We start from the raw sequence: 125,035 nt of genomic DNA, 5'->3' as shown, positions 1-125,035 counted from the left end.
CTTATTGTGTACATGTACGTGTTATTACATTGTACTTATATTTAAAGAACCAATTCATTTCTGTAAACTTTCCCTTACACCTCAACCCACCCCTAAACCTATACCACCAAACCTGTCCCTAACCTTATTTGGTTACACTTTATTCAGTTACACTTTAGTTTAGGGTCCAATTCTCACTATTAACTAGTTGCTTATTAACATGATTATTACTAGGATATTAGCTGTTTATTAGAACTTATAAAGCACATATTAATGCCTTATTCTGCATGATCATATTCTACATCCCTTAATCCACTCGATACCTAAACTTAACAACTACCTTACTAACATTTAATAAGCAGTAGGAGTTTATTGAGGGAAACGTCATAATTAAAAGTAAATACGTGTTCCCCAAACTGTGACTCTTTATTTTAAGGTGCCATTGTTACAGTGTAATTATACAATTAAGTACTAAGTAATATCAACTAACTATACTGTAGGGTCAGGGTTAGTATTAGGGTTTGGTTTATGGTTAGTTTCTTGTAATTATGCATAATTTACTGTCATGTAACATGTAAAAAAAAAGTGTTACCCTAACCCGTATCCCACCTTAATAGCAGCAAAAGTGTTTTACACAGTGTTTATACACAACATGTACATAACAATTATGATTATTATTATTATTTATGTAAGGACATAGTAGTAAAGACCCCTTCTATATAAAGTGTGACCAATGGTTTTATTGAACAGGAAAGCAGATAGACAGGACTTTTTAGGAAGAGAGAGGAGGAGGAATCGGATCAGGATCTGGGCTCATTGCTGTCAATCTGATAGTGGAAATCTATCATTCAATACAATTCAGTTGAAATGACTTCAAACTCTGTTCTGTCACTGCGCAGTACAACAAAATTGTAAGTCTTGTGGTCCATGAGGACATTACATGAGATAAATGAGAAAAGCACAACATAGAAGGGGAAATATGAACAGAAATAAGGAAATATGATGGTTTAAACAATGGAAAATACTATGTTTAATGATAATAAATGTGTATGTCTAAAGACTGTATATTTCTTCAGAAATCACTCTAATATGATGATTTGATGCTCAAGATACATTTATTATTTTTATCAATGTTGAAAACAGCTATTTTTAATGCACTTAATGTTTTTTTTTTTGTTTGTTTTTTTCAGGGTTCTTTGATGAATAGAAAGTTTGAAATAAAATGTAAAAGTTTTTACAGTTTAAACGATTAGAAGCCTCCGTCTCAGTCTTTTGCTTTGAATGCGAGTTACTGTTCCGTCATTAAACTTTACTGACCACAGAACAGGAAGATGATGATTCACATGCGTGTGTTAGTTGATTTCATTTGATACAAATAAACATTTAATGAACATCTGCTTCGGTAGATCTCAAGTAGTTCATCCATTTCGGATCATGGGCCGTTAAATAAATGGGTTATGATGGTTATCCTGACATATCAACACCATAATCATATCAACTGCAAGATTTCAGACAGGGATAATAGATTTGATCTGGATGCGTGTAATAGCCTAATTACCTCAATAATCGCTGTGGCGGTTAGAAGTAAAATCCCACTTTTTAGGACACAAAGTATAACAATGCAGACCAAATACCCAGAAGGCTTTACAGACAGAGCATGGGGAGTGGTTGTAAGACGTGTTCATACCGTTAAACCTAGATGAATGTTTGATTAATAGAGATTTGCATTTTGATGATGGAAGGTTGGCTCAACGTTATGAGGATTCCAGAAGGAGGAGGGGAAAGCGAAGAGAGAGAGAGAGAGGAGGATATAAAAGGGTCAGATCAGACGACAGGTGTGTATTACAGGTGATGCACAACAGCTCCACCTTCACTTTCAAGCTCTTGTTCAGCAGTCACTTTCAGGACAGGCTTGTCACTTTCCTATTGCGACACATTAATAGTCGACTCAGCCACTGGAACTACATTGAGGTAACTGAATATTCACTTCTGTAGTTGTGTGAGAGTATTTATTTTACAGTTGTTGTTTTTTTGTTTGTTTCAGTTTCTGAAATATGTTTCAGAAAGTGATCAAACTGCATTCTAACAGCATTGTGTTCATTCTGTGCAGTGTCACTATAAGGGGTTTGTACTCATGTGCTGTTTGAGTTTTGTATACTTATCTGACTTTTTTTTTTTTTTTTTTTTTTTTTTTTCAGATGTTGGCCCTTGAAACCGTGAGTATTTATTTATTTTTATTTTTTTGGAGTGGGGGTGTATGATTTTCAAGCTCTGCATACCTGTATATAAATTAAAGGACATGCACTATGATATATTAAACACACAGGTGCGCATATATAAGCTCTATTGAATGGCACTTGAATGTCACTGTTGTATGAATGTTTATTGGTGCTGAAATGATTTGGAACAATTATTATTCCTGTGTAATATCATATCTGTTCTACACATATGAATGCAGAAAGTTTTGATGTACATTTAAAGTGTTGCATATGTTGTATGAAAATATGCTGCTGTAAAAATGAAAGTAAAATGACACTTAGTTTTATATTTTGTTGTTTAATGCAATGACATTCAGACATTTAAAGTGTGGCTTAAATGTCAAAATGCTGTAGGCAAAATATATACGCTTATTAAACAATATGCATAGTATTACCACTAAAATGTTTACACACTCACAATGCAAATTATTATCATTTTTACTGAGAAGAGGGAGATTCACTTTGTACTCATGCAAATTGTTGCAACTTCCTTCCAGTATTCCTGTTAAACAGTTGTAATTATGAATTCATATATTTGTGCTCAAAAGTTTACACACCCCTTGCAGAATTTGCATTTTCTTTTAAAATAATTTTAACAAAATTGCATGCTATTTTTTTATATTTAGTACCTGAATATGATATTTAACATAACAGATGTTTAAATAGAACATTTTCTTGTGGACTACAAGAAAAAAAAAAATATATATAGTTCAAAAATTGTACATGTACACTTGATTCTTAATACTGTATTTCATAACCTGGATGATCCACGGCTGTTTTTATGTTTTGTGATGGTTGTTCACGAGTCCCTTGTTTGTTCTGAGCTCTTTTCTTCAGGATAATACTCCAGGTCCTGTACTCTCTTTGCTTTTCCAGTATCTTTTGCATATTTAACCTTTTTCACACTGAGGACATTTGAGGGACTTTTTAAACTTTTTGATTTGGATGATTAGGGTGAACAATATATATTTTGTTTTTTGTCTGTCTTCTGGGAAGCATATTAGTATATTTTGTAGGGCAGTTCTAAACGAAAAATAACATGCAATTTTATGAACCCTCGATTTGTTCAAATTATTAAATTTTTTGCAGATTCTGCAAGGGATATGTAAACTATCCGTATATACTGTCATTTAATGTCATTTTTAAATGTGATGTTCTTTGAATCTTCGAGAAGGAAAGAAAATTGTCTCTCCTAAACACGAAAGCAACTCGAAAGAATGAAACTGAAATATTTAACTTTATTTTACCCATTATTCCACTGATGCTCATTGTGTAATGTCTGTACTGCATCTGATTTAATGCTTGCTTACATGCTACAGGTTCAATACTTCCAAGACCTGGGCCCTAGAGAGGCGTTGTCAGGGAACCTGGACCTCGACATGATTGAGGAATACCTGCAGGAGCACTCGGTGGAGGTGATGTCCGCGCCATGTGTCCAGAGGAGAAACCAAGAGGAGCACAGTATGGCAGGTGAGTGTTTTACAATCGAAACTAAAACACCATAGGAGACCACTGAGGGAAGGGCCACTTCTCCTTTTTGAATTGAATGGAAGTGCACTTTCAGTTTTGTAAGGTTAGTAATTTCCTCTTTGACAAAGCTTTGTTATTTGTCTCAAGACGTGGATTCCACACCTCAGATTATAACAGTTTAGTTTAGAGAGGAGAAACTGTAAAAACAGTGGGAATTTAGCAATAAAAAAGTACTTACTTCTGAATTGTGTGATCTTTTAGCCACAGAAAAACCTGTATAAACACAGTCACACAGTTTATAAACAGGTCTACCTTCTCCACGTCCCCCATTGGTCAGTCAGACAGCTAGCCCCGCCCCCAAACTCACACGATTGACCGAGCTGTTGCTGTGTCAGGCTGGTCAGATGCTCAAGTAAACAGCAATGTTTTGAAAGTGCTACAGATTAACAGTATTACACTTTTCATGGGAATCAGCCTACAAATGGTATTTGTTGCTGCCAAGTTGGATTGGATAAAGTGCTTTACCATCCAAAATAACCACAACTTCTTCCAGCTAGTATGTGTTGTTGATTGTAGCGAGCAGCATATGTGATAATAATGATTGATGTGTTTCCATAGAGAACAGCTGGTCTGGTCGTTATGCATATGAATGGCATTATAGTGCAGTACCAGGAACAGATGAGACTCATGAACAACAGCCTCAGCAGCAGCAGACGTGGCTCTCTCAGTCAAGTCACAACGACTGGGTAGGTCTCACCAGACATAAACACTAATAAGATTACAGTCATATGTAGTTTGACCTATGCGTGGATGTTAATAACAGTCTATGTTTTTAGGGACACTGCCAGTATGACAGAAACCAATGCAGTGATTCAGATTCGCTGTCCACCAGTTCTGGATGCCAAGAATTTCCCCCATCTCCGACCTCTGACAGGAAGGGACAGATTGTGTATGACTCTATGGCACTAGCGCCGCTCTCAGGTAAAACACAGCATTAGTAGGCCTTCATTTGTCCTATATTTTCATTTTGGTTTTGGGGCAGTCGATTCGTTTTAGTGAGTCAGTTTAAAATGGACTGGTAAAAAATTATTAAAAGGGAATGTTTCACCAATAAATGATCAATTCTAACTCATTTACTCAAGTTCTGTGGAACACAACAGACTGGGAAGTCAATGGGGTCCAAAAACAACTTCAATTAACATGGGCATAAAATCCCACTTACATTGAGGAGTCATATCTATAGAACTGAATATCATTGAGACAGACTTGGCTGGGCTCTTTTGACTTTATTTAGTGTCAAATGTTGTGTTTATGTTTCCAACATGTCGCCCACCTTGTGTTTTTTTCTTCCAAATCGAGTTACCCTTACAGTCAAGTGGTTTACACTGGCTTTGGTTCGATCGATTTGGACATCACCCTGACAGCAACATAGTGTTGGCCCAGATCCGGCCCACATCTGGTACACGTGGATTCCACACGAACCAGATGTGGGCCGGATCTGGGCCAACACTATGTTGCTATCTGGGCACTATATAGGATCATTTTTAATAATAATAATAGGCCTTGATAATAGACTGTGCATTGACCTTTCATTGCTTGAGTGATTACATAGACACACAAACAGATAGACAGACAGACAGATGCGTAAATGTTACATTCTGCTATTTAACAGTCACTAAACCATTGACATTTCTCAGGTAAAAGGAAAGAGCGCCTGTTCCAGTTCTTATATGAGATGCTACAGACACCAGACATGCGGAGCTGCATTTGGTGGGTTCAGTCTAACAGCGGAACGTTCCAGTTCTCCTCCCAGAACAAGGAAAAGCTGGCAGAGATGTGGGGCAGACGCAAGGGCAACCGGAAAACCATGACGTACCAGAAAATGGCCCGTGCCCTGCGAAACTATTCGCGAACAGGAGAGATCTGCAAAGTGAAGCGTAAACTTACCTATCAGTTCACTGAGAGAACACTGAGAGGCCTTCAGAACAACTCGTAGAGATTCACGGGTAGTTAATGTGCTCCATCCACCAAGACTTTCTCCTAGCTGGGAAAGAGTAAATAAATACTGAGTATTTTACAGAGGATGGGTTCGCCTTTTTAATGTTCATAATGTAATGTGGACTTAAAACACTGATTTTATAATAGTATTTGGCTTAATTGAGGCTCAATTGAATTTGGGATTTTTTATGTACATTGAATAACATGGAATTCTATGAAGTTGAAGGTGATCTTTGAAGTGTGTAAATCTGAGGATTGTTAACCATTACACTGCGTTATATGTAGTTGTGAATCCGTTTTTTATATATAAAATATTCGCAAATTTTTGTGCTAATTTCAATGAATTTTTAATGCCATTAAATGTTGACACCTGATGTGCCTGAATAAATTAATCTTTACATGCAAAGTTGTGAAAATGTTTTGTTCATGATCAGTTTTTTTCCCAAGTATTAATATGACTGAACCGACCTGACAACATACAGTGCTGGACAGAATTATTTGCCCCCTTGGTAAATATGATCAAAGATGGCTGTAAAAAATAAATCTGCATTGTATATCCTTTTGATATTTTATTTAAAAAAAATGCAAAAATCTAACCTTTCATTGAAGTGAAAGTGGGGGGAAAATCACATTATGAAATCAATGTTTTTCTCCAAAACACATTGGGAACAATTATTTGCCCCCTTTTATTAAATACTTTTTGCAACCTCCTTTTGCCAAGATAACAGCTCTGAGTCTTCTCCTATAATGCCTGATGAGTTTGGAGAACACCTGACAAGAGATCAGAGACCATTCCTCCATACAGAATCTCTCCAGATCCTTCTGATTCCCAGATCCATGTTTGCGCTGCTTCTCTTCAGTTCATCCCACTCATTTTCTATAGGGTTCAGGTCAGGGACTGGGATGGCTATTGCAGATGATTGGTTTTGTGCTCAGTGACCCATTTTTGTTGTTGGAAGATCCAACCACGGCCCATTATAAGATTTCTAGCAGAGGTTGACAGGTTTCGATTTTTTATCTGTTGGTATTTGATCGAATCCATGATGCAATGTATCTAACAAGATGTCCAGGACCTCTGGCAGAAAATTAGGCCCACAGCATTAAAGATACAGCAGAGTATTTCATTTTACACAAAGGGTACTTTTGTCCCTGTGTGCACCAAACCCACATGAAGTGTTTGCTGCCAAAAAAGCTACTTTTTTGGTTTCATCTGACCATAGAACCCGTCCCGTTTGAAGTTCCAGTAGTGTCAGTTACTTTTCAAACGTTCTATAGACAGATGAAACAAACAAAAAACAAAAAACTGGCCACACTGGAATTCTCACATAAGCCTCACCATGACAATATCTCTGACAAAGCCCTATGCTCCATCTGATGGCAGTTTACCACATGCCCACCGTATACATATTCACGCACATATGGCCACATATGCAAAGCATGTGTACTCTGGAAACCGCCACTACAACAGAACTGTTAATGATTGTCGAGTAGAGAAAGATGTTGTTTGTCTCATGCCAGTGGCTTTCTGTTAAAACCACACAAACTGTTACAATTATAGTCTAATTTATTAGACATTAAAATTTAAAACTATATATACAATTTTCTATGAAACTTAAATTACTGTTTACAGTACTGTTGTGTAAAATCAATGTTAGTTTTGCAATCATGTTGAAGTACTAATTATGACGTTCATTTAGGATCCAAAATGAACATTTTGAAATGAGACTGATGAAGCTGTTTTTTGTGTTTTTTTTTTTTTCATTCTTGCATATTCCTTGAATGTTAGTGACAAGCTGTGCAGGTCATAGTGTTACTTTATAGTTTAACTTCTTATATAAAGTTTTGATGAAAAAATATCCAGGTTAGAAGTTATAAAAATGTGTGTTCTGACAGACCTTTTTTGGTTTGTATTTGAAATGAGTTGCATAATAAAAAAAAAGTGTTTTGTTCATCATGGTGCTCTAACATGTAGAAACATCATACAGAGAAATGCTGTTTTAATTTCAATCTAGATTTTTTTTTTTTTTTTTTTTTTTTAATAGCACAGTTTCACATACAGTTTGGTTAAACATGCTTATACAATCTTCAAAAACCTCCTGAAATTTTATTAAATTTTAGTATTATACAGTATGACACGGTTTCAACATTTTCCAAAATATAGAGTTTTTTTTTTTTTTACTAAACTTGTATTCCTTTTCAGTCTAAAATTCATCATTATGAAACATTTAAACATTGACTGAATTAGATTTAAAATATTTAGATTTTAAAAATATATATATATTTTAGATTTATATCAAAGACACAATCTTTAACACACAAAAAAAAAAAAAAAATCTTTTTTTTTTTTTTTTGCCAGTTCTTTGAGGAGAACTGAATCTCATTTTGGCATTTCTTAATTGTTTTTTTCTCAAACTTGATCTTTAAGTATTTTCAGTTCTCCCAGTCATTCGTCTCCTTTTAACTGCTTCATTCACTGACCACAACTGTCTGTCCATCAGAGGCTTTGGCTGATGAAGACTCAAATGCAGCACTGCCCCCTGTTGTCCGTAGGAATACAAAACACTTCTTTTAAATAAACAAGATGCATTAATGAACACTGACCAGCAGATGGAGGGAGTGAAATGTCAGCAAGGTCCCAATAATAGAGAATAACAGAAGATTTGTGTAATCAGAACAACTACACTGACAAAAATGTCCTTTTGATGTCTAATCCCAAATTTCTTCTGACCCAGGAGGACCTTTCAGTGAGCTGAGAAATGTATCATCATAACAGTGATCACAACCAGAAACCAGTTGCATCAGCTGTGTGTGTGTGTGTGTGTAACACATTTTCTGATTGGCTAAAAATGGAACTCAAGTGATATATTTCCCTGTTCTTTTTTGTAGGATTTAGATTTCAACTTGGCCTTGTTTGGTCTTTAATGAGATCTCACCTCATGACAATACTGATTTGGAGTTCTTACGGGTCAAATACAAGTTTACTGTCATAGGAAAATGTCTGCACACCACTATAAACAAAAGCACCCTCAGTTGCCACACTGCATTTGACTTTAAACTTGTAGTAGGGGTGCAGTACAGTCTCATGCCTGGAGGAAAGAAACTTAAGCATAAGTTCCATAAACTTAAGTCGAGGGGCACTCGTTGATAGACATGATATGATCTGGTTCGTAGTCCCAGCACAGCACTTTGCTACCACACCACCTTACAGAAGACCTGACCTAAAAGTGATAAGAGAAAAGAAAAAAATGGACTGTGCTACAAAGCGGATGCTCACTGGAGAAGTATGTGGAGGAGTTCTTGGAGCTGTACCATGAGGCACGGTGGGACGATGAGGCACTCAAGTACCTCTGCTGGAGCAGGATGGACGGCATATTGGAGCAGGTACTGCTATTGAAGGAGGGCCATGTCCCTTAATCGACTTCTCCGATTACACCTTATGGGTGTGTGGATCCTCCTTCACCATGGGAGTTTTGGAGGTGGACAACATCAACTCCAACTCCCCCGATCCAGTACCACCTCCAGCCATCCTCCTGCCAGCTTCTCTCAGAGGCTGAACAACTCCCAGAGGCAGAAGAGGAGCTATGGCTCATTGATTTGTGGACCACGGAGCCAGTTCCTAACCACAGTCCCCAACCCCGATATCATTCCTTCTTAGCCTGTCCCATTTGGCTTCTTGCATGGACTGGTCCTTCCTCCTTCCTCCATCACTGGCCCCACCCTCTCCACTGGCTCCATCCACTCCCCTGGATCCGCCTTCCCTGCTGGTACTGCTCAACTCATCAGCTCAGCCCTATCCACTGGCTCCCTCCAGCTCTTTGGCTCCCCCTCGGACATCTCTAACACTATCTTGGCCTTGTGAGGCGGATTCCCCGGCTGCACCTTCTCTGGGCCCATGACTCCACCTCGGCCTGTTAGTCCCTCTGCTCCGCCTTGGCTTCACGCTCACTCTGGTTCACCGTGGTCTGTCATTACTTGGGCTCCCTCTATCCTCCTGCTCTGCCTTGGTCCATCGGTGTCCTGGTCCTGCCGTCGACTTCCCGGGCCTCTGGCTGCGCCTCAGCCCTCCATCCTTTTAGCTCCATTGGGCTCCTCCTTCCCTCCAGCTCATCCTGTGTCCTCGCTCCCTCCGATGTCCCACTGGTCTTCCGGGTGCTCTATCTACACCTTGGTCCCACAGGTGAGAGACATAGCCTTGGCCTCCCAAACCTTCAGTGTCACTCTAGATCATCTTCCTCTCAGCTCCACCTGGGTCTCCATCTCTGACGGCTCCGCATCCATCAGTCAGTCCTCTGGTGCTGCCTGGACCCATCGCCCATGCTCCACACTAGTTCATCCCTCTGTTGCCTCCTGCTTGGTGTCTCCCTCTACCGTCTCCTCCAGGTCCCCATCTGTACCAGCTGCTTGCCCACCTCCTAAACCACCTTCCCCTCTCCGCCGTTAGAGATTAAGACACTGTGAGGACACGCTTTCCGAGAGATATGTCATTTAGTAGTAATTTTGTACTTGTGCTTCATTTTCTTGTATTCCCTTCCAGTTTAGTCCCTGATTACTCCCTAGTTAGTTGCCTTAGTTACTTATTAGTTTAACCTTTGTCTCATCTAGTTTCCTTTGTCTGTGTATTTAAAGCCCTGTGTATCAGTTACTCCATGTTAGTTTTCATTTGTTCATGTTGGTATGTGATCTCCTAAGTTCCTGGTATTTAGTCTCCTTGCATCTACTGAATGTTTTGTTTATTAAAATAAATACTGTTTTTGTTTTTCTACCCCTAATCTTCTCCATGCGCTTCTGTTACCACACCACCTTACACTACTGGAAGTAATATCAACTATAACTTTTTTTGTTTTTTTGTTTTTGTGACTCATTATATTGTTTGACCACAAACAGTTCCTCAGAAATTGCATTAAAAACACATTATTTCCGAGGTGAAGACCCTATGAATTAAACTTGCATGTGATCTGGTCACGTGACAAATGTAGCATACTGCTGTATTAAATGTTTATTGCTGCACAAACAGTATCTCGCCAGTATTGTAGAGGCTAAAGATAACTTTGAAGCTGTGGTTGTTAGTGTGATAGAACTAAAATAAGCAGCACGTTTTCCAACATTTTGATTGTGACTCGGGATTTAACATCATTATTTTTGTCCGCCTTCTAATGGAATTAGTTGATGAAATACAGATGTGACAGTGAATAATATTGTCTATTCAGAAGACATATAAGTGGAAATGAGACCCTTAGAGATGCATACTGAAGATCAGGGGTGTGTGTGTGTGTGTGGAGGAGAGCAGACCAGATGGTCACAGGCTTCTTCAGAACCATCTTCAGATTTTTCCATCTCGACTGAGACTCTGTTCTGTTTGCTCGTTGTCCTTGTATTGGTTGCTCTCCTCATGGCCTGGTTGATCTACACCTCTCTGGAGCTCGCCATCGCTGTGGCTTGCTGCCTGGGGAACGTGCTGGTGGTTTGGGCCGTGTGTTTGACGCGGACTTTCCGTCAGCCTACCTTCTGTTTTGTGGTCTCTCTGGCCGTGGCAGATTTCCTGGTAGGGTCGGTGGCAGTGCCACTGGCTGTGCTGGTGGACGGGTGGGTGGAGATCCCATTCCAGGCCTGTCTGGCGGTCAGTTGTGTGGTGTTGGTGCTGACCCAAGCATCTGTGTTGTCTCTTTTGGCTATTGCTGTGGACCGATACCTGCGGGTATCAATACCTCTCAGGTAAGAACTTTTGGCAATCTTATGTTAACAGTCAGAACCAGCAAACACGTGATGCATTCACATCATGTCGAGATGACAACACATGATGTTCTATTCAAAGTTGTTCACGTCATCGGACTTCGAATTATGCGTTTCTATGGCAAAACTATCAACACCTCAATTAATCTGCAGTGGCCAGGTGGTACAAGTAGGAGCTCTCAGAAAATTCCCACCTTACAAACTGTAATTACCAGCTCTACGAGGACATGGACGCTTTTTACAAGTTGAAATATCGTAAATACGGGTAATTACAACATGGCGTGAATGCACCTACAGTTCCTAGTCAGTTTGAGAAGCACTGCATAGCACTGGTTTATTTTGAAAACAAATTATGAGGGCACAGAAATAAAAAAAAAGAAAAGAAAAGAAAAGAATGATGATAATTTATAATTTATAATTATAAGGATAATTTATAATAAATATCAATACCTACTCATAAAAAAAAAGAAAATCTATTTTGATTTCATGGGGACTTTCAGAACCGGCCATTCTACTAGCCAAACAAACGTATCAGAAATATGCCAGAAGAAGATTAACAAAATCACAACTAGCCTATTCAATTTTTACTCCCAAAATGTCCAACAATGATAATGAAAACTATGTTCCAAAATATCATCATGATGAAAAAGTTATACCACAGCAATATCATTTTATGATGATAAAATTGCCATGCCCTTCACGTCAATAAATTGACTGTAGATGTTTCTCATAAAGCACTGCATTATAGGCACTTTAGCAGTGTCGCAATATAGACGCTAGAGGGCGCAAAAGTGTTGGATGTGCGACATTTCTCCGAGTCCATTTATGGGACGGGGGTCGCCTATGAAATGAAACTCTGATGGAGATGGAAACTGACACAACATAATCAGAACCCGCCAAATTGGCTAGTGTGTTCATAACCGTCACGGTTGATTTTCATCCACATTTGGCGGGTTGGCTCGTGTTTATTTCAAACCCTAAACACGTGTCATGCAAAGTGTTACTCATATCTGTTTTGATTTGAAACCGCATTATATAATGCTAATAATGCAAAAGTAAAATAAATGTTCTTCTTTCACAGATATATACAATACAGTAATACAAACGAAAAGCAATCAACAAACTAACCTGCTAATGTTAGGCTATAGTGTCATATTGTAGCCTTCTGTTTTCTGAGGTTGTTGTTGTTGTTGTTGTTTTTTAATGTGGAAGGACAGTGGATTGAGAAATATTAAATTCACTGCAAAACATTGAATAATAAGTCAATATAACCTAGAATAGCCTATAACAAGTTATGATATAGCCTGTGGGGCTTCATTGCCTCATTTTCTTTTAATGGAAAATATCAACATCAACATATCAACATCAACATATGAGATAATGACATAAGGGTATAGCCTAAATAAAATAAGAAAATTTTCATTTTTGGGTCAATTTAATTAGCAAACGATACAATTGAAGTGGCACTTGTTACACTCACTAATAGAAAAACACTGTAAAAAAATACAAAGCTTTTAATTTCTCAGTTTTATATAACGTACAAAGGCCTTGCAGAGTTCATGTCCTGTGTCCAATAAACAGTGTTCTCACACTTATTATACTGCATTTATCTAAACAATATGGCACTTGTTGACTGTATGCCCAACTGACACATAACGTTCTTTTCCCACATCCAGAGCTCAATGAGAAACACATAATAATCAACCCAAACATAAAATCAGATATCAGGCCTGCATGGTGTTAACACAGTGACGAGTCAAATGTCATGATTAAAAATCAATATTGTTTATAGTTTAGTATTTTGGAGTACTAGAAGTACTAGATCAGAATGCTTACCCTTATGATGAATAAGAAGTGTGCTTTATTGTATTGAATGTGAATACTTAAAAATCATAAAAATGAGATTTTTTTATATATACTTGCATATAATTTAATATTAGTGAAATAAAACGCCTGTACACTTTAATGACCGTTTCTGAACACACTTAAGTACACTTTAAAAAAGAGCTTGTAATAATGTCAAATTAAAGTTTTACTTTAAAGTGCATTTTAAGTCATTATGTTATTATGTTAATAGACTATTGTCGTGCTTAAAGAAGTACACTTATTTTGATGAGCTGACTAACATACTAAAGCACATTTAAAGTATTGCTCATTAATTTTAACTCTAGTGTGTTATTCGATATTACATTTATAGTTAATATATTTTACATGTACTAAATTACAACTTCATCATTAAAAATGTGCAATAACAAATATATTTAAATATATTCTACATGAGATAAAAGTTTCAATAGAATTGACATAAATGCTTGTCAGTACATTCAGCAGTAACTTTAACCATATATCAAAAACAATAGAAGTGATTATGAAATGACATATAAAGATGTAATTAAGTCCTCACTGTAAAAAATGATCGTGATTTTAACAGTAAAAGACTGTAAAAATGCTACAGTGAAAAACTATAAAACAGTTTCCTTACTATATACGGTAAATAACTGTGATAGATCTAACGGTACATTTAATGTAATTTTATTGTATTGTATTTAATGTCATTGTATAATTTACAGTGGAAAAAACAGATACAGTATTAATACTTCAACAGAATGTTGAATTCACATGTTTAAAATGTTAAATTTACATGTTACTCTGTAAGTATGTTTACGGTTTGATGTGATTTTTACAGTATTGTTCTGTAAACCACAGCTTTCCGTAAAAACAACGGGATTTTTTTACAGTGCTGCTTAAGTGGGTCAAAAAAACTAATTGCATTTAATATAATTTTAAACTGTAATAGATTTTCATTTAATTGTAAATACCATGCATTTATGTGTCCAAAAACATTTCATGCAGTTCGCACATATATCAAAGTGAACTTCTTTTCCACAAGGGTGGTAGATTTAGGCAAAGACTAGAATTACACAAGACGCGTCACTCGTATTGTTTTGAATGGGGAAAAGTGCAACGCTCAATATGGCGGAATAAGTCCCGCCTTCTAAATAAGAGCCAATCGCGGATTGGTAAAGTCATTGCGTCACTGCAGCCATTAGAAGCTCCAGAGTCAGTCAGACTTGCACTTCCACTGCGCATGAGCTTGATCCAGCCTGAAAAAAAGTCGTTTTCTGTCATGATTCGAGCGTTTAGAAACAAAATTTATTACATAGTTGTTGTCAGATCTCATTGGTGATTTCAAATATGAAATTTAATTGTAAGCTTGGCGAACAGTTTTGGAGAATTCGATGTTTCCCCATTCAAAGAGATAAGAGCTGCACTTGCATGCCTGAGAGGCATTTGTATGACTTGACAATGACTTGAAGGAATTTTGATTTAGGTTAAGTGTGTGTCCCGCTAAGTATAGCGGCTGACATTTATGAACAAATGCTCTGTGATTGCAGGTACAAAGAGATCGCCACTGAGCAGCGTTCATGGGCTGCAGTAGTCCTGTGTTGGTTGATATCCTGTCTGCTGGGTTTCACCCCTCTCTTTGGTTGGCACAACGGCCATTCCCTGTCCTCCCCTCTCCTTAACTCTTCCCATATCAACTGCACCTTTTTAGCTGTCATCCCGCTTCCCTATATGGTCTACTTCAACTACCTGGGCTGCATCCTACTCCCCTTGGCAGTCATGACTCTTCTTTACTCTCTGGTCTTCTACAGTCTCCGTAAACGCCTCCGGAGGGAAGACGAGACTTCGGCGCCCGCTGAATCTAAACTAAGGGCTTTTCTAGTCAAGGAGAAGAGGCTGGCACGTTCTCTGGCTCTGGTTCTCCTGCTGTTTGCAGCATGTTGGATGCCTCTGCATCTCATGAATTGTGTACTGCTTTCAACGGGCCCACAAGGCGTCCCCCAGATCGCTTTCTACACGGGAATACTCCTCTCTCACGCCAACTCAGCGGTGAACCCTGTGGTTTACGCCTTTCGTATCATAAAGATCAGGGAGGCCTACCTGGAGATCTGGAGACGGTATGTTCTCTGCTGGAGAGGACAAAGAGATTTCTCAAGTCCCTCGTGGAGATCCCAGCCTGGAGAACAGAATGCTGGGCATCAAACCACATCGAAACCACTGGTTCATGAATCAGGCAGATAAACCAAATGTCACTGCGTAATACAGTTCTGAATGGATCTTTGAGAGACGGCAGGCCTCCAGACTAACTTTTCTTTCTAGGAGCACTGTACAGTAAAAATATTAAGAGCACAAGCAGAAATTTTAGGGGCACACCTTAAATCAGCCTGCATGCAATTATTCACATTTAGAGCTTTGAAGTGCTGGGAAAAAGTTGTGTGAAGCACTTGAAAGTCCTTGAAAAGTGCTTGATTTTCACTCTCAAAAGGTTGTGCGAACCCTGATATGAATAATGTAAAAACATTCGACCATTTCCGCCACAATACCATGGTTACAGTTAGCGTTACTACATTAAACCCATGGTGAATGTTGGTGATTTGTGGACTGAAAAGCCTTCTATAACTTATTCATTCATGGCATAAGTTTGTCTATTATTGGTCCGAGCTGATAAACATCCCGCGCTGCCCAGCTCAAACGAGCTCTTTTGTTTCGTTTGCCGTTTGATGTTTCTCAAATGCAACAGAAATGGCAGCTCTTATCAGTTGGGCAACGTGGTTGTGGCACCAGTGTGACCAATATAACAACATTTTGTCAAACCGGCAGGAAAAATAGTCGCAAAATGCAGTCTGAAGCCCTGGACGGTACAGTATATTGGAGACTATATTGATACTACAATATAATACGTCTTAGTCAGATGATATTTAAATGCGTAGCATATAATGCAATGCAATCCAATTATGATTGAGAGATGAACAAATATGTTCCTCAAAGCCTGAAAGATCATATTTGATACTCACATTTAAAAAAAAAATTGTATGGATAATCAAGTTAACCTAAGTTGCTTCAGTCCAGTAAGTGTTCGTCTTTGAAATATTAGTAAGAATATAACAATAAGTTATTCTTACGTTTACTTTATAAAAATCGGTAAAGATTTCACAGCAAAAAGACACGTGAACCACAACCTGAATACATATAAGTATAGGCTATAAATCAGATGATGTAGATTGTGAACTGTTTTTTCAGGCAAGTTTTGATCAGGTTGATAATTATAGAGGCCTTTGTGTATTAAATATGATACAGTAAGCTTTGTGATTAATTTAGCCTACCATGTGTGGTGAAATATTATATTAGATAACAATACAATATACATTTCTTCTCTTTTTTTGGCAGAATAGCGTAAAAATAAAAAAGCTAATTCAAGTAAAAAAAAAAATATTGTTCATAAAATAGTTCATTGTGTTTTGTAAGTAAAAACTCTCATCCGATAATTGATGTAAAACAGTAATAGTACATTCCCATACGTCACTGTGTGAAAATTTTTATTAGATTTTTTTTTAGTTTTTTTTTGTTTTAAAATTTTTACCATAAATTTAACAGGATAGACTCTCAGTTATTGGTGTGAAGGACAAAAAAGGGAGCTAATAAAACAATTACAATTGAGTTACCTCTCAAAGTGACTATTATAATGTTTTCACATATTTGACTACAAAAGTACAGTTTTGTTTCATTTTAACAAGTTTGTCTCTGAACTGTTTATAAATGTTTATGTTTCTACAGTATGTACTCGTATACTAATTGTGTGATTAGTGTCATTGAATGCCAATGTCATTTTGTTGATATGGTTCATGTGTTCGGTTAACAGCTGTAACATGCAGGGCCTTAGACCAAAGTTTACATGGTGATATTTGTGCACAGATACATTTGTTGCCAACCAACTTTGTGAGTAACTTGGTATGTTTATGAGGGTAGTCTATCAAGTGAAGTATATGACTAACCTTATGGGTTGAGGATGTTGACTTTTAGAGTTTTGCTTTAATTAGATTTACAGTACTGGTGTGCCGTTGTTGTATACAATTCATTATGTATATATGTGTTATAAGAAATATGTTATATATTTAGATATACTGTATTATATAGTTATATAATCAGTGGGATGTCACTAAGTTTGTTTCCAGACTAAACATCAATGTATCCTTTCAGAAGTTAAGGTATGTAACTAGGCTAACCTTTTTGATCAAAATGAACAAAATACATCAATCCTTCCTCCAAAACGTATTTTTGTCTTACCCAGATTCACTATTAAGTGTTTATCGTTTAGACCTAGGGATGGTTTTGCTGGGAAACATGCCTCACTCACCTGTGCGTGTCTCGTCGTGTCTCGAAAACTTGCTCCGGCTACTTTGATGTGGTTCTGGTGTGGGAGTGACAGAGTTTAGTTGTCACAGCGAGCGAGAAAGCTTGACATGAATCAGCTAAATCTCAATCCTCTGGGGAATCACCCGTTTTAAATAAACACCGAACAGAGGAGAGTCTGCTGGCAAAAAGAGGACGGCGACAGACCTCGCAATAAAACAAGAATCAACATTGCCGTGGCTTTTCAGAGATAGCGATACCTGAAGATTTGAATTGTAAAAGCGATACAGAGATGGTGTTTTTATTACTCAAAAGTTGAGCAAGGTATTTTATTGAACAGATACATTTCCATATGTAGCTCTCTAACAGAGTTCATTGTAAAGCATTATCTGTTGTGAAAGGCTCATTTCATTATGGTTGTTACTTTCAAGGAAGTTCCGTGTCTATTAATGGGTAAAACTACAGTAACATCTATAGTCAGCTTGAAATCCTTTCCATCTAAAGTGGTTTTATCTTTTAAGCCGAGTAGTGAATGTTTTATGAGCAGTAAGATAACCGTATTCATCCGCAGTCACGCAGAGCCGAAGCACAACCAAAACAATGTTCTTCCACAAAATACATGCAGTTTTGTTTTTTTAATCGCTAAAAAGGCCAAAAGTTACAGTGTACCTTTAAATATAATTTTCACCCATAAAGCCATATTTTTTAAATGGTTCAAGAATCATGTGCATTCACAGACTATGTGATTAGGAGGATTTCTAAAGCTCTGATCCTTTATGCCAACGAAGGCTCCTGAAACTACAGTACATGCCTACAAAATACTATATGGTTATACATTGTGTTTGTTTGATACCTTTTTATAAGGTTTGCACAACAAAGATACAGTATCTGTTAAGTTCTAACTTCTGCTAAACAAGACTGCCTTTAAACAAGATGACTGTATACTGCTCAACATTAACTTAAAATGAAAAGAAAGTCAAAAATGTGTTGAGAATAAAACGATTTTATTCATAGAACAAGAACATGTAATGCACATTGTGCATTTATATATCTTTCCATTCACAGAACAAGGCCATTTGTATTGTCTGATTGAAACTGGATTTCCTGTTATGATGTGTGAAAATCCTGTTTGATCACAAGCCAACAGAAAAGCTAAAATATTGATAAAGCCATAAACCTGAGCTCAGTAAATCTCATTTAATCTGTAATGCTAGATCAGCATGTTAAGCTTGCATCAGACACACAGATGTTGTTGAGGCTTGTTAGGTAAAATGTTAGGCCTGTTACACAATGCACACAAACATGCAGCTTTAAAGTCCCGTTCACACCAATAACGATAACCGTAACGATAACTATATTCTAACTATAAACTTCAGGGAGTTTCAGCTAGTGGGCAGATAGTTGGTACCACAAGGAAGGCAATAGACTGTATAGTTATCACCTGAGCAGGGTTTGATCCCTCCCACCAAACTATACAACCTACTACCTCACCCTGTCCGGACACCAAAGTGCAATCCTATGTTGTCAACATGAAACATCTATCACAACCCATTTTACTTCTGTAATATGTTGAAAATCCTCTCCGAATCATTGGACGACTGCAGACTGTAGGAAGTGCGTGAGGTGGTCGAACGGGTCCATGTTGTTTGTGGATGATTTGGCTGTCGCCTTAGGAAAGACAGTAGATTGTATAGTTATCTCAGTGAGAGAGCACCGTGCTCCACAACTATTCAATCTACTACCTCAGCCCCAAGGACAGCAGAACAGACGTCAACCCGTCAGACAGCAGACCGCTGGATTCATTCCTGCCGAGAGAGAGAGAGAGATGGTTAGCACAACTGTACAGTCAAACTTTGGTTGTAGCTGGACTCCACATAACAGTTTGAGCAAGTATATTTACCCTTGTAAAAAAAAAAAAATCGGTTTAATAGTGCTGAATACGCACTTGTAGTGTACTTCAAATCTTAACAGTTTATTTTTAAAAACAGTACTTGCAGATAATATTACATTAATGAGAAAAGGCCACTTAAGTGCATTTAGAGAGAGTACACTATCATGACTATGACTATCATTTAAAGTTAATATAAATAGCGTCGTCATTTTAAATGTGTAATTACAATTATCTTTAAATACATGACACAAAAGTGTCTGAAAACATTACAAGCAGTACACACTTAAAGATATTATTATATCTGCAATAAGTACTCTTTTTTTTAAAGTATTCTGTACTTAAATGTGCTTCTTTTTTACAATGGTCGGAATTCGGCAAGAGCATATGAACACTTTCTGGTTGTCAAACATTAGTGCATCATGTTCATAGTTAATGTGATTCTCAACACCTGCTGTGTGAACTTAAGGAGAACTGACTTCATACATCCACTACAAATCATCTTGACACCAGCTGGTTAAAAGGAAAGATTGTGCAGCATTTGTTTGCAGATGCCACTTGGTGTGATATTTGATCATTTAATGCAAGGTGTCAAAAAAAGTTCACTTTGTCGTCAATCTATGTTAAGACTTCAACGGTCTGACTTCAGTCATTCAGACGCGTAACCCGAATGGTTCTGCCATAGATCACAGAGCTACTTATTTCTATGTAGTTGCCGAAAAAGAACAGTAGTTGAAAGCTCAGCATGTGTGTTCTCCAGACTCGAGTCAGCGGTGCTTATTTGAGTCGGAAAAACGATCAAACATGAAAAAGACCAGGGAACTGTGAGGAGTTGAACCAGGATTCAGGCTAAAAGGGAAGCGCTAATTTTGAAAGCCAAAGCTAAATTACTCACTCATTCTAGCGAGGCTGGCATTGGATCATGAAGAAAAAAAAGGCTTGATCCTTCGCCAGGAATTCGCGCCCGTTTTGCCAAAATCTGAGCTCATTCCAACAAGACAACATTGCGTAAGCTATGCTTTTGAAGTAAACAGACGATGTAAAACATGGCTTCCCCAGCTGTCTCCTGTAGCTTTTAACAAAGCTGATTCTGCTATTCCGCAAAGCAAAATAGTGGGAAAACAAAATGGCGGCGTTTCGGCCATTTTAGGGTGCGAGTGCTGTGCATTCCTTACAACCTCTGTGAGGTGTGCCTGAAAAACCCATTCGCACGTTCACTGTTCTCAGAGGCTGTTTGGAAGAGTAAGGGTCTCCCTCTCGATGCACTGGGGGACGTCTGGCATCAGTATAATGATTAGAAAGCCAAGATTCCTCCTCGAATCAATAGTGTTCTTTCATTACACAACAAAACATCATGTCCATTAGCATGTTAGCATGCGTGACAAACCTAAACATCTTTGAACATCAGCATTCTAACATGTAAGCATACAACTATCAGTTCCTAATTTGTGAATGTTAAAGTTTTGTTGTTAAATGCAACATTTCTTTTTCATTATCCACTCATTCTTGAACTTCCAACCTCGATCAAACAAGTAGGATGTGAAAAAACATTTGCAAAATGACAGTAAAAGCAGGTAATGTGTGGCGTTAATGAGTGGAGCATGTCTTTTTTGCCTAAATAGACATGCAAATCTCTTCCAGTAAACTGACTTTCAGCAATTTGTTAACATACAAAAGTCTTCTTAGATAATTAGCATACACATGCTCTTTTTTGGCCCGTTTGGGGGGACAATGATTGAAAAGTTTTGGCACACGACGCTGTCTGCTGGAACACAAAGCAGAGGCAGAAGCTGAGAGATGGCATGTCATGACTGTTGTGCCAACTTTCGGTAAAGGTCGGGTCAGTCGTAAGCTGTGCAACAACACAAGCTTAACTATCTTTATCCCTTATCAGTGAAGGCGCTTTATTCATTTTTCATAGTTATAATGTTCACAAACACCTTCAGCTTTATCAATCAATATAAACACAATTGTCTTACTTTGATACAATCAAAGAAAAAAAACATTGTCATAGCTTTTACTGTGTAGTTTTATTGTGCCAGCTATTCTGTAGTAGAGTTGCTTCTTTAGCACAACGTATGATGCCTCACCCGTGAAATATGCTAATATGGTCTGACAGATGTGACATTTGGATTTTTAGATTACACAGGGAACTAGTCTGCTCTTCTGTTCCCCAATGTGTGGTAATCGCCTTGATGGGGACTAACCAGTGCTTTTGGCGCTTTGCCAGATATTTAAGTCCATTTTAGTGGCGCTTTGATTTTTTCATATGTAAATGTCCTCTTTAGTCAATTTTTTAAATATGTAATGCTAATGCTAATGCAAATTAGACACAACTGCCCTGATTTTTTAAACATGGGTATTTAAGAGAGTATTAGAGATTATCTGTTGCTTTCAGCGTAGACAGTGTGGGTGGAACTGAAAAGAGGATCATAAGATACCGTAAAATAGATATTGCAGCAATATTTATATAGCATTTTGATGGCTTTATCAGTTGGATATGTCTATCAACACTTTTATTCAATGACTTCAGGAAAGAGTTTGCATGAAAGAGCCCACAAAATCATAATTCTTATGAAAACTGCACGTGATTGTTCTGCATTGCACTTAAGGACAAAGAGAATGTTCAAAAGCTAAATCCTAATGACACAAAACCTAAATATGAATATCACCATACTTTTCCAACTATACAGTATTGTACTCTAAGGGAATTTCCACTAAGTGACTGGAATGTGACTTTAATTGCCTGCTAAAGTTACACTTAAGTAGATGAACACAAATTATTCTCCAAAAGAAGAAATATTGATACTGTACTGAAGCTCAAACTGACCATAGACAAACGCAAACATAAAATAACACAGTTGATTTCTTTCAATTGTCATGCTAATAAAGGGTTAGTTATCATCAAATACTCACCCTTATGTCTTTCCAAACCAGTAAGACTTTCGTAAATCTCTGGAACACAAATAAAGATTACCAGTTTGATGTTTCAAAAATGCATAAAGAGATCTTAAAACTAATCCGTATGAATGCGTGGTTTAGTCCAAATTTTTCAGAAGAGACATGATCGCTTTATATGATGAACAGATTTAATTTAGGCTTTTATTCACATATACTGTAAATATGAATCAACTCATACAACAGTTGTGGTAAACGGAAACTCTAGCATGTTCGCTTGACATGCAAAAAACAATGAGGTTCATTCTCGTGTTACACAGCACGTTTGATCTTCCTCAAAAACCAATGAGGTTCATTCTCGTGTTACACAGCACGTTTGAGCTTCAGCGAGAACCAATGAGGTTCATTCTCGTGTTACGCAGCACGTTTGAGCTTCAGCAAGAACCAATGAGGTTCATTCTCGTGTTACGCAGCACGTTTGAGCTTCAGCAAGAACCAATGAGGTTCATTCTCGTGTTACGCAGCACGTTTGAGCTTCAGCAAGAACCAATGAGGTTCATTCTCGTGTTACGCAGCACGTTTGAGCTTCAGCAAGAACCAATGAGGTTCATTCTCGTGTTACGCAGCACGTTTGAGCTTCAGCAAGAACCAATGAGGTTCATTCTCGTGTTACGCAGCACGTTTGAGCTTCAGCAAGAACCAATGAGGTTCATTCTCGTGTTACACAGCACGTTTGAGCTTCAGCAAGAACCAATGAGGTTCATTCTCATGTTACGCAGCACGTTTGAGCTTCAGCAAGAACCAATGAGGTTCATTCTCGTGTCACGCAGCACGTTTGAGCTTCTGCAAGAACCAATGAGGTTCATTCTCGTGTCACGCAGCACGTTTGAGCTTCTGCAAGAACCAATGAGGTTCATTCTCGTGTTACGCAGCACGTTTGAGCTTCAGCAAGAACCAATGAGGTTCATTCTCGTGTTACGCAGCACGTTTGAGCTTCAGCAAGAACCAATGAGGTTCATTCTCGTGTTACGCAGCACGTTTGAGCTTCAGCAAGAACCAATGAGGTTCATTCTCGTGTTACGCAGCACGTTTGAGCTTCAGCAAGAACCAATGAGGTTCATTCTCGTGTTACGCAGCACGTTTGCGCTTCAGCAAGAACCAATGAGGTTCATTCTCGTGTTACGCAGCACATTTGAGCTTCAGCAAGAGGTTGGTTCTCGCGCATCAACCAGGTTCTGTTGAGCTTCTGTTTATGTTCGCTGATCAATATTTATATGTGAATAAAAGCCTAAATTAATCTGTTCATCATATAAAGCAATCGAGTGTCTTCAGAAAATGTGGACTAAACCGCTAAATTCATATGGATTAATTTTACAATCTCTTTATGAACTTTTTGAAGCCTGTAGTGGTAGTTGCAGAAATCTCTTTGATTTTATAAAAAATATCTTCATTTGTGTTCTGAAGATGGACGAAAGTCTTACTGGTTTGGAACAACATGAGGGTGAGTAATAAATGACAGAATTTTCATTTTTGGATGAACTAACACATTAATTTCAGAGCGAATGGAACATAGTATCCTAATTTTATAAATGATAATGTAATAATTTCCATAGAAAATATATAAGGTTTGTCCCACGTCTTCTAAACAGTGTTACTGTAAACTAAAACTTAAACTATTTTAAAAATAGATATTAGTAAATATAAATACTAGATGAAAACCTAAACTTACAAAACATTCCCTGGGCAAAGGAAATGTTGCCTTGGCAACTAACTGATATAAATAAGTTGCAGTTGAAGTACTACAATTATAAAATATATAATTATAAAATATAAAAATAAAGGCAAATTAAAAACAATAATAGAATACTGTTATATTATATAAATAATATTAAAGTAACACTGTTACTAAAATTACATAACAATAACATAAGAGTTTAACGCTAACAATTTCTCTCAAGTCTCTTACAAAACTAGATTATATAATGGCATTCAAATGAGGTTTTTGATTAGTTTTAGAGACAAAGCATTTCTGAATGCTTGACTTTTGAACAGCAAGCCTCTTAAACAGAATGCACAAAGTCATAGTGTTAGGACAAGCAACTTAGCTCTAACAAATCTGCATGTAATACTTTATAGCATTGCAGGCATTTGTGTCTTATGTTATTAATTCAACATGTTTATTCATTTTAAATCAGCTTTACTCTGTAGCCTACATATGGGGATCCAGATTAGAAACCAAAATAAGTTAGTAACTGTTGTGGCATCATGTGACTTCACCGTTTATTATACATTTATGTATTAAGCATCTTTATCTGAATTAAGAGAGTGTACAGTTGCCCTTTACAAATGAAATGATGTTTTTAAAAACTGCCTATAGCAGTCTACATCACAGGCAGCATCATAATTATTATGGACCACATTAGTGAATACTGTGGAACGAAGCAACTCTGTTGATCATACAAATATGGAAGAGTAAGACTCGAATGCATTTGATTTCAGTCGAGTTTGTTGTTAGCATATTGCTAAGCTAATTCCATACTACTCTTATACAGATTAAAAAAAATATAGAACACACTAAAATATTGAGTAAAATACCTTTAAAATTAGACTTTTTTACCAGACATTTTGTTATATAATGACATTTATTTCTAATCAACATTTCTCTCGCCATCTTTGATATTTTCATTGAGCTTGCAGTGCATACTGAGATTGCGATACATGCAATGCCTTAAAATTTGGCTAAAGCGAAGTATCTTACCTTTTGGAACCGCCTTCAAGTCGTGACTGCACCTATGCTGCCTTAAAGCGCTCCCTACGTAGGCGGCTCAATAGGTTTTGGAACAGAGCCTGCGTCTCTAATATCTGAAAAACATCACAGAGACATTATTATTGCACTTGTTAAAATAATCTCTGCCATATCACACTCTGTCATACATGACAAAACCTGTTTCTCAAAGTAATATAACCGCTAATGCCCTCGCTGCGTCACTCGATAAATGGCTGCCATTTTTAATTGCCTGCATTTGTACACACATCAGCTATGCCATACCACCTCTTGGCATAATCATATACCAAGCATATTTTATAGTCGCAAAAGGAACATCTTGCTTCCCTGTTTTGCAACTCAGAAAAGAGGTAAACAAATGAAATCAGATCAACAAAAGGCCTTCTATCTTACCTAGCGATCAAAGGACACAGCCGTTAGCCCTTGTGCCCGTCCAATAGCAGGAGGTAAACAGGCAAATCAATTAGCCTTCTGAACGCCTCCCACTGCGTTATTGTTGCCAAGACCATATGCGGTTAGGATACTTGCTCAAACTGTACACCGAAAATGGCTATCGATAATCTTGCGCTAGATCCAATGAAACTGGCTAAACGTTTTGGCACAAGCTCACTGAGAAATTGGTACATATTCATGTTTTCATTTAAATTTTCTCCCCTCCTCTCTGTCGCCGAGTCCCTGAGTCTGGTGCCAAGAAAGGGGCAGTGCCTGTATGCCAGGCTGAATTTCAATGAACGGAGAAGAGGGTGGTGGGTAGAGCGTTGAAGGGTGGGGGATGTTGGCAGAGGAAGACTAAGAGGCCACAATTACAAGAAAAAAAAAATACGGAACTTGAGACAATGCCTTTGTGAAGCATTAATTTAACGTAGGAGGGGAGCTTCCCCGTTGAAAATCCCTTCGGCGTCCACATAACAGAAGATTAGCCTTCGTAAAAAAAAAAAGATGTCTCATAAAAGAAAAGAAAGAAAATACAAGATACGCTATGAACAAACAATAGATGTTTTTCATTTTTTACTATTAATAGCATTAGCAACCGTCGCTATCTTCTCATCTCTTTTGTTTGTACAGCTGATCAGCATTCTCAGCATTGGTGAGTCCATATCTAGCATATTATCGTTTAGTACAACTGTTGCACAAGTTATTTAACAGAAAATATGCCATATTTTGAGTTTGTATGAATCATTGTACACAATAAATAGCGCAGTATTTCCCTGAACTGCATTTCTTCCTGTTTACTTAAACCTGTGACGTTTTCCTCAGTTATTTATTCCACACTGCTCAAAAGAGTTAAGCCATTGAAAGCTTTAACTCTTCGAAAATGTCATTAATCATTCAGCTTATGATCCCCTGTCATCAACCTACACCAGAAAGAAACGCCCTTATTGCAAAAATAGCGGTCCCCAAAAAACAGGAAGTTGGGCTTGGCTTGACCTTGGTTGACTCTGTCACGCGGTCTCCGGAGAGCCTGCTGTTACTCATCGAAACTTGACGATAAGGATTCTGCTTTGCCTTGTTTATAGAAAGACCTTGCAGATTAGACTTAGATCTCTGCCCCCGTCTGGGGCCGTGTAACTAATAGGCTCCGAGCATATGCTGCGTGTCTGTGCATTTGGAGGTGAACAGCAGTGTTTTCTCACCTGCAGAGAATTTTCCGCCGTGAACACTTTCGTTCCAAATATAACTTTAAATATGAAGTCAAAATACTTGGAGATGGCAAAACTGGTCTTTTCTAGCATGAAGTTGTAGATGTGATTGTGTGTGCAGTGAAATGTAAGCATTTTAGGGTTAAACTCGGTTTGTTTGTTTGCTAATGTCGGGGCCCAGGGTGCATCTGATCGTCAGCTACAGTAAATGTAGGAGGGAGCGAGGCTGTATGGGAAAGGGGGGGGGGGGAGCGTGAGGGAGAGAAAATATGAAGCTACATGATAAGTTCATCTGAGGAGAACAGGGGGTGGAGGAAATGCTCTCCTTTCCTCCCTCCCTCCCGCCACTTTTTTCCTGTTGCCATCTCTCTCTGTCTCTGAGCAAAATAAACATGTATACGCAAACTTCTCTGTTTTACTGTACAAAGCAGCAAATTACCTGGCCTCGTTCCTTCCGCTGACGAGTAATAAAGCACTAAAAAGAACATGATCCAAGAAAAATCCTTGCTCTATAGCCAAAACAACAAACATCAGCATATCATGTGTTATTTCAACCTAACACCGCCATTTTTCACAGCTTTTCCACTTTTGTTTGCATGCCGAAAGCTGATATTCTGCTAAATAAGGATTTAAAATGTTTGCTGTTATTTTAAAGAGACTGCATTAAAAAGTCGCTCGTAAAATACAGCAGTACACAAACACGTGGCATGTCGACGCCATCTTGAAATCTTTTCTTTGTAATTTTTCTTAAAGATGTGAATCAGATTTAAATCATATTCGTCGATGCATGTTAAATTTCGGTGGTCTACTGGTGTAATTTGGTCCTAGTTATAATGTCCTTGTTAGGAAAAAATTACCTTTTTTACTCTAGAGAAAGCAGATATCATCGATTGTCCAGCCTGTTTTAAAGGAATTTAATGTGAATTTCACAAACATAACAACTGCACAAAAAATGAACAAGATAGTTGATCAAATGTATCATATCGATGGATTGTAATCACCCTCTGATGTTACGTTCAATAACTGAAACTTAATCAGTTTACTATAAAAAATATTACATTAGTCTTAAACACCCCTGTTTGTTGTTTTCTGTATGTAATATCTGATTAGCATTTAAATCAGTTTGTTCGGTTACTTCTGCATAACAAATGTCATTTGGTCATTAACACATAGTTAGTTCCTAAACGGTTACATTTCATTATTGTCTTTCCCAAACTGGCCCCACTCGGTTTATTTTGGCATTCATCTAATTTGCACTGCAAATGCAACAGGAAAAAAGGCAGTTGAATACAAACAGAACAAGCCAACCTTTTAAAAGAATACCATCTGGATATGAAAAGAAGTAATTTGATTATATCAATACCACTGTCAATCAAGTAACCGAATACTCTTGTACTGTACATGCAAGATAACTTTACTAATGCTTTCTTAAATGCAAATTATATGCCGCAGCTAAGCCCTCATGGGCATTTTTTTTTTATAGAGAGAGATAGAATAAGAATAAAAAGCTGGCAGTAATAAAGTCGACAAAGATAAAAGGTAGTTTCGGTACAGAAATGTGAGGGATGTACAATACATATTTGACATAAGAGGCATTTTATAGGCCATCCACAAATCACTGCCATCATATCCAAAAATATCAGTGTTATTTTCCTTCCAAAAGCATTAAGGCAGCAGCCAAACACCATTTGGATGTACAAATCATTCAAATCCTTAAAAAAAAACTTAAACCCCAAAATGAACTGCCCAAAATGACCCAAAACTAAGGGAACATTCATGCTATACGAAGGAATGTGAACCAAATTGCAAAATAACTTCTTAACAAAATGCTTTTTTTTTTTTTTAAAGAAGAAGAATTGAACCAGAAAACATTTATCAAAAGGACATCGACAATAATTTGGCCGAAAGTCGTTTAGCGGAGTAGAAATGGCGGAATCCGAGGCATGGACACGTTTACAAGAGGAAGACAACAGTGAACAAGAGAGCCAGAGCAGCTGGGTAAAATAATCGACAATGATGCTTTAAGAGAATTGCTTAAAAAGGGACTAAATAATCAGTGGAATATTACAAAGTATGAAAGCGGGGGAAAAGAAAGAACGGAATACCTGCAGACTAGAGGCTTCAACGTCAAAGAACACAAGGCAGGGTCATGGCGGCGAGAAGAGGTAGACTCGTGCACATAGTACGCCTATCTCGGGGAGAGAGACCTACAAACGTGCTGCCACCAAACATGCTCTTCCATGGGGTTGTGGCTGAAGAAAGAGCACGTACAGCGGCCTCCGCTTCACCCGCCTCACCACGAGCTCTTTCTCCCTGCCCACTTTGGCACAGGATGTGAAGTGAAAGACAGAAGCTGAGAGAGGGAGAGAGGAGGTGGAGAAAGAAAGGGACTGAGAAACGAAAAAGAACGCAGAGATCAAGAAGAGAGTATTTGCCATGCAGAAATAGCAGAGTCGCCATGAAGGCACAGCTTTTGCTAGACTAGCATGCAAAAACATGACAAACTTGTATTTATGGGAATGCAAGAGAGTCAGCTTGTACCCATCTGCCCCAGTCACAGTTATTCCAAGCAGACGTCTGGAAAATAAGCGGTCAGAATTGATTATTTAAAGGAAAAACTTGATCAGCCGAGCGGGTCCCGACAGAAGAGGCGAGAAAGATTCAGAACTGGTCGATACTTACGTGTTTTTTTTTAGTGCCCTTTAGCCAAAGCATGTGACCGACTCCTTCAGCAATTAGTCAACGCTTTCGGTGATTTCTCGAGGAATATAAATAACCCTCCCAAAAGAAGTGCGAGAGGACCAGGAGTTCATTTTGCTCGCCCCTGAGAATGCAATGATTGCCTTTGTCAGCATTTGGCATCTGTCCCAGGTAGTTTGAGCCTTCCAGTTATAGTCCTCGGTAATCATTACACACATCCAGAGGCTGTTCTACCACTGCCTGCGTTTTGGATCTCTTTATCAGGAAAACATGACATGAGTGGTTCGTAGTACTTCCTCAAAGAACCTTGAAAGACACCACAGTTGGCTGATCCCACTTGCCTGCTACATTTGGTTTTATGACTCGCCATGTGTTTGACATCATCGTCCAAGTCGCACTTTGCATGCAGTCATTTAGTCAAACAGTATTAAAATAAGCACTGGAGAAGTTATCGCAGTTTGCAGTGGAGACATGTCACTAAAAGTTTGTCAAGTCCTTACCATGAAAGAGGAAGTTACTACAACGTGTCAGTCGTTGCAGCGACAGACTTCACATGGTCATCTTCCTGTGCAAGAAAGTTCTGATGTAAAACAGGCATCCTCTTTATGGTACGCAGATGGCATCTTGTCAGATGTGCGCACGTTTGTCCCGTCTGCTCGCAGGCACTGTCCTGGGCAGCACAGTGCGTGACGTCACAGTCCCTTTGTTATTGATGCATTTACATATTTCTCATTTACTGAACTCGCTGAACTCTTCACTTCCTAGCACATCCGTTCCCCGTTCAATACTCCCTACAGAGAGAAAAAAACATCACTTTTAAACCTTTTCGAATGGCACCTTGCCAAAGTAGGGGAGCGTGAAAGCACAGAAGGAAATCCTTGATGCAGTGCCTTAGTTGCAGACGCTACAAAGATTTATTTCGCTCTTTCTCCCCCCCCTTCTCCTACAAATTCGCTCCCCGTGTCTCTTCCTGTCGAATGAGGGGAGGCTGTAAAAAGTTTCAGCTGCGCCGGCAGAGGCTGTCTCATTTGGCAGCGGTTCAAAACAGCATTGCTTGCTTCCAAAAGCCAGTCTGCTTGCCAGCCGGGTGAGTTTGAAAAGGCCACACTACACTCCGCCCATGTTTGGGAGAGCGAGAGAGAGAGAGAGAGAGAGAGAGAGATGGGGCAAAGCTACGCACAACGGCTCAGCCCTTCCCACCCTGCCTTACTTGGCAGAGCAGCTTTTTTCAGGATAGGGGGAATCTAGGTCAGACCTTGTGTGCCTGTTGTGGAACAGATCAGAGCACCTTTTCATGTGTGTGAGGTGTATTCTTCCCTCGGCACTTCCTGCACATGCCATCTAGCCAATTGAAAGCAGGATCCTAACCGGGTCTGGTTACTCCAGTACAGTAAAGCATACCTTTCAAAAGACCTCGTCCCACCTGAGCCTATAAGCGCTTTCAAAGAAGGATCTGTGATCCTGAATTCTGTGTAATGCATGTGGCCGGAAACACACGGATGGGATGGGCGGTGATGCCTGTATGCTGATTGTTTTTTCTGCAAGTTTGTTTTGGGTCTGTGGACCCGTAGTCATCTCACTTTCCAACCTGAACTGTTGACTTTGGCTTGGTGCGCTCCACAGGTGTTCGCACTGCATAAAAAACACACAGACAACTGCTCAAAATGACTGATGGCAGGTCTGAGCAGCTGACTGTCACATCGATGGTTGTCTACACCTGCAGAGCTTGTTCAGGGCAAGTTCCCTTCATGCCTACCTAGTTCCTTTTTTTCCTTATTGTGCATGTTACTATCAGTGGCGCCGGTGCTTTTCAAGAGGGAAGCACAGATATCAGTTCATGATAAAATGTGTTGGTCTATTCAAATATATATATTTGTATAGAGTACTACACAGTAATTAATGACCTGTGTTTTTGCAACATTTATAAATGCCAAATCAAGATTACGGATTCTAAATTACATGTTATGACTTCAACTAACTGCATCACCACACAATCTGTTTATGATGTTTCCAGCACTGTCTGGGCCTTTTCACACCAAGATGAATGTTCAGTGTGAAAATTTGGTGCGATAAACATTTTAATCTGTATGAGCGGCTGTTAATGCATCTGTTCAGACCGAAACATTCACATGGTGTCAATGCAACAGAATATTATTATTATTTATTTAACACTTTGTTTTGATGGTCCCTTCTGAACATTCTGTTGACTATAGGAAACTTTGCAACTACATGTCAACTAGATCTCATTAGAGTATTGTAGACTGTCTGCTTCATATCTGCTAACTCTTTATTGTGTTGGTCCGGCAACATACATTCTTCTGACTATAAGTAACTTTGCAACTGCATGTCAACTTATTATAACCCTAACCCTACCAGTCTACTTATACTCTAATGAGAGTTAGTAGGCATGTAGGTGCAAAGTTACTTATAGTCAATAGAATGTGTTAAAGGGACCATCAAAATAAAGTGAAACCCTAATCTCTTTTCCACAGCTTTGCGAATAATTCGGCCAGCCAATCAGATTTATGCTTTTGGTCACATGCCTAGAGTTGCAGCTGTAATATAAAAATGTACAACTTGGTGGCGATCAAGCGACACTCTTGTCTCTTTACCGTTGTATCACTTTTAATTTGCTTTATTTTCTATGACAGTCAGGTGTCAGAAACTGAAAGCTGTGTAGCGCTTTGTGAACCAGAGGTTTTTCTGCTTTTCTAAAGGCACTACCTACTGTCAGAGATTGAATTTTCATGTTCAGCTTGCCCGTTTTGGGCAAACTGCATGCAAACATCTGCCCAAATTTTCGTGACAAACAGACCTTCAGCCGTGTGCATTACTATACATTTAAATTACTTGCGGTCTGATGCAATATTCTGCCCATTTAAGAGCTCAGCCATACAGCAGCGTTGCTGGTCCATCATGCTTTGTCTGAAAGTTATCTTCCAGTAGTAAGTTATGAAGGTAAACAGGTATCAAGGCATGTCAGATTCCAGTCCCAAAATGATTTGTTCTTTTGGGAACAAATCTTTGCTCTTGATTTCAAATGTGTGTAGTTTTAACATTTGGTAAAATACTTTGGTAAAATAAGTGTGATATTTATTATATACCATTTATTTGTACATAGACAAACATTTCAATGTCACATTTTTGAGGACATTTTAGGGGAAGTCCGACCATAGGGGTTTTCGTACCGGGTGGTTCTAGGAACTTAGTTCTAGGAACTATGAATAGGTTCCTCCGGTGCGAAAGCCCCTAGTTCTAGGAACTTAGTTCTAGGAACTAGCCACCAGTGTGGTTCCCCGAGAACTAATGGTTCCAGAACTAACATTTTACTGGTTGCATTTCCACCACCAGTAGGGACTCTGAAGTGACGCTTGTTGTTGTGACTTTTATTTTGACGGCATGGCGGACCTATATTTTGACGGCACTGAAAGCTCAGAGCCTGAGCAAACAGTGCTCGGATTCTCCATGTTCATTAGTTTACGATCTGTAACAGTTCTGTCTAATACATTATTATATAGAACTGTTAGACATAGAGAGACAGTATATGAAAAAGCATTAGCATATGCCGTGTGGTTGATGTTCAGTGTCGCTAGCAGAGCAGAAATACATAAATATGTTTGGCTTGGTCCCCTCAAAGTTGCGTTGGATTTTCTCCTCAGCGTAAAGGTTTAGAGACCCATCTATCACTGTTTTCCATGTTCGTAGAGTTAGTTTCTGGAGTAAATATATAGGCTACAATCTGCGTGTATATATAGCTTTTTTCTCTGGCGTTCGGCCAGTCAGCATCACTAACGTCACTGGTAGTTCCTATAGTGCTGATTTAGACCCGACTCTGAAGTAGGAGCTAAATTAGTTCCTCCAATAGGAGTTCCTAGAACTAAAATCGTTCCTTGTTCATGCGGTGCGAACACGCCAAAAAACAAAAGCCCCTCATGACTCTCCAAATGAACCATAGCTCTGCCCTGAGAGACGTCCAGCATGAATTCTTTCATTGCCCACTTCATCAAGGGACCAGCCTTCTCCTGGTCAGGCTTACCTGACATATTTTTGAAATATGAAGCTGCTAAGTAGTCCTAAGTGCCACGCTGAAAGCTCTGCTAGAGTGCTTAAGAGACTGAAGTGGTCCTCACTCTTTTCAGCGAGTGTGGTGGAAATATATTATCATTGGTGAAGAAAAAACAAACATATGATTTGAAATGTAAATGGTGCCAGCCAGGTGCTACACTGTAAAAAGTGAACAGTTGGATCAACTTAAAAAAATTACTTCAATTGGTAACACCTAAAGAAATTAAGTTTTCTCAACTTAAATTATCACGTTTTATCGTGAAAAACGTGATAATTTAAGTTGAGAAAACTCATTTTTTTAAGTTGATCCAACTGTTCACTTTTAACAGTGTATTCTGATTGCAGATGAAAAAAAAAAAAAAAAAAAAAAGAAGATGCTAATGCTAATAATATACTGCAACTAACCATAATCATGCAAAAATAAAATAGCAAACTGGGTTAAACAAGAGAAAAGGCTTCTTATAGTTATAGTTATTGATGTAAAGTCCAATCAAACTCAATTGTATGTTGACAGATGGACAAGTGTGACATGCCCTCATCCTAAAAATACATGAAGAAAACGATTCAAAGTAAAAAAGAAAAAAAAGAAAAGAAAATACCACCCAGACTACATAAAATATGGGTACTTTTGTGTGTGTGTGTGTGGAGGGGATTTTACTATGATTTTGAGGCCTGTTTTGAGACATCTTTCATCGTCAGCCACCCAACTCTAGCATTAAAGGGGTTTGATTTTATTAGCCTGTCAAATTTTCCCAATCCCATTTGTGTGATTAAGAGGCAAGCTACCATTGTCAGTATTCAAACACACATGAAGTCGAGGTAATCTGAATGACTTGAAAACATTGCAGCTAACATGTGCGGACATGTTCAGCCTTCTTCTAGTAGGTGACACTGCCACAAGCCTGGCAGGTTCAGCTCAGGACACTGAGTTTAATTTGGCAGTGTGGTCAAAGTAAAGCATTATAAAATGCCCTGTCATTCAAGAGCAAGATAAATACATAGCTGAGTATGTGTTTGAGACAGGCTCAATGGTGTCTCTGTACAAACAACAGAGCAGCTGATTGTCCTAGTTATTGCCAGTTATTCATCAACAATGGCCCCGCCTGTAAAACGCCGGTCAAGTCAGGACACATGTCTCTAACCCAGATTCTCAGAGGGAGAGACAGGGCTCCGAGAAATAGCTACATCACAACATGCCAGCCCGAGCCCTGAGGCCTTCATGTTGTTGCAACATTGGAAAGAAAATCATGGAAAGGGTGCAGGTGATGATCTATAAAAGTAAAATATAGTGACATTTAATGTTTTAATATGACATCTTTATATGGTCTACAGTATAGACTGTCTGTGTTTACTGAAATGAGTCAATGTAGTATGTTTGTGCATTCAGTGCAACTCGGGACACTTACAGGCAGAACTTTTCTGCAATGCTACATCCACAGCTCATGCAAATATGGAATATTTTAATATATATAAATTAAAGGATTTTGTTGAAAATAAATCAACATTGTAAATATTTCCATGCTTTTTATTTGTCCAATAAGTTTCCTTAAGACTATGCCAGTAGATCATTTTATAGTAAAAAAGACATTAGAATTGTGAAGTTTGATTCATTTCTGTGAATCTGCTCTCCATTTCAATGAAAAACAAAATGCTGATTCATTTACATTTAGCAGATGTTTCCATTCAAACTGGTTTCCAGTGCATTCTAGGAATAGGTTATCAGTTTGTGCGTCCCAAAGGTATTGACCGAGGCATTGCTGGTGTCCTGCTTTACTAGTTGAGCTACAGGAACACCAATTCAGTCATTTGTTAGTGTCATTATTAAAAATTGACTTATTAACTTGGTAAATTATACTAAATTTATACTAGATAATTTATACTATTATTTTTTACTAAAACCTTCTTAAACAAGCAAATATTGCTGTTAATCAGCGTTGGGAAAAGTAACTTTTAAAAGTAATGTGTTACAATATTGTGTTACTCCCTAAAAAGTAACTAATTGCGTTACTTAGTTACTTAGCTTTTTTCTCACCTGGGCTGGGCTAACTTGTTTGTTTGTTCTTTAAAAAGTCATATTTTTGGCAAATGTCAAGGGCCTTTCACACCAAAAGTGAAATGAAAAAGCCTCAGGATAAAGGAAAGGTAAATTCCCGTCTGTACAGTAGAGGGCGCAACTCAAACAAACTGGATCGCAAAAGAACAGGATTCAGAAGAATAAAGTTCTACACTTTTACTTCAGCAATAACACCAACAAAATTAAACTATGGAAGCTTGTTTCCGCCACAGAATAAAACATTTTAAAAGATAATTGCGACTTTTTGTATCTCGCAATTCTGACTGAAAAGTGAATCCATGCTCACATTTAACTACAATAACCATTGTGTTTTTAATTGTTAATTGTTCAATAGTTTAAAATGTGTTTTAATTTAATTGTTGTTAAAGGCAGAAAAGATATCAAGGTTAATTATTTTATCTATGTTGGCTAGTTCAGCAAGAAGCATTTACTAATGTTCTAAACCAGCAGTATCCTGATATAGTTTACGTTTTACTTTTGAATAAACTAATAAAATTGCTTCCCACCACACCCCTACTCTTAAGTAGCACCATCATGTTCTGTTAACTGACTGACATAATATACTCACCAAAGGAACTGATAAGAGTAGCATAAGGGTTTAATGTTGTATAATTTAACTAGGGAATCATTACAAAAATGACTTGCATATGCAATTTATTTTTGCATAGACGTTTGCATTAGAGAAACAGGTGTGTTTATTCAGCTAGGTTCAGAGCAGTGCTGTCGCCCCAACTATAAATATCTTTAGTTAATGAGTAACCCCTGTTACATATCTGAACCACAAAGGGCATCACAGATCTATCCACTCATTTATGAGACCTGTATGTAGGATTGTTTCACAGCAACAACTGTTATTATAATTCTGTTTCGCTCAAAATTTATGAAACACAAGCTGAACAAATGTGTGTGTACAATGCGTGTGTGTATACTGCCATATACATTATTGCATTTAAAGCTACAATATGTTTTTTTTTTTTTTTCGACGCTAGGGGTCACTAACCTCTTACAATAACAAAGGCGTAGGTTGATGACGCAGTGATCATGGAATCATGGAACTTGTTGTCATGCTGATGGATCTAATAATGTTTATGGATGAGTGAATACATTCATGTTTTTTAACATGACTGTGGTATCAAGCAGGTCGCGATTGTATGAGAGACAGATATCAGCGCCACACGCGAGTCCCGCGGATATAAAGGAATGAGGACATTTAATTCTACTGAACTACCGGCAAGTGCTGAATTAATACTCAAACAGGTCAGTTTATGTAACAAATTAAACTTGTGAGGTAACGCAGCGCTGTTTCACTTGGTCTACACTATCATACTAAACTGCACTTGAGTGTGTTGAAAGTTATAATGTTATTCTATGTGTTAGTTTGTTGGCTATATGAGACGAGCAGTAAGCTAGATCAACATTAGAATAACATACTGATCATATTCTAACATTTCATCATGTTGAGCTAAATAACATTGATTCGTTTTATGTACAGTAAATTTGCTCACCTGTCTAATAAAGTACATGCAAGAGCGGTCCGTCAAGTCCAAGTTTGTCGCGGAGCTCTCGGCATCTCGAAAACGTGAGCGTGAGCGTGCCGCTAGACGTAATGCAGTTGTCCATGTCTGTCGCCATGGTTACTATGGCAGTACAAGCAGAAACCAGGGATAACGCGGATATTACGTCATTGACAGGCAACAAGTGACAAGGGACGGGCACTATTTAAAATTGTGAATTTCTCTGAATTTACAAATTCTTGGAAAAATTTAGGAAAATGTAAGTACACAATTGAAAGAAATAACTGTGCAATTGGTTTTTAGATATTTTGATACAAAATTCTTACATATTGTACCTTTAATTAGTAATTTAATTAAACATCTGCATTCAAATGATAATTGTATTTTGTACCCATTCATAAAGTCATAAATTATTGTATTCAGCTCATAATCATAATTGAGACCCAATATATTTTAGTTTCCCTTTCAAGGGGAAACGCTGCATCAATTGCTGACACCATGATGACACCACTGCTGACACCTTTCAAGGGGAACCATGGGGACACGTCCTGTGTAAACCAATGTCTGAAGCACGTGTGAAATAACGGAAATCTTGTTGGCTGATGGCAGTCCTATGTCATCACATAAAAGGGTGTCTGCATTACACATCATCAGCTTTGTTGTCTTCAGGAAGCCACTTTGTTTGTATGTGCGTGTCTGTCGTAGCACGTTCTGCTCTCAAGGGAGCTTGATGCACTCGTGATGCATTTGCAGTAGGAAGCTCTGTTCCTGCTTGACTCTTTCTTAAGGGATCTCATTTGGCTCTTGAGGGAGCTGAATGCTCTCATTGTGATGCATTCACAGTAGGAAGCTCCGCTCTTGCTTGACTCTCGAGGGATGAGAATCAAGCATCTGAAGCATCTGAGCACCTTGCGGTTCGGGTCCCACGGCTGCTGAGGTGGCAAGGTGGGATCCATCATGGGGGTTGAAGGTGAAGCATTTGGAGCAGTCTGACAAGGGTATTTCCTTTCTTTGGGCTTCTCCTGCTAGCTCCATTGCTCTCATGCTGAGTCAGGAAGCAAGCCTCTTCTGATCTGGTTGAGAGCATGTTATGGGTCTGAGTGGGCAGAGCTTGATACAGGTGTTCCTCTTTCTCTTGCTCTTCTCCTGACTCTTGAGTACCATTTTTGCATTAGGAAGTTCTTCTGATCCAAATGGAGATCTATTGAGAAAAAAATAAAAATAAAAATAAAAATAGCAGTGTGGAGGCTATGATCCGTGCCACAGCCAGGTTTAGTTACCTGGTCAGGCACTAAGCAGGTTTGATTAAACAAACACTTTTTGCCTAGGTCATTGGCATCCCCTACTGTAAGCCTCCCTAATGTAGACTTGCATGTCCCTGAGGAAGTGACTTTGACAGTGTTGAGTCACTGCAAATTTTGGCTATGTTCACATTGTCAGTACTAATCCGATTATTTGTGTATCCGATTGGAATCTGATCTAAATTATTGACTGTCCACACTGTGTGTCGGCAACTGTTCAGATCCGATTTTTATGTCCTGCGGCACTCTTTGTTTTCCGGAATATTTGTATTGGTTTCTCTGACAATGACGTTGCATTGGTAGGCATATGCCAAAAACAAAAACAGCTAGAGTGGTTTGCAATAAAGATGTTGTCTTATGTACAACATGCCAATATGTAGCCACCAGGGGTGAAATGGTTCTTTGTAAAAAAAATTCTTCTTTTTTCTCCACACACGGAAAAGCAGATAAGAGCAGACATGTCCTCTCGCTCACATGCAGAAGGGACCTGCTTAATATTTACATCCTGCTACTGCGAAGGCTTAGCACTGGGAAAAGCGAACAGTGTATAGTCACGATAAGCATGTCCTGCTGTTTTACCCAATGTTCTCTCTCCAAAAAAAAAAAAAAAAGAGTAGATGTGTCTGCTTGTTTGCCCAGAGAAGGGAAGTCATTAGAAGGTGGTCGAGTCGCAGTGAGATTTTTCGACCCACTCTCCAATCAAACCCCCACCCCCACCCCTTTCAGTGGAGGCACTTCATAGTAGTATAACATTGGTGTATACTTCCCTGATGTCAAGGAGTGTTGAGCAATCCTTCCGATAGAAAGGTGACTAGTAGTGGTTAGATTATCCGATTCCTTTTGTATGTCCTCCATCCAGTACTCCCTCCCTGGTGATCCGCAAGGAATGGGTGATTAGCTGAGAGGAAAGCACGGGCAGGTGAGTTTGAATGTGGTCTATGTCCACTGTCTCACTTCTCACCCTACCAAACTTTTCAAATTGGGGCTTAAAACCCCATTGGGGCCTTAACTTCGGTTAGTTTACTCATTGTTTAGAGCGGGACAGATGAGAGCTGAGGTGTACTAAGCTGCAAGAAGTGGCACGCTCTCTTAAATGTCACCCTCCCCCAATCTATCAGATTGGGTATTAAAGGAAGGCTATGCTCCTTAGGAATATCTGTTAGGTTGAGTGTGAAAGATAAAAATCTGTCACCCCAGACTGGGGGTTAATGTAGGTTTGGGCTCCCTGGAAGGTACCCTTATGAGTATAGAGCTCGACAGGTGAAGTTACTGTAGATGTGGTCTATGTCCACTCTCACACCTGTCGCAGGGTTATAGGCTCCCCTCTCTAGCTTTGGTTGGTCTACTCATTGTAGAGCTGGACAGGTAAGAGCTGAGGTGGACTAAGTCACAAGAAGCAGCCTACTCTTTCATCTGTCGCCCTTCCCAATCTATAAGATTGAGTATTCAGGAAGGCTCCTTATGAACTCCTTATGCTCCTTATGAACTCCTTATGCTCCTTATGAACCTCTACGGTTATGTTTGACAGATAGAGTCTGTCGCCCACCCCAGTTCATCGGCTGGGGATTAAAGCAAGGTTATGCTCTCTGGTAGGTATCCTTAAGAGTAGAACTCGACAGGTGAAATTAAATGATGATGTCCACTCTTTCACCTGTCATCCTGCCCAATTTGTCATATTGGGTATTAAAGCAGGCTTATGCTCATTTGTGAATCTGTAAGGTTGAGCCTGATAGATGGAAGCTGTTTCCCTCTCCAATTCATCGACTGGTGTTTAAAGAAGAGTTGTGCTTCCTGGCAGGTAACATTTAAGAGTAGAGCTAGACCAGTGAATTGTATGAGGCTATGTCTGCTCTCTCACCTGTCGTCCTCCCCAATATATCATATTGGGTGTTAAAGCAGGGCTATACTCCTTTGTGAATATCTGTAAGGTTGAGCTTGACAGATGAAAGCTGTCGCCCTTCCCAGTTCTTTGAACTGGGGGTTAAAGTAGGGTTGGGCTCCCTGGCAGGAGAAGATTACGAGTAGAGCTTGACAGTTGAAATCGACTATGGATGGAAACTTCCACTCTCTCACTTGTAGTCATCGCCAAATTATCATATTGGGTATTGAAGCAGGATTATGCTGCTGTGGGTTGATCCCCATTCCCAGGCTACTCGAAGGTCGGAGCGGGTCTTTGACAGGGCAGAATGGTCTGTATCGTTGTTAGCAAACCATTCTCTGTTGCCTCTCCAGCTCATTAGACTGGACAATCATAGAAGCTGAGAAATTTTCCCTCGCACACTCCTTTTGGTACGCCGCTCCCTTAAGGCTTGTGTTGGGGTCTGGTATGATAACATGTAGAGTTTGCTGTGAGCAACTCCATACTCCATATTTAGAGACTGACACAGCATCTAGCTCCCCTTTCAGGGAACCGGGGTTACACATATAACCCGCAACGTATCTCACCCATAAATGTTCTGTAAGTTCTAGCCATGAGAAACAAAAAATATTTGAAGACCCTTGTAAAAAAAAAAAAAAAAAAGATAATATAATATTAATGAAATAACAGGTATGTGCACTTTCATGACTGTTTCTTAACAAACTTAAGTACAATTTTAAAAAGTGCACTTTGTATTAATGCCAAATTAAAAGTTCAACTTTAAAGCACATTTTAAATCATTATGTTTTAATAGTCTTTTTTCCATGCTTTAAATAAGTACAATAATGAATAATGGGCTTTATTATTATATAAAAAAAAAATACCTGGGGGAAGATTTGACTGGAAACACACATAAGGTAACATTAAACAAAGATCTGGCACAGGACTGCAAACACAGGGGAATCCGCCGAAATCGCCCCCTATACCATTAAATAGGGCACTACTTGAGGGGACAGCCATTTTTAGTGGAGTCCGAAATCATAGTGGACGTTATTGAGTGCACTCATTCAAGCCCACATTGCACCGCAATAACAAGCGTACAGCCGATGTACGCTCAACAGCTGTCCGAATTTGCTCACTTGTTTTCATTCACTTCTTCAAGTAAACTGTATTAGTGGACTAACGTAGGGAAAAGTGATTGAGAGTTTAGGGGGCGATTTCAGATTCAGTCAGAGAGAATAAATAGGGAGCAAACAAGGCAAGTCACGAGAGGACAGGTGGGGCAAATTAACCAATAATCAGGTAACAAGATGGGCGGGGTTAGACAATCAACAGGAGAGCACATGGCACAAGGAAACAAATGACAAGCCACGTGCTCACACCAAACATGACAAAAACACGAGCACATGGCCAGCGAACACAATCGCAAACCATGGGTTAAACCAAAACAAGACAGGAACACGCAGCTAATGAAACCTCGAAACCGCGCGCTCACACAAGACAAGACAAGACAATACAGGAACATCAGGCCTCTGTCACAAAACCAAGAATATTGACTAGACTGAAGTGACAGAACTAGGGTTGTTCTAATTCCGGTATCGGAAACGCCACCGATACCTATAAAAAAATCCTTGCATCGGTATCGGCGAGTACTTGTACTCATGTACCGATCCGATACCATTTTCTTAAACAATACCTAGTTATGCACGCTAGCTTTGCTTAACGCTGCAAATCGGAGGTCAATTCTTCTTCGCTGCTCTAAACAGTTGTTGCTTGTGGCAACACAGGAAGTTGTGCTATGTTGCCACAAGCAACCACTGTTTAGAGCAGTGAAGAAGATATGAAAACGCGCATGCTAGCAGCTATGTCCACTGTTTGGCAGTATTTCAGACTGGACCAACCAGCCAGTAAAACGGCGACATGTCTCATATGCTATACCGCAATATCGAGGGGTGGCACAAGTATTAGCAACTTCAACACGAGTAACTTAATAAAGCATTTGAAGACACGTCAACCCCGCAGAACACGATGGTTACACAAAGGCAAGGGCAGAGAAGGATGAGCCGTACCAGAATCAACAATCTCTGGAAGCTTCATTCAAACGAAGAGAAAAGTTTTAAAAAAACAGCCAACAAGCGATAAATATAACCGACAAAATTATCGAGTTTATTTTTCTGGATGACCAGGTGTTGAAAACGTTGGATTTCGCCGCTTAATTGAACATGTGGAGCCCCGGTACAGTTTGCCTGGTCGCAAATACATCTCTGAAACAGCGCTCCCTAAGCTATTCGAGACAGTGCGTGAACACATTTCATGTAAACTAAAAAATGTGCTTTACTTTAGATTCCTAGATTTATTTGTTGCACTGTTTTTTATACAGTTATATTGTAAAACTAAAATACCTTTTTCAGTTTACAGTATTAGATTTGTGGCTGCATTTGAGAAATTAAAAAAAAAAAAAAAAAATATATATATATATATATATATGTATATATGTGTGTGTGTGTGTGTGTGTGTGTGTGTGTGTATATATATATATATATATATATATAAATTATTCATATGTTGTGCTATGTCCTCTGTAGAGGCCACCAGGACTCAGTTAAGAAAGATATCTACTTAAGTATGTCAAAAAGCACTCTTAAGTTCAACTAATTGCATTTAATATAAATTAAAACTATAAAACATTTTAATTTAATTGAAAATGTTACATTCACTGCTTACTTAAGTATGGTCTTCATATAGTATTCTATTTCCATAAGTACACATTTTTAAAAGTATGCTAAATTGTATTTCTTTTTCACAAGGGGAAAGTTAGTTAGTTCAGAAGATAGAAACAATAGTAGCTCAATGTGAATGTATTTGTTGATACACAACTCACGTGTGTGTGGATATAGCGAGAGGGCAGGAGCATTTGAGAACGCCCCGAGGGAGAAATGTGCACTTGTTCACACTGCCCTCCATCTGCTCTCTATGAGGACGTCAGCATGACAGAATATGCCATCTTTCAAGCGCGAGGAGCCTGTTGTACTGTAATGACAAATCATCTGACAGCCCTTTATTAGAAAGGAGAACACCTCCCGTGTGCCTTTTGTTCCTTTTCATTATATCGCCTGCTCTCCTCTTTGTTTAACACCCTCCCTCTTTTGTATTTGTGTGTGTGTGTGTGCAGAATAATGCACATACTGCTCTGCTTTTCAATCCCCTAAGGACGTTATCATATTATCTGTTGTTTCTCATTTACTTTTGTTTGATTTTCTTCAATGTAGAGCATACTGTACCCTGAAAAACTGTCACGGTGTGCATAACCCCGGACATGATGTTATACTTTGAGAAAGATTAGTCTTAGGCTCTGTTCCAAAACCTAGTGAGCTGCATAATTTAGCTGTTAGCATGTTCCTAAAAGCTAACAATTTAACATAAAACATGTATCATGCACAAATATTGAGTCTAAATACTCTGAACAATTTTGAGAGATTAATTCGAGAGCAAATGGAGACTTTTGCTCCAGCTCTCAAATGTTTCTCCTGTGAAAACAACCCCAATACTATCAGATGTTTCTCTTATACAGTTTCAGAGGAGATCTCAACAATACAGACAGTACTTTAGAAGAAGCAGAAATCACCAATATAAAACCTTACTCATCAAACTCCTACCAAATAACACAATTAAGCTATGCTATCCACACATGTGATAGTCCTATACATTTACTATAATAGCATGAAACGCACTGATGATGTGTGATGCACTTTGATAAACTTCAAAACAGAAACAACCATTCACTGCCATTATAAAGCTTGGAAGAGCCAAGACATTTTTTAATATAACTATAAACTCGTATGAAAGAAGAATGTCATGTACACCTAGGATGACTCGAGGGTGAGTAAATCATGGGGTAAATTAAAATTTTGGGTGAACTGTCCCTTTAATGGAGCATTTACTTCTGTCTCATTCAAGTCTCCCACTTAGTTATAAAATTAAACTGGATTTATTATTTTATGTAGGCTACAATGATACTAATATGTATTTGATTCTGTCAAGAGTTAAAAATCTAAATCTAAACAGTATATTTCGCGTCTGAAAACACGAAAAGCACACAGGAACTTACCCTCGTTCAGTGGCAGATTGTAGCGTGACACTGTCCCTTTAAGGCCCGAGGAGCTTCGCCACAGTGGGTCAATTCACTAGCTTCTCTTGGGCGTGATGCCAGTTGTTGGGGAAGGCTGTCAGAAAGAGCAGGCCAGCCAGCAGATCCATTAGTCTAGACTGCCATAATCACGCAGGGGAGAAGGCTATAGAGGACAGAGCTGGACCCCTCGGGTCAGCAGGAGATGTATGTCAGGCCACTGAACTCTAACACTCTTCTCGAGGCTCAATAATTAAAGCTACAGGTTCAAGATACAGTCCCTGTTTTCAACACTTGGCAGCCAGCACACATACGTGTGTGAGTATAGGGACAGGAAATGGAGAGGTGCAAACCGTGCAATTAGTCCAGGCTTTAGATGGAGATAATGTTAATGCGCGAGAGGGCTTTAACGTGCACACATACTGTACATTTCATTCAAAAGTCGTGTTCAATATAAAGTGAGAAAAAAGGGTAGTATCATCATTAACATGCATAATACATTTCATAACGCATGCATTACACTGTCGAATAATAAAAAAGTGCTTCATGTTGTGCTATAATATTGTGTCATATTTATTAGAACTTGCTTGAATTAACTGGCGTTCTCAGCAGCACAACATATGCTGCAATATTTCTCCCTCGTGTGGCACATATTGGTAACTACACACAGAAATAACATTATAAAATAAAAATTTGTTAATTTGTTAATTTAAAGATAATATAATAATACCAGAATTATATAAAACCTTATATACACCATGAAAATGTACATTTGCTCATGGTGTTATATGCAGGAATTATGATAGCAGAAATAATGTTAAGATATAATTATTTTTTTAAAATATGATTTGATCAATATAGAAACATGAAATGATGAATAAAGATAAAATACATGATATGAGATCCACCAGACTGGATCTACCCCAAATCACAAATCATTCCTCATAAATTAATAATAATATTTGTTTTTTATTATTATTATAGATGGACAGACTGTTTAATATGGCTTATTATTTATGATTCGACATGCCTATAAGTATTATTATTTCTTTCTTACTATTACAAAGCTAGTATGGTGGCCAATGGGACTTTAATTATTTTATTAATTATTAATTTAAATTATTTAATTAATTTATCAAATTTCTTTTTTCAAAAAAGTTTTACATTTCCTGAAATACAGATTGCATTTTTAATTTCATAAACATATAAACAGTGCTAACAATTCAAATAATTACTATGGTAACACTTTGTAATAAGGTCTTATTTGTTAAGGCATTAGCTAACATGAGCTAACCTAACAATGATAAATTTATTTTTACAGCATTTATTAATCTTTGTTAATGTTAGATAATAAAAATACATTTGTTCTTTTGACCACAAAAAATATTAATTGAAATTAACAGTAAATAAGATCATATTGTAGAAGTATTGATCATTGTTGACATTATTGTAGTAAACTAATATTAAACAAAGTGTTACCATTATTGTATAATAAAAATGCATCACTGACATGCTATAACATGGCTTTTGCTATAGTCATCTTTTTTATTATTAATACAGAATTATTTTAATGATAAGAACGTGTGTGAGCTTTATGTAGCCAATCCCCTAAAGAGACATGTGGTAGCCTTCTTATTCTGAAGGCAATCCTATTAAATCTTTGCAGGTGGGTGGGTAAGACCTCCATTGACTGGTTTTGTATTGGGTAGATTGCTGGTTTGTCTCCCGATGACAGATGGCACTCATATAAAGCTAAATGAATGCTGGGAAACTGCGCTCTCATCTTATTGGCATTTTAAGACGACCAGTAAAACCCAACCTCTATGTTTTCAAGTGCAAAAAGACAACAGTGCAACATTTCTGCAATCCAATGCATGTCATAACTTATAGTCCACGGAAATAAAAGAAAGCAAGATTGGATGGAGAAAAAATGCATAGTGCTGAAATGGAATACTGAGATTATTACTGATCCATTGAGCTTTGGATATTTTATTTGAGGGGAATTCAGAGGTTTTGCTAATCTTCAGTGATCTTCACTTGATGCCTCTGCAGAAAGAGATCTTGAAGGAGGTTTGGACGGAGGACAGGTGAGTAGTGCTATCTGCTTCACTAGTTGATGTCATAAGTGTGTGTGCTTTGCTGATAATGTTGATTTATCTCTTAGTCTCCCTAATGATGACTCCAAAAGGTCAGTACAGGTGAGTTACACATATATGTGTTTATGTAAGTTTGTGCATGTTTCAATCTATGTCTACACATTCACATTCAAGGGCAAGCATATACTTTAATGGGTCTGAAAGACACATTGAAAACCTTGTTTTTTTTTTTTTTTTTTTTTTTTACTTCGAAAGTTTAAGGATTAAAAACAATTGTAAAAGAAAGAAAAGTTATTAAGATTTCAGTTCTTCTACTGAAGCTCAAGATGCTCTTTGGATCATTCTCAAGTCATGCTGGAGGACACTATCATCACGTTTTGCACAAACTTATGGAGCTCAACTGCTGCTGTTATTAAAGAAAAGGGTGACAAACCAAATGCTAAGATATTATGAAATTCATGTTAATTTTTTAATTAAACTTTTCACTAGGATTAATATCTAGTTCAGTCATGAAACTCCAGAGGGCGCTGACTGACAGGCAATCTGCAAGCAATCACATCATTACCACATGGGACAAGCTGATTGGCCTCTGCTGATTCTGCAGCCAATGAGATTTCATGCTGAACATTTAAATAGTCTGTTTTATTGTTTGCTTTAAGCTAGACCTGCAGCGCTATCAGAGTTCCTCTGAACCCCTCCACCTCCCCAGCTCCACCTGCCTAGAAGTTTAATCCTTGCCAATTTAAGTATTCAAGCACAAAAAGATGTAAAAGGGAACTCAATTCATTACTCCAAAGCGCACACCTAGAAATCCGCGTTTCTAGTGATGTAGTACTCGAGTCCGAGTACCGATTTCTGCTTTCTCGGACTCGTCTCGGACTTGTTCCTTCAAAGACTCGGTCTTGACTCGGTCTCGACCCTTCAAAGACTCGGTCTTGACTCGGACTCGGCATAGGCGGTCTCGTCCCCATCACTAGTCCACTAGAATACATACAACTAGAAAATTAGTCCATATTAAGACGTTAAAGGAGAACTCCGGTCAATTTTAACATTGAGCTAATTTTTTTGTACATTTGGAGTGCTGTCAGTACAGAGAACAACGACAAAAATCGGTGTTGCCTACACCGTGTTATCCTCTTTTTAAAATTTGCACCCTGGTGACTTCAATGGGGCAAGTTTTAAACCTGCTTTTAGCCTTTTAACATCCTTGATGTGTCATTACAAGTGCACAGGTCATGTGAGTGATTCCTTCGGAGTGAACGCGGGTGAATCAGTAGATGTGAAAGAAATATATAAAAAATGATGTTTATTCAGCCAGCGCACATACCTGTATTTACATCCTGTTTTCGATCGAAGTCCACAGTAGTCGATTGTCGAGTTCACGCGCATAGGTTTAGTACCTATGATCACGCGCGTGAACTCGACAATCGACTACTGTGGACTTCGACCGAAAACAGGATGTAAATACAGGTATGTGCGCTGGCTGAATAAACATAATTTTTATTAATATCTTTCACATCTACTGCAGTCAGATTCACCCGTGATCACTCTGAAGGAATCACTCACATGACCTGTGCACTTGTAATGACACATCAAGGATGTTAAGAGGCTAAAAGCAGGTTTAAAACTTGCCCCATTGAAGTCAACAGGGTGCAAATTTTAAAAAGAGGATAACACGGTGTAGGCAACACCGATTTTTGTCGTTGTTCTCTGTACTGACAGCACTCCAAATGTACAAAAAAATGAGCTCAATGTTAAAATTGACCGGAGTTCTCCTTTAAGACTGCTCCTCTAAACAATTCCCAATCTAGCTTAGTCTGTAGGCCTAACTGTTGATTATTAACTGGGGTGATATTAAATCATGAATATGAAAACTGACATGTTTTTATGGTCTTGGTCTCGACTCCTAAAGACTCGGTCTTGACTCGATCTCGACTGTATTTGAAAACCAACGGACTCGGTCTCGACCCTTCAAAGATTCGGTCTTGACTCGGACTCGGCATAGGCGGTCTCGTCCCCATCACTACGCGTTTCAGACAGAGCGCGAATACTGAACTGAGCTCTCTTTCACATCTTCTTGCGCTAACAACAGACATATTCAAACAAAATTATGTCAAAAAGACAGAATCTTGGCCAGTGTCCTCGTAAACGTAATCATAGTCATGTTTTGTCATAGTTATGTATTAAGTGAATGCAAACAGCTGTGAAATAAAACATAAATATAAGTATATTGGATAATAATATCTTAAATTAAAACCGAAATAAAAATTAATACAAACTAAATTGACAAGTTTAAAAAATGTACAAATGAAAACTAATTCCAAATATTAATAAAAATACAATAGTATCTCAGTGATACGACGACAACACTACTTTTTCACTTAAAGTCCCCCTTTGGTGAAAATCTAGCTTTTAATGTTGTTTATAAGTCTATGTGGTGTTTTTAATATACTTTAAGACAAACCATGTGCAAATTCATAAGTCGACAGCATTGCTGAGTATTTTCTCCTTAAAACTGCAGTGAACCAAAGACAGTCTCAAAAACACGCTTTGAAATCGCTGGTGTTTCTGACGTCACAAACTACCTTGTAACCAATCAGATCCATGTGTGATCGTCAACGAGTGGATCTCTGAGCTGAGTGAGTGAGTGGAGGCGGGGCTCATTTGATTTGCATAATCATAGAACCACATATACTAAATGAGGCAAGGGTGTGGAGTTACATTCAAGCTATTTTAAGGCATGAAGAAAAATGTTTTCAAGGACAAAATGTTTAAAAATGTCCTTTTGGTGATCAAAGATGAGTTTTAAGGGATAAAATGATTGACTACAGGGGGACTTTAAATGGTTCTGCTGATAATCTAGTGTGTAACAAAGAGCGCTAATTCTGTAGTAGTGTTCAGTAGATGGTACATTCCTCTTGTGTTGTTTTGGTTGCTCCTGAGGCAGATGGGCTTTGCACTGAATCCTATTATCAACTTCTCTGGACTAAACTAGCTTTCATAATCAGCCACACTGATGCCCTCAGCACACACTCATGTAAACACACATGACAGCATCATCTGCTCTCTTGCCTGGACTTTTACTCTTGAACCGATGTCATCTCAATAACCATGTCTGCAGAGAAGGTACATCTTAACTGTGGCGTCTTATAGCCGAAAAGGGCTTCTAGTTTCTAAATGCAGTTAAAGATGTCTTAAATTTCAATGTATTAAGAGTCCGGATGTTTTAAGCAGTAATGGAACCAATACTAAGAAAATGTTGAACTAGAAGCCACTAAACAAGCCTAAATTTGTTAATACAAGTCTGTTTGATTGATTAGTTAGTGTTTTCTGTCAGCATACATGTGTCAGTGTTCTTTTGCTGGACGTAATATGTACTAGTTTGTGATTTTCATACTTTTCAAGAGCCTTTTTAACTGCAAATTTGTAATCTCAAGATGGCAGTGCCACAATCCACCTCAAAGACTCATTCTGCCTTGATCCTGTTTACAGGTCCAGATTCTCTAAGATTGTCATTCATTAGTCATCCATTCTAATAATCTATAATAAGATATCTTTTCTTATAGTAAAAGTCATTTTGTGTCTTAATTTGTCAATTAATTTGCTGAATCTGTTATTGGATTCTGTTAGGGGCTGTTTTGAGATTTATCTTTTTCTGTTTGAATAAAATAGCATATAAAAATATGTTCTTATTGGCAATACATTTGGGCTCTTGATTACGTAAGCCAATTAAGGGAGCCCTTTGCCTTTAGGTTAGGTATAGTTCGTAGTCTGGAAATTGTGTAATATCTTGATTGACCAAAGTGACTCTTTGATCATCTGATTGATTGTGTCTTCTTATTGGCAAGACTTAGAAAGTCTTTAGAAGAGGAAAGCAATGCTAACCACATTGACTTTCATAATATTAGCAGCAAATGGATTCAGTGTGCTCTTGTCTTTGTTCTAGATGGCTCCTGGTATCTGTATATTGGTTAAAATGTTAGGTTAAAATTAAAGTAATAGATCAAAATGTTAAGAATTGAATAATCAATTTAATTTAAAAAAAATGTTTTGGTCCCACTTTATTTTAAGTGTCTTTAACTATAATCTACTAACATTTCTTACACGGCTATGGAATGCTTGATTCTGATTGGTCAATCTTGCCATCCAGCGTTATGTTATTCCCTGAAAACAGGCTCATTCGGGTTACTGAAGTCAGCAAGCAGCGCTGTAAGTTTGCTAGGAACGTTTTTTCCTGTGGAAGTTTTGCATTTGTTGTGCTAATAAAATATCAAAACTCAGTCAAATTAATATTTTGTGTAGTTATTTAATTATGCCATCCAGTATCGTGGCCTCGCTCTCTATAGTGATACACAGCTCCTGCCATTTTGCAACTATTGTTTTGTACACTGTTGGATTATAAGATAACAAACGTCTCAAATCAATATCTCTTGTCCCATAATTATTTATGTGGCGAAATGGCGTGTAATAAGGGGTATGACTATACCGTATCCCTTAAATGTCCGTCTAGTTTGAACTTGCTGTGGTAGTAACTCCTTTCTCAGCGGAAGCTTTACGTTTAAAGAGCTAATAAATATTTAGTCTCAGATTAATATTTCATGTCTAATTATTTACTTATGTGGCGCGTAGCTGCGTAATAAGCGGGATAATGTACATCCAGTCGGTTGTTATCTCAGAATAAACCCCTTCAGGCTGATGCAAGACCCCTCTGCTTCAAGTCGGGCTCCTGATCCGGGGTCCAATAAAGTTGGGGGTTTATTCTGAGATAACAACAGACTTAAATTAATTATTTGATACAATGAACTTATTGCATGCATGCATGTTTTTACATTGTACTTATATGTTTTAAATACCTGAATGCAATTACAGCTGTAATTACATGTTTGATTACACTGTTGACCTTCCCTTTCACCTCAACCCACCCTTAAACCAACCCATACCACCAAACCCGAATCCCACCTCAATAGCCTCACAAGTGTTTTGAAATTCAACATCAACACAATAAGTACATTGGACCTAACAATTATTATTTTATGACACCTAATATAAAGTGTGACCCTTTCTCTGGAATATTTTTGCCATTGGAAATAATACAGAACAGGCTGTAGAACAGGTTTTCCATGTTTAATAGTTTTAAATGTTTGTTTTTCAAAAACAGGAAATATTTTATACATGTGTTTCCTTTTTCCTGAGTATCCTGTTACATTTTTAACCAGAAAGGGAGGAGAAAAGGAGCGAGAATATGTCAGAGAGGGGTTGACCGAGGCCACTGGTGCGTGATGGCACTGAAACTCGCTGACCCCAAAGAGTTTTCCCCTGAAATGATGGCATCTACTTAAACATTAACCGTAATTAAAAATGATCCAATCAATGTTTCTCAGCCAACCAAGCAGATGCGTTTGGATGTTTCTGTCAAACAGAACCTCACTTACATACAAAACTGAATCTATTGTGGGTAACGGTCTACGGAGGGATTTTCCATAATGTATGAGTAAAATCCCCGTGCCGGCAGAAATCAAGGATCCCACTGTCTATGCTCTTTGTTAAAGAGAGGTCTATAAATACTCATATAAGATTGGAACTAATCAGATTATGTGTTCCCCACTCCGTGCAGTACGGAAGCAGGCTGTGACGTCCGGCCCACATTGTGTAAGAATTAGACTTTCTACATTCTGTACATACGAGGTCACATCTTAAACCAATGTGCCACACCAGTTAAACAGATTAAACTCCTTTGTTTGACCAATGTTTGAATGTACAGAAAATGTTGATTGATTGTTTGTCCTTAAGAAAGGTGTAGACATGATTATCACACTACAAAGATTACGTGTTTAATGTAAGACTCATGTCTTTGTGTAAGACGGCATGAATTGGAATATATTACTCTATTACGACTTATATCTGAGTTCTCTAACAAGCAAAATGTAGGTTGGGATTTTGTCCATAGGGAATTGATTGGATGGTTGTTGCTTGCAATTGGTGGATCTCAGGTTGGTCATGCCAGTAAACACACCATCAAAGAAGAGAAGAGAGGGACAAGAGGGAGGAGAAGTTATTTTGATTAAAGATTATAAGGGAACATGAATTTAACAATGTATGATTTCATGTAATGTAAATTTCTAAAGTATGTGCATCCTTTTGCTTGCTTTCATTGACGTTTGGCAATGGGTACGTTTAAAACTATTGCTTACGTTTACACTGCTGTGCACAGAAACGTACAATCATAAAAGAAATACTGTAAATGTAAATGTGATTCACTGTCCTTATTAACAGCCACGTAGAAGACAAAAAAGAAGAAGCCGGAGGCAGATTCTGGAAAGGCCAATGGAGCCGAAGACAAACCGAAAAAGAGCAAAGCTAAAAAGACTGCAGAGTTGCCGGGCGAGGAGGAGAATACGCCTTCAAAGAGTCAGTCTGATACATTACACATCTCACACAGACATACAGTACAAACCCATGCTTTTGCAACTGTTGTGACTTTTTACTGGATTTAAATGATTTGGATGCTCCTTAGGAAATAAAATAATCACCAAACAATGCTTACATTGACATTGCATTGTCACATGTTCAAGCTTCTTTTCTGAGAGAAATACTGTAGAGGGGCTATACCGAAAAAAACAACAAACTTAAAATACAAAAATTAATGAATATAATTTCATTAAGATAACAAAAAAGCATTTTTTTAAGCATTTTTAATCAATACATTCCACAAACAGACGTTTGTCAGTTTTAAAATGATAGACTTTATTATGGACGTTAGTGGAACATGGAGTGAATGTGATACTCCACACTCTTAGAAAAAAAGGTTCAGTGGGGTTCTATTTAGAACCCTAGGGTTTCGATTTTAACGAACGCATTATGTCACAAATGTTCTATATAAGGAGAAATGTTGTAAATGATTGCATAATACATTTTAATGTTTAACAGTTTTTTTTTTTTTTCTAATGATAAAGTATGTTTATGAGATGTTTAATTGATAACATTTTATTAGCAAAATTAATGAATTAAAACTAAATCCATAAAATGATTCCACAGCTCATATTGTCTTGTTTTTGTTTGTTTTTTTGTCTACTGAAATTTCTCGGAAAGATATTTTTTGTAGTGTTTTATAAGCAGAATAATCCAAAAACACTTTAAATAACAGTGCAACCCTCTGAAGAGATGTATGTCTATCCCTCACAGCCTCACTTTCGTTTAAAAATCAAAGATGGCACTGCTGTGATGTGAATAAGGGTTATATACACTCACCTAAAGGATTATTAGGAACACCTGTTCAATTTCTCATTAATGCAATTACCTAATCAACCAATCACATGGCAGTTGCTTCAATGCATTTAGGGGTGTGGTCCTGGTCAAGACAATCTCCTGAACTCCAAACTGAATGTCAGAATGGGAAAGAAAGGTGATTTAAGCAATTTTGAGCGTGGCATGGTTGTTGGTGCCAGACGGGCCGGTCTGAGTATTTCACAATCTGCTCAGTTTCTGGGATTTTCACGCACAACCATTTCTAGGGTTTACAAAGAATGGTGTGAAAAGGGAAAAACATCCAGTATGCGGCAGTCCTGTGGGCGAAAATGTCTTGTTGATGCTAGAGGTCAGAGGAGAATGGGCCGACTGATTCAAGCTGATAGAAGAGCAACTTTGACTGAAATAACCACTCGTTACAACCGAGGTATGCAGCAAAGCATTTGTGAAGCCACAACACGCACAACCTTGAGGCGGATGGGCTACAACAGCAGAAGACCCCACCGGGTACCACTCATCTCCACTACAAATAGGAAAAAGAGGCTACAATTTGCACGAGCTCACCAAAATTGGACAGTTGAAGACTGGAAAAATGTTGCCTGGTCTGATGAGTCTCGATTTCTGTTGAGACATTCAGATGGTAGAGTCAGAATTTGGCGTAAACAGAATGAGAACATGGATCCATCATGCCTTGTTACCATTGTGCAGGCTGGTGGTGGTGGTGTAATGGTGTGGGGGATGTTTTCTTAGCACACTTTAGGCCCCTTAGTGCCAATTGGGCATCGTTAAAATGCCATGGCCTACCTGAGCATTGTTTCTGACCATGTCCATCCCTTTATGACCACCATGTACCCATCCTCTGATAGCTACTTCCAGCAGGATAATGCACCATGTCACAAAGCTCGAATCATTTCAAATTGGTTTCTTGAACATGACAATGAGTTCACTGTACTAAAATGGCCCCCACAGTCACCAGATCTCAACCCAATAGAGCATCTTTGGGATGTGGTGGAACGGGAGCTTCGTGCCCTGGATGTGCATCCCACAAATCTCCATCAAATGCAAGATGCTATCCTTTCAATATGGGCCAACATTTCTAAAGAATGCTTTCAGCACCTTGTTGAATCAATGCCACGTAGAATTAAGGCAGTTCTGAAGGCGAAAGGGGGTCAAACACAGTATTAGTATGGTGTTCCTAATAATCCTTTAGGTAAGTGTATGTAAGCGCCTGACAGAAACCTTTAAGGCTCTATATACAGTAGAACCTCTTCTACTAAGAGTGACATCTTTGGTTACTCTGCTAGAACACCTGCGTGAACTCTGGGAGAACTGGCGTCATACATCTATTAAAAAAAAAAGAGCTTAGGGATATCACATAACGCTGTGTATAATACTCCACCAGAAGAGAATCAAGATGCGTGACGTGGAATAAATTAATACAAAGAGACTTTACAGAGAACCCAACCCAGAGAACGTTGACAACACTGAACCCACTAGAATTTAGGGCTTATATACGCAAGGAATGGTAATCAACAGAACAAGGAACAGGTGCGTTACTCAATCAGAAACCATGGCAAAAAACGATGTATGCACATTTACATGCACAACTTTTGTTCCAATCGGACTGAATTAATTCCGATTGATGAATCCGAACGAAGTGTTTACATGAACGCTAAACGTGATCGGGTTGAGGTGCGTGTTTACAGCGTATGTCACAAGCTTCAAATCGGAATTGATTTTTTGACATGCACACACAGCCCGGATATACAAAGTTTCCTGCTGTTATGCATAATAATTATTCATTTGTTTTAAACAGCAGACTTAATATTTATCCATTTCTGGTCATAATTTAGAGACAATGAGCATATGAACCATGGTGCACTGCTGCTTATATTTATGAGTAAAAACACCCCTCCCCGCGCCCAAAATCATCTGTGGATGAGAATCCGAAACAATGACTAGTTGGACGTTGTCCTGCTCCACTTCACAGACGCTGAGTGAAATGAGAATTTTAGGATGACAGGACACTCATTTATCACACAGAGATTCCGGAAAATACACGGATAAAGTGACCCGGGATTTGACCCGGGTTCATTTGATTTTGGTTCATTCAACTGCCAGTGATTTTCCGGAATCAGAGAGCGCGTTCACACACAACCCGTGTATGTCCCGGAAAGACACGTGACATCTATGTGACTTGTAATGTCTCAGCAGCGTCTTTAGTTTGCTTATGAGCTGCGAAACCACTCTTGTGCATTTATTTCTCTGATTCGATCATAAAATTGCGCATTTCGTACCGTTTCACAGCTGGCGAACGATCCCGGCTTCAGCGTCATCACTACGACACGGCATTATTACGGCTTTTGTTCACACAGCGCGCGTTCCGGGACTGAACACGGCAATGTTACTAGGTCCCCAACCCGGCATCGATCCCGGCATTAAACCCGGGTCATGTTTGCGTTCACACAGAAGGCGTTCCGGCAATTTGCCGGCAATTTCCCGGGTTCAATGCGCTGTGTGAAAGGGGCTAAAGGGGCTTTTGACACTTTATTCATCAGGAAGAACAGCTCGTTCCGTGCATCATACGTCATTACGCTATTTCTTCGTCATTGCACATGGGCAGTCCTTTCAGTTTTGGTTTTCAATCCGATCAAGTGTTTACATGTTCTCGCGATCGGAATTAGAAAAGGAATAAACCGCCCCTTTCAATCCGATCGAAATTCGTTCGGATCGAGCTCAATCGGATCAAGTAAGGTGTTTACGTGAAGGCTTTTCAGTCTGATTGAGCCGTCAGTCCGATTACTAACGGATTATTTGGCTGCATGTAAACGTAGCCAGTGACAAGGAACAACAAGACTAAACAGGAAATGAGTGTTATAGGGGCCAGTTGATTATTAAATGACATTCAGATATTTTTTAAGTGCTTAGTGTTAGAACACTTTTTTGGGAGCACTGTCATTTTGTACTAGTGGAATGATCTATGGTTGCTAAAACAACTTCTTTTCACTTCTCAGCAGAGAGCAAAACAGTAAAAAAAAAGAAAACCGAGAAGGACAAAGAAGAGATAACAGAGAAGAACACAAAAAAGAAGACCAAGAGTACTCCTAAGAAGAAGAAAGGTATAAGTCATTTTTAAACCATCAATTAGTGCAAATTGATAATTGTTAAATTCCATCCATCCATCCGTCCATCCATCCATCCATTCATCCATTATCTATACCACTTATGTAGGAAACTCTCATGGCATCCCATAGAACTGTATGGTAAAAAGTTATGAAATTTGGTACACAGTCTAAACATTAACCACAGCAATTTAAGAGTCTGTAACTCAATCCCTCTAGCGCCACCAACTGTGAGTTGCACTCACGTTTATGCTAATAACTTTTGAACCATAAGAGCTCATAAAAAGCAAAATATTTTTTTTCCTCCAATTCCTTGGCTCAAGATGATTTGATTTACATAATTTTCCGTCATGAAATTTTTGAATTTTTTTTCTCCCATGCCTGCCATTTTGGGCATCAGCCATTTATGTTGTATGTCTATATTTTACGAGCGCATTGGCGTATCGTTATAAAACTCGGTATGTGTATTTGACAAAAATACTCAAAAAATTATAATTACATTTTAAAAAATGCTAATAGTTTTGATTCATTTTGCCTATTGTAATAAAAGTTAATAGATTCATTGGGTCATGCCGATAACATAGATACCAATTTTGCCATAGTCTGCCAAACTTTCTGTCCACCATTTTTTTCAAAATCTACTTTTTCAAACTCCTCCTAGACCATTGCTCTGATTTCCACGAAAATTGTATCAGATCATCTTCAGACCATCTTGACAAAAAAAAAAAAGTGGAATTCATGTTTATTTATCAAACCGTTCTTGAATAATGCACAAACAATTCAACGAAGAGCATGCAAATGGACACAAGGTTATATACGTCTGCAACCCTTTAGCGTATTCTGACCATGTGCTATGACAACCATGATTTTTCGCTTATAACTTCTAAACAGTTTGACCAAAAATCATAAAACTTGTCTCTTTAGATTCGATGTAGCATTTCTAGATTCGATGTAGCATTTTCTTTAAAAACCTACTTTTTCGAACTCTTCGTTTGTCTGATTTTCACCAAATTTAGAGTTAAAATTAGAGTTAGATCATCTTCAGCCCATGTCGGCAAAAAGTTATGGATTTTATGTCTGTTTTCGTTCACCTATTGGTCAAAAGTAAAAAAAAGTTAAGTATATAAAGGCATTTTATATATGGGCTTTCAACACTTTTGCTTAAAATTGTCTCCAAATGTCTTTATTGATCAGATGCTCCCTGCCTTAATGTTTAGCTCCTCATTCTGCCACTGTGTTGCTTGCCATGATAACCAACCAAACCCTGCTGGCACCATTTATATGATTTGTTCTTCAAAACTGACGTTTCTAACCGTCATTTTGATTAGATTCTGCTGATGAAGATGATGGGGATGATGAAGAGGAGACCTCACAGAAGAAGACAAAGAAGAAAACCACCAAAGAAAGCTCGCCTGCTGGCACCAAAGAAAAGAAATCAAAGGCCAAAGGTCAGTTGAGCGTATTCACACTTGAATGCATGCTAATGAGCGAGGCCAAGGTTCATTTTGAGCTTTGTTCCATTAGTTTCAACAGCCAAGTGGCATTTATGTTATTATAAGAGTCACTTTGAACTTTGCACTTTGTTGGGGGGTTGAGTGTGTTTTCCATGAAGAGAGTATTTTTGGGTCCGTAAAACAGTTTGAGATTTTTAGGTTTATTTCCCCCCTCAGAGCAAAACACTTCAGGTATCGAATCAGAGGAAACTTAGACAATGGCTTCAGTGTGTGTAACTCTTAATGTGGTTATGTACACATGCATGGGGGTTTGCTGCTCAGGAAGAGGATTAGCTAGATCTCGTGAGCTAAGAAGATTAGCCAGAACAATACGGCAGAGCTGTCTAAAAGATCACCACTCCGGTTTGTCTATGAGCTGAAGTGGGGACTTTCAAGTGAATTTTAACTCTTGTTTTTTACTTATGGTTTTAGGGATTCGTTTGCTTGGCCTCATTTTCCCTGTTGTTAAAAGACAGATGGTGAGCTCCTCGGGGGGTGTCTGATCAAGCCACTCGGATAAGTGGAGAAACGACTTAGACAAATAAAAAAAAATAAAGTCCAGCTGCTAACTAATGCGTTTTACCAGACAATCTGCAGTGACCTAGATGATTGAAACCATACACAGATGACCTCCTCTGGGGGTCCTATTAAAAGCTTCAAGTTTAATGTATGGTGCTGTGGAAACCTTGAAGCATGTTTCAAAAGTTCAACAATGTTTTGGCTGAAAAAAGAGCAGGGACATTAGAACTAATGGCACTCTGATACTGAGCTATCGCTGGTTTAACATTCATACTGAAAAACTCCCCAGCAAACAGGGAACGTTCTCAGTACTTTGGCTAACATCCTGGAGAGGTTCTCTCAAAGTTACGAACAAACGATCCTCCAGTAACGTTAATAGAATGTTTGTTCAAAGTTATCTGGTCTTTAATAATATTCTTGAAATGTAATTTTTTTTTAATTTTTTTTTTTTAAAGAACATTCAAAAGTAACATCAGCATAATGATTGCAAAGTGAAATGTTTTCGTAACCAAGAAAAAAAAAGGGAATGTTAGAATAAAATGTTCTTAGAATATTTTTTGTTAGCTGGGTCTCTGGTTGTTGTGATGGAGCCTATTGAGCCATTAACCGCAGAATTTCCATATTGAAAAGAACTGTTCTTCAATTAGAAGCTGTGTTGATTATCTGAAGCTGGCACACCTTAATAACCCCAGGGGAATTCTGGGAACTGGTCCTAACTTGTCACTTAAATACCCTGTGAACGAACTCTGCATTGGCTTCATTGTTACAGGCGAGCCATCATTGTAGAAAATACTGAGTTATTTCATTTTTTTTCCACAATTTATTATCTCTGCAGAGAATAAAGGTGAATCAGAGAGCAAAGGAAAGACATCTAAGGCAAAAAAGGAGCCAGCTTCTATGTTTCAGATAAACGGAGATAAACCAGATTTTATCGCAAAAAAGAAAGGTAATTTCACCCTTCTTAAAACACTGTACATTAATCATTGTGTTGCTAAAAGCAACTATCTCACAAAGCTTTTCTGGGTCATATCTCACAAAGAATGTCTGGGTCATATTAATTTGTCATAATTTGTAAAAAATATGAAGCATTTTTATACGACCATTGCGTTTGCTTGTATTGCTACAATATTTTCAGTACAATTACGAATTCTCGTTTCTGTAAAGTAAAACAAAGATGTATTATTTAAATTAATAAAAATTTAAAATATATTTTTTATTGTGATTTAATACACACACACACACACACACACACACACACACACACACACACAAACAAACATCTTGCTTGGGGAAAAAACATTATGCATTGAGTAAAAAAAAAAAGAATGAAAAATAGTTTATATCTTTTTTTTATATATAGTTTCGAAAATTATGTTAAAATGCAATCTACAAGTGTTAACTTAATTTTTTTATGCAATATATAATTTAAATATACATTTTATGTTGGGGTCAAATATGACTTGGACATTTCTTGGAGTGTATAATTAAATAATTAGTAATACAATATTTTTTTTTTTATAAATGCATGTATAGTGGGACCATAGTGTTTTGATAGATTATTATTAATAAAAGGTGTAATTGTCAAATTTGCTGACTGGAACTTAAGCATCTGCTCCAGCCATTATGTCCGACAGCGATGAGAGTGAGCCAGAGACTAAACCCAGCAAGAGCAAAAAGAAATCCACTGCCAACAGCACCTCCATGTTTCAAGCTGGAGACAAAGACAAAGACAAGAAGAAAGACAAGAGTAATAAGGACAAAGAGAAGAGTAACAAGAAAAAGAGTAAGTGTTTGTTTGTAACATTTTTTGGACAAAAGATAACCACATGTGCTTCCCCACAAGGTGAACTGTTAAAATAAAATCTTTACTTATCTAAACTTAAATTTTCATACGATCCCTATATTTTCACATTTCTTTATTATAAAGATAACAACTTAAAGACAAAATAACGTTCCTTCCTTTAAGCTGCTTATAAATGCTTCTCATTTTAGACGCTGCTAAATCTGATGAAAGTGATGATGATGCAGAAGTGCCCAAAAAGAAGAAAGGCAAAGGAAAGAAAAGTAAAAAGGTAAGACTCCTGTAAATTGAGGCAATGTCATCCTGAGGCAAAAGATCTGAATAGTAAAATCTCTCTTGTGACAGGAGGAGGAGAGGCCTCCATCACCGGAGATTGAGTTCGATGACCTTGAGGAGTTTGTTCTTCAGTCTGCGCCTCAGGGAACCACCATCAAGTGTAAACTGACGCGAGATAAGCGTGGGATGGACAGAGGCTTCTACCCCACCTATTACCTCCATTTAGACAACGAGAAGAAGGTGACTTGCTCACACAATCTTGCAGAACTACTGACAATTCTACAAGGTTTTGTAGTGGATAAGAGGATAGTGTATCAATACTTTGAAATGCATGGCTCTACTAAGGATATGTGAACAAATGACAAATTAGGGGTGGGGTTAACAGTTAATCCTGGGTATTCATAAGCAGACATTTCACACTGTTCATCCCTAAATCCTGGGTTAACATCCTTATTTGCAAATTTGCAGTGTCAGAAGCTTGATAGTATGATTACATAAAGGCTCTAGAATTGCACATACACTACTAGTTTAAAGTTTTGGATCGGGAAGATAAAAAAACAACAAAAAAAAAACAGCAATATTGTGAAATATTTTCTATGTGAATATATAGTAAAGTGTAATTTATTCCTGTGATCAAAGCTGAATTTTCAGCATCATTACTCCAGTCTTCAGTGTCACATGATCCTTCAGAAATCATTCTGATATGATGATTTAATGCTCAAGAAACATTTCTGATTATTATCAATGTTGAAAACAGTTATTTACATTTTTATTTCAGGATTCTTTGATGAATAGAAAGTTCAAAAGTACAGCATTTATCTGAAATGGAAAGCTTTTTTAACATTAAATGCTACAGTTCAAATCAAAAGTTTGGGGTCAGTAAGAATTTGTATTTTACTTTATGGGGGAAATAAATAGATAAATCAATACGTTTATTCATCAAGGATGAATTAAATAGATCAAAAGTTACAGTAAAGACATTTATAATGTTACAAATTATTCTATTTCAAATAAATTCTGAACTTTATATTCATCAAAGAATCCTGAAAAAAAATTACACAACTTTTTTCAAAATTTATAATAATAATGAATGTTTTTTTGAGCATCAAATCTGCATATCAGAATGATTTCTGAAGGATCATGTGACACTGAAGACTGGAGTAATGATGCAGAAAATTCAGCTTTGATCACAGGAATAATTTACATTTTAAAATATATTACAATAGAAAAGTTATATTAAATTGTCATAATATTTAACAATATTAAGTTTTTTTTTTTTTTTTTTTTTTTATCAAATAAATGCAGCCTTGGTGAGCAGAAGAGACTTCTTTTAAAAACACCAATGAGGTTCAACAGTGTGAAAAGCTCTATTGATGACTAACTAGGGACCCTCTCTGCCATTTCTCTCCGTCCTGCAGGTCTTCCTATTGGCTGGTCGAAAAAGAAAAAAGAGTGCAACGTCAAATTACTTGATATCCATAGATGCCACTGACCTGTCACGGGGAGGAGATAATTTTATCGGAAAGCTGAGGTAACTCATCTGATAGAAAATGTGCGCAAAATAAGTATGATTGCTGAGCTACTCACTTTTTTGTTTGTTTTGTGGTTTCTATTCTTTTTAGGTCCAATCTCATGGGTACCAAGTTCACAGTGTTTGACAACGGTCTCAACCCTGACCGGGCCCTCAGGGACATGTCTAACGCCCGGCAAGAGCTAGCGGCTATCATTTACGTGAGTGCTCACTTCAGTTCCTCAACGGTCGACCTGGAGGTTGGATAATCTTTTAGAAGTTTTAAAGTGGATACTGGTGTTTCTGTCCAGGAGACAAATGTGTTGGGGTTTAAAGGGCCCAGAAAAATGACTGTGATCGTCCCAGGCATGGATGACGACAACGAGCGAGTGCCGATATGTCCACGAACAGTGAGTTCAGTTGCTGCTATATCTGACTCTGACATGCTACAACAAAGGCAAGCAAGTAAATACACAATAAAGGCTCATTCACATTGGAAAAATGTGCTTTAAGTCTTAAAAATTTGTCATCTCGTTTTTTTCATCAAGACTGCCACTGACTTTTTGAAGTCAGTTACATAAAATGGTAGACTGGTGTAATTAGAATTAGAAAGTAAGACGGATTACCCATTGGTTTACTGCTAATTGGTCAAACTAGGCTTCTATTCAGATATAAACATTCATTAACTCACACATCAGTTGTGGAAAACGGAAGCTCAAGCAAGTTCGCCTGATATGCAAGAACCAATGAGGTTCATTCTCGTGTTACGCAGAACGTTTGAGCTTCTGCGAGAACCAATGAGGTTCATTCTCGTGTTACGCAGCACGTTTGAGCTTCTACAAGAACCAATGAGGTTCATTCTCGTGTTACGCAGCACGTTTGAGCTTCTGCAAGAACCAATGAGGTTCATTCTCGTGTTACGCAGCACGTTTGAGCTTCTGCAAGAACCAATGAGGTTCATTCTCGTGTTACGCATCACGTTTGAGCTTCAGCAAGAACCAATGAGGTTCATTCTCGTGTTACGCAGCACGTTTGAGCTTCTGCAAGAACCAATGAGGTTCATTCTCGTGTTACGCAGCACGTTTGAGCTTCTGCAAGAACCAATGAGGTTCATTCTCATGTTACGCAGCACGTTTGAGCTTCTACAAGAACCAATGAGGTTCATTCTCGTGTTACGCATCACGTTTGAGCTTCTGCAAGAACCAATGAGGTTCATTCTCGTGTTACGCATCACGTTTGAGCTTCTGCAAGAACCAATGAGGTTCATTCTCGTGTTACGCATCACGTTTGAGCTTCTGCAAGAACCAATGAGGTTCATTCTCGTGTTACGCAGGACGTTTGAGCTTCAGCAAGAACCAATGAGGTTCATTCTTGTGTTACGCAGGACGTTTGAGCTTCAGCAAGAACCAATGAGGTTCATTCTCGTGTTACGCATCACGTTTGAGCTTCTGCAAGAACCAATGAGATTCATTCTCGTGTTACGCATCACGTTTGAGCTTCTGCAAGAACCAATGAGGTTCATTCTCGTGTTACGCAGGACGTTTGAGCTTCAGCAAGAACCAATGAGGTTCATTCTTGTGTTACGCAGCACGTTTGAGCTTCTACAAGAACCAATGAGGTTCATTCTTGTGTTACGCATCACGTTTGAGCTTCAGCAAGAACCAATGAGGTTCATTCTCGTGTTATGCAGCACGTTTGAGCTTCAGCAAGAACCAATGAGGTTCATTCTTGTGTTACGCAGCTCGTTTGAGCTTCAGCAAGAACCAATGAGGTTCATTCTGGTGTTACGCAGCATAAACAAAGCTAAAGCAAAATTATCTATAATATGAAAGTAGAATTTTCACCTGTGAAGAATTTTGTTTGTCAATGTTTAATTTAGTTTACTAACCATAAATAAAGACGACTTTAAATGCCTATGGATCATATTTTCTCATATGTACTAACAAATGGCAGAAAAAAATAATAAAACCCACAATAATTTCTGCAGACATTGAAGCTAGCCAGTATATGTTCTGCACATCAACACTCTGGGGTCAAGTGAAAATACTCATTTTTTGTTTGGGCAGTGTTATTTGCTTTTAATAAAACTGAACGAAAGAAACCATAATTTTCGATTAGACAGATATAAACAATGCACTTTAAATAAATGACACGGTCTTTTCACTGTTTTCAGTGTAATTCGTTCATGCACAACAATTTTGTTATTTTACCTAAAGGACAACGACAATATACTCGTGCGCTACCAGAACAGACAGATGGACAACCTGATTGAACTCCACAACAAAACTCCAGTTTGGAACGACGACACGGCTTCCTATGTCCTCAACTTCTCTGGACGGGTCACACAGGCCTCTGTCAAGAACTTCCAAATCGTCCACAGCAAAGACAGTGAGTGAGACTTCTGATATTGCCATTCCTGCCAATGTCCTTTACCTCATCAACTGGACTTACACAAATGTTACAACTTTTCAATAGGACAAAATGTCACAAATTGAAAATTTGTATCATATGTTGTGTTGATAATTCTATATTATGCTGGAATAGTGCTGGTTTTTGAATTGTAACAATGAATGTAAAAACCCTAACCTTACTATAAATGCTCTCTTTTTCAGATAGCTACATTGTGATGCAGTTTGGAAGGGTGGCAGATGATATGTTCACTCTGGACTATAATTACCCCATGTGTGCAGTTCAAGCCTTTGCTATAGCTCTGTCCAGCTTTGATGGCAAATTGGCCTGCGAATGAACACGAGGCACAACATTATATGACCAAGAGGCACATCTTTGCAGTCAACACACAGTAACTTCATCATCAGTGTGGAAGATGAAGAAAGATGTGCTATCTGATAATGTGGGACATTTTTATAATTTTCGCTGTGCCTGAATGCGATTGGGATACATTTAGCTCAGATGCAGAACAAGAACTGACACTAATGCTAGGCATTACATATACACATGTGCTGCATAGATGCATGGGACGACTGCAGGCTACATAAAATGACTGAAAGACTATTTGATTATATTGAGATTTATGAATGTGTGGATTTTTTATATCAAAAGTAAATGATGAATGCAACGTACCTTTTTATCTCAAACACCTGAGGTGCAAAACATATTAAATATGATATATATATATATATATATATATACACACAGTTGTGGTCAGAATTAATGACACCCCTGGTAAATATGATCAAAAATGGCTGTAAAAAATTTATCTGCATTGTTTATCCTTTTAATCTTTCATTAAAAAAAATAAAATAAATTAAAAACACACACAAATCTAACCTTTCATTGAAGTAAAAGAATTGAAAGTGAGGGGGGTGCATCACATTATGAAATAAATGCTTTTCTCCAAAACACGCTGGCCATAATTGTCTTTTTGAATGAAAGATCAAAAGGATAAACAATGCAGATTTATTTTTTACAGCCATTTTTGATCATAATTACCAGTGGTGCCATTAATTCTGACATTGCTATATATATATATATATATATATATTCTTCTATTGAAATGAAGTGAAATGACTATTTTTCAGAGATTTACAAATAATTCTAAAATAAATATTACCCGTTTTATTGTTTTTTTTGTGTGTTTTTTTTTTTTTTTTTTTGTGGTTTTTTAAACAGTGAGACAAGCTGGAGGGGAAATGTGTAGATGCAAACTACAACCAAATTGTCCACACAAACAGGACTTTTGATTTATCACTATGCGTGATTGTGATGAACTGGAGAAGTCGTCCTTGGGGTGGTGCTGTTTCAACAAGACGTTATGGTCTCAGTACACCAGACTGCTGTGTGAATTCACAAGCTTCCAAGGTCTTCTCACCTGTTTAAATATGTTCAGTCTTCAACACACCCTCTCCACTATTAAATATTGTGATAAAAAGGGAAAAAATACATTTTTCCACCCAAATCCCCCCTGCACTTTAAAGTAGCTGTATAAAAAAATACAATTTTCATACAACCTGTCAGATATCATTGAAATAGCCTTCATGTCCTGAGATATGATACTCATCTATGTGGCAGTCGTAGGCTTGTAAACACAGCAACCAAGAAGTGTAACACGTGGCCTGTGTCGACGTTAATCAATGACGTGTTTCCGGGGAGGGACTAACTGTTTGATCGACCAATAGCAGATGGGGGGAGTGTCTGGGAAACCTCTTTGGAAACAGCTATTGATGCAATTCCTTTTGATGGCTAGTGGTCATAGAAATTGCCCACAACAACTTAAATTAGGTGTGTTTTAACTTGAGATTTTAGTTATAATTTATTTTTGTCTTGATACAGGTTACATTTTTTTTCATGAAAGTGATGGCAAATAAAAAATCGGTAACACTTTACATACTGTACAATACTGTTAGGCCTATTCTTTTATATTGAGCTACACAAACTGACATTTTATTTGAATAACTAATGTTTACAAAGATATACTGTAACAAATGTATTGCTCATTGCTAGTTTATTAACTGATAAGACCTTATTGTGAGGTGTTACCTAAAATCTAATACGGAATTCATAGCAAAATATAACATTCCTTAAAGCGATAGTTCACCCTTATGTTGTTCCAAACCTGAGTATTTTGAAAATGTTGTTAACCAGACAGTTGAAAATTGTCATTGACTTCCACAGTATTTTGGTCTGGCTAACAGCATTCTTCAAAATATCTTCTTTTTGTTCAACATAAGATAGAAACTCATACAGGTTTGTAACAACAGAACGGTGAGTAAATGATGACAGAATTTTCATTTCTGGGTGAACTATCCCTTTCAAAATATTGTATTTATCAAGCTAGTTAGTTAGTCTAAAATAAATAAAAATGTGCTATGCTCGTGATGTGCCTATAACGTCCCACATAATTGGTAAACTAGAATAAACTAGAATTAATTAAAAAAATTTCGTTAGCTGAGTCAGTTATAGGAAAGTGCCAGTCATGCCCAAAAAATGCAGTCTAAGTAGCATTCTAGGTTTTGAGAAACACACACACACACTTTTATTTTATTTTTATTTATTTTTTATTGGTTTTAAAGAATTGCAACTACAGTCAAGGGGGTACATTGAGTAAAATAAATAAAATAAAAATAAAATAAAAGACAAATATATAAGAGAAACACACACGCACACACACAGCCAATGAGCGCGTCTCAAGTGATGTCCACGCGTGAGATTTGCTCGTGAAGTTTGAGTGGGGTGGAGATTTCCCGCCTCCTTCTTCGTGACTCCTCCTCCAGCGCTCCGCTCGGGTTCGCCGTGATTTCATACCGAAGTCATACTTCACATTCCAGCTTTACTGTCAAATCCGGAGAAATATTTCTTCAAAACACCAGCGTGGTTTGCATTTGTAAACGAGCTCATGAGATAGAACTTGGAATCCATTTTTTTTGCGCACAGTAGAGCAGAGGTTTGCGTTTAAGGTAAGTGCAAAACTCTTGTTGCGCTCCTTTGTTTCTTTCATGCAGTCACCGCGCTCGCGCTGCAGTTTTTACATCATTCTCATTTTTGGCATTTTTTCGGAGCTGCTTCAGTGATGTTGCATTACACACTTACACACGTGGGTTTACAGATGTAAACGTATTACTGATATTTCAAAACAAACACGCATCTGTGGAATAAGCACTGTATGCGTGTGAGAAAGTTTGTCGCCTATACTACTAATTCAGTGGAGCAAATTATTTTAATCACATATGATTATGGTTTCATGGTTTGTATCTCTATGCATTTACAATACAATAGAGCACAGCTTTTGTTTTGTTTTTTAACTAAACTTTGTCATCTACTTTTCATTTGAATACATTTTAAGTTGTTTATGTTTTTATGCATATATAATTATCAAATGTCCAATTTTTTTTTGTTCTAGTATTTGTCTACATGATGTAAGTAAGCTGTGTGTCCAAAAGCATTTTGTCCTAAAATGCATAATTTAGTTTAGTTATTAAAACAGGGCTGCTGTATATCATAGGCCTAATCAGAAAATATAATTTTTATGATATAAGAACAAACTACCAGAAGTTTAAATCATTGTTTTGTTGTTTGTTGTGCTCTACAAAGGTGAACCTGTGTAAATGTGTTTCAAGATTAGTATTTTTTGTAAAGAATTAGTGTAATATGGCAGCGTCTTTGTGTTTCATGTAGGTTAATGAGCTTTAAGCCTGTAAGAATTACTCATAAAACCCAGCCTATTCATGAAGAAATGAAAATCCTCCTTTCTCTCTCTTGAATTCTGATGCCCTGCATTGTGCGTATTAAAATGATCAGTCTCTAGGATGATTCAGCTACAGCTGTTATAGAGGGAGTGTGGTGATCCCATTCATCAGAAATAGTCTTTTAAGTCATTTAAGATCCCTTGCATCTTGGTTCAGTCATCACGCGTGTCAGTTCAACGCGCCCCCTCAGTTTCGCCGTGCAGAGATTCAACAGGTTCTTCAGGTTGAGTAAGGTTACAGTGAGCAATCAAAGGAGAATTTCTTGTAACAAATGTGACCGAATGTAACATTGGTGCCAAGAAAAAAAAAAAAAAATTCCAGACATTTCCTTCAAGAGCTCTTGTTGAAGTATGAACTCTTCTCTCACATTAATGGACTAACACATTAATTTTAAAAAAAGTTGCTGCCTTAAATGAAGTACAATCAACTTGAATATTTAAGTCATTTCAGCTTAAATTACATCAAACTGACTGAGTTCAATCTTGTATAACATAAAAAAAAAGGTGCCACTTGCTCAACTTATTTTTTTTGAGTTGATGCAATGCAAAAACATATGTTGTTATAACTGTGTAGGTGTTTCCAATTATATTCATCATTATTATTACAAGTATTGCTTGATTTTTACACTATTATATTCATCCACATGGGCAATAATATCATAGAAGGTTTTCTGAATACATTTACATTGGATTTCTTCTTTCTCTATGAAAAATAACCCAACGAGAAGGGGAATTTTCTTAACACAAGCTGTGAAGCTTCAAGAGGGCCTGCAAAACATGACAAGTGTGTTCGGTGAGCTCACCGCTTTAAATAGCATTAGAGTGTGTTTGTTGGGCTTCAGACCGATACTCTTTGAGGAACGATAGCTTACTGATCTACACAAGCAGTTCTGTCATCCTTTAAGGGCTATAGATTTGAGGGTTGACCCTCTTTTGTGTCTCTCGGCACCAGGGGACGTGGAGGTCAGTGGTGAGCCTGTAAATCCAGACTTCAAAATTGTCACTCTTTGTACAATTTCCTGTTGATCATCTGGTGTTGGTCGATTTAGTCTGAACTTAGACATGTGTGACGAATTCTTTCCTCATGCGGTGCACAACTGCATTGTTGTCTTAGCCATATGGAAGAATTCAAGTTCAGTTTTCTGGTAAAGGTCTGTTTGGAGGGCATTTTTAAGAGGTGCCCTCAAGACTGATGCTTTCTTCTAAAATCTAGTGAGGTGTCTCGCTAGACAGCATTTTAAAAGTCTGTCGTCATTTACTCACCCTCATGTTGTTCCAAAGCTCAACTTCTACATACAAATGAAGGTATTTTTTATATACTCCCATCATTTTTAATGAAACGAGCAGTTTGAGGCTTCTGTAGAGACTTACAGAAGTAAACAAATGTAGGCTTTTAATCGTATAACAGTTGATCAGTGCACATACAAAGAGCTCATTAAATAAACACGGAGGCTAATCCGTACTTGCTTGACACGCGAGAACAAAAATCATTGGTTCTCGAACATCAAATGTACTATATGCTTATTCGAGTATCGCCTTGTTAGCATAGCAACGCTAGCATCAAACTCTATTGAAATCAGGTTGAGTTGAGTCTCCGGAGCAGGGGAATGTTCTTGTGGAGATTGTGTTTATTTAATGTTCCAAATCTGGAATTTATAGGATCTGTGTTAATTTTCCTCAATGGTGATTTCACTTAAGTCTGGTTTCATTGGCTTTCGACAACTGTTGCCACGTGAATTGAAATGCTATGGAATGGCTACATATGTTGCGGGCCACATGTTAGCACTCACAAGCATGTTGGTCGGGATCTAGGGGTGTATGAATGTCTGGAGAGGAAATTGGGTGATGGACAGAGAGCATCTGGGACTCTGAGAGGAAGCCCCGTTGGAGATCATTATAATTCATATGTAAACATGCAATATAACTGATGGTTTAGGGCGGCTGCACGTTAGGGTTTACAGCAGAGAAAACTACTAAAAAGCAAGGATTTGTGAAAGTGATGTTGTGTCATGCATCCAAAAGCTAAGTAAATTGTAGCTTTTGATGTCCCGTACTTTAACGCAGGCATTCGTTGACCATTGGCCAATGATAATTCCAGAGAGGCAGGTTCAGTTGCGATTTTAGAAATTTTATTTCTGTAGTCCCTTTGCTCTTTCCACTCCCTCAGAATGGATCATATCTTTATTTAGTGTGTTTGCACCTTTATTTAAAAAGATACCTGGTGGTGAGCTCCCTGACATATTGACCCTTGGTGCTCATGTGGGAAATGGGAGTTCAAATTCGGCTTGCAACATTCCTATTCATCTCTTCTTTGCCATATAATGTCTTGTCTTCTCTCTACTATCCCTATCAGTAAAAGCGGCAAAAATTTTAAAAATGAAGACCTCAGTTTCTTCCAATTTAGTCCCTTTCCTTTGCTCGGCAGAGCGAAAATGTGTCCAACTCAATCTCATGAGAAGATGGAACCATTATAAGAGGTGGCGATTTTGAATGAATTCATACATGTGAAATCACACAAATTTATTAAGAATTCTTACAAAATAGTATGAATTTGTATGGAATTTCGATGTTATTCATTCATACAGAAATGTAAAAAAAAAAAAAAAGTAAATCCCGTCAGTGGGCCAAAAGCAGATCGTACTAAAACATATTATTGAGGCTGTACGAATTCATTCAAATTGCCCTCAAATTTGCTAAAACATAAGTTACGTAATGCCATGAAAGTGTGTTGATATGTCCTATAATGTATATACAACATCTCAAGTCAAGTAAGTACGGACTTTCTTGTTTTCTTGTGATCCCAACATAGCAAAATAATTTTCTCATTGATAATGACTCACTTTTAACTTTATGATCAACAAACAAAAGAATGAATAATAATAATTATAATAACAAATATTTTTCATGTTGGTTTGTTATGCGCAAAACCTGTGTCCTTTCCAAAAGGTTATCATTTAGCGTAAAATAATAGAATGGTTAATGACTTTTTTTTTTTTTTTTTTTATTGTGCAAAAATAACAATAAAATTGGATCAATCGCTGCTGTTTTTTTTGTTTTTTTTTCAGTGACAAATGCAGTTTTATTTGTGTATTTAACATTTTTAAATGCTAGAAACCGATACACGCTGGCATTGTGCCTTCAGTTGACGGATGCCTCAGACAAAAATTCTAAAATTATTTTAGGTCCTTGGGTTCAACCCAGTTTATTTACTTTATTTCCTCATCTGTTTTAAAATAAAATGACATATAATATGAGTATGAATCATGATATATATATATATATATATATATATATATATATATATATATATATATATATATATATATATATATATATTGTGTGTATATATGTAAGTATATATTCCATAAGTATGAAAAATGCAGTACATTTAAATGATGCTCACTGAAGGAGCGGGGGTTTCCTTAGACTCTGAGAAAACTGCAGTAGCTGGTTTTACAGGTTTGACATGGGTTTGGTCCACGGAAGAAAGAGAGAGGCACTTCAATCTTCCCTCTTTGAAACCTCTTTTCTTGTCTGTCCAATGTAGAGTCTTTGACCTAGCATATGTAAAGTGCTTGATAGTGTTCAATGCCAAAGCGCGGCTTCCAACTTTTTGGACGTGTTAGTGTAGTAGCTGTCCTGCTCACTCTGTTATCCAGGAAGATTTGATCATTTGATATTTGAATGTTGTGGTTATGCAGATTGGATACAAATGTGTTCCTGAAAGAGTTTAGGAGACGTTTTGTAATGTGTTACTCAAAGCCTCAAAGCATTTTGGTTTAGACATTTTTGAAGATCGTACTCTAAAATAGGCAAAGCACTTCTCCTTGTAGGGCAGTGTTAGCAGGATCTTGTCAAGTTGCCTGGTGAAATAAAACACTTAAACCCATGTTGAAACAGCTTTTATATTCATATATTCTCTTAAACCATCAGAGAGTTCAGCATTACTTGGCCATGCCTTAAAATGCCGTCCTTATCTGTAATCTGATCTAGGGCAGCAGCTGCTCGCCTACTTGTTGCCCTGTTGTTCTTTCTGAAAGGGTGTGTGTGCGCGTTGGTGAGGAGTGTGCAAGAGAAGAGTTGTTGATGAGCAAAGGCCTTTTCCCTGTTGACAAGCATTGCAGCTGTTTTTCCAAGTCTCCGAAGAGAACAGTCTCCTGTCTGTGCTGCTTAAACCCTGTCAGATAAACCAAGACTGAATCTGTGAATTGCACTCAGGTTATGTTTATACAACAACGATGGACTAAAAACGAAAACGTTTTTCTTTTGCATTTTTCGCGTAAATGCGGTAACATTGTCAAAACTATCCCCGTTCACACGGATCCATGAAAACGATTAAAAACGCTGTATTATTCATGCCAGGCCAGTAGATGGCGATGTCACTTTGTAAAGAAACACTCCACGCCTATAGACTGAACACGTAATATACATCAAACAAGTTTGTGTTTTCAGGCCCCCAAAACTCCATTATCTTGTACATAAATGGCCAAAACACATAAAAAGTTTTCCATTTTTAGTTAAAAATGGTGCTGTGTAAATGGACCATCAATATTTTGTTATTTATTCATCTAGCACCAATGATATGCAGTATTAGCTCAGAATATCCAGCCCGGTCTCATCCCAAGGCGTCATATACTGACGCTTTTGACATTTCGTCTACATCCAACGCACATGGCACCCTTTAGCATCAATATGAGACGCAGATAGATATGGGCCAGAAGGCGCCTCCTAGCGGTCTAACCCTAACCCTACCCCAGACCTAAACCTACCCATAACCGAACAAAGCTCTGCGCGTGTCATATTGACGCTAAAGGGTGCCATGTGCGTTGGATGTAGACGAAATGTCAAAAACGTCAGTATATGACGCCCTAGGATGAGAATGCGTTGGAATATCTTGCCACGGTTAAATCTTGCTCTGATTTTTCTCATAAAAACATTTCTGGCTCAACTCAACTCAACTCAAAGTATCAAGCAGTCAGTCAATATATATTACTTTACTATATAAAATCATTTAAATATATATAATTTTTAAAACGGCGTAGTTTAAGGGCAGTAAAACAGTTACTATGATGGGTAAACCTTTTACACACTATTGTTCAAAACACTATTGTTTCTTGCACAAGATCACAGCGGTCAAACACATCCGTCTAGCGTGTTCACATAAAAAAGCAATGGTAAAGTAGCGCAGTGGAAAAAAAATTCATTGATACAGATAACAACAGAACATTTAGATTGTTTCTCATTGTTGTATTTCCACTAGCTGCTCTAGCGAGGAGATAGACATGGCGGACTGTGTGCAGCTCACTCAGGGGAGGAGCTAAGCTAACAGGGCAGATTTTGTCTACAGTCGTGGGCGGGGCCTGTTACATTGTGATGTCACAACGTGTAGAAAACGCGATTTATGATTCATGGCGAATATATAAAAGGAGTGGGTGGATTTTTACCATTGGGTGGTCGTGTACACACTTCAAACACACATTTATGTTCAAACACCATGTAAAAGTGAATAAGATGGGGTAAAGACTAAATTTACCGACAGGAATGTTGTTCCGGGATCAATAAAATATCCAGGAGCATGTCTTACCTTGGCAAAATCACGGTGACCAAGGCCCTGTTTACACCAGGTATTAAGATGCGTTTTGGTTGATCGGATCACAAGTGGACGACGCTAAATACAGGTGTAAACGGGTCTAAAACGCTCTGAGCTTGTCCACTTTTGACCACTTTCAGAGGCTGTTGAGAACACTACACAATAGTGTTCAAACACCCACAAAAGACCGTCTACTTTCCGCCTACTGACCTAGAGCATAAACATTAATGGAAGCTTTGTCGGCTGAAGACCCAAGTTTGGTTTGAAGATGAAAAATGTACCAAGCACATGGTAATGTGTTCTCTGACCATTCCTGATTTCAGAGTAGAAACTAAAGCTGCTGCTCTCTTTGCTTTTCATATTTGGACTGATTTTCATTAGTTTGCAAACATTTGCAAATGATCAGATAGAGTAAAGTAGTGTGAGTGTTTGGCGTGCTGTCCGGGGGAGGGCTCTGAGCTCGGAATGTGGCCCAAACCCAGAGTACTCCCCCGTATCTCTGGTTAGGATAGTAACCAGGCGAATGTGAGGAGACAATGTTGGAGGGATGCAGAAAAAACTGTGGAAGAATATAGTTGAGTCGGCTACGTATTTATAGACCTCCTCTCATGCTGATTGGGTAGCTCCTCTCGAACTTTGTTAATAAAACATCATTAATAATTTGAATATAATCAAGTTTGTTTGAGTACTTGCTCTGTGGCGGGGTGTGCGTGTAATTGCTATGGCTCAACTGTTTTCTATTCACTTTTATTCTGTGAAAATAAACTTCTAAAAAGCTATGCTATACAGACTCACTTGTCAATTGTTCTCCCCTATCTGGACAGTAATATTTCGCATGTTTTCCAATGTCTTCTTTCGCGTTCGTATGTAAATTGACATTCAATTGAAAAATCTATAAAAAACAACAACATACATTTACCCGCCCATAGACCCTCCCCTCGAAGAAATCATGACAGAAGTGGTTGAAAGTGGACAAGAGGCGGATTAAAACACCAGGTGTAAACGGGAATGTGTCTCCCTGGTGGATTGGATCACATCTTAACACCAGGTGTAAACAGGGACCAAGTGTTAATTTGGGGTGAAATGGGCTTTCATGACATTCACTCAGCGAACAGTTCTCTTCAGATTTGCTCAAACAAATGCACCCTCCCTTGTTTTTATAATAGCGCAATGTGATAGTTAAAGGTTTAGACAAGATGCTTCTTTAATGAACACTGGTTATCCATCAAGAGTGTTGGATGCTTTTGGTTTGTCACTTGATTCTGTAACCCGATGTCTCTTCAGAGGCCAGGCGCTGCTGGTGTTGGCAGGTGACCTTTTCATGATGTCCGCTCACAGATAAGGCAACATGTTTCAAACCAAGGTCAATATTTACTCATCAGCAATACGCACCAAACACAAGCCCAACAATTCAAGACTGCAGAAGGACCATCTTACTAATATGTCTGATTATTATTCTTAAGCTGCTGGATTCCATGTTTCGGGTTCTGAATTGTTTCAGGTCTAGTAAGCTGATATTTAATAAAGTAGACCTTTAGTATATTCATTAGTTTATTTGTGTGTTATTTGGCATTCACTACTAGCATGTTACCCAAGTCTTGATAGCACGGGCTTGCAGGAGTGCTGTCTGTGTTATGAACCTAGTCCACGTAAAACAGCAGTATTGTCCTTGGGGAGCTCTGTGTGTTTCCTGAGCCTTAGTGGATGCCTAAATTGGTCAGGCAACCCTCACTCCCACTCCCACCCCCTATGATTTTCCTGTTCTTCAGGCCCTTTTTTGGACTGGGGTGCTCGTAAGTGAGAGGGAAGGGGAGAAGAGGACGGGAGGGGAAGGACAGGAGGTGTGAGTGACACAACAGATCTCCAGAGAGAGAGAGAGATGGACAGAGAGTGTGTTAGCGACACTGTAGCTTTCTTAATAAGGGCATGTCTGGAATGTCAGCCCTTCTCTCTCTCTGTAGGTCCATACCAGTGGTCTCCTCTAGTACCTCCTTATGATAACCGTTTTGGCTGTCTGAAGTCCGGTTGTGGCTTTTCTTGCATATTTGCCATATTATGGTTATTAGAGTCAGTAGTTGGGATGTGCCCTAAAAAAAGTTATTTAACTAAAAAATGTGTACATATTTCAGAGTTCGCACATCTGTGAATGAATGCCGACGTGGAATTGAGCTAGAAAAATGTAACTGGGAAAATTAAGTTTTCACCAGTTAATAACCCAAAATATAGTTAAAAATGCCTTTTTTTTTTTTGTCTTGACTCTTGAGAATGTTGCAGTATCACTGAATGAGGAGGACAGAGCGCTCACCAAATCCATGGCCACAAAAATGTTTTGTGGGCAGTTCTTATTAGTTTACTCTGTTTTTCAGATTCATTTTGCAAATGGCCTCAGTGACTTTGCTGAAGAATGAAGGCCTAAATGGTAATTTCCTCAAGATGAATGCCAGCCTGTTTGTTTTTAGAGAAGTTAGGGGCTCTTATTATAGATCACAAATTCTATATACTGTACACTAAAGTTGAGATTGAGAAGTTTGGGGTCAATAAGATTTTAAAAAAGAAATTAATACTTGTATTTAGCAAGGACACATTCAATGTATTAAAAATGACAGTTAAAGAAATTTATAATGTTACAAAAGATTTCTATTTAAAAAGAAGTTTCACAATTTCCACAAAAATATGTAGCAGCACGACTGTTTTCAACATTGATTATAATAATAAAGGTTTTTCGAGCATCAAATCGTCATATTAGAATTATTTCTGAAGGATCATGTGACACTGAAGACTGGAGTCACAGGAATAAATTACATTTTTAAATAAATTCAAATAGAAAACATGTTAATGTTTCATAATATTAGTTTTTACTTTATTTTTGATCAAATATATGCAGCCTTGGTGAGCATTAGAGACTTCACCAACCCCAAACCTTTAAACGACAGTACAGTAGAATAATGTTGAAATGCATTGAAATGTTCATTTTGGGGTTGCAGTCACTAGATATTCAATATGATTTTGTTAACAATATACATAAACAATTAAGAAAGTCAAGTCACCTTCATTTATATAGCGCTTTTTACAGTCCAGATTGTTTCAAAGCAGCTTTACAGTGATAATAGGAAATTAATTCAGCAAAGATTGTTTTGGCTGTACAGCAGATCTAGAAGAAAGTCATTGTCTAGCTTAAGTATGTTTTTAAGTGATTAATTTCCATTGTAAAAATCATTCGTTATTAACTTAGGGGCCACTTACACAACACCGTTTCCAACTGAAAACAGACATTTTTAATGCGTTCTGGCTGTTCATTTACACGACAATGGCGTTTTGGTGGCCTGAGAACGCAAACTATTTAATAGTATATATATATTTTTAAAAGTGCAAGCTTTTGAAAACGAGTTTTTGAAAGCAATACCGTTATCATAAACTTCAAAAACGTGAATCTGAAAACGGCGATGGCATGCATTATATAAATATATCTATTGCAGTGACTTTAATGTGCCTTGAATTTGGCCAAGTTTGGTTCATTTTTGCAAAAAAATTATTTTGAACTGTCTGCTTCAGTTAATTGAATCAGTGATATCAGTTAGTTATATATAGTTATAGATATCAGTCAAAAAAGGACCCTATTGCATTAAGAAGATTTGGGAATTGCCAGCTTCCATTGTCTACTTTTACCCTGATGTTAGCCAATATTGCTCAGCCAGTCTTGTTGACACCAAGGCAATTTATTTAGTGCCTTCAGTAGATTCTCTTGATTTTCAATACCAGTGCTATTAATACTGTACCCTCCAGCTCACGAAAGCTGTAAAGCACGTCCTTGAAAATCTGATATCTCGTCACCTGAACTTCACTTGACATCAGGAGTCTGAAAAATCTGGCGCCTTGCTCGGCAGCTCGGTGTGTCCTCTGCTCAGACAGCCATTTTGTCTTTCCTGTCCAATTCTCCTCTTTCCGCCGTCGCATAATGGGATAAACTGATTGACAGGGCATATGCAAATGATTACATGATCCTGAAGGATTCTTTATTCAAAGTAGGGGTGGGAAAAGCTCCAGCTCCAAAGGGAGATTCATGGTCACACCATCTGGACTGATAGTAACTGTCAACCCCTCCTATTGGTCTTGAGCCGTCTCAATTAACCAATCATTGTAAGACGGTCTGGAAGGGGCAGCTGATGCTCCTCTAAAGTCGGCTGGGAGACGTTTTACTTCTATTCGCTGAAAACCTTCCCCTCCAGTGATCTGTTAATTCAAGGACAATTGCGACCGGTTCAATAAGATGAATGATTCATCAGTTCATTCATACATTCCACAAACTGTTCAGTCCGATTTGTGACTCAGACAAACTGGTTATTTGACTGACTTGTTTCTAGAGTTGACTCAATGAGTTTGTGTTGCTTTTTCTAATTTGTGGAGCTTACATTTGCAATGAAACGGATTATCAAAAAGAAAAAATGCAGTGTGGGACTTGGTTCTGTGTATCAGTTGTTGATTGGATGGAGGAAGATCTGAATGTGAGCTTGCAGCCAGTTGTAAAAAAGGGGCGGGATTTAAGTGGACCAAATTATTCGAAAATTCACCGAAAGAGTTTTTTTATTTAAAAATTATGAGTTTAAATGTATGAATCGTTCACACTGAGATAAATAACATGCATATAGAAAATAGTGAATTTTCGATTTCCAATTTCATGCCCAATAGGGTGGGTGATATGACCAATTTCTTATTTCACGATAACGCTAAATATCACGATATAGTTATTTCATCTCATTTCTGTTATTACAAAAAAGAAACAAAGAAGCAAAATACAAACAATAGGACAATACAAAAATATGAATGAAACAAATTACGTTTTTCAGGTACGTTTATTTAACTTGAACAGAAATGTACTAATCAAATGTAAAAATAAAATATTGCGTAGTCCTCAATCTATGAATTAAATATAAATGTATTATTATTAAAGTTAAAAAAAGTAGTTCAGTCAAGAGCAGTAAGTTCTTTTGTTTTTCACATTAATGACACAGAGATCCAGGTTTATTAGGCTACTGTCACTTTAAGACCAAATGCACAGATCCATTATACAGATACACATCCGGTTTACACCCAACTGTTTACTTTCACTTCAAACATAACCGGCTGTCCCCACACGATGGGCATTGTGACATAACTGCGCGTGCATTCGACCATTCAAGCGCAACAAGACGCGAAAGAGAACTGAATTCGCAATCGCATGCTGAGAGAATTTTCATTTTTAAATGGCGGAATTAAACATTTTTAGTAAACTATTCCTTTGATATTGTGACCTCCTGTTTTAATGACATCTCTCTCTCTCTCTCTCTCTCTCTCTCTCTCTCTCTCTCTCTCCTAGTCCTGGGTGTGAGGGCTCACGTAGGGGCCCAGGTGGAGCCGCCACCATTGCAGCCAACGAGTGGAGCGCCAACGAGAGCCCGGAGGAGGGGCAGGAGGATGGAGTGGATGGGATGGACAAGGCCGGAATGGAAGGGGATGCGGAGGGCGTCTGGAGCCCTGACATCGAACAAAGTTTTCAGGAGGCTCTGGCCATTTATCCACCCTGTGGCCGCAGAAAGATCATACTTTCAGACGAAGGAAAAATGTATGGTGAGTCTCGGAGAGCTGAATACCCCCCCAGCGAGAGTCGCTATGTGCTCAGAACACTTTGCAGGCAAAGCATTAGAAACTTGAGAGAGTGGGACAGTTTGCTAGAAGTTGTTTTCTCCCTAAAAACGGATCAGCTATTTATTGCAGCAGTGCTGTTGTTGGGAAAAAATGTAGTGAAACAAGGTAAGGACAAACAGGGCCAAGTCATGTTGTTGGAGTTTTATTGAAGTGAATCAGAGGGTGAACTTATGACACTCCCCACCTCCAGATTTTCCCGTTCCCACACGGGATCCACTGACAGGAATGCTGTGTCTCCCATTTAAGTCAGCATTCTCAGTAAAGCATGAGTCAGCCTCCTGAGTCAAGTGTGACATTTTTTTCATTACTGGCTGTATGATTCAGACGTAACAATAAACAGACTTGATCCATTTCAGTCTCATCTGATTAAAAATACTTGATAATTTAAAGGAGTTGATTCATGTTTGTTTGGGATTTATAGTATATAAAATTCTGCATATCTACAGAGATGTGTCTGGCTTCTACCAAGCACAGCTTTTCTAAAAGCAGGTCAGTTTGTAACTGTTTACAGGCCAACTATAGTTAGAGAAACCAAACATTATGAGTTAAATATTTATTTTCTAGTTAAAAATGATGTATTATAATATGTAGAGTTCTAGGTTCTAAAATGTTGCCTTTAAGCCATTATTTATAGTCACTAAATGCAAATAGTATATTTGCTTTCTTAGTGATAGATTCTATTTACACTAGGTGAAAATAGTAGCATTTTCATAGTGATATATGCTATTACACCTTGTTAAAACAGCAGTATTTTCTTTGCAATAAGAGTAAATAGTTGTTAGATGATATTTATACTTATACATACTGGCAGATACTATTTGCACCACAGTTGTATTGTACATTAGACAGTATGCAATAATAACATACTGTAATTTCTAGTGGGCGGAGTTACAAGGCGGGCTATTTGCACTTAATGTAAATAGACACTCCATTATTTATATTAAGCAGGAATTTTTGTCACAAATATTGTACCTTTATTTACAGTAAAACAGTAATATTGTGAAATATTATTACAATTAAAAATAACTGTTTTGTATTTTTAATATATTTTAAAATAAATAAAAAGCTGAATATTCAGCATCATTACTTCGGTCTTCAGTGTCACATGATCCTTCAGGAATCATTCTAATATGATGATTTGATGATCAAAAAACATGTCTGATTATTATCAATGTTGAAATCAGTTGTGCTGCTACGTATTATTGCGGAAAGAGTGATACTTTTTTTCAGGATTCTTTGAACAGTGTTTACTGTCATTTTTGATCAGTTTAATGCATCTATGCTGAATGAAAGTATTCATTTCTTTAAAAAATATCTAATGGACCCCAAACTTTTAAACATTAGTGTATATCATATAAAATCTAATTTTATGCTATCATTTTATTTGACCTCTATTGTATCATTCCAGGATTTGACATTGACATGACATTGACATTTTACCGGTAGCCGTGTGAATGATGAGAGTGTCATTCACTACAGTTTGTTTTCGCAGAGCCCAACTAAAATATGTGTTGCAATCATTGTGAATAGTTTTGGGTCAGAAACCATTGGATTATTTCTTTTATAGCAATTCACTTTGATTTGTGTTTTCACGATTGGTGTAATGCTGGTAAATTGATATTGTCTATACGAGCAGATACTCTAAAGCTGCGTTCACAAAAACCCAGCAATATTGCATGAGCTAGCGAGGACATTGTTTATTGTTATGATGATTTACAATTGTGTTGCGAAGTATGAAGTCACTTGCAAACCATTCAGCATTTTGTTGCCCAACGCAACAAACTTGTGCAACCAAACTGAACCCATTGCAAAATCAGTGTGGGAAAATATTTTGCACTCATGCGATATTCACGTTTGCCTGCGAAAATGTGCCGAGCAATTACCGCACCTTGAGATAATACTTTTGCCACATTTGTGATTTTACAAACCATTAGCACGAATACTCGGTAATTAGTAAGAACTGGGCCAGGATTAGACTATGTAACATCGATAAACTAAGCTTTATGACTTACCCCTAATCCTTTTGTTAACTGACTGTGGAACGCATCAGGATTTAATATATGATTGCTGGCACAAATGAGCTCAGTTGGCTTTGGGGTGTTTTGACCTTTGCCCCTCTCTGTAGAAAAGGCTTATGGAGACCGGCCCATATTCTTTTCTTTTTTCCCTTGGCTTGAAGGGGACACACATTCCACAACTCCGTGGCCTTGTCCTCGGCTGTAATACTCCACCCACGTCTGTCACACAAGCTCTAATCCCCCTCGCAACAGATGAGGAAGGTTTGTTTCAACAGCCATGCATTTTGTCCTTTTGTGGTAGCATGGGCTGTCAGGATCCGTTCACTCTGTGTGTCCGCTTATGTTACCCCGCAGAGGCCCTTGGGCCCTCTCTCTTCTCTCCGTATGACAAGATCATCCCCTTCCACTCTCTTTACAAACAACCCTTTCTCGGACCAGTTACGTTACTCCTGCCAGGACCCTGATGTCAATCTCCAAAAGCGAACAGCGTCTCCTGATATGCCCCCTCTCTCTTCCACCCCCAGTGCACACAAGTTCATTGGCCGCAATGTATACTTTGACTAGACAGCACTAAAATAGTCTGGCTATCTGATGCAGGCAGAAGAGAACTGGCCTAGTGACTTTGTGGATTTGGTTTTTGTGCGCACAGAGTTTGCCATAGACATTTTCCGAAGTTGTCACCAGATGTCTAAACACCGTTTAGTCAAATAAACGTAAACCTCTGGATGAAACGCGAGACGTAAATAAACATACTAACATTTGTAAGACATGAAATGTGTGTAAACATACGCATCACGGCACCGTGTGCTAGGTATTTTTGAATACGATTGAGAAAATAGTTGGATCTAAGCGTTCACATGCTTAAAAGTCAGCATGAAATGGAAGATACGACAGTCTTCCCTATTGTACAAGAAAAATGTAGGGCTGGACTTAATTTTGTCCATGTGGAATTGGTTGATTGGTTGTGGTTTGCTATTGGTTGATCTCATGTGAGTGACAGTTTGCCCCGCCCTCACATCATCAGAGAGGAGATGTCCCCATTTTGATTTAAAGACTATGAGGGCTCATACATTGTTTAAAAATAATATTTTATTTGGATTTTAGAAGTAGAAATGAAATAAATAAATGAATAAATAAATGAATGCTTTTTTGTAGTTAAGCGAAGATAGGCTAATTCTCATTCTAGCCCATATACATATCCGGGCCTCATCTGGGCCAACTATTGCAAATATGGCTCCGTTTTGGCAGCGGAAAAGGTCATACCTGGTCGTATCTGGTCCACACACATCAAGCCGGTTTCAGTGTTAGTTGTTGCTTGCTGTCTGTGGCCCGGATGTTGCCCGTACCTTTGCCACTGCCAGAACTGAGCCATATTTGCCATAGCTGGCCCAGATGAGGCCCGGATATGTATGCTATTGCCAGCCACGCTCAGGTTGAGTCAACGCCGTCATTCCATGCGGTATGTGGGCCAGAATGTGGGAGATGTGGGCCACAAGTGGGCCAGATGTCATTTGCTATCTAGGGGAGAGCATTTGATTGGACAAAACTGCAGCATGAGTCATCAATATTTTAGGTCTATTTTTCTTAAAGTGAAAGACTAACAGTTTAAAATTTGTTTTAAATTCAGTATTAAATGTGCTAAAAATGAATTTCGCCATCGTTTATGACTACACTAGCAGATAGGCCCGAAGCTTAAGTTATATTTTCATTTCATCTCATCATTCATGCCTTAAAATGCTATCTGTGTAAGCAGCTCACTATATTTTGGATTATAAATATTTTGCCTCAGGACACTGTATGATGTGGAAACTGAAGGATCGAGTTTTATTTTGTCCTGATCCCTAGCATTTAGTGGCCATTAATGTTCCTCAGAGCTTCATTACTCACTGCGAAACTCCTGCTGTCTTCTAGAAAAAAAGCAGCTCTTCTAAAAAAGTTCACTTTCATTGCACCGTGGGAAGACTGGTTAAACAATCTGATCTTCCCATCCAGGACCTGGCTGCTATAATGAGCTTGATGTGTCATCCTGCACCTGTGATGTCTTGCCAGGTTTCTTTTTTTAAAGTCTCAACCTGCAATCATTTTAGTTTATTGCCAGTGTGTCAAAGCTGTTGGGGTTGAGAAATACAATATCAATGCTAACGCTTAGCAAACGATTTCAAGGTCTTTTCTGAATTAGGCTAATTTGTGGCTCTGTTCATCATTATGCGTCCTTTTATGTTAGTAGCTTTTTATTGAACTTGTTGATAGTTACGGTCGTGTTTCCACATGAAGTTTTGAATTAGAACCATCTCAGATAGGGCGCATGACATCATCTCAGTTGCACAAGCTTCCCAGATGTGATGGATCTTCTGAGGAGATTTCACTGAGAACTGCTGCTGAGAGAAATGAGCTAATTTGCAAGGGATATGTGTAAATGTCTGGACCTTGAGGCACCAGTTAGTGAATATTGTGCCATGATGCTCAAGTGCATGATGCTGGTTTGAGTCTGGCTTGTGACATTTACTTTCTCCCTCTTTCTCCCGCTTTACTTTATACATTTTAACTCTTTCCCCGCCATTGATCAAATATTTTGTCATTTATGACAAAACCCTTTGCCGCCATTGACACGATTTTCTGGCAAACCATGTTTTCACTTTTTAATAGTTATTTGAAACTTGGCAAACTGGCAACTCCAGTAGTAATGAAAAGATTGATCTTAAACTGTCATGGAAACTAGCATCGACATCTTCTGGAGAGACGCATTATGGGTATTCACCAGCCGTTGAGTGAACATCGGTTGTACACTCGTTATTGCAGTGCATTGTGGGATTGAGTGAGTGCACTCGATAACGTTCACTATGGTTACGGACATCACAGCAAATGGATACCCCCTCAATTAGTGCCCTGTTGGGTATAGGGGACGATTTCGGACACAGCCCAGGGCTGCATTTAACTCCACTTTTCCATTACCAGTACCAGCTCGACTCGACTCGACTCGCCTCCACAATAGTACCTGGTCATCATAGCGACACCGCAGGAAACTGCCGTGACGTAATCTTCTACGCGTCACTACGCTGATTCTCTGACCAATCAGCAGTCTGCCGTGTTTTCACGTCACATTTTAGTATCGCCTCAGCCCGCTCAGAACCTCGCCGGAGGTGATATGAAAAAAAGTACCTGGAAGCAGGTACAGGTACAACTTTTACACAGTGGAAAACCAAACAAAGGCGAGTCGAGGCGAGCTGGTACTGTGTAGTGGAAAAGCGCCATTAGACACACTCGCGAACTTCCAAGCACTTGCCCTTGGTGGAATCCCCGCCGCCAATTTGAAGTGCGCTCAACTTTGCTAAGTGGACATGGGAAGTTTATTTGGACAGACCCTCGACACCTCAATTTTGATAGAGGGAGCGAGTCTACTCATATGTTAACTGCAGGCAGACTCATAGACCACAATGCAACATGATTGTGACGTCACAACAGATGTTTTGATCATTGTTCTGAATCCGATCTGGATGATCGAAGTCTTTGACCAAAATGTGATTTTCTTCAGCTTTTTTTTTTTTGTAAGTAGATGCTCTTTTATGTCTTTTGATATATTGAATGTTTACATATTCATACAGCAAAATATTCTGGGGGTCATTAAATATTTGTGAACATGATAAAAAATGCTTGCGCTGGCAAATTAAAAATAAAACACTGCCTGGGAAAGAGTTAAGTGTGACCTAAGTGTCCAAAATTGTTACTCTTAAATAATCAGTATGATAAAAAGAAAAAGAAAAGGAAAGTACTGAAGAAAACAACGAACGTAATGGGACAGACTATATAGCGAACTGGGGAGGAGCAGAGGTTGAGAACTGAAGTGTCAGTAGGAGGAGGTTTGTCAAAAATAAGGGTGTGGACACTGTCCTTCGGTGTTTTAAAGGGTTCGAAGGGTTTCATTTAAGGAAGAGAGACTTAATGCTGCAGGAACTGTGTTATTCAGGTGTTCTCCACTTTAGATAATTGCTAGCCTGAAGTGATGTTGTGAGATGGTATCATTTGAAAATGTTTTCACCCTTTTAATCTCTCTCAGTGCAGATGGACCAACTGTCCAGTTGCCTCCTGCTCCAACTTGCATGTTTTGAAAATGTAGGTGTGTGTCCGTATCTGTTTCAGAACAAGTTGAAACATGTTCTACAGGATTTCCAGTGGTTCAGACAGGATCTTCCAGAAATATCTATCTACGTGTGCATGTAAATGCCTATCTACGTCATATTGCTAATCTACGTCATATTTCTAATGACTATTTACTTAACTTCAATATTTTCTTCTGGTACTGAGTGAGCTTATGATTGCATGTCTTTCCCTGAATCTCAAGAAATCACCTCAAGAACCTGTTTCTGTATTAGGTAATCCCAAGTTTTTGTTCTATCCTCTTCCACAACATACAGTTATACTAAGAGTGTAAATATGTGACATATTCACTGTTCCGAAAGTATGTTGTAAGTAAATCACATATTTTAGTTGACACATTTTGTCGTAGGCCATTATACTTAAAGGTGCACCAAGGAACTATGGTCCACTTTCTAAAAAGTATTTTTATCTTTACTTATAAATATATTGGTAACAACACTTTACAAGTTTAATTCATTAACATTTGTTAATGCATTGGGTATCATTAACTTAAAATGAACAACTTTTACAGTATTTATTAATCTAATGTTAAAGGGTTAGTTCTCCCAAAAATGAAAATTCTGTCATTAATTACTCAACCTTATATTGTTCCAAATCCGTAATGCCCGGTACGATTTTGGGCTGTCGTAGCCTACGGTTCAATGGGTGTCATCATCGTACAGTCTACATGTATGTCGTAAACAAGTTTATTAGATCAGTGCGTACAGTGTGATTTAGGATTGCCGAAATTGCACAGTCTGTAAGCAGGCATAAGACATTCATTCATCTTCGAAACACAAATGAAGATCTTTTTATTGAAATCTGAGAGTTTTAGGGACCCTCCATTGACAGCCTTTGCAACTACCACTTTCAAGCCCAAGAGAGATAGTAAAGACTTCATGAAAGGAATCCATGTGAATTTTTTAAGCGATGCCTGTGCTTTGTTTTCACAAAAAATGTATTATAAATGTATTGTAAATATACTTTATTTACAAATATCGTGTTCACGTAACAATGCCCAGTCTCGCGTCCACACAACACGCATGTGTCTTGGTGGTCTCGTGAATGCAAGTTAGAGGTGAATATTTTGTAAATAAAAATACATTTTTATGTTTTTTGCCATTAGGTCATGACTGCCCCCACATATGCATTATAAAATTAGTAGTAGTATGAACCCTTGCCTAAGATGAAGTATCCAGTCAGCCAGGCCAAGAAAATATATTTTAGGTTACATGGGGCGACTCACCTCTCATGCTGGCAGCCATGTTAAGATTAAACGAGCATCTGAACACTGCTTACTTGATCTCAGTCACTCCTATTATCAGACACTTTCCATTGCGGAATAAATAAATCATTGCCTAGGGTTGTTTTATAATGGCATTGATAACTGAAAATGTATCATTTAAAAAATAAATTCTAGATTTTATTTGCAAATGCTGCATCCGTGACAGTAGGTGTCAGTATAAGAAGCCAGTAGACTGGCAACAGTTCTGTGAAAGTGTAATTTGGATGGCATGGCACCTGTTTTTGATCGGCCATTGGTTTGGTTTGGTTTTTCCTCTGATTTGCGGTTTCCAGTCTTTTTCTGCAGGAAAAAAAAGAACAGGTGGGTGGTGGGAGAGTTATTAAAATGCAGGTGGTTTTCGTCAATAAACATACACATCTGATGGGATGGAGGGTTAAGAAGGGTGAACTTTGGGAGGAAACTGTCAAGGTGAAAAATGATCTTTGAAAGAGAGGGTAAATAGAAGAGGTAAGCTGCTAATCATCATCCTCACCGACTTTTTTCTACAGGCTTCTTGCCAAGTGACCCACAGGACAAGTCCAAAAAGTCTTGCAATTAATTTAGCACTTCTAAATTGTGTCAACAAGACCTTCACCTTCACTTTCAAATGCTTGACAATATGGTACAAAAACATATGCAAACACCTTTCACTCGCCATGGCGATCCATCTCACATACTTATCCCAGCTGCAGCGCAAGTTGTTCTTTCTTATTTCAGGAAAGGATGATAGGCCAGAGCCATTAAAGGGAGCTTTTTTGGGGGGATAAATGTGTGCGAAGCAGGTTTTATTTCACTCCTGCTTTTCCTGGATGTACTTTAGAGGAATCTGGGAGCAAATCAGCACTTTCCTTTGGCTCAACCTCAGACATTTCTGCGGGAGTATTTATGCAGACATTGATATGAAGTGGAAGTTTATATATTTTTATACTCAGCACTTTTTCAGTGAAACTGTCAGCCTTTAATTTTCCTACCAAAGAGGCAGGTAGTCAATTGTAGCTCTTAATGAGACTGAAAGAGTTGCTCTTTTGTACTTGAAGGCAGTTGTTGTAAATGGTCCTGTGCTGGAGGGTTAGGTGTCCTTGTCTGTAAGCATTGCCTGGTAGACTTCAGTTGGAAGCAAATGGAAGTTGGAAGTTAAGGGGGAAAGGGATAGAGACACAATGAAGGCTGGATTCATACCTGAATGTCACACATGACCATGAAGCGTCAATGTGTCTGAAGTACTTTGAAGTATGTCAAGTTCTAGGCCACCGCTCCAAAAGTAGGAAGCAACTCCTCCCCTACACTGAAAATCTTTGCTTTAAGAAGAACTTAAGAACTTATGGCCACAAAAACCTAAAGACAAGCGTGCCATTCATAACAGGGTCATTGAAGATCTTTGGTAGTAATAGTAAGGTTGCAAGGTTGGGTCCCACAAAGGTTGGGTCCCACATGAGTATTACCATCATGTCCTTAAGAAAAGCACATCATGACGCCTGTAGTAACGAGCCTCTAGTTTCTCCAATGTGATTGTTTCTTGATATTATATCAATAACTGCAACTGGATATTATAACTGCACTGTAAGTCACTTTGGGCAAAGGACTACTTGTAAAGATGAATAAACTTATCGAGTGACCTTCATAGATGACTGTACATGCGTTGTGAAGCTAGAGGCTTCTGTGTTTCTGATTTACATCCCAGATTTCTTTCTGCTTCTCCCTCGTCATGGCCTCCTTTCATCTCTATGTAATCGTCTATCTGCTGACTTCTTCCTCACTCCCTTCTACAGACTCCCAGTCGTATCTGTCTTTCTTCCTCTCCAAGCCTCCCAGGAAGTGCAGCATTTCGTTTAGGGTCATAAACACGCTATTTGTGGGCTGGGGGGGGGGGGGGGGGGGCTGGTTAGGTGCCCTTTGAAAGCTTTTGGATGTGGATCAGGAGTTCAAGGCTGCTGGGTACGAGCCAGAGTCTCTCTATCTATCAGAGTCTCCTCTGTGTGTCTGGAACTGAAGATGTTTGCCTTCTCTTTTACACATGTTCTGTCTATCACTGTCTGGATGATTCTCTCTTACTCCGGCTGTCTGACTGGCTAATCCTCTTTGACATTCGCTTGTGTTATCATTTCATCAGTAATAGATAATTAAATTAAACTGTAGAGGCTCTAATTTGTTCTGGTTGGTGTGACAAAACACTGGACATCTCTCGTATCATCTTGGCATCACACACTTACTCCAATCAAACTTTTAAAGAACAACTGTACAGCCTATATTGGTATTTAAATAGTCGAGGCTGATATGTAGAGAGCCGCTGGTATATGCATGATGTGTGTAATTCCTGCATTAAGGTGGTTTTCACAATGGGGGAAACCCCCTTAATACAGAAATTACCGAACCCTGGTGCATTTGCGTTTAATCTTACGTCATAACAAATGTGCACGATGCATGATAGAAAACAGAACTCTGGTCAAAATATAGATATTTGTCATTAATTTGGTGCTATTATATGCAGTACAACACTTGCGTCACATTGAAAGCGGCTTTCTGCTGCTTGCAAACGGACTCTTTAGAGAAGTAAGCTAACTGTGAACCATTCATTTAACGCAGATCTGCATGATTACACTGTATGCTCACTCTCGCTCATATCCTCAGTAACTCATCACCATTGTCATCCCCTACTTGTGTTTTGGCTACACGTCATCGGCTAAAATACATGCACATTGTTTTACTTCCCGAACAAGTGTATGACCGAGTCGGAGTTGCTTTCACATTTACGTGAATCTCGCCACATTTCCAGTGCAACCAACCTCAGATCAGGTAGTCTCGGGTTCGGTAGCCTGGTGCACTCATGTGTCCAAATGACAGCTTTCACATGAACTAAACTGCCAGTGTTAAAACCCACTAAATTATATAAAGGTCTGTTTATTGAGAGTCCGTTCTAACAATATTGCCTCAACCAATGGCTCACCCCAAGTTTGGGGTGGGACTAACCATTCTATATGACCAATGAAAAGAGGAAATTGTTTGAAACTTCTTTTCAAATCTTTGGGATTGTTGTTAGCACCACTAGTGGTGGCCAATATATTATCAGTCTATTACCACAAATAATGGATCTTTTTCCTGAATTCTTCTGTCCCATGTAGAGGAACAGGATACTTCATTTATATTTGGGTTGACTTATCACAAATCTCTCTATTTGTTTGCACATTCACAATGTCCACACATGTTGTTTGCTGGTGACACGCTAGTATATGAGTCCCTGGTGTTATATGGCTTGTGGTTAGGGAGCAGGGTCTCCTGTGTTGGGTCCAGGTGGTCCGGCTGTCAGTGAGTGGGATGCCAGTGGGAGGAGGGTGGGGGTGTCAAAAAAGATTCACAGTTGAAACTTTGCACAGCTGTTCACAAGGTCAACCCTTTATAAACTGTGATGAAATCCTCTTTATCGCTTTACCTCAATTTATCTTCCTTGTTTCCTGTCCCTTTTCTCATATCATTATATTAATGCCATTACACAAACAGATTTATTATTGTACTCATTTAATAAATAGCTCTTTGTATGAAAACATTTGTCCACTCAGAGCAGCTTGATTGGTCAAGGCCCTGACACATGGTGGCCCTATTTTTTTTTTTTGCCAAGTCACCACCCATATCACCTGACTCATCTGTCACAAGCCTTGTCTTTCAATGGTCTATTAATAAACTAATGGTCTCATAGCAGGCTTTACACCCTACTGTGATATTGCTGGTGGAGGCATTACTGCATTCCATGTGCTTTTCAGTGTATAGGAGTCTTCGTTCCCACCAGCTTTACTTAAGTGTTAAATTGCATATGTGAAGAGAAAAATATTTTTATAACTTTTATCCAAAGTGACTTGCATTGCATTAATCTACACACGGTACATTTGTCAGTTAATGTTTTCCCTGGGATTCGAACCCATGACCTTGTGGTGGTAGTGCAGTGCTCTTCCAGCCAAAAGCTATTTCTTAACATGTTTTATGTAATAAAATGCACCTTATTGTGTTCTAAATGTTCATATCTGTTCAGTTACATCAATAATATGATTAATTTTACTACATTTTTGCTAATATTGTGTTTCTTATTGATTCTTTTCCAGGTCGTAATGAGTTGATAGCAAGGTACATAAAGCTGCGGACAGGGAAAACCCGCACACGGAAACAGGTAATGTGAAAGTGTTTCTTGTACCACTTGTTTGAATGGGTACAACAGAGGTCAAGACAAAGGTTATTAACATATTCTGGTTTAATTACCGTAGATCATGATACCTGTAATTGATGCAGTCATTAATTCAGTCTTTTTTTTTGCCTTGTTCATAATACAACTTGATTACAGTTAGCTATGCTTGACAATGTATTTCTGTTATCTATGTTTTGATTAAACTACAGTGTCTCCCTGCACCTTAAATTTGATATTTGATATTTAAAAAAAAAATTTGTAAGAATTTTTGTTTAGCTGATTGAAGTAACAGCGAACTCTATACTGACACCTATTGGTGTGGATGCTGCTAGTTCTCATGGCATTTGTGAGATTTTTTTTCTCATCACTGTTCATGTGTGTTTCACACGATTCATTTATTATTTTTATTAAATGATATGACTCATGTGAGTTAAATTTAAACATGTTTGGCGAAATTCTATTCAGTTATTTAAGCGTGCAACTGGGAAAAATTACATAGAGCAACTTTAATATCACATTATAAATAGAAACTTACTGTAAAAAGTGTAAGATCAGTGTGATTTGCCTACATATAAAGCCGGATTCACACTGTACAATTTTAGCCATGATTTGGCCCATCTGAGACAAATTTTGTGAATCCTTTTATTTTGAATTAAACTGAATGAATTAAACGGCTCATAAACATACTTTATCACTGGAAAAAAAACTGAAACAAATGATTGGATAATAATTCTACTTTTAACGAGACATTTCCCCTTATATAGAACCTTTTAGGGTTCTATATAAAACCCCATTGAACCTTTATTCTTATTCTAGTCTAAGTTTCATTGGTATAGTCTTAGGTTCAGTGGTTTGACAGATTTGTTGTTAAGATATACAGTATATGTTGGATGATATCAAATGTCTGTGGCCCTGTTTTGCCTCAGGTGTCTAGTCACATTCAGGTGTTAGCCAGGAAGAAAATGCGGGAATATCAAACAGGCATTAAGGTATGGCTGTGGCGCCACCTGGTGGCTTCTTTTTTACTCACTGTCTGTTCAATGTCTCTCTTCTCTTTTCTTTTTTTCCCTGCCTTCCTTTCTCCCTCCTCTGACTTCCTTCCTGCAGGTGTCTAGCCATCTGCAGGTTCTCGCGCGGAGAAAATCTCGCGAGATTCAGTCTAAGCTGAAGGTATGCGCTTCACTGCAGTCTGCTCTGCTCTGACCTTTGCTGTTAACTGTGTTCAGAGTGCTTTGGCTTTTCCTTATATCACCACCAAACCTTCCTATCTGTAACACGCCCTCAGTGTTACAATCATTTATCATGACTTGAGAGCATGCAGGTAACTTTTGTTGTGTGCATGCATTCATTGAAACAAATACATTGAAAGCATACTGCTCAATTCCATCATTCCATCCAAAGTAATGGCTTCCTCTGGTGGCTGACTGAATATTGCATCACTTTCTAGTTGTGTTGCTATGTAGTAGAATTGATTTCACCAAGTGCAACATGTTCCTGGATCAACATTCCAATCAACCAATCAGATTTGAGGTTTACAGATTATGCCAAGTTTAGGCTTACAACCAGTGTTCAGTGCTAATTCCCCATCATTTCCCTCTGATTTTAGGGGTAAGTTATGGATAGGGTTAGGTTTAGAGGTAGGGATAGGGTTAGGGTTAGGACAAAATTTTCGGACAGGAATGTTGTTCCAGAATCGACAAACTTTGTTGAGCCAGGAGCGCGTCTAACTCTGCAACATCAGGACGTGCTGCTGTGCATGCATGAATTGCTTTTTATTTATTTTTTTCCTATACTGTAAATTATCTTGACCTTCATAACTCAAACCTCTACTCATCTCTACTTTTCCCCTGTGATTTAAATGTATACTCCGTTTCAGGGCTTACATTTATTGAAGCATTGCACTATCCAAATTTAAATTTGGTGTAGCACTACTTGTTTTGTTTTGATTAATGGCTTCTGCTTGTATTATTTTCATTATACAAAAGTCAGAATATATAATATATAAAGTCAATTTGCATTAAAAAAAATAAAATAAAAAATAAAACAGCATAGCAATGTGATGGTTGTTGTCTCTTTTAGTTTTGCTTTGTTTTCCCACACCATCACCCGGATTGATTGATTGATTGATTGATTGATTGATTGATTGATTGATTGATTGATTGATTGATTGATTGATTGATTGATTGATTGATTGATTGATTGATTGATTGATTGATTGACCAATGAAATTTCCAGCAGAAATGCTTTATTATTCCCACCATTCATTGATTCATTAATTAATTAATTAATTTATCTATCCTTTTTGTTGACACATTGCATACTGCACAACACTTATTGGTGTATTTAACATTGTTCTATAAACATCCTAATTTGATACATGAATACACATAATAAACGAGCATATTCCGATTTTTCGCATGGTTAATGATCCGAGTCCGGTAAGAGGGGAAGTTAACACATGACCTCCTTAAAGATGTGAAATGGAGAACTGTGGCTGTTCTTTCAGGAAGTCATTGGTTCACTTTGTAGTCGAAGAGAGCACTTATTCTGCGGGATCTGAACACACAGTGTCAGAAGAGAAAGCACAGGCTTCTCGGCATACCTGCAGTCAGAGTCATTTGATCAGTGTGTCATCTGATCCGTTTGTCTCCGCAGCGTTTTTTTTAACAGTTTCTCTTCCTTTCAATTTTTAGGCCATGAACTTGGTAAGTGAAATGTTTTGTAAGTCTGCTTTGCCTGCAGAGCTTCATGCGCACCGACGCCTGCAGACGCTCAGCTTTCACTGATTTGAGCTTCAGTTTGCGCAGCTCGATGCTTTGGCTGCCAGTGTCGCCCGTCTCACAGGATGAATTTAGCTACCACTATTGCTGTTTTCCATTTCATTTTTGGCTTAAATTTTTGTTTTTTTGTTTTTTTATACCTGCAAACTCAGAACAAAATATTTTGAGAGTTTTATTCTGTCATTTCATGTGAGGGTTTCTTTTTTGTACCTGTGTGTACAAAACTCAGTAATAGACTGAACTCTTAAAGATATCTAAAAGAAATTGAAGACATTGTTTACATTTGAACACTTCATCTGGTTTATTTATCTCTTTATTTCCTGGTTGGGACAGACTCCTGTTCTGTCGCCTTCATTCTGTCTAATTCTTTGTCTTCTTTCTCTCGACTGAATGTTGAAGCTGTTCAAGTGTCCTGTTCTGTTATCGTGTGTAATGATGTTTTTTGTTTTGGTGGCTGGATTCAAATGCAAGCACAATATCATGCATCACATGTGCCCTTATAAGCATGATATTTGCATGTTTGTCTAAACCATTTAGCATGTAGCTCTCGCACTAAAATTCAATGCAATTCAAAGGTTTACGGTTGGGAAGATTTTTTTTGTAGTTTGATTTTTGAAAGAAGCCTCTTTTTCTCACCAAGGCTGCATTTTTTTTGTCAAATAGAGTTTAATACAGTATAAATAGTAATACTGTAAAATATTATTACAAAATAAAATAATTATTTTCTATTGTAATCTATTTTAAAATGTAAATTATTCCTGTGATCAAAGCTGAATTTTTCTTCAGTGTCACATGATCCTTCAGAAATCATTCTGATATGATTATTTGATGCTCAAGAAACGTGTATTATTATTATCAGTGTTAAAAACAGTTGTGCTGCTTCATATTTTTGTGGAAACATGATCCTTTTTTTCAGGATTGTTTGATAAATAAAACAAATATTTGATATAAACATCTTGTGTAACATTATACAAGCCTCTTCTGGTCACTTTTGATCAACTGAATGCATTCTTGATCAATAAAAGTATTAATTTTTCTTTAAAATAAAAAAACCTTACTGACCCCAAACTTTTGAACTGTAGTGTACATATCCTTGAAGTCTGTTTTTCATAAAGATTGCATAATATCATATACTAAAGTGAGCTATTATTATATAATTTAGCATTACTAATACACTTCATTATTGTTATTATTACTGTTGTTATTATTATTAATTTCTTTAAATACATTTATTGAATGTTCATTAAGTATATTTGATATAATATAATGTAATATTGTGGCTGTGTATGAGAATCATTTATTACTATTAAAAAACATTCCAACAGTAAAATGCATCTTAGAAGTGGTATTATGAAAGTTCTGAAGTTCCTTTCAATCCTGGGTAATTTCTGATGAAAACATTTTTTAATGAAGCCCTTGTTGCGTCTTTCTCAGGATCAGGCTTCCAAAGACAAAGCCCTGCAGAACATGGCCGCTCTGTCCTCCGCTCAGATCGTTTCTGCCAGCGTGATGAAGAGTCAGATGCCTCCTCTTCCTCAGCACCCCTACCCTCCTCCAGCCAGGGTTAGTTCAGAGTCCAAGGACTAGTTACCCTCAGTTCTCTAACTTAACCCTCAAACTTCCATTGTTCTCTGTTTTGTTGTGTAGTTTTGGCCCGGCCCCATCCCAGGACAGCCTGGACCTTCTCAGGAGTGAGTATCTCTACGAAACTGATTCCTGATCTAATCAACAGTGTTGTTGTGAGAGCCTGCTGATCTTTCTCTGTGTTTTTCTAGCATCAAGCCCTTTGCACCGAACCCGTACTCCAGCCTTCAGCCTCCACTGCCTACGCCCATATCAAGTAAGAGCAGTGCTGGGATTATATCTGAACTCAGACTGACCCACCCGGGCCTAAACCAGCATGTTTTCTCCACAGGTTATGAGCAGCTGCCCACCTCCCTACCCCCGAACAGCACTGCCATGCCTGTGTGGCAGGACCGGACCATCGCCTCCGGTAAACTCCGCATGCTGGAGTACTCGGCCTTCATGGAGGTCCAGAGAGACCCTGACACTGTGAGTGAGAATATTGGAGACACCGGTCACGATGATGGCGTTCCCCATAGCGTCAATACCAAGATGCAGTGAAACGTTGAAAAGGAACTTAGAAGATACATTTATTAAAATTAAAAACCATCAAATGTGAAGTGTCACTCAAGGACACTCTTGGAATGTCAGTTTACAGCTTTTCACTGTAAATTATAAGATGATTTGTCCTCTTTACTTCCAAAAATGGTATATTTAACAGTATTTTACTGAATGTAAGGTTAGTTATTACTTTACAAAATGTAAGGTTAGAGATCTATTACAGTTTTTCTCCATATATAGTAAGGGAACTTACTGTTAACCAATTAACAGATTTTTACAGTTGCATTTTACAGTAAAAATTACAATCTTTTTTTTTTTTTTTTTTTTAACAGTGTATTATAGTAATTTCAATATTTTGAATTGGCTTTTATTTTAAGCTTTTTATTTTCATTTTAGCTTGTTTTTTTTATTTTGCACAGAGCCCCTAAAGGGACATGTTGGTGGAAAAAAACATGAGAGGAAAAATAAAAAGTCAGTGCTTTTGCAATCTCTCGCAAATGTTTTGCATTCCTCCGAGAAACTTTGCATTCGCTCGCAAAACGCAAAGTTTCTTGGTGGAATGCAAACGTTTTTGCAAAGGGACGCAAATTTTCTCAGGGGAACGCAAAACATTTGCGAAAGAACGGATCATTTTTCCTCCATCTCATATTTTTTTCCTTCACCATGTCCTTTTAGGGGCTCCATAATTTCGTTATGTGCTTTTGACATTTTTTTTTTTTTAAATTAGCTTTAATTTATTTTTATTTCAGTTATCGGTTTAGTAATTTGACTTATTTTACTCATTTCATTTAGAAGCCAAGACAACATTTCTAATTTTCATTAAAAAAAATTAAGTTTAAGTTTTTCATCTAAAATGTATATTTTATTTTATTTCAATGATTTTCAATAACACTGTTAGGGGCCGTTCACACAGAAAGCGTTTTTTCATTCCACTGCGTTACTTTTCCATTGTTTTTCAATGTAAATGTGCTAGATGGCGTTCTAAAAACAGGACGTTCAAGTTAAAAGAAGTTCAACTTTTAAAAAACACTTTAGTTTAGACCTTGCACTTTTTTTTCCTTCCACTGCCCTGCGTCTTTAGTTTTTAACAGCAAAAATGCATTCTGTGTGAACCGGCCCTTACAAGACAAAAACATACATAAAGTGTTTCAGGAATGGCGATGTTCCATGCATTTCTTTCAAAGCCCATTAAATGTTATTTCTTCACCTGTTAATCCACAGTACAGCAAGCACCTGTTTGTCCACATCGCCCAGACAAACCCCTCGTACTCAGACCCTCTTCTGGAGGCCGTGGACATCCGTCAGATCTACGACAAGTTTCCAGAGAAGAAGGGAGGGCTGAAGGAGCTGTATGAGAAAGGCCCTCAGAACGCCTTCTTTCTGGTCAAGTTCTGGGTGAGTTACTCTGTTAATCTCTTAGAAAATGTACAATACTGAAAACCTAGTGTATGTTATTAGTTTGTAAATTGATATGTCATACATTCATCTCTTTATATAGCTGAGATAAGTGATTTTTATGTCATCTGTTTCAGGCTGATCTGAACAATAATAACGTTCAGGATGGCGCAGGCTCGTTCTATGGGGTCAGCAGTCAGTACAGCAGTGCTGAAAACATGACCATCACTGTGTCCACTAAAGTCTGTTCTTTTGGGAAGCAGGTGGTAGAGAAAGTTGAAGTGAGTTCACCATTTATTGACCATATACGTTTTGGGAATATACTGTAGATGGTAGTGGTTTCCAAGAAATAGTATCAGCATCTATAGTTTGCCTTTTTGATCCCTAGACAGAGTATGCTCGTGTGGAGGGCGGGAGGTACGTTTACCGGATCCATCGCTCACCCATGTGTGAATACATGATCAACTTCATCCATAAACTCAAGCACCTGCCAGAGAAATATATGATGAACAGTGTCCTGGAGAACTTCACTATACTGCAGGTAAGCGAATGAGAGAACAGGACATAATTCTGAATTTCAAGGAACACTGTAACTTTTGGCCCTCTAGCAGTTAAAAAATAACTCCATGCATTTTGTGGAAGAACATTGTTTTGGTTGTGCTTTGGCTCTGTGTGTTTGTGCGGATGAATACGGTTATCTTACTGCTATGGTAATAAAACATTCACTACTCGGCTTAAAAGATAAAACTAGCTGATCTCAAGCTGACTAGCTGAAGATGTTACTGTAGCTTTACCTATTAATAGACACGGTAGTAGATGAAAATAGTTCCATGAAAATAAATTCCAACACAGCGCTACAACAACCATAATGAAATGAGCCTTCACAAAAGATAATTCTTTACAATGAACTCTGTTAGAGAGCTACATATGGCAATTTATATGTTCAATAAAATACCTTACTTACCTGTTGAATAATACATTTATTATGAGCTCTGTCGCAAGCAGAAGTTCCTTTTTTTTTTTTTTTAACTGGGTCATTCCCCGGAGGTTGGAGATTTGGAAGAAGGATTGAGGGTGTATTGAACAAAAAAAATGACATAGTGCACCTTTAAGATTGGGCCACTTCCTTTTCATGAGTGTGATTTTTGAATTGAACTGGCCAAATTCCACAAAGGACGTAGAATTAGAATAGAAGGATAAAGAATTTACCTAATCACTGCAAACATATTCAACAGAGGAATTTACAATTTATTTAGACTAATTCATGTTTATTTCATGATATATGTAGAATGTTTTGTTATTATTTGACACTACTGTCAGAAGTTCCTTTCGATGGAACTCGACACTGCATTACGCCCCCCTGTGAGTTTACACCAATCTATTGGCTGACAGCAGTCCAACGACGTCACATGGAGAGCCTGAGCGTACAAAAGACTTGTATTACATGCCAACAGCTTTGTTGTCTTCAGGAAGCCGCTTTGTTTGTATGTGCGTGTGAAGATAAGAGCTCTGTTCTTGCTTGATTTTCTCTCGAGGGATAGATTTGAGTGTTTGATTGGTGCGCTTTTGGCATCCGAGGGAGTTGGATGCTCTCATAGCGATGCATTTGCAGTATAAAGCTCTGTTCTTGCTTGATTATCTCTCAAAGGGAGAGTGAGGGAGCTCTTCTCTTGCTTGGCTCTTTTCTTTAGAGATGACAGTCAAGTGTCTGCACCTCACGGGTTAGGCTAGTGGGGATCTGCACTCCATGAAATCCACCCATTCTCCACTCAGCAGAGCTGCCAGAGTGTGGTGTTGGGGTCTGCCTTCATGGACCTGCAGGTGTTTTCCAATGAAGGAGTTAACGAGGTAGATAGTGCTTTATTCGTCTCTGTCACCGTCTCTAGGTTTCTGGGCTTGGAGATTACAGCAGACACAGATTATGTCTGCTATAGTCCAGAGAATGGACTAACGTTAAGTGAGAGTGTAAAGTCACGGTGAGATGAGGCGATCCGCTTTCTTATCTGGTCCAGAGTAGTGCTGTTGTTCAGCATGCCCTCTGAGGTAAGGTCTGCTTAAGGCCGCTGAAGCTGTTGGTCACAGTGAGATGATGCAACCCGTTCACTTTTAACAGAGGGGTTGTTAGGCAGAATGTGGTGTTTCCCAATGGTTTGCGAGGAGTAATGGAATGATAGAGCACTTTGGCCAGAGGTAGATATGCATTTACAACTCCTTGCTAGAGCTGTAGGAATGGGCAACCATCAGCCAATGAGGGCCACTTGGCAGAAAGTAGTTGAGAGAGGTGCTAAGGCGCCCCGCTCTCTTAGTAGCCCCTTCCGGTTTACACTGGAGGTAGTAGCTTGATGGGAATACGTTGGTTCATTTCTACTAACAAGTAGAGCGCTTCCCTAGGGGTTCGGTGGTAAAAGTCTTTCAGTAATAGTGAACTTCAGAGAAAGAAGTGGTTCTTATCAGCTTGAGCGTCCCTCTTTCTCTGTGGCTCCCTCCAGCTGATGGAGGTAGCAGTTGTTGACTAGCTTCTTTGATGATCGGAGATGGAGAGTATGAGAGTGTAGTGCTGACATAGGCACTCTTGAAAGCACTATTTCTCCTTCAGGACGATTGAGGGTAGAGCAGACTGCTCTCTCCTGAGGCCTCTTCTAGTCTTTAAGGAATGGGATGCTTAATTGTATGCTCCCTTCACTTAGGTTGCCTTTTAGATGAGTAGAGCTTGAAAGCTGAGATCGAGTATGGAAACTTCACTCTCTCACTTTTTGTCTTCCGCAAATGATCATAATGGGTGTTGAAGCAGGATTGTGCTCCCTGTAATTGGGTTGATCCCCATCCCCAGGTTACTCGAAGGTCGGAGCCAAGCTTTGCGGAATAGTTTGTATCGCAGTTAGCGACGCATTCTCTGTTGCCTCTCCATTTCATCAATCTGGATATTCTTGGAAGCTGATGAATTCTCCCTTAGGCTTGTATTCAGGTCTGGTAGGATTATATGTAGAGTTGCTGTGAGCGACTGATTCACTGATCACCTGGTTCAGCTGCCAGATGTAGTACTATGGAATTATCTGAGGCTATGTCTATAGTCTGCCCTGTTAGCTCTGCTCTTAGGGGCTCTGGGCTGTCCTGTAGCTGTGGCTCAGACTGGTCTAATGCGGTAGTCCCCGTTTCAGAAACGTTTCAGGGTTTTTTTTCCTAGCGCCTATAACACTGAGCCTTCTAGAGAGCAAGGATGTGGTGTCACAGGATGTGTTCTGATTGGTTGCTGATGCATTTAGGTTACTCTGGGTCAAGGTCCATCAAATCCTTCAGTGCTTAAGTCTGACAAGATTGTGCTAGCCGACATCCCCATAGCATCAACAACTGACGCAGTGTCAAATTCCCTCAAATGGGAAACGTCTTAAGCCAGGTTCAGACTGTCATTCCTAATCCGATTTTTTAGCATATCCGATTGGAATTCGATCATTCAGCCATTTCTGGAAATTCGTTTCAGTCTGGCCACTCTAATTGGATTTTGCATGGTTTCTGTTACTTTCTCACACCACGTAAAATGTAAACGTCACCATGCCAGCATGGTGGCTACACATTGCAATGTTGTAAATAAGACAACATCTGTATTGCAGACCCCTCCACATTGATGTTGTTGTAGTTTTTGGCGTATGCCTACCACAACGCAGTGTCATTGCCATAGAAACCAATGCAGATATTCCGGGAAAACGAAAGAGCGCAACTGGACACACAATTCGTATCTGAACAGTTGCGGTACACACAATGTGGACAGTTAATAATTTAGATTTGTGAACATGTGAACATAGCCTTCAAATCTGAGGACTTGTAATGCAGGCATTATTTTATAAGCTCAGGGGCTCCATGTGACGTCGTCGAACTGCCGGCGGCCAATAGATTTCACATGTGCTTCAGACACCGTCCCCATAGCATTAGCAACGGATGTAATAAATTAAATTTTACAATATTTTCAATTAGAAAACAGTTCTTTTAAATTGTAATAATATTTCACAATATTATTGTTTTTACTGTATTTTTGATCATATACATGTATTTAAAAATCTTACCATCACCAAAATGTTGAACGTTAGTTTATTTGTAAGCTCAGTACTGTCAAAACACAGCTATCAAAATATTTCAGTTTTGCTTCTGAACACCAGAAAAAAAACGAAAAAATAAAAGTTACATTCTTATGAATATTGAATCAATTAGAATTTTTGTATATAATTGTCTCATTTTTTTCTTACTTTCAAAATGAAATATTTTTTTTTACAATACACTTGCTACTTCAATTCAAATTTAAATAAGCCACCGAATTTGACTTAAAAAACATTATTAACGGTGAGTTGTATGTGTACAGTATTGATTAAAAATGTAAATCAGAAAGAAAAAACTGAATCCAATGAAAGTCATTTATCATTATGGTTGTAATACGGTAAAAATAAAAATGTATTTCCAAGCGTATGTCATGCTTTCATTAAAGTTAGTGTTACTATATAGTCTTCTACTACAGTTTTCCCTAAAGTGTTTTTCTCCTCCCCAGGTTGTCACAAACAGAGACACACAAGAGACTTTGCTTTGCATTGCGTTTGTGTTTGAGGTGTCTACAAGTGACCACGGAGCACAGTATCACGTTTACAGACTCGTCAAGGACTGAATGACCGCCGTGCCCAAACACCTCCAGACGCTGGTCATCGAATACGTACGAACAAAAAGAGGAAAAGAAAATTAGACAAACCTGAAGCTCATAAACACAATCATGGACAAAACACAAACCAGGATCCTCTGCACTAGGTTGTGTTGTATATTTAGTCGTGTTCCTTTAAAGGAAAAGAAAATGTACTTTCAGGGATAATTCTATTTCTTCCTTTTTGCTTACCGTTTTGTGAGAGGAGAGGTTTTGGAAATCTGTGGTGGGTTAATTCTGATTATGACCCTTGTCGTGTTTATGGTACTAGACTCTGACGGCACAAAGGTCTTTTTAAAAGTGATCGTAAGCGAATTGGAAAGGAATGCTGGTTAATACAAGTCTTTCTCTAATCAGGAACTTTGTGATAGCATATGTTTGTTCTGACTGTCCTTTTTTCACAATCTTTGGTTTAGACACAGAAGCATGCTACCTCTGACCTTTGATCGGGGTTCAGATTGTGCTCAGAAGGATGAGAAAGTCTTGAAAAAAGGATTTTTTTTGTATTGGAAAAGACACTGAATGTTTGTTGTGATGGAAAGCGCAAGTTACGTGAATGTTACACACTTTTGCGAGTTTTGCTCTCTATTTGGCTTGATTTTCTGTTTTGGAAAGTGCAAATGTGTGAGTTATTTCTACCTCCTGGTGTTACACGAAGTGCGTTTGGAGCATTTTTACTACAGAGTTTTGGTTTAAAAAATGGAAGCTTGTTTCTGCCATGGAATAAAACAAAAAGGTAATTGCAACATTTTATCTCACAATTCTGAGATAAAAAGTCACAATTATGAGATAGAAACTCACAATTGTGAGGAAAAATTCAGAATTGTGAGGTATAACACAATTTCGAGGAAAATGTCTGAATTAAGCAACATTTACTCAATATACTCAGTCAGAATTGTAATCTCACGATTGCGAGAAAAAAATGGAAAAGTCTGAATTGTGAGATATACTTGCATTTGTGAGAAAAAAGTCTGAATTGCAGCATGTAAATTGCTCGCAAGAAAAAAGTTAGAACTGTGATAAGAAAAAGTCTGAATTGTGAGATGTAGACTCGCTTTTACGAGAAAAAGTCAGAATTGTGAGATATAATCTCACATTTGTGAGAAAAAAATGGAAAATTCTGAATTGTGAGATATAAACTCGCATTTGTGAGGAAAAAGTCTGAATTGCGGCATGTAAATTCACAATTGTGAGAAAAAAAGTTAGAACTGATAACTCACAATTGCGAGAAAAAGTCAGAATTATGATCATTTACAATTGCTAGAAAAAAGTCTGAATTGTGAGATATAGACTCGCTTTTGCGAGAAAAAGTCAGAATTGCGAGAATTTTTAAAATTCTGAATTGTAAGATATAAACTCACAATCGTGATCTTTTTTTTTTTCTTTTTTTTTTGTGAGAAAAATTACAATTGTGAGAAAGTCAAAATTGTGAAAAAACTCGCAATTGCCAGAAAAAAAAGTTCGAATTGTGGAATTGAAACTTGTGGAATTGGAAAAAGTTTGCATTGCGATAACTCACTTTTGTGAGGAAAAAAAGTAGAAAAGTCTGAATTGTGAGATATAAAGTCAGAAAAAAGTAGAAAAGTCTGAATTGTGAGATATAAACACAACTGCGGATTTTTTTAAATTGTGATTTTTAAAAACTCACAATTGCGAGAAAAAGTCAGAATTATAAGATATAGCTCACAGTTGCAAAGAAAAAAATCTTGAATTGCGGCATATAAACGTACAATTGCGAGGAAAAAAAGTTAGGATTGTGAGAAAAGTCACAATTACTTTTTTTCCCTCCTGGTGGAAACAAGCTTCCAAATAAAGCCATTTTGCCATAATGATTATTGTGAAAGACAGTACATATGCATGGTTTTACTCCATTGCCCTCATTTTGAGTGTCTTATCACTTTTGTGTCTACCTTCGCCCTACTGGCGAGTAAGCAGGAAAATTCAGTAGATCAGGTTACATAGTCCAAAGCAAAAGAGGGCAGATTCACTATTTTATAGCAAGACAAAACAAATCTCAGCATGTAACACTTGCTTTTAATTTCTCAGTGTTTTTAATATAATAACTTTATGCTAATTACATCATCGCCAAAGCAATTACACTTAACTAGGTGCTTGAGTATTTTCCTAACAAAAACATTGTATTTTAATGTAAAGTTGTAACACATTTTTTGAGTGTGGTAAGGCATGTCATTGGTCAACAGGGGATTTTGAACAGCACAAAGTGAAATTAACATTTAATTCCATATCAAAATGTGCAATAAGATCCGGGCTATTCCGATCCACGTGTTCTCAGGTTCTTTCAGTAATGTAGAAACACTCTAGGTTTAGAATGTTAGCATATACAGTATGAGGATTCAATACTCTTTTTTTTTTTTATTATTGTTTATGATCCACACGTGGCATCCAGCTTGGTGTTGATTTTTTTTTAAATCGATTTTTATTTCGTTTTTTTTTTAAACCCACAATCACCTTCAGTGGTTAGTACATATGATTTTAAAGACGAGCGCCTTGACACTGCGTCGGACGTAATCAGTGACAATCATCTGATTATTTATGGCATCATATTTTGGTACATTTGTATGCATTATGAAGAGCACATGTTGCATAAAAAGGACTGTTTATTTAGTTTGTACATTGAAGACTAATCTGTAATATCTTAACCAAAGAATCGAATGTGAACAGCATCCCCCACAAAACCCAGTCTTGCCTTATTGTGTGCTTCATGTCTTCTACGACATTTTAAAAGAAAAATCATGCTTCTGTGTGAGAGTGTGTTATTTGTGCACTTGAGTGCATATCTGTGTGTTTGTGTGTGTGAGAGAAAAAAAAAATTGAAATAATTTTGAAATTCTACAATGTATATTTTAAGAATGTTACAGGAAAGGTTTTTATGTCTATTCTTTTTTTTTCCATCTTTATTTTTATTTGTTTTTTTGCTTTGTTCCAATATCATTTTTGTTCTGGTTAATATTAAATAAGGGTTGTAACGTCTACAGTGTTTCAAGTATTTGCCAATTAAAGTGACATTGGAGCCCTGGAAGCTAAAATCTCATCATTAAATCCAACAAAAAACACAATTTACACTATAGTGTAATGATATCATTAGGATAATCAATACTGGGCAACAGATGTGACTATATATAATTACACTACTCTTAATGGGGTCACATTTAACTGCGTGCATACATTGGGGAAAAAACATAACAAATGCTAACATCATTATTAACTGGTAAAAGTGATGTTTTTTACTGGGGCATAATATGTATTTTGTATAAATTATTAATCTCAAATATCAACAAAATATATATGTATATAAATATAGTTTTTCATTTTATTATTAAATATTATTAACTCGTCTCTATCTCTAGGTCATGTCTTAAGACCGTTCAAGCTGGCAGTTATTAAGCCTCTCATTAAGAAACCACAACTAGACCCAAATGAATTAGCAAATTACAGATCCATTTCAAATCTTCCATTTATGCCTCAAATACAAAAAAGTTGTGTCCGCTCTGTGCTCCTTCCTGCAAAAAAATGATTATATTTATGAAAAATTTCAGTCTGGGTTCAGACCCCATCATAGCACAGAAACTGCGCTCGTTAAAATGACAAATGATTTAGTCCTAGCTTAAGGCTGTATCTCAGTACTAGTTTTATTTGATCGTAGTGCTGCGTTCGACACTAACGATCATAAAATACTTTTAGATCGACTACAAAATTACACTGGTATTCAGGGACAGGCATTTGAATACATTTGGTTTAGATTGTACCTATCAAACCGTTACCATTTTGTTTATTTAAATGGGGAAAAATGTAAGATAATATCAGTAAATGATGGCGTGCCACAAGGACCTGTGTTAGGCCCTTTGCTATTTTCAATACATATGCTGCCATTTGTTAATATTATAAGAAAACATGGAATTAATATCCACTGCCAATGATACTCAGTTATATATTTCATCCAAACCAGATGAAATCTCTAAATTATCCAAGTTTGTTAAAGATATACAATACTGGGTGGATGACCTGTCAGTTTCTTCTATTAAGTTCAGATAAGACTGAGATATTACTTATTGGACCAAAAACCTGTACACAGAATCTCTTAGAATTTGCATTTAGAAGGATGTCCTGTTACTTGATCCCCTACAGTTAAAGACCTGGGTGTTATATTAGACAGCAGCTTGTCCTAACAAGACTACTGCGTTTTGACAAAGACTTTTAGTTAGATTATGGCAGGCACTTCCAGTTTGGACAAGTTCCACTCAAAAAGACTGAAACAAATCATTTAAAATCATAAGTTTGTGCTACAAATAGGCCCAATTCTTATCCGTCAGTCAGTTTGACTGAATGAGCTGTACATTTCCCTTCATGTTCTCATGTTCAGACTTCAAGAGAATAAGGTAACGCTTAGTCATTTAATGTGACGTGATGACAAGATTTGTTCTCCTCGGATCCTCACGTCTCTTTCCAGGTTTTGTATTCACACTGATGCTTTCAAATGTAATTGTCTCCTTTTTACTTCTTATTCTTATTAGCAGTGTTTACTGGAATGTTTCTAAAGCATACAATATTTATTTTCTGTTAAAATGATGGAAATCAATGAAATATATCACTCAATGTTCCAGCTAATATGTTACATAATACAGACATATAGGCCTATACAGTGATGCTTAACAAGTCCATGCGGAAATAATAAAGCTTTTGGGGTTATTCATGCTATTGTACTAGTAATTTGTTAATGCTTTTTACACTTTTAAATGCACTTTTAATGTTAGATGGTGAAGAATGAGTAGAATAAGGTCATTTCATTGTATCCATTTTTGTATTATTGCGTTCATAGAGCGAACCTTTCACTGCTTGTTTACAGTTTAACAAAAGTTACTCCCATAATTCGCGCAAAGCGTCATGTGGCGTAGGAAAAAGGTGAATAGCTGAGAAAATACGGGATTAAATGAGTTAACTACATTACCCACAATGCACGCGGGTATTTACAGTATGTCATGCGCACGGGCTATGTTGTGCTGTGTAATGTTAGGTGATACACTAGATACAGTGGAGGTCATTTGACTGGACGATGATGATTATCGACCACTCAATGCGAGAATACGGTCACGCGCTCGGAAAGGGAGCTCGCGGCGAGCGCGAGGCGACTGTAGTGCGCGCGGATCGAGCATCGATCTGAGTGGCAGTCCCATGCAGGTATTTACAAGACTAAAGAGAGAGTAGCTTATAAAGTAAGCTTAACACCATTTTGGTTAAACTATTGTAGGTGTATAAACCATTAGATAACATAGATCAATATAAAATACGATTGTAAATACTTTTAATAAATGAATAAACAGTAGGGTTTCAAATGTCACTGAGTTTGGCTGCTTTGTGGATTAGTTTAAGCTCCGCCCCGTTTAAGCTCCGTGTGTGTGTGTGTGCAGTACACTGGGCTTTAAAGCGCACTCAAATGACTCTCGCTCCCAGGAGCCGGTGAAGCCTGAGCTGCGCGGAACCATGGCAACAGAGCGGCCCTCCAGACTGCGCGTGTTCTCTCTCAACTGCTGGTGAGCGACACGATGATGCTTCCGCGTCGAAATGACGCGCTTATATATAGCCTATGTATATATATATATATATATATATATATATATATATATATATATATATATTCCTGTTCCTGCGCTGCGGAACAATGTTCACTTCTTTAAATGGGTCAGAAATGTAGCTCGCTGTGTTTGTTTATTTATTTATTATCTACTTCAAACCTGCGCTTTGCACTTAGACGTGTGCAACAAACTCATAAAATAGTATTCGTAAGCAAATACATGCATATTTAAATATTCATGTATTTGCTTACGAATATTGTATGAGTTTGTTGCACACTTCTAAGAGCAAAGCGCAGGTTTGAAGTAGATAAATGTAGTAATTGTATTAGGTAATTGAGTATTTTTCTTCCATTTTTGAGATTTAACAAAATAAAACGTTTTTTTTTTCTTTTTCATAAGCTATATTTCATCAATCTGCATTCATGTGTATTTGGTGATGTTGGCCTACAAGTCGATTTAACTATTGGAAAGTAAATTGAAGTGTTCTGTATTTAATTTGAATAGAGTTTTTTGAAGGAGTTTGCTGCACATGTTTAAATGTGATGTACATTTATTTAATTAACCTAGATACTTTTTAAGTTCTTCATTCATTCACAGTTGTTTCTGAGCTTTAGCAACATAATACAATCTCATGTTCTTATTCAAGCATTTTTCCAGGCCTTGAAATGTCACAGAAATGAATAAAACCTAAAAAAGTAATGGATACTTTTTGGTAACACTTTGCAATTAGTATAAAACTTAACTAACATTAACTACAATGTAGTCAATGCTAATAATCTTAGCTCAAAATAATATAACAGATGCAACTTTTGATTTCAATAATTCAATTCAGCTTTATTTCCAGACTCAAGATCCATTAGAGAGAAAAAACATACAACAACCTACACGAAATTACATACAACACAAAACATTTAAAATAGACAATTAAGCCAATACTTTCTCATAGATGCGACATTTGCCTCACACTTTAATAATGTATTAGTAAATGTTAAAATGAACATAAAATTTTTCATTGTTAGTTCATGTTAACTAATGTAGTTAAATAATGTTAACAAATGGAACCTTATTGTAAAGTGTTGACATTTTTATTATGCTCAGCTTAAAAAAATAGTTTATTGTTATAATCTGCTCTAGGACAGGTTGTAAGAGATCAGAAAATATTTGCATTGTACGCACTTATGAAAAACCTTTATTAAATATCTCTATTATTCTACCATGCTAGCTAGAACAAGACATTTACTGATCTACTCATCTTTGAGACATATATATATATATATATATATATATATGTTGTTAGTGTGAAGGGTAAAGAAGCACATGAGCGGTCACATGACAAAACGTGTGTTTGTGTGTGTGTGTGTGTGTGTGTGTGTGTGGGGGCCTCCCGCTCTGCTGATGTCAGCACCGTCAGCACCATGTTCCAGAACAACAGCCCAATCTTCAGCAAAGGCACATTAATGCAGATTGTTACTGTACAGCTGAGACAGAAAATGTGGTTTTCAGTACTTCCCCTGATTTAGATGACGCATCACTTTATTAAAGCGTGCATGAAGCTGTGACCTGATGAGGTCAGCTGTGTTTAGAGATAATGACTGCATGTGTGTGCAGTTATGGAGGTTTTGCACTGTATGTGGGTGAGAGGTAGATCGCAAGACTGACCGTGGTTTGATGTTTTTCAGGGGAATCCGATTCCTCAGTCAACACTGCGCGCAGCGGTATGAGATGATCGGGGAATTACTGGACCGAGAGCAGCACGACATCGCCCTGTTACAGGAAGTGAGTATCACTGTACACTTTTAACACACTTATCATCAAGGTTTCATTCAGCCCAGTGCCCTCGTGGCTTTAGCACTTCATTCTGCACTAATTTCCCACCAAAACTTCATTTTTTTTTACTAATCTAGGTTTCTTTGACATTGTTCTAGGTATGGAGTGAAAAAGATTTCCTTTTCCTGAAGGGAAAGCTGTCCTCCTCTCATCCTTATACTTACTATTTCAAGAGGTCAGTTCACCTCACTATGACATGGAGGGACTTTGAATGTTGCTTTGTACTTCAAAGCGATTGGGATTTTGAAAGAGAGACTTTGAAACCTTCTGATCAGCGATCAAGCGGCTAGACGCTCCCGCACATTCCAGAGTAATGCATGGAGAGGAAAAAAAAGATCCTGGTCAAAAGGCGGGAAATAAAATACCCACATAAAGGGATAGTTCACCCCCAAAAAATGATAATTCTGTCATCATTTACTCACCCTCATGTCGTTCCAAGCCTGTATGAGTTTCTTTCCTCTGTGGAAACACAAGCCCATGATAGCATTCTGTCAGGAATAGACCAACATTTAAGTTTTTATTTGCTAAAAACAAACTAACAAATTTGGTGTGTAACATTTGGTTATAAGACACACAAGAACCATTTCATTGTATGGAAAAGAGCAGGTTGGACATTCTTCAAAAGTTATCTAGAAAAAAATAGTGCCACATGGTTTTGGAACAACATGAATAAATAAATATGAATAAGTAAAAAAAAAATTTGTTTTTGGGTGAACTGCCCATTTGAAGGTACAGTAAGTGATTTCTGAGAAACACTGTTGAAAGTGGATCGGACCGAGCAGCACAACACACTTGTAGCCAATCAGCAATAGGAGGAGTGTACACAAATGATGGGGGAGGAGAGAGAGTGAGCCAATCACCAGTAGGGGGCGTGTCCACTCATGATGAGGGAGGACAGAGTGAGCCAATCAGCAGTAGGGAGCGTGTCCACTCATGATGGGGGAGGAGAGAGAGTGAGCCAATCAGCAGTAGGGGGCGTGTCCACTCATGATGGGGAGGAGAGAGAGTGAGCCAGTCAGCAGTAGGGGGTGTATCCACTCATGATGAGGGAGGACAGAGTGAGCCAATCAGCAGTAGGGAGCGTGTCCACTCATGATGGGGGAGGAGAGAGAGTGAGCCGATCAGCAGTAGGGGGCGTGTCCACTCATGATGAGGGAGGAAAGAGTGAGCCAGTCAGCAGTAGGGGGTGTATCCACTCATGATGAGGGAGGACAGAGTGAGCCAATCAGCAGTAGGGAGCGTGTCCACTCATGATGGGGGAGGAGAGAGAGTGAGCCGATCAGCAGTAGGGGGCGTGTCCACTCATGATGGGGGAGGAGAGAGAGTGAGCCAATCAGCAGTAGGGGGCGTGTCCACTCATGATGGGGGAAGAGAGAGAGTGAGCCAGTCAGCAGTAGGGGGTGTATCCACTCATGATGAGGGAGGACAGAGTGAGCCAATCAGCAGTAGGGAGCGTGTCACTCATGATGGGGGAGGAGAGAGTGAGCCAATCAGCAGTAGGGGGTGTATCCACTCATGATGAGGGAGGACAGAGTGAGCCAATCAGCAGTAGGGGGTGTGTCACTCATGATGAGGGAGGACAGAGTGAGCCAATCAGCAGTAGGGAGTGTGTCACTCATGATGGGGGAGGAGAGAGTGTGAGCCAATCAGCAGTAGGGGGCGTGTTACTCATTATAGGGGAGAAGAGAGAGTGAGCCAATCAGCAGTAGGGGGCGTGTCCACTCATGATGGGGGAGGAGAGAGAGTGAGCCAGTCAGCAGTAGGGTAAGAAACGCTGTAGAAAGCGAGATGCTGAGAGACATTACAAAAGAGAAAAACTCTTCAAAAAGAGGAATTTCACTGGTTATTATCAGGCAAGAGCTTTATGACACGGGTTAATATTAGTAAAGCTTTCCAGCGCTAGAGACCTAAGCGGGAAGCCCTGAAAACAGACAGCGAGGTTGTGTTTTTTTTGCTCCATATGTAAGTAACATTGGTTTTGCTATGTTTCACAGCATCAAGATATCCTGTTGTTATAATGTTAGCTATAGTTACAGGACAGTTTTGAGTGCTGTTGTTTGTTTGGAGCTGGTGTACTGCTGACGACTTACAATGAACTCTTGCTTGTATATATTCTTGTGTGCTGAATGTAATTTGTTTTCTTCCTTGCCGTTTGTTCGCCAACCTCGCTTTATTTTTCGCGAAGCTTTATTTTGCTTCACTTCAGCTATGATAAAGAGACAACACTCTTGCATTGCATGTTTCTGCATTTTGTGGGTGGAGCAATGAAGGGAGGGCTGTGTTTGTTTGAGTTGATCTGAAATATCAGCAGAAATCAGAAATCTCTTACTGCACCTTTAAGAAGTTTAAAGTCTTATTTTGAGATATCTGATTGAACATTCCATCATGAACTGAGTATCTTCAGTCGACCTTTATGTCTTATCCTTATCATTATGAGACAAGAAAAAAGCATTGATCTTATGACATGCAATCAATAAAGCTGAATTGGCAGAATTTGTAATCATTTAACTTATCTAGGAAGCAGCACTACTGCAGCTCCTACTAATACTCAAAAATGAGTGCAGCTGCCTGCTTGCTGGTGTATACACAGCTGAATGTGTGTGTTCATAGAGGAGAGATACCTAAAGGAAACTGTTATTCTGTATCTGATACGCTGTGTTGTGTTTCCAGTGGAGTCATTGGCAGTGGTCTTGCCGTCTTCTCCAAACACAGAATCCAGGACGCTCTGCTCTACCAGTACTCTCTCAATGGCTACCCATATATGGTAAGTTATTTCAGGATACTACTGTAGCTATGTATACTGCCATCAGACATTTTTGCGAAATGATGCAAACTATAATTGACTTTTTGTCCTAGGTACTGATTTATAAAATACTGAAGCTGAATAATACTGAATAATTTCATTATTATCTCATTGTGCTTTATAATATTTTTTCAAGTTCTCTCATATAACTCTGCATTCTCTTTCTTCTCACATAAAAAAACAGTATATATATATAAAAAACTGTACTTGCAGAAAATTGTATATGGTAACATTTTATTTTACAGTGTCCTTGTTACATAGGTTACATGTACTTACCATAGCAATAACAGTAAATTATGCATAATTACATGCAACTAACCCTTAACCAAATCCTAATCTACCCTATAGTAAGTACATGTTGTTGATTAATATTGCTCGGTACATAAAAATGTAATTACACTGTAAAATGACACCTTATGCATGAAATTGTGAGTTATTTTGAATTGAAGTTGAAAGAATGTGTGCTTAAATTACTATTTAATTATTATTTATTGATCAAATCTAGTAATAAAAAATAAAAAAATTATCTCCCAAAAAATTGCATTAAAAAATAGAAAAAAATGAAATAAAATAAGCTTTCTGAAAAAAAAAAAAGAAGTATAATTTTAAGGCTTCGGGTCTTTTTGACCCGCGAGGGAAAGATGTGTTACAAAGAGCGAGGGAAGTGTAACCTTTAATATTAATTAAATAAAAGGCAAGTACACTTTTATGATTGTTTCTTAACACACTTAAGTACACTTTAAAAAATTTAACTTTGTAATAATGTCAAATTAAAAGGTTTGGTAACATGGTACATGTATTTACTGTAGTAATAACCGTAAATTATGCATAATTACATGCAACTACTAACCCTAAACCAAACCCTAAAGTTACCCTATATTAAGTACATGTAGTTAATTATTATTACACAGTACTTAAATATATAATTACACTGTAACAAGGACACCTTAAAATAAAGTGTAACCAAAGTTTTACTTTAAAGTACATTTAAAATCATTATGTTTGAATAGTTTTCTGTCGTGCTTTAAAATAAGTACACTTATTTTAATGTGTTGACTAACATACTAAAGCAGATGTAAAGTACATGATTATAATTTTAACTGTAGTGTGTTATTCATTATTACATTTAAAGTTAATATATTTTAAATGTACTAAATTACATTTACTCATTACAAATGTGTTACAAATTTAAATGCATGACATACAAGTTACAATAGAAATTAAGTTAACCATAATTAGTTTAACATAAATCCTTGTCAGTGCATTCAGCAGTAACTTTAACCATATTTTTCAAAGAAAATACAAGTTATTATGAAATTACATATAAAGATGTGCTTAAGTGGGTCAAAAAGCACTCTTAAGTTTAACTAACTGCATTTAATATCATTTTCTTTTCACTGAAATTAACACACAGTTAAGTATCCGAAAACATTACATGCAGTTTGCACTTAAATTCTTTTAAAGTATATTATTTCTGTAATAAGCACTCTTTTTGAAAGTGTCGTTTTTCACAAGGGACATAATGTGACTAGGTAGATGAATCTGATATGTGTTTTGTTTCTTTATACTGATGGTACAGTGATTCATGTAACAACTTTCTAGCTTGAAGAATTACATGATCTTATATATGTGTGTGTGTGTGTGTGTGTGTGTGTGTGTGTTCATCTCAGGTGCGTCATGGCGACTGGTTTGGAGGCAAAGCAGTTGGACTGGTCATTGTTGACGTTTTTGGGTTAAAGGCTCACGTCTATGTTACTCATGTAAGTCACAGTCTCTAAAGTCTGATCTGGCTTTGTGTTGTCCATGCTCAGTCGAGTAACTGGAGACGATGCACCTTTAGTAATGACACTGCTTTGCTCTCAGTTGCATGCGGAGTACTCCAGGGCTCAAGATGAATACCTGCCCCACAGAATAGTGCAGTCCTGGGAACTACTGCAGTTTGTGCGGTAAGAGAAAGTGTGTTTTCTAGTGAAAAGAGGTCACATTCCTTCAGGAAATTCATATCGTATGGCTTCTTTAGCCACACGTCCTGTGGAGCAGACCTGGTGATCCTGGGAGGGGATCTGAACATGCACCCTCAGGACCTCGGGAACCGTCTCCTCAGATCCCACACTGGCCTCAGAGACTGCTATACTGAGACAGACACGTTTGATGTGAGCGCACTTCCTTTCACATGTGTGTTCAGTTTGTTTGAGTGTCCTGCTTTTCTCTGAAGCATCATTTTCTGTTGCTCTCGGCAGGGCTGTGAAGACGGACACACGCTGATTGCAGACAATCACTTCACAAAGAAGCAGGATCTCATTCCTTTTGAGAAGGGCATCAGGATTGACTACATTCTCATCAAGGTAAATTCATCTCAAATGATAATCTTATAATCTTATATATTATGAATTAACTTCCTTACCAGTTTACCAGTTACCAGCCACCACCAGAAATGTTGATCAATTTGATAAAAATTATATATATATACAGTGAGGAAAATAAGTATTTGAACACCCTGCTATTTTGCAAGTTCTCCCACTTAGAAATCATGGAGGGGTCTGAAATTGTCATCGTAGGTGCATGTCCACTGTGAGAGACATAATCTAAAAAAAATAATCCAGAAATCACAATGTATGATTTTTTAACTATTTATTTGTATGATACAGCTGCAAATAAGTATTTGAACACCTGAGAAAATCAATGTTAATATTTGGTACAGTAGCCTTTGTTTGCAATTACAGAGGTCAAACGTTTCCTGTAGTTTTTCACCAGGTTTGCTCACACTGCAGGAGGGATTTTGGCCCACTCCTCCACACAGATCTTCTCTAGATCAGTCAGGTTTCTGGGCTGTCGCTGAGAAACACGGAGTTTGAGCTCCCTCCAAAGATTCTCTATTGGGTTTAGGTCTGGAGACTGGCTAGGCCACGCCAGAACCTTGATATGCTTCTTACAGAGCCACTCCTTGGTTATCCTGGCTGTGTGCTTCGGGTCATTGTCATGTTGGAAGACCCAGCCTCGACCCATCTTCAATGCTCTAACTGAGGGAAGGAGGTTGTTCCCCAAAATCTCGCAATACATGGCCCCGGTCATCCTCTCCTTAATACAGTGCAGTCGCCCTGTCCCATGTGCAGAAAAACACCCCCAAAGCATGATGCTACCACCCCCATGCTTCACAGTAGGGATGGTGTTCTTGGGATGGTACTCATCATTCTTCTTCCTCCAAACACGTTTAGTGGAATTATGACCAAAAAGTTCTATTTTGGTCTCATCTGACCACATGACTTTCTCCCATGACTCCTCTGGATCATCCAAATGGTCATTGGCAAACTTAAGACGGGCCTTGACATGTGCTGGTTTAAGCAGGGGAACCTTCCGTGCCATGCATGATTTCAAACCATGACGTCTTAGTGTATTACCAACAGTAACCTTGGAAACGGTGGTCCCAGCTCTTTTCAGGTCATTGACCAGCTCCTCCCGTGTAGTTCTGGGCTGATTTCTCACCTTTCTTAGGATCATTGAGACCCCACGAGGTGAGATATTGCATGGAGCCCCAGTCCGAGGGAGATTGACAGTCATGTTTAGCTTCTTCCATTTTCTAATGATTGCTCCAACAGTGGACCTTTTTTCACCAAGCTGCTTGGCAATTTCCCCGTAGCCCTTTCCAGCCTTGTGGAGGTGTACAATTTTGTCTCTAGTGTCTTTGGACAGCTCTTTGGTCTTGGCCATGTTAGTAGTTGGATTCTTACTGATTGTATGGGGTGGACAGGTGTCTTTATGCAGCTAACGACCTCAAACAGGTGCATCTAATTTAGGATAATAAATGGAGTGGAGGTGGACATTTTAAAGGCAGACTAACAGGTCTTTGAGGGTCAGAATTCTAGCTGATAGACAGGTGTTCAAATACTTATTTGCAGCTGTATCATACAAATAAATAGTTAAAAAATCATACATTGTTTTTTTTTTTAGATTATGTCTCTCACAGTGGACATGCACCTACGATGACAATTTCAGACCCCTCCATGATTTCTAAGTGGGAGAACTTGCAAAATAGCAGGGTGTTCAAATACTTATTTTCCTCACTGTATATATCAAAAGAAAGAACAGACCCTCTGCTTTTGAAAAAAAAAAAAAAAAAAAAAAAAAAACTATATTAAAGCTTAATGCATTTTTTTTATCAGCACTTTAATATATATAAATTACTTACATTTGTTTTAAAGAAATGAATGAAATTCAGCAAGGATGCATTAAATTGATCAAAAGTGACAGTGAAGACATTGATAATGTTGCAAAAGATTTCTATTTCAAATAAATACTGTTCTTTTAAACTTTTCATTCATTAAAGAATCCTGAAATAAAATGTAACATAAAATGTAATAATAAATGTTTCTTTATCATAAAATCTGCATATCAGAATGATTTCTGGAGGATCATGTGACACTGAAGACTGGAGTAATGATGCTGCAAATTCTGCTTTGATCACAGGAATAAATTACATTTTAAAATATATTACAATTCAATTCACATTTATTTGTATAGCGCTTTTCACAATACACATCGTTTCAAAGCAGCTTTACTGAAAATGAATGAGTCCACATTACAAATTAGAGTGTTCTGTTATCAGGTAACCGTCTAAGTTATGTATTTCAGAAATGTACATGTACAAATCACATTTAGCTAAAAATGTATTAATTTAAACAATGTAATAATTTAAGGCAGAAACAATGAGCTCATTGAAGTAATGAATACTTGTTTGCTAACAAATGATTATGACAGAAAATTGTAGCATAGGTGCATGTTGATTCAGAGTTTGTGATAGATACAATAGAAAACAGCGATTTTAATGTGTAATATGTGTAATAATATTTCAAAATATTACTGTTTTTACTGTATTTTTGATTAAATAAATGCAACTTCTTTAAAAAACAAAACCTTTTTTACTAACCACAAAGTTTTGAAAGTTTAATGTATAATATATTTTATATATATATATAAATCTGTAATTATTTACTCAAACCTTTTTTTTTTTGCTTTACTCTGTGAAACAAAATAGGAGATGTTATATAAAGTATTCATGCTTGCTCTTCCATATAACATTTTTAACTTTAGTCTTCTTCTTCTTCTTCTTGTGAAGGGCTCCCATAAAGTGAACATGACATGTGAGTCCCTGTCCACTACCAAGGGTTCAGTGGCTGATAAACCCTTCCCGTACTCTGACCACGAGGCCCTGACCGCTGACCTGACCCTGCTGCCGTCACAGGACAGCAGGAACGGTGAGTACAGAACCTCGCGAGGGATCCCTGCTGTAGTGCGGTTTATATGCACACCTCTAACTCTCACGACGAGATGGTGTGATATTGTACAGCTTGAATCGTAGGAGAACATGCGACTTCTATAGTTTTCTTTCCCCAATTATAATCATAGTGAGTTTAGGGGTGGGTGATTACTTTTACGCTGGAGTCATTCAGTAATAACAGTAATATAGTGAAATATTATTATCATTCAAAATAACTGTTTTCTAAACTAGTGTAATATGTAATTTATTCCTGTGATCAAAGCTGCATTTTCAGCATCATTACTCAAGTCTTCAGTGTCACATGATCCTTCAGAAATGATGATTTGATGCTCAAGAAACTTTTATTATTATTATCAGTGTTGTAAACAGTCATGCTGTGTCATGTTTTTGTGGAAACATACAGTATATTTTTGTGGATTCTTTGATGAATAGAAAGTTCAAAAGAACAACATTTGAAATAGAAATCTTTGGTAACATTGTAAATGTATTTACTGTCACTTTTGATCAATTTAATGCATCCTTGCCGAATAAAAGCATTATTTATTTTTGAACAGTATAGTGTAGTTTTAGGTTGTACATTGTGTGTCATTTCTTGTGATTTTACCATCTCACAAATGAGTATGGCTTCTAATGAGACCCGATTGACATCAGCAATGGCATTTTGGTATTATTTTTCCTTTCTGTTTAGACGTGATGTGTTGGGGAAGTAAATATGGAATTAGGGACTAAAGCTACATGCCAATATATTTGTCATTGCAGTAGCTACAATATGCATTTCATAACATTTGTGTGATTCTTCTGCACATCGTTTGGTCAAATACGATGTGATGGAAGACCTATATGAAATTTTTAAGACAATTTACAATAAAATGACTTTCCTTTAATAGTTTACACTAACTTTTCTTTGTCCAATGACAAACAAGACTTCCAAAAGCAGTTCCCAAAGCAGCATTCTGGTGGCGCACAGATGCATGCTGGTCACATTTACTCTGTGACAAAATTTACATTTATATAAGGTACTGTAGATGGAGGTATTTTGTGTCAGCTGACAAAAAAGGAATGTGGGAAAACTGGAATACAGGACTACCTACAGAATAGTGGATATGTGATTGTTATGAGAGTTATGGTATGTTGGTTTCACTGGTTTGAGGAGTGTTTGTGATGTATCACAGCAACCCATCTTTCCAATATACATAGTTGAATTATTATGCATAATGAGGGCAATTTAAAGGGTTAGTTCACCCAAAAATGAAACTTATCCCATAATTTACTCACCCATCTTAAGTGTATATGACTTTCTTCTTTCAGCCAAACACAAACTGAGTTATATTAAAATAACCTGGCTGAGAGAGTTTTTGAAGCCCCAAAAAGTGCATCCCTCCATCATAAAAGTAATCCATACGGCTCCAGTGGATTAATGAAGGCCTTCTGAAGCGAAGAAAAATATCCATATTTATAACTTTATAAACTATAATCACTGACGAATCTAGTTCCAGTGGAAGAGTGACCTCTGACCCGACGCATGGCGTAGGATGTAGGAGTATCGTAAGCTCAGGTGAGAGTCGACGCCTCTCGCGGTTCAAACTAATAGAGCTGGGCAACAAACTCAAGCTCCTCCCACATTTCTCTGTAAAAATTCTTGTTTTAGACTTCTAATTCGTGACCGGTGTTTTGTTTTGCTCTATCCTCTGCGCTTCCACCTTAGTCAGTACGTCATGCGTCGGGTCAGAGGTCACTCTTCTGCCGGAACTAGACTTGCATTGAAGCCCCCTTCTTTTAGAAACTAAACCAACCCCAAACTTTTGATGGGCAACCATATTGCAACAAACAACATACAGTGAAACCATGATATTGTAATTTCAATAAAAGCGAATTCTATGTAGAATAGACCTTATTCAGAGCAGCGCCATGACAGGAATGAAAGTGAGCCTGTGAGGGATAGACTTACTCGGTTTTGAAATGGCATCCGCTGTAAAAAGCTGTGTAAAGCTCCTTGATCACTTATAACTTTCCACAGCTCATGTTTGGAGGTTTTTTTTGTCTACTAAAGATATTTTTTACAGTGTTTCGTCAGCAGAACAATCCCGAAACACATTAAATAACAGTACAACCCACTGAAGAGATGTACTGTACGTCTATCTCTCACAGCCTCTCTTTCATTCCCGTTGAAAATCAAAGATGGCGCTGCAGTGAATAAGGTCTATTGAATGTTTTTATTGTGTATCCTCCAGCACTTCCTGTATCAGAGCGTATGGAGGTGGTCTCAGAGGCGCGTGCGGTGGTGAAGGAAGGCCTGTGTTTAACAGAAGCCCTGCGGGACAAAGCCTTGCGTCTGATGTGCGGTGCTCTCCTGCTCCTGCTGCTGTTCTTCCTGCCCTGCCTGTGCCACTTCTCCTTCACCACCACGGGGTTCCTGGGAGCCGTGTGCATGGGCGCACTCCTCTCTGGAGCTCTGCTCTACCTGCTCTTCACCACACACATCAAAGTCCTGAAAGAGACTGAAGACCAGATGGTGCTGACCTCAAACGAGCTCCACACTAAACTCACAGGATGCAGAGCGTCTGGATCTTCATCTTCCGATGGCTCTCCAGAGCTCCAGCCGTCGAGTTCCTTTAAACGGGAGGAATAAGGTTGACCCCTAAGGCCCTGTTTACACCTGGTGTTAAGATGCGTTTTGGTGGATCGGATCACAAGTAGACGAGGGAGACGCATTCCCGTTTACACCTGGTGTTTTAATCCGTCTCTTTTGTCCACTTTCAACCACTTCTGTCCTGATTTCTTCGAGGGGAGGGTCTATGGGTGGGGAAATGTATGTTTTTTTCAGATATTTAGATCTAACGCACAGAATAAGCTCACGCAATTTAAATTTAAATTTAAATTAAATGATTTAATAACAGAGAGACAACGGGAAAACATACGGCGAGCATCAGCTTTAGTTTCTGCTCTGACAGCCGCAAGACCGGCCGAATGTTGTGTGTTATAAATCAGGAATGGTGAGAGAGCATTGTGCTTGGTATGTTTTTCATCTTCAACCCAAACTTCGGTCTTCAGCCGACAAAGTTTAAATCCCGTCTGGCTAGTGTGCTTCCTACCCGATCTCACGGCAATTCGTACGAATTTTATGATGACCTACACCTGACCCCGCCCCTAAACCTATCCGTCACTGGGGTTTAGACAAATCGCACGAATTCGTACTATGTACGAATTAGCCACCTTTTACTCACTCGTACGAATTCGTACGAATTGGTTGTGAGATAGCGTTGAGCGCTTCCCATAATGTTTACGCATTAGGTCAGTATGTAGAGAGAAGACGGTCTTTTGTGGCTGTTTGAACACATTCGACCACATGAGCGTTTACACTACGAAAGCAATCCGGTCGAATGCGTTTTCAACTACCTCTGGAAGTGGTGGAAAGTGGACAAGCTCAAAACGCTTTAGACTCGTTTACGTCTGTATTTAGCGCCGTCCACTTGTGATCCTATCGACCAAAACGCATTTTAATACCAGGTACAAACAGGGTCTGAGTGCTGGTCCGGGATCAGGTTACTGTACCTCAGTGTTACACAATAGCTATTAGGATATAACTTGAAGAGCTGACCCGAGATCAGTGCTCTGAGGCTATACCTACCTCAACTCAGTCAATGGAGGCATTAATTGTTACGGAGCTGCTGCTGTTTTGCATTTCGACAACTCAAAATCTGGAAGGCTTGAATGGAAAGCCCTGTTCGTTTTCACGAGGGCGAGTTATTCAGTTCTGTGCTTGTCACTGCTTGGAAAGACACTGCTTACTGATATTTTAATGTAACTCGAAAGAGATGATTTTTTTAACGGTTTGTTGTTAAAGTATTACTAGCGCCACATTTTAGGCAATTATGGACACTGTTTGAATGTCATTTCATCATAATCATGAATAAATAAATCACTATTAAAGCATTTTCATATTTACTGTAGGGTGTTTTAAATAATTATCTTTCTTTCCACAAGATAGTGCTGTTGCTCTTGTGTGTAAGAACACAAATGGGCCAACTTAAGCAGACAACTTCTTCTTAACCCTAAATTCTAAAACATAAATATTAAGCCATTGTTATGACATTGAATTTGGGTAGCAGTTTATTTTACAGTCCTGTTTTGCATGAACATACTATGTACTTATTATAGTAATTTCAATAACTGGTTAGGTATTAACCCTGAACCTACACCTAAACCTTACCTTAACCCATGTAGTTACATTATATTACCAGTAATTTCTTAGGTAAATACACTGTAAGTGCACGTACTGTAAAAGAAAGTGACACAGAAATGTGTATAATGAAGTGAATATATCTCTGGTTTGTGGAACTAAAGAGAAAACAATACCAATTAAGTTTCTAATTTTGTTTCTGTTTGCTGTGGTTAACAAGCTATTTTTATTTTTAGCTTTCATTTGGTTTCAGTGAAAGTATAAACTGGTTCCAGTGAAGATACAAACAGCAGCAACTTTTCCTTTCAATAAATTTGGAGGTACAGTAGTAAAAAGATAATGTGTTTTTTACTTAATAGTGGGTATTACAAATAAAATATTTGGGTTAATATATTTATTAAATTATATAATATTATATATTAAATTATCTATAGACATACAAAGTACAAATATTCTGTCTCATTTAATATGAGGTTGTAAATCTACATGCAAGATAATAATACGCAAAAAGAACATTGATATTGTTTTAGCTCTATAACTTATCATACTGCAGGCCACATTGATATTTTATTAACTAGCCTTTACAGACTTCAAAAGAAACTGGCTAAAGATTGTGGCTTGGTAGGTCTTTATCATATTTAATGAGCAGTTTGGGAAACCATTGCCATAAGTAATATTAAAAAGCAAATTAACGTCTTAACCCTTTTGTTAACAGCATGAGAAAGTAGTATTTTCGGGTGTGGCTGTAAAAGAAGGGATAATTATAATATGGAGTTCCAACACTTTTAAAGTTTCTGTGTGTGAGTCACGAAAGGTGAAGCACTGAAGCGTGTGCAGGACAGTTATATCGTGTTGTTCTTCTGAGTGAATGTTTGGACTCTTATTTGAAATCTGTTACTTAGGTGTGAAGACAGAGATTGAGCACTAAAAGATCTCTCATCATCCACACTGGAGCACGAGAACATTGCACAATCCAATAACCGCAGGTCACTTTCTAATCAACACAACACAAATCTTTCCATAGAAATAGCTGAGTAACAATTCTGAGACTCATTTCACACAGAGATTCCGGAAAATACACGGATAAAGTGACCCGGGATTTGACCCGGGCTCGTTTGATTTTGGTTCATTCACACTGCTAGTGATTTTCCGGAATCGGAGAGTGCGTTCACACACAACCCGTAAAAATCCCGTGAAGACACGAGACATCGATGTGACTTGTAATGTCTCTGCAGCAGCATCTTAAGTTTGCTTATGAGCTGCGATTTCTCTCGAGAGAAACCACGTACGCTTGTGCATTTTTTTGTTTTTGTTTTTTTGATTCGATCATAAACTTGTGCATTACATACACTGTTAGACCTTACCAGGTAAGTAAAATACTGTTAATTGTACAGTTCTTTACTGTAATCTACAGTATGTTACTGTAAAAATGCACTAAATTAAAACTCGAGTTAACTAATTTCACTTGCAGAAACCGACTGCCTTAAGTTGACCAACTGTCATTTAAATGTATTAACTAAAATGTATAATGCATTAATGATGTGAGCAAAGTATCACTGTGAACTTATTTAATTTGAGACCACTAAAAAACTATTGAACATAAAAAGATTTCCACTGGACCAGCAGCTACACAGTCAGCGCCTGTTAAATAAAGCAACATGCAGCAAATCATCAATGTTTGTAGATCTTCTTCTGGACTGAAGCACAGGCTCTACTCTTCAGCACAATGGTGATCCAAACAAAAATAATTTTACAGTAAACTACTGGCAACACCAGTTGCCAGTATATACCTGTTTTATAACTTAGTTTATTACTGTTAAAATACATTTTGTGGGTGTGTCTTTTTATCTTACACTGTTAACCCTTTCAAGCATACAGGAAAATCCACACTACAAAGAGTAAAAAGTAACATTGAGCAGTGTTGCAGTGAGATAATTAAGTGAATATGTTGAATAATAAGTGAATAAGTGAAATAAGTGATTGTTGAGCATTAGTGATGAACACCTGCTGTTAACAAGCAGAATCACTGAAGGAAAGAGAAACACAAGAACAGAAAATAGAGAAAAACAAGAACTACAACTGACTTCCACATTTTTATACTTAGTATTAACAGTATTACTTTATTTCTGTCATACATCTACAGAAGTTGTTATTGAGATGTTTAATTGAAAATGTTTGGTTTGAAGTCACCATTATAGAGATCAGTGTTTGCTTTAGTTGGGTTCTGGACTCTTGACTTTTTAACATTAGATTTTCACTGGCTTAATGAACTGTGTTTTTGTAAGTCCCACTTGTGCATACACACACGGTATGTGAATGGTTGTGGTTATATTGTTTATGATGAATAAATCATCATATAGCCTGTTCATTCACTAAATCTATTTTAGTGTTTAGTCAAACTGTTTTCATACTCAGTGTTGCTGGAAGTCAAGTTGTAGTTCTTGTGTTTCTCTTTTTTCTGTTCTTGTTTCTCTGTCCTTCAGTGATTCTGCTTATCAGGTGTTCATCAGTGTCTCAATTCACTCACTTCTTTTCATTCACTCTGTCAAGGGGACTATATTAGTGAACTAATGTAGGGAATAGTGAATGAGGGTATAGGGTGTGATTGGGAAAACAGCCTCTGAGTGTCGATTTTGAGCACTGTTGATTTACAGTATATTCCTGTAGGCTATTTTTGTTTTCTATGGTATGTTACTGTTTTAATGGAAACTGGTATGATATTGTCAGAATTTGGCCTTTTTTTTACAGCAAGGGTTAAC

The 125,035-nt window shown here is 38.0% G+C and overlaps 4 protein-coding genes and 1 long non-coding RNA gene across 13 annotated transcripts; 4 read left to right on the top strand and 1 right to left on the bottom strand.

Annotated features, from left to right (window-relative positions):
* The first annotated feature begins 1,778 nt into the window (after positions 1-1,778).
* LOC311302315 (uncharacterized protein) lies at positions 1,779-6,117 on the top strand. Its single transcript, XM_084428101.1, has 6 exons — positions 1,779-1,950; positions 2,178-2,195; positions 3,557-3,707; positions 4,326-4,453; positions 4,544-4,688; positions 5,405-6,117. Exons 1-6 carry the CDS (start codon positions 1,831-1,833, stop codon positions 5,701-5,703), a joined length of 861 nt encoding a protein of 286 aa, XP_084284227.1. The 5' UTR covers positions 1,779-1,830; the 3' UTR covers positions 5,704-6,117.
* Positions 6,118-11,094: 4,977 nt separating this feature from the next.
* Positions 11,095-15,521, top strand: LOC311302989 (adenosine receptor A1; the record flags this gene model as incomplete). The annotated part of the gene is made up of 2 exons (XM_084429192.1): positions 11,095-11,417; positions 14,831-15,521. The coding sequence occupies 2 exons, from the start codon at positions 11,095-11,097 to the stop codon at positions 15,519-15,521; spliced, it is 1,014 nt and encodes a 337-aa protein (XP_084285318.1).
* Positions 15,522-18,613: 3,092 nt separating this feature from the next.
* LOC311302207 lies at positions 18,614-29,092 on the bottom strand. Its single transcript, XR_014629549.1, has 4 exons — positions 28,947-29,092; positions 25,175-25,278; positions 19,373-19,435; positions 18,614-19,298 (listed from the first exon to the last, which is right to left on the bottom strand). It is a non-coding gene; the product is annotated as an uncharacterized lncRNA (long non-coding RNA).
* A 17,295-nt stretch (positions 29,093-46,387) lies between these two features.
* LOC311302205 (tubby-related protein 3) lies at positions 46,388-65,552 on the top strand. 6 transcript variants are annotated; one of them, XM_084427892.1, is made up of 14 exons: positions 46,388-46,566; positions 46,644-46,677; positions 52,857-52,983; positions 56,838-56,939; positions 58,271-58,390; positions 59,790-59,900; positions 60,561-60,737; positions 60,947-61,026; positions 61,101-61,271; positions 62,450-62,562; positions 62,654-62,762; positions 62,853-62,951; positions 64,758-64,929; positions 65,154-65,438. In XM_084427892.1, the coding sequence occupies exons 1-14, from the start codon at positions 46,520-46,522 to the stop codon at positions 65,285-65,287; spliced, it is 1,596 nt and encodes a 531-aa protein (XP_084284018.1). In that variant the 5' UTR covers positions 46,388-46,519; the 3' UTR covers positions 65,288-65,438. The 6 variants fall into 6 exon arrangements, with proteins under 6 accessions (XP_084284018.1, XP_084284019.1, XP_084284017.1 ...); XM_084427893.1 differs by having other exon boundaries at positions 56,835-56,939; positions 60,573-60,737; XM_084427891.1 differs by having other exon boundaries at positions 56,835-56,939.
* A 2,161-nt stretch (positions 65,553-67,713) lies between these two features.
* LOC311302349 (transcriptional enhancer factor TEF-5-like) lies at positions 67,714-122,035 on the top strand. Of its 4 annotated transcripts, XM_084428160.1 has the most exons (22): positions 67,714-67,955; positions 79,687-79,937; positions 91,544-91,608; positions 92,550-92,612; positions 92,731-92,793; positions 95,838-95,966; positions 96,051-96,094; positions 96,179-96,243; positions 96,319-96,455; positions 97,749-97,922; positions 98,060-98,203; positions 98,311-98,463; positions 108,070-108,149; positions 109,871-109,967; positions 110,117-110,193; positions 112,689-112,782; positions 114,492-114,581; positions 114,685-114,767; positions 114,842-114,974; positions 115,062-115,166; positions 117,935-118,073; positions 120,328-122,035. In XM_084428160.1, exons 2-22 carry the CDS (start codon positions 79,799-79,801, stop codon positions 120,723-120,725), a joined length of 2,472 nt encoding a protein of 823 aa, XP_084284286.1. In that variant the 5' UTR covers positions 67,714-67,955; positions 79,687-79,798; the 3' UTR covers positions 120,726-122,035. The 4 variants fall into 4 exon arrangements, with proteins under 4 accessions (XP_084284286.1, XP_084284289.1, XP_084284287.1 ...); XM_084428163.1 differs by lacking the exons at positions 92,731-92,793; positions 108,070-108,149; positions 109,871-109,967; ... (6 more) ...; positions 117,935-118,073; positions 120,328-122,035 and adding exons at positions 94,317-94,328; positions 102,457-103,974; XM_084428161.1 differs by lacking the exons at positions 67,714-67,955; positions 79,687-79,937; positions 91,544-91,608; ... (7 more) ...; positions 98,060-98,203; positions 98,311-98,463 and adding an exon at positions 107,584-107,796.
* Positions 122,036-125,035: the final 3,000 nt, after the last annotated feature.

This window comes from Rutilus rutilus (assembly GCF_951802725.1).
Source record: "Rutilus rutilus genome assembly, chromosome: 13".
NCBI classification, from domain to species: domain Eukaryota; kingdom Metazoa; phylum Chordata; class Actinopteri; order Cypriniformes; family Leuciscidae; genus Rutilus; species Rutilus rutilus.
This window is presented reverse-complemented; position numbering and strand designations above follow the sequence as displayed.

Coding starts and splice junctions, on each gene's coding strand:
- LOC311302315 (XM_084428101.1), top strand. CDS start 1,831: ATGCACAACAGCTCCACCTTCACTTTCAAGCTCTTGTTCAGCAGTCAC. Junction 4,454..4,543: donor AGTCAAGTCACAACGACTGG/GTAGGTCTCACC, acceptor CTATGTTTTTAG/GGACACTGCCAGTATGACAG. Junction 4,689..5,404: donor GGCACTAGCGCCGCTCTCAG/GTAAAACACAGC, acceptor GACATTTCTCAG/GTAAAAGGAAAGAGCGCCTG.
- LOC311302205 (XM_084427891.1), top strand. CDS start 46,520: ATGCCTCTGCAGAAAGAGATCTTGAAGGAGGTTTGGACGGAGGACAG. Junction 58,391..59,789: donor AAAGAAATCAAAGGCCAAAG/GTCAGTTGAGCG, acceptor TTATCTCTGCAG/AGAATAAAGGTGAATCAGAG. Junction 61,272..62,449: donor ATTTAGACAACGAGAAGAAG/GTGACTTGCTCA, acceptor TCCGTCCTGCAG/GTCTTCCTATTGGCTGGTCG.
- LOC311302349 (XM_084428160.1), top strand. CDS start 79,799: ATGGACAAGGCCGGAATGGAAGGGGATGCGGAGGGCGTCTGGAGCCCT. Junction 91,609..92,549: donor AAACCCGCACACGGAAACAG/GTAATGTGAAAG, acceptor GTTTTGCCTCAG/GTGTCTAGTCACATTCAGGT. Junction 114,582..114,684: donor CTCACGTCTATGTTACTCAT/GTAAGTCACAGT, acceptor CTTTGCTCTCAG/TTGCATGCGGAGTACTCCAG.